This window comes from Dermochelys coriacea, chromosome 1 (genome assembly GCF_009764565.3).
Source record: "Dermochelys coriacea isolate rDerCor1 chromosome 1, rDerCor1.pri.v4, whole genome shotgun sequence".
NCBI lineage: Eukaryota > Metazoa > Chordata > Testudines > Dermochelyidae > Dermochelys > Dermochelys coriacea.
Genome location: NC_050068.2, coordinates 271,669,667 through 271,813,845, shown reverse-complemented (window position 1 = coordinate 271,813,845; position 144,179 = coordinate 271,669,667). Strand labels below are relative to the sequence as shown.

The 144,179-nt window shown below is 42.3% G+C and overlaps 2 long non-coding RNA genes across 3 annotated transcripts; both read right to left on the bottom strand.

The window, feature by feature from the left end:
* Nucleotides 1-29,351: 29,351 nt before the first annotated feature.
* LOC119849730 lies at nt 29,352-91,627 on the bottom strand. 2 transcript variants are annotated; one of them, XR_006274260.1, is made up of 3 exons: nt 91,395-91,627; nt 85,019-85,196; nt 29,352-30,115 (listed from the first exon to the last, which is right to left on the bottom strand). It is a non-coding gene; the product is annotated as an uncharacterized LOC119849730 (long non-coding RNA). The 2 variants fall into 2 exon arrangements; XR_006274256.1 differs by lacking the exon at nt 29,352-30,115 and adding an exon at nt 33,739-34,988.
* Nucleotides 91,628-103,320: 11,693 nt separating this feature from the next.
* On the bottom strand, nt 103,321-141,764 carry LOC122455790. Its single transcript, XR_006274253.1, has 3 exons — nt 141,593-141,764; nt 117,004-117,091; nt 103,321-103,621 (listed from the first exon to the last, which is right to left on the bottom strand). It is a non-coding gene; the product is annotated as an uncharacterized LOC122455790 (long non-coding RNA).
* Nucleotides 141,765-144,179: the final 2,415 nt, after the last annotated feature.

Here is a 144,179-nt window from a genome sequence, read left to right as displayed (position 1 = left end):
TTCCATTCACATGCTTTCTAACATGCCTCTAAAGGTTGGCTTTGAGTTAATTAGCCTGCAGGATGATTAACCCTTTCTGGCCATGTGTCATATTTTGTATTAGATTATTTGCAATTATATAACAGTGGTAGTAATAAATGGTTTGCGTGATTATATTTTAATCAGATAACATCACACAGGCAAGGTATGAGCAAGGAAACTGTAAACTTTCCCTACTTCAATCATGCACTATTTGATCCTTGTCATTGCAATCTAGGGCAGAGACTGCAGATATGTGATTGTGCTTAACTGTGAACAAGAGTTTCTGATGTTAAGCAGTCAGAATAAGATGAAACCAAACTCACTGCCACTTGTGACCTGAGGTAGGATCTCCACTGGAAAGAAGTTACTACACATTCTCTGGCTTTGCCAGCAGAACTTCCCTTCCCCAGGAAAGGGTTTGAGCAGAATTGGTTGAAAAATGGTAAAACACTTTTACAATTGTTTTGAAAAATTTCATGAATATTTTATCAGAACTTCAAAAATAAAAAATAAAAATGCAACCAGCTCTAGTTCCAAGTGCAGAGAATGATTTGTGATGCACCTGAATCCACAATCACACCTCAGATTTTTTGAACATATAAGACAAACTTTTGATAGCAGCCACTCAGCAAAGTTTAGAGGATGGAATTACTCCAGGATGATTCCCAAAGCCCACTAAAGCATTATGATTAACCCTTTCCTGAGATATGCAAGACGTTGTCTACTGCATCCCATCCCAGAAACCTGATTACACAAAGACTGGATTATCCCTGTAAAAATATATCTACATATCACCAGCCTAATGATACATTTCCAGTTTATGACAATGAAAGAGAAAACAAATGGCAACCTATCTGCAGAATAACATGACTCAATATGAGGCCAGTTCTTCTGCTAGTGTAGTTGGACTTCAATGGAGCCATGCTGATTTACACCAACTAAGGATCTGGCCTATGAATTACCAATGTACAGCAAAGCTCACAAGTGACGGCTGAAAGAATCAGCGAGGTCCCTGTGTCAGTCTCTGCCATAGTGACAAAAGTTATGATGAATGAAGTAGGACTTACACCAGGTAAGAATAATTCCAAACGGGCTAGTATAGGTTCCTACCAGCACACTTACTTGATCCCATGCTTCAAGAAAGACCAAGTGGTAATATAATACAGATTCATATTACACTGAAACAGGGACATAGGATTTAAGGTGGGGGGAGGGGTTTCCAAAGGAGACTAAGGGATTTAGGCACCAAGCTCAGATGGAATTCCAATGTTTTCCTTTTAAAATCCCAGCCTAAACTTTTCAAAAGTTACATGCAAGTTTAGATGCCTCCATTTTGGGTGCTTAACTTGAGATACCTTTAAAAGATCCTGATTTTCAGAGCGCGGATACTCAGCACTTTCTGAAAAGCAGGTCCCAAATATCATGTCACTTTTGAAAATTTAGGCCATAGGGGTTTTGAGGGCATGAGGTCATAAAATAATTCCACAGCAATAAAGAAAATTAAGAGAATGATCACTTGTGTTTATTTTATTGTCTATAGTCATCTCTTAACAAATCCTGAATCAATTCTTGGTCCATATGGCACTCTAGTGGGGCCAAACCAGCAACACTGTGAAAATGAAAATAGGCAATTCCATTTGCCCCATTCTTGTTTATATTACAATATTTATCAAAGAATGAGACATCCTGATTTTAATGCCAACTCAGACCTGCTTAATCTGTGCTTAGTTTATCCATATGGCTGGCTAGCTGAGAGATTTAAGTGGTAACTAATCTGAACAACAGATGTACCACTGATTTACTCATCTTAATTTTGTCTGAATTCAAGTAAAAAGTGACCTTGCCAACTGATTCAGATAAACCAGATTTGACTACCTTTCTCTGAAAGCTGGTAGCAAACTGTGCTGCTCTAACCTTTTTGATGTTCTGTCATCTAAATCACTGGCCTTTTTTATTGTTCTCTACAGACAGGCTCAAAAACTCGGGGAAGAAGAGAAACAGATGGACAATCAAAACCCAGACTGCTAAAAAAGTCAGATTATATATATTTTCTCTTACAAGGAGATGCAAAGGGCAAAAATAAATTACATATGTGATACAATTTTGTGATTTCATTCTTTTTTCATGGTGATGAACGAGTTTTGACTTAAATCTAAACATTTAAAAAAGACAGATTGATTACAGATTTATTTTCTCAAAGGTAAGAATCTGGTGGTGACCAATGTCATAGTGCTGTGGAATATCCAGACAGTAACTCCTCCACATACACTCTTGAGCAGACCAATAGGAAACAGTCACAACGAGAATCAAGCCTACACATACTTGGCCTTGATTTAGTGAGTGTTAATGAACACTGACCCAAAACCCTGGCAGTGAAAACTATGAGGGTGAAAGGCGTAGCCAAATCTGCCTAGATTTGAATTTGTGGCTCAAGGGAGATTAGATATTTTCAGCAGTTTGCCATTCCCTTCTGCAAAGCCTGAAAACAAGGCTGCTGTTCTGGATCTTTCCTCCCTTTTTATTTGTAAATTTTCTCTTGCTCTGCAGAAAATGCTTCCCCCACCCAAACCATTCCCCTTATCCAAATCTTCTTCTGTGTCTAGCCCCTGATGCCCTTGTCTACAGTCTCACTCAGAGCTCTGTGAAACAGAAGATTCTGAGGGAGATGTTTGTTCTCCACTGAGTAGTGTTACCCCCTGCTCCTTTGAGCTACGGGGAATATGTAACAGTACATATACAGTATTGCACTTTACAAGCACTGTATAAATCACCTCACACCAGAGGTATTTAAGTAAATATCCCCTTTTTGCAGATGGGAAAACAGCAGGGAGAAGTTAAAAGAAATTAAACGGGCTACAGAGCAAGGCACTGTTGCAGACACAATTAGAACATATATCTCCACTCTCACAGTCCTATACCTAACCCACTAAACAACAGTGATTCCCAGGCAGTCTACCAACCTCAGTGTAGCTCAGTTTTCCTATACCAGTCACATGCCATATACACCATATAGGACCCATTGTCCGAGATCATGGGGAGAGAGACGGGAGCTAAACACCTATCACAGCCTTCAGGTTATGTAAGAGGTTGCACATCGTTGGTGAATTTTGGAAGCTGCAGAGGCACAATGTGTCATCTTGATCAATGCTGCTACAGCATTGATTCCTCACCTTTTCCCTGTCTACGCTTCCTCCCCTAAAGCTGACCCAGTGGTTGAGCTCAAACATCTTAGGGACAAGTTCATCCCTAGTATAAGTAAGTTGAACGCAACAGTGGATCTGCTTAAATAAGGGCTGGATCTGAGCCAACAGACCTCCGTTTACCCATCTGCAAAATGAGGGTGTGTGATATTTACTCACCTCACAGGGATATTATGGTGCCTAATTAAATGTTTGCAAAGTGCTGTGTAAGTACAAAGATTAATCTGTGGCATAGGTAGGATTAGAACTCAGAAATCTTTTGTTCCAGCATTGTGCTCCTTTCCTCTATATTGAGTAGCTTCTGCAAGGGCACAGCCCCCTCTCTTTTCTGTACAGTGTTTAGGAACCCTGATCAGACTGGATGTAAGCTTACCAAACTGCTCGTGAGTACTAACTGCCTCTCAGAAATGCCACATGGTGCAACTGCTCTGATTCAGGCTTGCTGAGGCATGCATGAGGACAGCCACATCTTTCAGCATTCTTAAGGCTCATGTGGCACTTTGGAGCAGTTCTGGAAGTTTGTATCTGCGTGAGGGAGACTTCATAAGCTCTGAAAGGGCCCAATCTTTTTGCCATTGACTTCAAAGATATCAGGATCAAGCCTTAAGAGCTGACCTACACACTCAGAGAAAGACAAGGTGGGCGAGGTAATATTTTTTACTGGACTGATTTCTAATATCCAATAAAAGATAGTACCTCACCCTCTGTCTCTCTCTAATATCCTGGGACTAACACAGCTACAACAATACTACATACAGACTCTTAATTACTTTTTATAGTGAAACCAAGGCACAAAGGAAATGATTGTGCTGGTCAACCTACTCCCATTGGATGGCAACCACCCACAAACCTTTTCCCCCAGTTTAGGCTGACCTGCCAGCAGGATCAAAAACTTTTGTGTCCTGGAACAAACATTTGTCTCACATCTAGATTCCTCCCTTTTGCCTCCAGACACTTACCTGGTATTCAACCTCATTATTTCTATCTATCGGGTATTATGTTGCCACTCATCATTGGAGTATTTGAGCCCCTTTCACATAAAATCAATAGGAAAATCCCAAGGGGACTTCAGGGAGTCACGGGCACCTCTCCCTTTACAGGGCCAGAACTCTGCTTGGGGTAGAGAAGTTGGGAGAGGTTTGAGAATAAGAAGTGTTTGAATTGTGAGCATCGTCTCTAAGGTGCCACAAGTACTCCTTTTCTTTTTGCGAATACAGACTAACACGGCTGCTACTCTGAAACCTGTCATTTATGATGGGAAGGTTTTCTCAAAGAGGAAGGCTTTGCAATGTTTCCTAAAGATGGTCAGACTCCACAGTCTCATGATCTCTGGAAAATTGTTGCAAAGCTGGATCCCCCCAGAGAATGCTTTGTCCACAGTTCTCATGCGCTTCATCCCAGGCTTTGAGATCTGCATTGTCTGAGAGGAAGACAGCTGTCATAGAGGTTTTTAGATTGAAATTCAGGCTTGATCCATTAATTGCTTTGAAAACTAGGACCAAGGCCTTAAACTGGCATTGGAAACTGACTGGGAGCCAGTGGAGAGACTTGAGCACAGGCCTGATATGCTCACGGTGGCATGAGCCATGGAGAAGGTGGGCAGCTGCATCCCATGGTAGCTGAAGCCTCTGCAGTGTCTTCACATTCAGCTTCAGATACAAAGAGTTGCAAAAATCCAGCTTGGAGCTGATAAATGCAGGAATCACTGTGGCCAGATCCTCATCCAGAAGGAAGGGATGAAGTTTCCTAGCAAACTGGAGACAAAACGTGGCATTTTTAGAAAGCAATGCTACCTGTTCATCCAAGCTGAACAAAGAGTCAAAGAGGACCCCAAGCCTTCACACTGCTTTGATAAATGAGGGCTGTGAGCCTTCAATGGAAGGCAGAGCCAGCTCTTTGCAGCATTTCCCCTTTCCAACCAGCATCAACTCAGTCTTGCCTGGGTTCAGCTTAAGCCAACTGCTCTTCACCCAAGACCCGATTACATGTAGGCATTCCAACATTTTAGTGGTTATGGTAGCTGCATTGACTGAGTAGGAGATAAATAATTGAGTGTCATCAGCATACTGTTGGCAGCTAAGCCCAGGGCATCACACTGTCTCTCCCACTAACTCAACTTGGATTCAGCAGTGGGGAAAGCATTTTGCTGTACGTGCTCATGAGTTTTGATTACAGCCCTTTTATCCACATTTTGACCAATGTGCTGGAGCCTCTAGTTAAAATTCTGCCACAAACAGAAGGGAAGCTTGAGGTGATTTCCCTGTGTCTGATTGAACTTACTCGTCTTTGAGTACCACTCAACTATTTCTGTAGGAGATGATGCGAGAAATGACTTATTAGGGCATCTCCAAAATACTATAAGTTAGCAAAGAAGTGACAGAAAATTAAATAAGATTTTTTTAAAAAAATACTCCAGAGGAGCAAATATTTTGCTTTTAAAATGTACCCATTGCACTAAGTATCAGGAATTTTCAAAACAATTTCCTAGCAGAGGATCTACCAGCCTCTCTAGGTTATCACACACCATATGAAATGAGATAAATTGAATATTGTGCTGCACCACCAATATATTCTGTTCAATTTTCAAGAGCAAAGCATAAATCTTTCCCAAAAGCTCACAAAATGTAAGTCTGTTTGCAGAGTGCCATTGCCTTCCAGCTCGGTCACGATTATGAGAAATACTTGTTTGTTTAAATGGGAAAGCAAATATAAATTCCTCAGGCTATCCTCTTTGCAAGCACATTTCCATGGGGTTCAATACCAACTAAGGAACCAGTCCTGCAGATGTACACTTGAGAGTAAATTTATGCATGCAGCTAAAATTATTCACAACCCTTGGGATTTGCAGGTTTGGGGACTAGGAGTGGACATTTCTGAGAGACACCCTTGTTAAATTTTTGGTAATAGAATACTAATATTTTCTGTTTGGTCTCCACATCTATATGGTGTTTATTACCCATACCATTGCAGCTAGTAACAAAGAGAAATACAGCTGGTAATAAGGGGAACTGCTGCTGGTACAAAAATGAAGACAAATAATCTGATATCTTACAAGAATCACATATATAGCACTTTCCTGATAAAACTGGCATGATAATTGTTTTTTCATCTTTTTTTCCCTTTTTTTTTTTTGGACCCAGTCTTACAACGCGCTCAAAAAAATCCACATATACAATCACAAAATAGAAATCTGAGCCAAGAAAATAAGGGAAAAAGAAAAAGGAGCCTAACTGAGTCTTGTATTCACCTCTGATAGAAATAAATAAGTACATTCACAGGTTCAACAATGAAGAAGATAATGGTTAAGTGCAAAACCATTCTTTTTCATTGTGTTTCTTGGCATGAAAGCCTAAGCTGCCTGTCATAGAAGTATAAAGATAGAGACTACTTAAAGAGAAAAACAGCCATCTTCACAGCATATGCAATATGTTCCTAACCTATGCCCCCATCCTGAAAACTACTCCACACAGCTGTTAAATTTTAGTAAATTGTATTTACTTCTTTTAGGCTTCTTTTGCAACATTATTCTGGTAGATATTAGAAAACATTTGAGCTCATGATATGCTATGTATCCCCTTTATAATATCAAATGTTTGCTACCATCTAAACTTACAGCCCAGACAAACTTAATTTTAAACAAATTTAAATCACTCTCCATGTTAACAGAAAAAATCAGCTTGGTTTTCAAGATTCTGTTCCGGTGTGGATTTTTTTTTAGTTGGCATTTTTACTAAGATCGAAATCAACGTCTCAATTTTCAAACACGAGAATTTACAAACTAGAACGAGGGAAATGGTGCCATGCATCAGCCTGTTAGCAAGTAGGAAGACAGTGGGCCGTGACTGGAAAAAGACCCATAAATGATTTGACCACAAATAACCAGAGTTAATAGTTCCCAGCCATCCTAATTTTAGCAGTATGGTCTTTGTTCAGATAGATCTACTCTGCACATTCTCAGGGAAGCCTGTCAGAGAATGGGCCATCTTTTGTTGAATACGACAATGAAAACATAACAAGAACTAACAGTACTTATGAGCTAAAAGAGAAATGTAGTAACACATTACAAAGCGGACACTTAAGGGCTGCAGTCGCTAGTCTCTGCCAAATGTAAGGGGCATCCCCACAAAAAGCATGCTGAGAAACTTGCCAGGGGGGAAATCAGTGACCATCAAGCAGTCACCAAAAAAGGTGCTAAGAAACAGGCCTTAACACAGGTATCATATTTTATCTGCATTCAATCTATCAAATGCTGCAAATGAACTTAGTGAGACAACAATCCGGTACCTAGATCTCTGGGTCTGATTTTGGTCTTAGTTATACCACTGTAACTCCATTTACTTCAGGACAGTTATTCCTTGACTAAATGAGAGGTGGATCAGATCCAGAATGCATGTGATATGTATCTTCCTTTCTCCTAGCCTCAAAATGGGACTCTTGTGGGTCGATATGGTTAGCGCTTCTCTATCTGCGCCAATAAGAACTATTCTGAGCTCTTTCAAAGCTGAAAGTCTTTTAGATCAGGTGCACATTACACACTGCAAGCAGCATTTGAGCTAATGCCAGATAATTCAGCACTTTTAGATCTTTCATCAGCTTTTTCTGCAGTCGTGGTGCTCTGTTCCCTCGGCACAGATTGCCTAGCTTTCCCTACAAGGAATATAAACTCTATATCCACCTATCATACATGTGATATATTCTGGAGGAGGCCATTCACTATGAAGGAATGGGGGTGCCAAGACAGAAAAACTTGCAGAAAACTATCAAAATCTTCATATGGTTCTACAGAGCTATCTCTTAAGTAAGGTACTGAAGTATGTGCCTACAAGAGTAGTCTCATTAAAGAAGTGAAATCGGTGGGGCTTAAAAGTGTTACTAAAGCAATGGCATAAAAGGGAAAGTTCCCAAGAAAAGAAGAAACAATCTCGTCCTTCTCTCTTCTTTCAACCTAATGAGAAAACAAGCTAAGGGGGCTCCCAGATTCAGATTGCACCAGGAAGCAAGGGGAGACTGAGAAACTGACTGACTTGCTTACAGGGAGGGAATAAACCATTTACAATAAACTTAAGGATGGTTTGTCTTCCTCTGGGGAAGCAAGCCCTCATTTGTTACTCATTTTGTAGGGTTTTTTTTGGGGGGAGTGGGAATGGAGGGGGGAGAAATCAGGCTGAAGAAATTCCTGATTCCTCATACATTGATCAGGGCAGAAAAATGCACTGGGAAGACCCTTACAGTAGAAAGAGAGATTGCTTGGTTTCCTTCCCCTCCCAGGCTCAAGTGGTTTGGGTATGCTGTACGGATGTAAAATATGTTTATTTATATATTTTATTTATTGTCTAGGAATGAATATTCCTAGACAATCATTTGACTGGATACCACTTTCTGTAAGAGGGAAGCAAGGATGACACCTAAGAAAACCATTAAAAGAGATGTCGCTGTCATAGAAACAGGCAACAATGGAACAAGAAATGTGTCATTAGACTGATGGAGATGGAAACGCTGGGTTGCCTCATGCATCACAAGGCATGAGAGCATCTAATAATAATAATAACCTTGTGCTCTGCCAATTCTGCTCCCTTTCACATTTCTCTTACAGTCATAGAATCATAGAATCATAGAATCATAGAATATCAGGGTTGGAAGGGACCCCAGAAGGTCATCTAGTCCAACCCCCTGCTCAAAGCAGGACCAAGTCCCAGTTAAATCATCCCAGCTAGGGCTTTGTCAAGCCTGACCTTAAAAACCTCTAAGGAAGGAGATTCTACCACCTCCCTAGGTAACGCATTCCAGTGTTTCACCACCCTCTTAGTGAAAAAGTTTTTCCTAATATCCAATCTAAACCTCCCCCATTGCAACTTGAGACCATTACTCCTCGTTCTGTCATCTGCTACCATTGAGAACAGTCTAGAGCCATCCTCTTTGAAACCCCCTTTCAGGTAGTTGAAAGCAGCTATCAAATCCCCCCTCATTCTTCTCTTCTGCAGACTAAACAATCCCAGCTCCCTCAGCCTCTCCTCATAAGTCATGTGCTCTAGACCCCTAATCATTTTCGTTGCCCTTCGTTGTACTCTTTCCAATTTATCCACATCCTTCCTGTAGTGTGGGGCCCAAAACTGGACACAGTACTCCAGATGAGGCCTCACCAGTGTCGAATAGAGGGGAACGATCACGTCCCTCGATCTGCTCGCTATGCCCCTACTTATACATCCCAAAATGCCATTGGCCTTCTTGGCAACAAGGGCACACTGCTGACTCATATCCAGCTTCTCGTCCACTGTCACCCCTAGGTCCTTTTCCGCAGAACTGCTGCCGAGCCATTCGGTCCCTAGTCTGTAGCGGTGCATTGGATTCTTCCATCCTAAGTGCAGGACCCTGCATTTATCCTTATTGAACCTCATTAGATTTCTTTTGGCCCAATCCTCCAATTTGTCTAGGTCCTTCTGTATCCTATCCCTCCCCTCCAGCGTATCTACCACTCCTCCCAGTTTAGTATCATCCGCAAATTTGCTGAGAGTGCAATCCACACCATCGTCCAGATCATTTATGAAGATATTGAACAAAACGGGCCCCAGGACCGACCCCTGGGGCACTCCACTTGACACCGGCTGCCAACTAGACATGGAGCCATTGATCACTACCCGTTGAGCCCGACAATCTAGCCAGCTTTCTACCCACCTTATAGTGCATTCATCCAGCCCATACTTCCTTAACTTGCTGACAAGAATGCTGTGGGAGACCGTGTCAAAAGCTTTGCTAAAGTCAAGAAACAATACATCCACTGCTTTCCCTTCATCCACAGAACCAGTAATCTCATCATAAAAGGCGATTAGATTAGTCAGGCATGACCTTCCCTTGGTGAATCCATGCTGACTGTTCCTGATCACTTTCCTCTCCTCTAAGTGCTTCAGGATTGATTCTTTGAGGACCTGCTCCATGATTTTTCCAGGGACTGAGGTGAGGCTGACCGGCCTGTAGTTCCCAGGATCCTCCTTCTTCCCTTTTTTAAAGATGGGCACTACATTAGCCTTTTTCCAGTCATCCGGGACTTCCCCCGTTCGCCACGAGTTTTCAAAGATAATGGCCAAGGGCTCTGCAATCACAGCCGCCAATTCCTTCAGCACTCTCGGATGCAATTCGTCCGGCCCCATGGACTTGTGCACGTCCAGCTTTTCTAAATAGTCCCTAACCACCTCTATCTCTACAGAGGGCTGGCCATCTCTTCCCCATTTTGTGTTGCCCAGCACAGCAGTCTGGGAGCTGACCTTGTTAGTGAAAACAGAGGCAAAAAAAGCATTGAGTACATTAGCTTTTTCCACATCCTCTGTCACTAGCTTGCCTCCCTCATTCAGTAAGGGGCCCACACTTTCCTTGGCTTTCTTCTTGTTGCCAACATACCTGAAGAAACCCTTCTTGTTACTCTTGACATCTCTTGCTAGCTGCAGCTCCAGGTGCGATTTGGCCCTCCTGATATCTTTCCTACATGCCCGAGCAATATTTTTATACTCTTCCCTGGTCCCTCCTTTCTTCCATACACCCCTATGCTCGGAATGACTTCCCTGATTCTGGGTGCCATGCAGCCTCCAGGCTTTCAAGTCCCTGCTAGAAAATGTTTCTTACAGCTCTCTCTCAATCCTTGGCCACATCTTTGTGCAAGTTGTAAATATTGAGGGCAGCAAAATAAATGAATACATTTCATTTTAAAAACTAAAACATGAAGCATACAAAGACTTCTAACCTCATGACATTTTCCTGGGTAAAATTCCCTCCATCTCCATCCCAAACTCACCTCTCCTTCCGTTAAGCTATGCTTTGTCTGACCTAGATTGAAGGCTCTTCAGCACAAGGACTGTGTCTTATCTGTTTATCACGTGCCATGCATGCCTATGCTGCTGTATAAACATGAATAGAGCCCTGCAAATCTGCAGATATCCACAGCCATGGATGTGGATATCCAGGGACCAGGTTTGCCGATTGAGGATCGGGTGCAGAGACAAATTTTGTATCCACACAGAGCTCTAACCATGAACTAGTATTATTATTATTATAGGAGAGGAAGGATGCAGTTAAGGCAGTAGACAAGGACTCAAAAGATCTGGATTCAATTCTCAGCTCTGCAACAGGTTTCTTGTGTGACCTTGGGCAAGTCATTTAATCCTTCTGTGCCTCAACTTCCCACCTGTAAAATGCGGATAATAGTACTTCCTTTCAACCATCCTCTCTGCCTCGTGTATTTAGATTATAAGCTCTTCAGGGCAGCACCTCTCTTTTACTACGTGTACATACAATGTTTAGCTGTATGTGATCCCATTCACAGTTAGGGCCTCTAAGTGCTACTATAAGCAAATAATCATTGATATCTGATTATCACCATTAATATATCAGATTACTGGAAAAGCTAAAATACTTTCCTTTGTGTGTCTCTCTCTCACACACACACAGTCTTTCTTTGGTCACCACCACACATGCATTGACCTTTGAAATATGGAAATAAAAGTGCTCTGAAATCAAGCTGACAGGCTCAGCCATCTGACCGTCATCATTTGGAGTCTGAAACAAGTGGGGCTATAGTTTGCAAGCTGTCTTCATAATTACTTGAAGCAGTTGTCACTCTGGCTCTAGTTTGTTCATTACACCCCAAACAAACAGCTGATATTTGTTAGAGCACATAAGCCACTTTGTTGGTGCACTGCTCTATATTGTGGGAAACCCTGCAGCTGCAAGTCACATGAAGTTCATAGTATTTTCTGATTTCCTTGCTTTATTTGCTTGTATGCGTTCCCTTTATAGCGATGCCCTTTTACTGCAGGAAAAAAAAGTTACAATAAGGTAACTATTAGCTAGCAAAAAGCTCGAAAGGCTTAAGGTTTATGATCCAAATCTGGTTCTCATTAAACAAATACTTTTGCAGTGGCAAGGAATTCTCAGCAATAAGCAAGTAAGGGCTGGAACTCTGAAATTCAGTAAAACTGCAGCAACTTACAGTTGAGTGCAATGGCCTGAAGTGGAAACAATTTGACAGAATCAGTTTGAGATGGGTCAGACTGGTTCTGAAAAATTCAGTTTCCTTCCTTCTGTCCCACCCCAAATAAGGAGCTAGCTGGTGAGTATCTGGCCACCCACACAACCTAAGAACTGTTAATGAGTTAGTTTTATAGGTCCCTTCTGACAATGAACTGCATGGTCAGTTGAGAAAGGGTTTCCCTTTGGTACCTGAGGTGGGCGGGTCTTCCCTGACTATTGGCAAGGTGTCCCATAGCTGGAGTGAGGGGTGGAGAAGGTGCATGTGGTGGTTTTCACCTGGATTGTGAGTTGGCTGGGGAGGAAAAAGGCTCTTTTCTAGTATCGCTTCCTCTAGCTCTGAGCTGGGAAGGCAAATACCAACAGGAGGGACAGACTAACATGGCTGCAGAGCTCCCACTCAGTGCAGCAGCAAGGGCAGGGGTTGTGGGGACTAACAAGGTGTGTGCCCCATGCATTCCTCCCAGGCTGGTGTGGAATCTCCATTTGCAACAGCTGTCATGGTTACTGGAATGGCAGGCACACTTGTGGCACAATGTGTCTATTCTGCATAACTGTACCAATGGAATATGGGTTAGCTGCAGCTATAGACAAGGACAAACTGTTTCCTGCACTATGTCAGGTAATTGTGATTAAACCTCAGCTGAAACAGAGCTGAATACAGTTTATCCTTGTCTACATTTGCAATTCAATTGTGATCAGCACCACTTCAGCTTTAGACACTCAATTTTGTCAGTAATGAGACAATTTTGTAAAGTATAGGAGGCCTCAGGGAGAGCTGAAATGGTAACAAGCAGAGCTAGCCTGAGCATTTTGGGGCAAGCTTGCAAAATGGCAGAGGATATCAGTCTGTTGTGGCCCAGCTAGAGACGCTGGGCTCAAGCTACAAAGTGAGACTCATGCTTTTAGCTCCGGAGGTCACTGGTGTGTCAATCAAGATGGCAGCTGTCACACACTAGCTTATCACACATCATCAGTATTAAATGGGAAATGGGGGACAAAGGATTCATTGATACTAGATATTATCCTGCCCCCCCACCTCCCCAAGCCCAATATATCATAATAGAAACACCTGTACAAAATAGACCACTCTGCTTCTTTTCCTAGCTGTGTCTAGTTTCTGCATGTATGAAAAGACCAGCTTTTAAAAGAGCTTTTAAAAGAGCTTTGCAAATCTGACTTTCTACAAAGGAGCTATTCACGTTACACCCCTGTGCACCACTTCCAATAAAACACAGGGCTATATCGCTTAAAGTGGATAACAACAATGAAACTTCTCCAGAATATACTTGTCTCACTGTGCCCTCATGAGCTTAGGATTTTTTATGTGCGGGGAAGAGGGGACTGGCATAAAGACAGGTCAGAAACTAGACTCTGCCCGATCCTCAGCTGCCTTAACCGTGCGCAGCCATTGACACCAGCGCAAAGCGAATGTATGACACTATCAAATCAGTGGTGCTGGGCCTTGAAGAATCAGGTCCAATCATCTTCAGGAATGCTTATGAGACAGGCAGAAAAAGGGCTCTGAGCAGTATGACCACAGGAATAAGGCCTGCTCTCCTGGGATTTAAAGCTGCTGAGCACTGCAGAAGAAGGTTTATACATTTGGAATGGGAATCAGTCTTTCGTTTTTAAAGGTTAGCAAATCCCTCTCTCAATAACAGTTTTCTTGGGCCCACCTATTAGTCCGAAGTGTCTGTTTTCAGATGCTGCAAAGTCTGTTGCTGCTGCTGAAGAGACAGGAGTAGCCATGCATAGAGGCACAGAATAGAAAACCCTTTAATAAAACAATAATGCTAGGTGCATCTATTGCACTCCTAGTATCTATTTATCCATACTACAAATTACATTGCAACAGGCAGGGCTTGAAAGGTAAATGTTTAACAATGGGAAATCTGGGTGGGAGGAGACAGGGGGTTGTGTATGTTCCCCCTGCCTCTTCTCTCCATTTCATAATCCTATTTCTTTATTTAAACAAGTTAACAAGATGAGCAGCATTCTCCATCAATTTGAGCCTAGTTACAAGGCATTAGAAGAAAGTGACAAGACTGTCATTCAAAGAAGAAGGTTACACTAGCGACTTGGTGCTTCATTTTCTTGACAAAGAGTGCATTGATATTTAATACCTCATATCTTTCAAGAAATACAATGAAGTGTTCCACCATTTTGACCTTGCCTTGGCTGTTTATTTCTGATTGGTGCAACCATTTCACTCCTCCCTAGTCATGATGCACTCATCAACCAATGAAACGATGATTATAGTCTAGTGTAATGAAATAACAGAAATTTAAAAGAGGCAAGGATTTTAGGCCCCAAAATTTGACATACCTTAGAATTGTTACAATGGATCATTAGAATCCACAATATTTTCTTTAGCTGGTTTTTATTCATTTCCAACTTCATCACATGAATTTTGTTAAGAATGTGTGCACTCCCTCTTCTGCTCTTGGTAACTCAGAAGTATTCTCATGAGTGCGCTGGGATGTGCAAACTGATGATTTGCCATGATCAGGCACATTCATTCACAGAACTGAGAGAAAAGACTTGCTCGCTCATCTCTAGTTCACTTCCCTGCCACTGCAGGACTGTTCCCTGCTATATGTGTTTTCTGTGTGTGCTTTATGTGGCCTAGTATAACTATCTCAAGCAATGTAATTTATATAAACATTATAATAATTAGGGTGACCATATTTCCCAAAGGGAAAACACGACACTGCGTGGGGCTAGCCCGAGCTGCTCGCCTAAGTCCTGCCCCCCTACCCCACATAGGGTAGGTGTCACTGATCGCCCAAGCCCTGCCTGCCCCCCCCCACATGACGCTGGGGCTGGTGTCACTGCTCACCCAAGCCCTGACTCCCCATGAGAGGCTGGGGCTGGCGTCACTGCTCACTGGAGCCCTGACTACCCCCTGTGCAAGCCTGGGACTGGCGTTGTTGCTCGCTTGAGTCCTCACTACCCCCTGTGCGAGGCTGGGGCTGGCATCGCTGCTCACCCGAGCCCTGACTATTCCCATGCAAGGCTGCGGCTGGCATCGCTGCTCACCCAAGCCCTGGCTACCCCCTGTGCGAGCCTGCGGCTGGTGTCACTGCTCACCCGAGTCCTGTCTGCTCCCTACACGAGGCTGGGGCTGGCATCGCTGCTCGCCCAAGCCCTGACTACCCCCGTGTGAGGCTGGGGCTGGTGTCACTGCTTACCCGAGTCTTGTATGCCCCCTGCACGAGGCTGGGGCTGGCATTGCTGCTTGCTGGAGCCTCACCTGACACCCCCTGAGTCCTGCCTCCCCCCTGCATGGGGCTGGCATCGCCACTCACCCCTCCCATGTTCCTCTGCACTGCACCCCACATTTTTGACAAAAGTGGGCATTTGTCCCATTTGCTCTTTCCAACTGACCAAGTTGGCAAAAGCAAACAGGACGAATGCCCACTTTTGCCAAAAAAGTCGGGATGGCTGGGACAGGGCTTAAAAAAGAGACTGTCCTGGCTAAAACAGGACATATGGTTATCCTAACAATAATAATAGTCATACCTAGCTCTTACTTAGTATTTTTCACCTACAGTGTTCACAGCAATTTGCAAAGGAGGTTAGCATCTTTATCCACACATTATAGAGGGGAAACTGAGGCACAGTGTGGGGCAGTGACTTACCCAAGGTTACCCAGCAGACTAGTGGTAGAGCCAGTTATAGAACCTAGGTTTCCTGAATTCCAGGCCAGCGTTCTCTCCAGCAGGCCACATTGCCAAAAAGTAAAGCCAGAAGCAAAGTTCCGGCTTCCAAGAGGTTAACACAAAAGACGATGAGCAAAAGTATATTGCAAGGCTACTGCGCTGCACCCCCTTCATCCACTCTTGCTAATCTCTTTCACAAATAAAATACTATTGATATGCTGCAGTTCACAGCAATTACAATATATCAATGAGTGCATCACAGCTGGTGGCTGCCAGCAGCCGGGGTTTCTCCACGCGCTGGAGCGACCCAAATTATGAGCCATATTATCACAAATACTCTGAAGTAACCTGGGTTTCTATGGAAGTTACCATGCATTCAGTGCAGCACAGCATACTGCTCAGTAAACAACTTGTACTAGGGAGGCAAGGGGAGGGAGGCACAGATGAAAAGTCACTTTACATTACCGGGCAGGAAAATGGGCAAGAAATTCATTATTTGAACTGTGAAGTGCCAAGAAACAGATTTGATTAAATGGAAGCTAAAATCTTAACGGCAAGCCTGTGCCCATTCCACTAATGTAATTATTGGAGCCACCTCACCCCACTGCTTTCTAAAAAGCTGAGCTGGCACCAACGGCTCTAATAAAGCTCCCTGGAAAAAAAAAAAGCCGGCAATTAATTTGCCATGAAAAGGCTGAACTGGAAAATTACAAGCTGAAATGAAAAGAGAAAAACCAGATCTTTTCATTACTGACAAGCTTGGAAATACAGTGGCTATATGTCTGCAGCAAGTGCTTTAAGAGACCAAAAATAAATAAATACAAACCCAAACAGGCCTTATGGATAGGAAGTCTGGGCCTCTCTTTGCTGTTCTCCACAGTGTGATCATCTAGTACGTTTTAACCTGAAGCAGATTTTATAGTTAAAGAAGCAAAATAAATCAGAAAAGCAAATTATTGTAGGCTATCACAGTGAGCATTAGCCCTTCTTTTCAGCACAACCCAGTAGCACTTACCTGTAGCCATTTTCCTTGAGGGGTAAGGCGCAGTGGCTAGTTACAGCCCTCTCCCATTCTGAGATTTTTGGGGGCCCACCTTCTATCTGGCATCTTCCGGGGGAAGGAAGTAGAAATAGGCCCCTGCTCTTGAAATCCCCCAGCAACATTTGCAGGGTGAGGGGGTTCAGGAATACCCCTGCTAGCTTTCTCATAGCCTAGGCCTTGAGCTGCGCCACCTATGATAACTCACATTGAAGTGCCCCTTGTTACTGCATGATTCAGCTGGGGATACCTCAGACGCTACCTCGTTCTAGGGCTGTGTGAGGAGGCAGCAAGAAGAGCCACTCCTGACCCACTGCTGCTGAAAGGGAGGGAAATTGATGGGAAGCGTTTCCCCCACAAGATTGTTGCCACAAGAATGGGAGGAGGAACAGTGGGTCTCTGTCCTGGCTATTCAAAGACAGGAGACAAAACAATGCATGAACTTTAACTTAGCTTCCTACCGTCATTACTAAGTGCATAGGAATTACCAGCCCTGTTTAATAGATAGGAAAAATGAGGCAGAGCAGAAATTGACTTGCATAAGGCCACACAGTAAGTCAGTGGCAGAGCCAGGATTAGAATTTTGGTGTTTCCATTAGAACTCCCAACACAGTATTCATTCTTCTGGACCAAGCTGCCTCCCTACATCTGCTGCTATTCTTCAAATTCTGTGGTAGCTATTACTGCAGTCACCGTCCTCCCTGCCTGGCCCCCACAGTTCTTTTTCTACCCTGGTTATTTTCCCTTATGTTGTTCCAAAATACAAAAATATTCCTGAAAATTAACACTTCCTCTCCAACAGGAATACCATCCACACATTGATATCAGATCCTGCAGACCCTATGTAATGAGAGGACACACAATGATTTTAATATCAATTCCATACTACATAATTTTAAAAATATTTATTTTCCATCCGTATTATTTCCCCCCTTGAAGCCCCCTTCCCATTCCTGCTTTCCCTCATGATACTTTTGGCTTAACCCTGAAACGCTCTTATGTTTACTAAAAAGGCAGCCGTTTGAAGTTGCAGTGACCTAGGAAGAATTGAGACATTTCAGAAAAGCAGATTTCATTGCAGCAACATTTTTCCTCTGATCATGACTGAATTCTGAAAGCTTTAAAACTTTGTTTTTGCCTTTCAGGCTTCTGTGAGCAGTAAATACCATATCTGAAGAGGCTCTTACAAGGAAGACATTATGGATTGTGAGCGATCAGCTGTTGTGACCTGCACAGGATACGCCATGTTTGTCTTTCTCCCAGAGGATAGAAGGGATTTCGTTTGTACAAAGTGCAAGCTGGTCTCCATATTGAAGAGAAGCTTAAAGGACTAGAGATCCAAGTATCAACCCTGCGTTGCATCAGAGAAAATGAAGACTTTCTGGATAGAAGTCAGTGTTTGGTACTGCAGGCACAGCATGATGAAGAATCAGAGAGGGCAGTGCAGAACAGGGAAGTAAATTGGCAGCATGCGACCTCCAGAAGAAGAAAGAGGAGAACCCACGTACCCTCAATGCAGATAGAGGTAAGAAACCGTTTCCAGGCTCTCTGTACAGGTACTATGGTAGGTACTATGGTGAAGAATGGTTTGGAAGAGTCATCTGAGGGAAGGGATCAGAAGGAGATCCCATCAACTGGAAGGCATGGGATGCATTATCCTAGGGATGGGGATTCCACGACCACCACTCCCAAAAGGAAGAGACGGGTGGTCATGGTTGGGGACTCCCTCCAAAGGGGGACGGAATCATCCATCTGCTGACCAGACGGAGAGACTCGAGAAGTGTGCTGCTTGCCTGGAGCTAGAATTCAGGATGTGATGGAGTGTCTGCTGAGACTGATCAAGCCCTCGGACCCCTACCCCTTCCTGTTTCTCCTAATGGGCACCAATAAAACTGCCAAGAATGACCTTGAGCGGGTCACTGCAGACTACATGGCTCTGGGAAGAAGGATAAAGGAATTTGAGGTGCAAGTCATGTTCTCGTCCATCCTCCCTGTTGAAGAAAAAGGCCCAGGTAGGGACCATCGAATTGTGGAGGTAAATCCGTGGTTGAGCAGGTGGTGTCAGAGAAAGGGCATTGAATTCTTCAACCATGGGATGTTCCAAGAAGGATTGCTAGGATGAGATGGGATCCACCTAACAAAGAGAGGGAAGAGCATCTTCGCAGGCAGGCTTGCTATCCTAGTGAGGAGGGCTTTAAACAACGTTCGCCAGGGGATGGTGACCTAAGCCTGGAGGTAAGTGGGGAAGTGGGATACTGGGAGGAAACACAAGGAGGAGGGTGCAACAGGGGAGGCCTCCTGATTCATACTGAGAAAGTAGAGCAATCAGCTAGTTATCTTAGGTGCCTGTACACAAACGCAAGAAGCCTGGGAAACAAGCAGGAAGAATTGGAAGTCCTGGCACAGTCAAGGAACTATGATGTGACTGGAATAACAGAGACTTGGTGGGGTAACTCACATGATTGGAGCACTGTCATGGATGGGTATAAACTGTTCAGGAAGGACAGGTATGGGAGAAAAGGTGGAGGAGTTGCCCTGTATGTAAGGCAGCAGTATGATTGCTCAGAGCTCCAATATGAAACTGGAGAAAAGCCTGGTGAGAATCTTTGGGTTAAGTTTATAGGCGAGAGCAACAAGAGTGATGTCATGGTAGGCATTGGCTATAGACCACGAGACCAGGAAGATGAGGTAGACAAGGCTTTCTTCAGACAACTAACAGAAGTTTCCAGATCACAGGCACCGGTTCTCATGGGGGATTTCAATCACCCTGACATCTGCGGGGAGAGCAATACAATAGTGCACAGCAAATCCAGAAGTTTTTGGAGAGTGTTGGGGACAATTTCCTGGTGTAAGTGCTGGAGGAACCAACTAGGGGCCATGCTCCTCTTGACCTGCTGCTCACAAAAAGGGAAGAATTGGTAAGGGAAGTAGAAGTGGGTGGCAACCTAGGCAGCAGTGACCATGAGATGGTCGAGTTCAGGATCCTGACAAAAGGCAGAAAGGCGAGCAGCAGAATATGGATGCTGGACTTCAGAAAAGAAGACTTTGACTTCCTCAGGGAACTGATGGGCAGGATCCCCTGGGAGGCTAATATGAGAGGGAAAGGAGTCCAGGAGAGCTGGCTGTGTTTTAAAGAAGCCTTATTGAGGGCACAGGAACAAACCCTTCCAATGTGCAGGGAGTATAACAAATATGGCAGGAGACCAGCTTGGCTTAACAGAGAAATCTTCGGTGAGCTTAAAAATAAAAAGGAAGCTTACAAAAAGTGGAAACTTGGATAGATTACTAGGGAGGAGTATAAAAATATTGCTCGAACAGGCAGTGGTGTAATCAGGAAGGTCAAAGCACAACTGGAGTTGCAGCTAGCAAGGGATGTGAAGGGTAACAAGAAGGGTTTCCACAGGTTTGTTAGCAACAAGAAGAAGGTCAGGGAAAGTGTGGGACCTTTAGTGAATGGAGGAAGCAACCTAGTGACAGATGATGAGGAAAAAGCTGAAGTACTCAATGCTTTTTTTGCCTTGATCTTCACAGACAAGGTCAGCTCCCAGACTGCTGCACTGGGCAGCACAGTAAGGGGAGGAGGTGAGCAACCCTCAGTGGTGAAAGAAGTGGTTCGGGACTATTTAGAAAAGCTGGATGAGCACAAGTCCATGGGGCCAGATCTAATGCATCCGAGGGTGCTGAAGGAGTTGGCTGATGTGATTGCAGAGCCATTGGCCATTATCTTTGAAAACTTGTGATGGTCAGGGGAGGTCCCAGATGATTGGAGAAAGGCAAATATAATGCCCATCTTTAAAAAAGGGAAGGAGAATCTGGGGAACTACAGACTGGTCAGCCTCACCTCAGTCCCTGGCAAAATCATGGAGCAGGTTCTGGAGGAATCCATTTCGAAGCACTTGGAGGAAAGGAAGGTGATCAGGAACAGTCACCATGGATTCACCAAGGGCAAGTCATGCCTGACCAACCTGATAGCCTTCTAAGATGAGATAACTGGCTCTGTGGATATGGGGAAAGCAGTGGATGCGATATATCTTGACTTTAGCAAAGCTTTTGATACAGTTTCCCATAGTATGAATGGACTATAAGGTGGATAGAAAGCTGGCTAGATCGTTGGGCTCAACAGGTAATGATCAACGGCTCAATGTGTAGTTGGCAGCCAGTATTTGTTTGCCAACAAGGGTTTGTCCTGGGGCCGGTTTGTTCAACATCTTAATTAATTATCTGGATGATGGGATGGACTGCACCCTCAGCAAGTTCATGGATGACACTAAGCTGGGGGGAGGGGTAGATACACTGGAGGGTAGGTTCCATAGTGATCTAGAAAAATTAGAGGATTGGGCTAAAAGAAATCTGATGAGGTTCAAGAAGGACAAGTGCAGAGTCCCTCACTTAGGATGGAAGAGTCCCATGCATTGCTACAGGCTGGGGACTGACTGACTAAGTGGCAGTTCTGCAGAAAAGGACCTAGGATTACAGTGGACGAGAAGCTGGATATGAATGTGCCCTTGTTGCCAAGAAGGCTAACAGCATATTGGGTGGCATTAGTAGGAGCATTGCCAGCAAATCAAGGGAAGTGATTATTCTCCTCTGTTTGGCACTGGTGAGGCCACACCTGGAGTACTGTGTCCAGTTTTGGGGCCCCCACTACAGAAAGATTGTGGACAAATTGAAGAGAGTCCAGAGGAGGGCAACGAAAATTATTAGGGGGTTGGGGCACATGATTTATGAGGGGAGGCTGAGGGAACTGGGCTTATTTAGTCTGCAAAAGAGAAGAGTGTCGGGGGGGGGGGGATTTGATAGCAGCCTTCAACTACCTGAAGGGGGGTTCCAAAGAGGATGGAGCTTGGCTGTTCTCAGTGGTGGCAGATGACAGAACAAGGAGCAATGGTCTCAAGTTGCAGTGTGGGAGGTCTAGGTTGGATATTAGGAAAAACTATTTCACTAGGAGGGTGGTGAAGCACTGGAATTGGTTACATAGGGAGGAAGTGGAATCTCCATCCATAGAGGTTTTTAAGGCCCGGCTTGACAAAGCTCTGGCTGGGATGCTTTAGTTGGGGTTGGTCCTGCTCCTGAGGTCTCTTCCAACCCTAATCTTCTATGATTCTATGATTCTAAAAGACATCAGCAATGGGAGGGGAGGGGGAATGTACTTGAAAAGCTGCTTTTATGGAATACGATTTAAGTTGCTGGAGTCAGAAGAATGGCTATAGGCTCTAGGCTCTTGTAGGGTCTAAGGTTATTTACATTAGCTTCAAATGAAATAAATATATAATGAAAAGTAGCCCTGTTTGGGGGATTATCCCTTTAAGAGGAATTGGACTCAGCCTCACTTGTGACTGATTAGCTTTCCTTCAACTGAGCCGCACCTGGTTTTTATAATCACTCCATCCCTCTCAACTGAGAGGTAGCTGATCAGATGAGGCTGGGCCCCTCTCCTTAAAGGGCCAGCCACCCTATGTTAGGGTTGTTCTCTGTGTTATTGGGTTCTCTTGCTCTGTTTTGAAAAACTGATTGTTGCCTTTTATTTTTTAAAAAAAGTCTTTAATTCAATTTTGAACAATTTGGCAAAGCACTAAGGCAAAACAGTTTGGTTAAGGTGAGATTTTGATAGACTCACTCCAAGTTGATGAGCACCTTATTCCACAAATAGTCCCATTTATATCTAAGGGACTGTTCAAAGCATAAGGCATTTACTATTCACTGTGAATAAGAGCATCAGAATCTGCCGCTTCAAACAGAACATGTACATACACACTAGACACTTACTCATCCCTGACTTTTTGATCTCAAGATCTATCTTTCTTTCTAAGGATTTTATATTGCCACCAGCATCCTGGTATCTGAGCACCTTCCATATAGAACAGATAGCAATAGAAAAATCTCTACTTGACATGGAGTCTGTGGATTTTTTCCCTTTTCAGGGTTAAAACTCTGCTTGGGATAGGATTTGGGGGTTTTTATTTTTTTTTATTTTGTGCGGTGATTGATTTCTTTGGGGCAGGATGACATGCGGCGGTGCCAATGAGCTACTGGACATTGATCCAGATGGAGTCTGGCCTCAATCTAAACCATCTGAGGTCCCCCTGGCCTCCATTTTTTTTAAAATGAATAAGTGTCCTGCCCATGAGACACTCCAGTGCCTGATCTATAGCGAAATAATTGGCATCTAGGTACTGCGGCTGTGCTACCACTCAGCCATCAGTTCATGCCCAAGAATGCACCCAGGCATAAATTGTTTCACAATAATTTAAGCCTTGTCTGGTCTTACTGCTTAATAAAATTAGCACTGTGATATGAACCAACGTGTCCTGACATAAAATTGTGGTTTTTCCAAGAGTTCACTTGAAAGAAAAATCATGATCATATGACTGAGGCAACATGTGACTCTTTCATCTCAAGTTTTTTCTTCTTGTTACAAGCTAATGACTGGGTCACTTTTTGTTCTGTGAGTAACATGAGAAGGCGTTTATACCTGTATAGACTCTGAGTCATTCCACCATTCAGAAATGAAAAAACAAACAAACCCAGAACGTTCTATGTGCTCCCAGAGTTTTATTTCAATGAAAACAACTCAACCTTTTCTCCAGTTTCCTACCATGACAAAAGAGAAAGGAAGGGCCTAGTGCTCTAAACTCAGTGCTGGGAGACAGGAACTCCTGAGCTCTGATGCTGTCTCTAAAGAATTCCCTTTAAAATAAAATATCCATAGAGGTGGAGCTTCCCCAGCGCTCTCCTTGGTGAGAAACCTGGGAGATTTCTGCCAGCATTAATTTTAAAAACGAACAATAAGTATCAGCCAAAAGATTGAACCCTGAACCTGGCATTGTCCCAACAAAGATCATGAAGAGAAGTTACTGAAGATTAAGACAGGTTTCAGAGTAGCAGCCGTGTTAGTCTGTATTCGCAAAAAGAAAAGGAGTACTTGTGGCACCTTAGAGACTAACAAATTTATTTGAGCATAAGCTTTCGTGAGCTACAGCTCACTTCATCGATGAAATGAGCTGTAGCTCACGAAAGCTTATGCTCAAATAAATTTGTTAGTCTCTAAGGTGCCACAAGTACTCCTTTTTTTTTTTTTTTGAAGATTAAGAGTACTACAGGCTGACTGAAAGGTTTGAGAACACGCAGTTGTAAAGCGTGTATGGCAGACACTTATTTGCTCTTTTATGTTTGTCGGGAGGTGCAACAGCCTGGCCTTTTCCTGAAGAGGTCAGCCTATAATGGAGTCATGATAGGCATCTTTACAGGGCTTGTACAGTTCACATGGCTGCTGGTAGCTTGCATTGGAGCAGGTCTCAAATGGGACAAACTTTTTTTTAAAATTTATATAATTAAAATTGGCTAACTTGATTTATCTGAAGACTGATTAAATCCTGCTTAAAGGGGGCTTTTTTAAAAAATATGCAAGAACTACTGACCCTCAGAAAATAGTGACTACAATGGCAGTAGTAACTCCAGGAAATAGTGTTTCTGATGGCCCACATGCACTTTAATACAGCAGGCCTAATAGTGACACTGTGATATGTAAAAGATAATGCAAACTTTGTGCAAAACCGTATCTATCAACTGAGAAAAATGCAGTCCTGAAGTCAATGCAATCTCAGAAGGGCAATGGAGTAGATCAAAAAAGACAAGAGGCCTTGAAAGGCCAGGGTAGCCTTTTGTCAACCTCATATATGTATTGGAATGAAGGAATAAAAAATAAAATTAAAGGCAGAGAAACTGCTGAGTCTGCTCACTGAGCTTTTAACTGGCCTAAGCATGTCTCATTTTAGGTTGGGAACTTGGGAAACATGCACATACTAGTTTTGGGATTTCCCAACTGGAAAAAAAAAAGGAGTTTTAGCTTAATGATTGTGGTATTTTATTTACCCAAACACAGCACCCTCCCACTTGTCAGGAGAGGTTTTGACTGAGTCCTTCTTTACTTTAGAAGGGAAAGAAGGTACGCACAGACACCACTCTAGATTAGCCCTCTCTTCACCCCAGGAGAAGAGAGAGCTGCTTTTTTTCCAAGCTTTTATGCCCAAGACTTCACTGGGGCTCTGCATGGATGCAGGAATGTGTCTTTGCAGATGCAGCTGAGGCTTGGAGGTAGTTCAGAAGAAGTCTTCTTGGTCCCCAGCTCCCCTTCTTTGCCTCCTGTTCCCTGCCAGCTCAATCTGCAGTCCCTGAATTGCTGCACATTAGAGGAGCAATGGTAGTTACTGTGAACATCCAACATTGTTAAGATAGGAAGTAAATAAAACACAGAGGCCAGGGAGCGGAAAAGGGCACAAGGAAAACTTGGACACAGTATAAGATCAAAAGGGAAAAGAAAACAATTGGGTCACTGACTCTGAGCCAGGAAAAGTACACACGTGGAAATTAGAGCAGGAAAAGCATTTCATATTAGATCATCCCAAGGATGTTTTGTCTCCTGGAAAACTACTCTGGGCAGAGAAGATTGTGGAGATGATGTCGAAATTCTTAACAGTCTAACCGGTGCTACCTAACAAATTAGGCTTGTGGCTGTACATATGTGACATGAGACATCCTCAAAGCCTGACGTCTGAGTGCTGTAGTCAGTCTCATAGGAAACAGCAGACAGCTTGTTAACCTTTTATATATATTATATTCCTACAAAAATGTTATTAAAAGAACATTATTAAGGTTGCAAAGTCTAGCACTGAAAAGTTAGGAAATGCCAGGAAAGGTTCCCTATGCAACCTTAATTCGTAACCTTTATGTACATGTATTGTGATACAGTTTTTAATTGCATGATCAAATACTCTTTTTATTTCCACAGGACCCCTGCCACTTTCAGCACACAGGTCTCAGTTCCATTCTGGTCATCTAGTCAGCCCCCATCTCCTTAGGCTTCTCATCCCAGGCTCCTTTTCCAGCCATTCTCAATTCCCCCGAGACTGGCTCCTTGTCATGGTCTCCCTCCACACTTTAGCTCTTCATTATCCCTGTCTCCCCTCCACTCCCCTCCCACCTCCTCCCCCTTGCAACACTGGTTCCCAGTCTCCTTGCCCACCCAGCCCCAGTTGTCCTGGGTTCTTCCTCTGATCTCAGTTTCCCCCCATATATTGGCTCCTAGTCCCTCTTGTTTTCTCTCCCCATCCCCCTGTCCCAATCTCCTTGCCCATCTAGGCCAAGTTCCAGTCCCCACTGTCCCCTTTCTCTCCCAATCCCCAGTTCCCACTCCCAGTTTCCCTCTACCCCCACTCTCTGACTGCCTCCAATCTGAGTCTCCCACCAAGGCTCCTTGCCCTAATCTACTCCACTGCCCCAAAGCTGGCGCTAGGTCTGGCCTTCTCCCCTCTAAATTCAAATCAGGCGGCTTCTTCCTCTGCATTGGCTGGGCACCGGCAGAGGAGCACAGGCTCCCTGCTCTCAGGTCTGGTGCCCAGGCATGGCCCACAGTAACAATTGCAGGAAAAGGCCTGCTCACCTCCTTGCAGCCCTGCTCAGGGTAGATGAATCTCCAGAAATTTTAGATATTAAACTCTAGCAAGTCTCTGCTAAGCATGTGTGAATTGTGATTTTTCAAAGTCTTGGCCAAATTTAGGCAGATTTTCATGTGGGTGGCAACAAACACATCCCTGACATAAAGACCACCCTCCAAAAGAAATAATAATGATTTCTGACTGTAGATTTTTTTGCAAATGCATTTCCATTTTTTAAAAACTATTTAGTTCCAATGTTTAAACCTGAGTTTGGTCGGTAAATTAAGGGGATCTGTCTTGAAGACACACAAGGACAGATTCACAGGACTGGAGGGATAGCAGCTTGCACCTTCCCCATTCAGGATTCCCAGGGCTGGTTTGAACCTAGGTGCTGAAAGCTGCCCTAACTTGCACTCCTGTTGTAATGGATCACATGGGCCACTGGAGAGGTGCATAGAACATGAAAATATCAAGCCATGCTCCTGCTCCAGATCTGTCCCCTCCTTCCTCTTCCTTTACTTTGTCTCCAGCCTGCTCCAGAACACCCCTTCTTGGAGCTGCTACAAAGCCAGTTCTGCTGCTGGTACAGACCAAGGCCCCTGCTACAATGGGAGTATTTTAGATGGGATTTATGAGTGTACCACCAGGGGCGGCGAGTTGTATGGGCCCATGGTGCCTGTGCTCCACCAATATGAGAGCATGGGGGCCCGGCTCCACCACTGTGCTGTGGAAAAAGGGTAGTATTCTGTTGATTCTTTACTTTTAGGCCAAAAATTAAGTCGATCCAGCTACATCACTCAGGGGTGTGCAAAATCCACACACCTGACTGACATAGTTAAGCTGACTTAACCCTCACTGCATGGGTCGCAGGTGAATGCACCACTGGGGGAGGCTAGCCCCTGTCCCCTCTTCCCAATGCCCTATCCCTTCCCCTCCTCTCCCCTTCCATCCCCCCTTCCCCTGCTGGAGCATGCAGCATACTCCCCCTGCAGTCGCTGGCCCCCCTGTGCACCCCTAGCCCCAGCACTCTGGGCAGGTGGTGCAACTGGAGCACCCCCAGCTCCAGCATGGTGGGCGGGTGGTGCAGCTGGAACGCCCCCAGACCTGAACATCCCCAGCCCCAGTGCTGGGTGGATGGACGGGGGTGTGGCATGGCCATAGCCCCACGAGCCCCAGCCTTGTGTGCACCTGCCTGCCCCAGTGTCTCAGCCACAAAAGGGTTGAAGGAAGCAGACAGGAGGAGACCTGTGGGCAGAACATGGGCATGTTTGAGGAGGCACAGCCTTCCCCTGCCTATGCTACCTGCTGCGCATGCCCCACTGTCGACAGTGCTAGGTCAATAGAAGAATTCTGCCACTGAGTTAGCTACCACCTCTTGGGGAGGTGGATTAACTATGCTGATGGGAGAACCCCTCCCATCACTGTAGTGAGTGACTTCACTAAAGTGCTAGAGTGGCAGAGCTGCAGCTGTGCTGCTGTAGCGTTTCAAGTGTAGACAAACCCTGAGACAGCATTAAGATGGCATATGCCATTAAGCCCTGTTTGCAAGAACTGCTGGACATTTTCCAAAATAGTATCCCTATTTATATGCACCACCAGAGACAAAGGGATTGAATTAGCAATTCTGTGGGAAAATCTGATCAGAGCTGGTTTTAGGATTTGGAGGCGCTCGAGTGAAGTTAGTTTGAGAGGTCCTGTAAGGTCATGTACTCACCACCCGTTTGTGGCAGACTACAATGCTGCAAGGGGTCCTCATCCAAAATTTCTTTTTGTGAAAACTGCAATGTTATGTAAAAAGGAATATGCAAAAAATTCTAGGCCACTCAAGAGCCAGCTAGTCTGGGAACCAGCAAAGCCTGGGAACCAGGGATCCCAGGAGCTGGGCAATCCAGGGCAGTCTAGTGAGCCAGGCAATCTGGCAGCCAACCCAGCAGCCAGCCTGCCTGGTTTCCAATGAAAGTTTCAATGAAATCAACACATCCCACAGAATGTTTTGATTCCATCCAATCAGTATTTTTCGACCAAACATTGCTCTGTCTGAAAATTTTCGACCAGTTCTAATACTCACACTTCCACCAGCTACCTGTGGAGACCACCCGAACTGCCCCAGACTTCTACTTTGGCAGAGAGGTGAAGTTTGAACTCTGAGAGAAGAAGCGGGACAGGGCTATCTCCTTGTGGTGAGGCATGCATGTCCAAGTGGTAAGGATTCCACCCCAGCATCTTGGCTTCCCCTGCTGAGGATCCTGCAGTGCAGAGAGGATGCCTCACAGAGATGGCACAGAGGAGTTCTTGGCAGAGACAACCTCAGCCCCCCCTTTGTGATTGAACTGAATCACAAAGCTGGGTCAGGTGATGGCACCTCAAGGTGGGACTTGGTGAGCTGCTTCAATAGGATCAAAGACAGATCTTCAGAGAGCACCTGGACCACTGCCACTGACCTGAACTGTGAGTGGGACTTGTGGTGGGTGGAGTAAGATGGCCAGGGAACTCTTGTGTGTTGGGCATTCACAGAGACTGTCTAGGGAGAGAGTTGAATGGACTACTGGAGAATGACTGATTGCTTCAATCTTTATTTGAATGTTAGATTATTGCTGAATTTTCACAGATTCTATGTCCCTGTTTTCCCTAATAAAGATTCCCTTATCTTGTATATAGCCCCAGAGTGCTTGCGGAGGGCGGCGGGGGGGGGGGGGGGGTTGGGGGGGAGGAAAGGGGGATGATTTCTGCATGCTAGGGCAACCAAAGGAGGATTTATTTATTTTTCCCAGAATTCTGGGCCAGTTTTATTCTTTAAGAGGGACCCTATATCTATTGAACTTGGCTCTACACATGACATTGCTTCAATGTGCCAGCACACAGACGCACCACATATGGACACAACTTAACCTAACCCTCCATGACTTTTTCTCTCTTTCCGATCTTCCTGGGGGCCCCTGAGTTTTTCCAACCCACCTCAACCATGTTTTCCTTTTGACCTGGGTCCCTGATTCTCCTCACATCTCTCATTCACTTCCTCTCCTGAATACCCCATCCACCCTATTACTCGGTCTCATTCCCCCAGATTGTGCGACTCTCCCTCTGTTCCTATTATCTGTTTGCCACTCTTCACCCACCTGCATCTCTCTCTGCTGCCTTCCTCATTACCCCCACACCACTGGTGAAGGGAAAAGGGGTCTTCATCTTCCCAGATTTCTCTGTCTTCTAACTGTGCTACGTTTCTTAGGAGATCTCAGTGGGGGGCTGGACTCTCCTGGTCCCTGTTGCTCCTGCACCAGAGATGAGCTCCTGAAACTCAGTGCTGAGATAACATTCAGGGCCCCTTATTTCCACCTCACCATGGAACTCAACTATCCGAGCTGGGCCTGCGGTACTGGCTGTGATGCACACCGCTCCCCGGCTGTGTTAGATCTGTTGGCTTGAGGCTGCAACGGCAACTCAGCGTGGGAAATTGCAGATGCAGCCAGCTTGCTGAGAGACAGAAGGAACTGCCAGATGGCCTAAGCCCTGGTAATGGTGACCACAGAAGATCTCTTGCAGATAAAGTTGTCAGGACCTTCCAAAAACTTGGAGGTTCTTGGTCATGGACTTCACAAACCCCCAAGTTAGCTTTATGTGTGAACCAATTTCAATCTTTTTCCAGCAGTTTCATCTAGGTAGATGCTGGAGTCCATGCAAGTTCTGATGAATTCCAGTGTGTTGATTTCGATTTTGGCTGGGCTATTTTCTGTACAGCAACCTCTGTGAAAGATAAGAAAACTGGATGTGTCATTCAGCAGTCTTACAGTAACTCCAACAATACCCTACTCAACAAAACTCATACAGATTAAGAGCTTTCTTTTCCAAGGAACTATGTCTGCTCACTTAGTTCTGTCTTGTGATTTTAGGAGAAGACTTTAAGATCAAGAATCAATAATGAAGTCCAAGAAAAATAGCACTCTCCCGACCTACCCACAGGTAGCTCCTTTTATCTTCATGAGATGAAATCAGTTTCATTTCTGTAGCTAGTGCCTCTTCACTCAGAATAATTTTTTCCAGTGATGAAATATTATTGCTGAAAGCACTCCACCAGAGAGGATGGTACTTTTATAGCAAATAACAGCATATGATCTCAACAGGTATTTATTAGAGTAACTAACTCGGCTGCTACTCTGAAACCTGTCATTGTGAGAGAAGTGACTTCCTCTATCTTGAATTTTCAGACTGAGGGGCTGAGCAAAATGGGTGGAGTTTTTTGTTAGTGTTACACAAACTCTACACAAGTACATGTCAGAACACTTTTGGGATGTTTCCCCTGCTTGAAATATGTGTAGAGATACATTCATCAATGCACATTCTATAGTACATTGGAATATGTTCAGTAGGACATTCTTAAATGCGCATCCTCTACTAGAAATCTCACAAATAACAGGTGTTTTTATTAATCATCTCAGCTGAAATAATAAAAATGCTTTAAATTGTGAATACCAAACAGTCCTTTAACAAGCAGACATTAAATATTCCTAGTGCCCGTCTGTTCATTTTGAGTGAAATAAAATGAAATTGCTGTGATCATTAGATATTATGGGGCACAATCCAAATATGCTACAGTTACTGCAAAACATAATGAAGCATTTTCTTTTCCAGGAATTGCACAAACTAAAAGGAAACAAAAGTCACCCTGGCATGGTACATGATTTTGGCAATAACAAGATAGAATCCTTGATGAAAGACCAGCATACTTAGTCCAGGCAGACTCGCTTATTTATTATGGTTGAATTTTTCTTTCTTTTTACTCATTATATTCCTCCTACTCAATTAAATAAGAAAAAAAATCTAAATGTTGGTATTCTTCACTGTAGGCCACTATTGCAATTCATTACCTTACCCCCAGTCATGAGATTGTTTGATCCAGGTTCTCCTGGGCAATTCCACTTCAGTTGAAGGACTTGGGAAGGCTTTGTAGCCAGCATGGAACCTTCTGGGCTGGGAAAAGGCCAAGACTGGGAGAAGTTAAGATAGGGTAGAGCAATTGAATGAAAAAAATCTGAAAACCAGGAGGTCAATTTTGCATGGGATTTGGAGATAGGACACTAATGACAGTGATGGAGGTAATGATAATTATCATTGCAATAATACTTAGTGCTTCTAGTGCTTTTTATCCAGGATCCCTCTTCTTGGAGCAAGAGTCTCCACAGCTGTGTGGAATCCCTGATTTTTAGAAAGAAGGCCTTTTTATTCAGACAGTTGGGTGTCCCCTTTAGAGATGTCATGGGTACTGGAGATTTTGGCTTTCTCCTAGTTCAAAGGTTTCAGAGTAGCAGCCATGTTAGTGTGTATTCGCAAAAAGAAAAGGAGGACTTGTGGCACCTTAGACACTAACAAATTTATTAGAGCATAAGCTTTCGTGAGCTACAGCTCACTTCATTGGATGCATACAGTGGAAAATATAGTGGGGAAATTTTATATACACAGAGAACATGAAACAATGGGTGTTACCATATAGACTGTAACAATAGTGATCAGGAAAAGTGAGCTATTACCAGCAGGAGAGTGGGGTTGGGGGGAAAACTTTTAGTGATAATCAAGATGGGCCATTTCCAGCACTTTACAAGAACAGTATAAGAGGAAATAAACAAGGAGAAATAGTTTTACTTTGTGTAATGACACATCCACTCCCAGTCTTTATTCAAGCCTAAGTTAATTGTATCCAGTTTGCAAATTAATTCCAATTCAGCAGTCTCTCGTTGGAGTCTGTTTTTGAAGTTTTTTTGTTGAAGAATTGCCACTTTTAGATCTGTAATCAAGTGACCAAAGAGATTGAAGTGTTCTCCGACTGGTTTTTGAATGTTACAATTCTTGACGTCTGATTTGTGTCCATTTATTCTTTTACATAGAGACTGTCCAGTTCGTTACATTGATGACATCTTCATCATCTGGACCCATGGAAAAGAAGCCCTTGAGGAATTCCACCGTGATTTCACCAATTTCCATCCCACCATCAACTTCAGACTGGACCAGTCCACACAAGAGATCCACTTCCTCGACACTACAGTGCTAATAAGCGATGGTCACATAAACACCACCCTATACCAGAAACCTACTGACCGCTATACTTACCTACATGCCTCCAGCTTTCATCCAGACCACACCACATGATCCATTGTCTACAGCCAACCTCTACAATAAAACCGCATTTCCTCCAACCCCTCAGACAGAAACAAACACCTACAAGATCTCTATCAAGCATTCTTACAACTACAATACGCACCTGCTGAAGTGAAGAAACAGATTGACAGAGCCAGAAGAGTACCCAGAAGTTACCTACTTCAGGACAGGCCCAACAAAGAAAATAACAGAACGCCACTAGCCATCACCTTCAGCCCCCAACTAAAACCGCTCCAATGCATCATCAAGGATCTACAACCTATCCTGAAGGACGACCCATCACTCTCACAGATCTTGGGGGACAGGCCAGTCCTTGCTTACAGACAGCCCCCCAACCTGAAGCAAATACTCACCAGCAACCACACACCACACAACAGAACCACTAACCCAGGAACCTATCCTTGCAACAAAGCCTGTTGCCAACTGTGTCCACATATCTATTCAAGGGACACCAAATAGGACCTAATCACATCAGACACACTATCAGAGGCTCGTTCACCTGCACATCTACCAATGTGATATATCCCATCATGTGCCAGCAATGCCCCTCTGACATGTACATTGGCCAAACTGGACAGTCTCTACATAAAAGAATAAATGGACACAAATCAGATGTCAAGAATTATAACATTCAAAAACCAGTTGGAGAACACTTCAATCTCTCTGGTCACTTGATTACAGACCTAAAAGTGGCAATACTTCAACAAAAAAACTTCAGAAACAGACTCCAATGAGAAACTGCTGAATTGGAATTAATTTGCAAACTGGATACAATTAACTTAGGCTTCAATAGAGACTCGGAGTGGATGGGTCATTACACAGAGTAAAACTATTTCCCCATGTTTATTCCACCCCCCACCCCACCTCCCACTGTTCCTCAGACAGAAAAGGAGTACTTGTGGCACCTTAGAGACTAACAAATTTATTTGAGCATAAGCTTTCATGTGCTACAGCTGCATCCGATGAAGTGAGCTGTAGCTCACGAAAGCATATGCTCAAATAAATTTGTTAGTCTCTAAGGTGCCACAAGTACTCCTTTTTTTTTTGCGAATACAGACTAACACGGCTGCTACTCTGAAATCTGTGTATATAAAATCTCCCCACTATATTTTCCACTGTATGCATCCGATGAAGTGAGCTGTAACTCACAAAACCTTATGCTTTAATAAATTCGTTAGTCTCTAAGGTGCCACAAGTACTCCCTTTCTTCTCTCACAATGAAACATATCTAAAATTTAATGTTATTGAAATGCATTTGGCATTTCCAAGCACAGTGGATGGCTGCCAACATCTTGCTGAAAAAGAACATGAAAGGCATGAGAGTCAAAGGTAAAACAGTTTAAAACTGCTTTAAGACCAGTTTAACAACCAGAAGAAATATTTAAACATTATAGTTAGGCTACATTGCTTTTGAATTTCGGTTTTTGCTGTACACTCATTTACACTACAAGAGAATTTGAGCACCCACACCTGCATTTGAAGTCAAGCCCTCATTGTCTAATGTTGGTTGGCTGCCAATGTCGTATAAAGGGGCCGCCTTAGTGTAAATAAGAATCAGGTCCAGACCATTCAAAAAGTTAAGCTGCCCACCTCAGTATTAACCACACTGTACTTGTCCACTATAGTATGCTACACCTGAATTTTGTCACTGAAAACCGCCACATTTTCTCGCAATACATGTAAACAAGATATGGCCTCAAAAAGTAAAAGTAGTGTGCTGCCCACCGATCTGTTTGTACTGTGCTGACTGGCTGTGGGCTGGCATTACACAAGAAGTATTCCAGCAACGCCCGGGCAAAACCAGCAAAAAAAGGAACATGTGATGGTGTTGCACTGTACATTGTTGTGCAAGAGAGGCAGTAGGCTTCAAATATACAAAAATGGTATGGATTTAAATGAGACATTACAAAGAATTCACTCCAGAAAATTAATGCCAGACAAGTCTATACTAAAGCAAACATGCACAGAATAAAGGCTTGAATACAGATATTGAAACAGAATAAAGCAGAATCCAGATATTCACAGCACTAAGTCACATTCGTGCTCTCTCACTCTCTTCACTCACCACACACCCTCAAGCTGTCTCCAGCTATCATACATGTGCGCGCATACGCTTGTATGATTTATCTCACACATACACAACCGCCCATGCTCACTTTTTCTTTCCCTACCCATCATATGTGTTTAATGGGTCACAAGAGAGCAAGAGCACAAGCACAAGAAAGCACGTGAGCAGCTGTGTGTACTAGAGATAGTGCAAGTGTAGGAGTGTGTGAGATGTGTGGAGACAATGCAAGAGCCTGAATTACCTTAAAATCATCTAAAATGAAGGAAATTGTAGCTGTCATTTCAAAATTTTCCATGAGGGAAATCTTGGACCCACATCCACTATTTCTCTGCTCTCTCTCCCCCAACTCTCCAAAGCCAACCCACTTCTTTTTGGTTATCTATGAGCCTTGTTCTTCACCTAAGAAGAGATCCAGTTTTGCAGGTATTATATTTAATGTAAAAAAAGAATTGCACCACTGTGACCTTAAAAGCACCCCTGTGCCAGATGGCACACCGATGTCATGATATTTACACAAAAGGTGGCATGTAATTTATCATTGGAAAACTAATAACTCACAGATCATTAATATTCTAGTGTGATGTAGGAATGGTTAACCAACAAAGAACTTTACAGATGGGCTGGAAATATGTGACTCAAATATGTTTAAACCAGGCATGCTGGGGGAGTTAAAAAACAATTTTTTCTCTCCAGAGAAAAAAAGAGGCCATACCCGGTTTGAGGTGTTGGCCAAATTCAATGGGATATTCATTTGTATCAGAGGTTGCAGGAAGAGATCATTTGCTTTGTAAAAATCACCAGGAGAGGAGGAACTACCATGGGATCTACACCAGACAGCATGGTATTTATACCCGGCAGGAGAAAGGAACTTTAGCTGGAGAGACCCTGCAGAAGAATATAAACTGGACTATAAAAAGAGAAGGAGGAAACCCCTAAGTTATCCATCTCTTGGGGGAACAAAGGAAGCAGCACTTTGATTCTTTAAGAGTGGATCCTGGCTGGAACACTGGAGACATTGCTCTAACTTGGGAAACCATCTTGAACAAAACTATAGCTGGTTAAATTAAGTTTTAGTCTTAGAATCATGTTTTTCTTTTATCCACAGACATTTTTATCTTAATTCTTTCTATTTGGTATCATGTATGCCTATGCCCTTTTGTTAATACATTTGTTTTACTTTTATCATAAACCATCTTAGTGCTTTGTCTGAAGTGGAAGGTTTGTCAACCTCAGTTGAGCTAATAAGCTGCTGTGTACTGTCTCTTTAAAAGAGCAGCAAATCTGGTAAGGTTTTGTGGGTGCTACAGTGCGAAGGGCTGAGCATTGCAGATAGACATCTCTGAGCAACTCAGGAATTGCGATTCACTGATTGTTACCTGCTAGGCCAGGTTTGGACAGGCAGAGTCCTGAAAAGTTTGCTGGCAAGGCGGACAAGCTGGTGTGTCAGGGAGTTGACACATAGCTTAGCAACAACAAAGCTCTGATTTGCTGAGGCTGAGATGGGTAACACAGTGGGTCACGGTTCTGGGATCTCCAGTTGGTTGTCACAAACACCACTAACAAAAAGCCTTTCTCCAAGATGAAACTGCCTGTACATTCAGTTAAACAGAACTTAAAAGACTATCAATATCAGTAGTAGCACTGTCTGGTAATTCCCCCTACTATTACATTAAGAGAACACAGATTAATAAAGAAAATAATGAGGCAGAACTGGAAACCTTAGTTGTAGTTGCTGTAATTTTAGCTGACAGGATAGTTACTGCAGAAGATCCAATGCTTTATAATCTATAGAAAGGAACTGAAGAATGTGAACTAGTAGCTAGAACAGCAGAAATCACAGGTAGTGGTGACATGAGTTATTTACACATTCTCATACAGTAGCACTGTTAACTTTAGTACTAGCTGAACGGTATTCATTGGATACAAAATTAAGTGAGCATTTGTATATTAGCCCCATTATATATTCAGTATTCAAAAATACTGGAAGAATATCACAAGTGCACAAATGGCACACTAGAGATTTTTAGCAAAGTATCAGATTCTGGTATTTAAACTCCAAGCTTCAAAATTCATCAACTAAGAATGTTTGCGGGTAGGACACACATACATATTTTACATCCAGGACAAGTATTTGTGGCTGAATAAACGTATTGCCCATTGAACACATGCATTCATTCAAGTGGGGCAGACCAGTTTTGAAGATTTGTGAATTCACAGCCACTAGAGAGTTTGAATGTGCTCAAATCAAACAGAAACTCTACTGTTTGCAAAATATTCCTTTTTGGAGGGAGGATGGGGTGAGGGATAGTATTTGATGAGGTCTAAATATTATCAAGATCTACTATTGTAGCAATAGTGATTAATTGGTTTCCCCTGCATATATCATCTTTAAAATCTAAAGCTACATGGCTTTCTGCCTTAACAAACGTGTTACATATCATTATTATTCCCATCTGCTCTCCTCTTTTAACTGCTCCACTTGCCCCAGGGACCCCATCCTTTCTCCTCATCTCCCTCACACCTATTCTCATCCCCTCGCTTACTCGTCTCCTTAACTTCTCACTCTCCTTCGGCTCTTCCCCCTCAGAATACAAACATGCTTTTCTCTCTCCTTCTATCCAAACTAAAATCGCAGCCTGTCTTTCCGACATTTCCTCATGGATGTCTAGCCTTCAGCTCAAGCTCGGCATGGCTAAAACTAAGAGCTCTTCATCTTCCTCCAATCCCTTTCCGCTACCTCCTTTCTTGATCTTTGAAGAGAACACCACTATTCTGCCTGTCACTCAGGCCTGTAACCTGGGTATCATTTTTGACTCAGAACTCTCTGTAGGTCATCACATCCAGGCTATATCTAAGTCTTGCAGATTCTTTCTGCACAACGTCTCTAAGAAACAGCCTCTTCCATCAATCCACACAGTTAAAACTCTCCTCCAGGCTCTCATCATCATGAATCTTGATTATTGCAACTTCTTTTTTTCTAGTGTTGACAAGAGCAGTCTTGCCCTCACTCATATCCATGCAGAATGCAGCTGCAAAAATCATTTTCCTAGCACAATGGTCCATGACTAGGTCTCCTAAGTGCTACAATACCATAACAAATCATAATAATATCTCAGATGTTAATTGTAGCAAAAGCCCTACACAGGTGCTCAGAGCTGTTAAAGTGAATGTGAAAATTATTTCTCTGTCCCAACTCAGCCTGACATGGTGAAGGGTAAATTCCTTAATGGAAGGTGAGTGGGTATCAGCCCATATGGGGCCATATATAGTTTGGATTTGTTTGTTTGTTTAGCATGGACTAGCACAAATCCTGCATATCACGTTGATAACTGTAACTATGCCTTTCAAACTTGATTGCACCTCATTCAATCACTGAGTATAAAAAGAAACCATTTCAATGAGACACACAGGAGAGGCCAAAAGGTACTTAATCAGCCTAGCCCTGGTAAGAACTTGTTTATTGTAATAAGAAAATGATTGAGCAAGCATAGGGACATAACTGTGTATTGTTTGTTATTTTCTTCTGAGTTAGAGACAAAGAAGGGATTTTGAAGCTATTTGTTATGCCAGAGATTTACTGTAGATTGCTCAAAGAAAGCTCAAAATAAGTGCAAAAGAGACAGGCCTCCTTTCTTCTAGGTATAGACTAGACCTGAATAGGATCAATTCAGTCCCACTGGTATCCTTGTATGCACACTGGATCATACCCTCAGCTGGTATTAATTGGCACACCCATGTCTCTCAACCTGCTTAGATCCAAACGTGTAATATAGTATGTGATAAAGACCCAAAATGAAGGACACCAAAAAAAAAAAAATAAATAAGCAGGAAGAAACAAAATGTTGTGGGACACATTGCTTAAACATGAAAAACTCTTTTTTATAATCTCAGATTCATAGTAATTTACAACAAATTTCAACAGCAAATATGAGGGACACCAAGTCTGTGAGTCTTAGGTAATTGTGACTAAATTGAGTAACTCATTGGAAATGAGGAACAGTTGAGGGATATGGGTATAGGACAATTACACCAGTTGAAAGTCAGGCCCATACTTTTAGTAGATCCATTTGTTTTTAATTAGACTCTGAAGGCTCCCCACTACCACTGTGCTCCACTGGTAATCCATCATTAGCATGGATCACTCCTACAGATGGTGATGGGCAGAGATGTGGGTTGAGATTCTGATGTGTATGCTCAGAGAAGTGAGTAGCAGTGTAACAATACTAGAACATTGGAAAATACATGCTGTTTCTACCACTACTACTTATGGAAACAATTTAACAACAGTGATTCTCTTTTTCCAAATGAGACATTTTTTTACTCAGCATAGTTCATAACCTTCCCATAGCAAGCACTACAGATCAGAAAAATATTTGAATAGGGCCAGAACCAAAACTCTGGATCCAAACACCCCTAAATCTTGGAGGTGTTTAGATCTGAAGCTCCACATACAAATCAGCCAGAAAATTCTGAATCCTGACAAGACCTTTTTCTACTTATAGGCATTGGGATGCTGTGATGGTGGCATTTATTTACTAGGTTCCTTCCAAGCTAGAATAATGCTTTTTGACTGAGTCTGCATTCGCACTACTTACATTCTGAGTTTCAGATTATAATTGGGGTTTTCCTGTGCTTCCACCAATACCATATAAATTTGACAGGGGACTTCCACTGAGGCTGTGCTTTCACTGTTCACATATTGTGTTCCAGATTGTAATAGGAGACTTGCCCTCCACCTATTTCTAGGTTACAGTTTCCTGGGTTCTGGATGGTCTAAGGGCATGTCTACACTGCAATCAAAAACCCGCAACTGGCTGTTTAATTGCTGTATAGATGTTTGGGCTCAGGCTGGATTCCAGGCACTAGGACCCTTCGAGAGGGGAGGATCCCAGAGCTGCAGCCTGAATCTAAACGTCTGCCCTGCAATTAAACAATCTAAATGTCTAAACCCGTGAGCCTAAGTCAGCTGGCAAAGGCCAGCCGTGGGTGTCTAATTGCAGTGTAGACATACCCTAAGTGTCCTTTTATTCCCGCATTTGTTCATTGGGTTCTACATGATAAAAGAAGCCTGCACCTCCCTGCGATACCACATTTCAGATAGTGTAGGGACCCTTTCCTGCACTGTTTACATTCCACGTTCCATGTTGTAATAGGATGCATTTTTCTGACCCTGTGCTCACAGTTCTATTTTGAAACTGGATGGAGTTTTGGAGTTGACTATTGGCCAATTTTGTGTTCAATGCACACAATCCCAGGGATTATGACAGGCAGCACTGGGCCCATATCCCCTTAAAGGGGCTAAGAGATCCTATGACACAGAGCTACCTTTTTTTTCCATCTTGTGGGCCCCATTTTAATACAAAGACTGCCTTGTGAATCACATCCTCACTCACCCTTTCACAATGGCACAGACCACTTCCCTTTGCAATTGTTTACTTGGAAAAGAGGTATTAGGAAAGAATTTAATGTTGTTTAGCTTCTTCTAAAGCTATTTAACAACTGAGAAGAAGTCTACATCATGTGACTAGCCAGTGCTCCACAGACCACAAGCAACTGTTCTGTCAGCATTCTACAGACCACAGTCAAGAAGCTTTGGTTTACAGTAATTTGGAAGCAGCCCAATCTAATGAGGTAAACATAAAAGGTGCTTTTAGTAAATTGCAGTTCAAGTGGCACATCTGGGGTTTGCAATCATTCCTTCACATAATCCATGAACGGAGCCCAAATGAACTCAAATTCCCTCTGTTTTGCTCTTGTTTTATGTATAGCTTTTCCAATGAAAGAATATATTGCAAGTCCTTTAACCAGTTCTGCAATATCACACAGTGTCATTTTTCTTCAAGAAACCAATATATGTATTGTTGGGCAGCAATATATATATATATATATATTTATACATATATTAAAAAAATGCTTTCTTTAAAGGTGCAGAATTTTTATAAGGAAACTAGTACTGATTTTTGGGAATTAACTGGATTCTATTGAAATGCACTTTCAATTTTAACTCTTTTTTTTAAGGACATTATTTTTGTTTGGTAAATAGTTATTTGTTATAATGATTACCCTGTGCACTGAATGAGCAGGGGTCCTGTGGAAAAAAATAGCATGTGAGCATATAATTAAAGACGATAAAATAAGGCACACAAGGAGGCAGAGTTAAAGTTGCAGAAGAAACAAAAGTTCAGGCATTTCCCAGTTTTTGAGTACTTCAATTTACAGTCTAAATAACAAGGTTTGTTTGTTTGTTTGTTTTAAATGCAATTTCATGGTGGTGGGGAGGGGAGGGAGGAAAAAAGGGAAAAACAAACTGTAATGTGAAATTGTAAAAACCCCCTCCTCGACACCATGGTTCAAACACTGACCCTTCAGCACAGCCTTACACCACTTAAGCAACAGTTACCACGCAAGGCACACCTCAGACCTCTTTTGCAGTTATGCTCAAATGCACCCCCCTCGGGTAACGGGCTTCACTTCTTTCACTTCTCTCTGGTGGTACACTGCAGTTCTACTGCTCATGGACTAGATCTCTGGGTTAGAGCCTCTTTATTTTCCAGCCACACTGATACAACAAGCCCAACTGTATTTGGCACCTAGATTACTAGGGCCAAGTGCTAGGTCTACAGGCCAGGAGAAAGGCTTAGGTACTCTCTTCCCTCCGTCCACAGAGGCTGTCTGTTCCTATAGTTCCCAGTGCAGTACATGCTGCAGCTGCACCTTTGGTGGCATTATGAGCCCAGCACTTTTTAATGTTCTTGTTCAGTTATTATTCTGGCAGGCTCTCAACATTTCCCTGAAGAACACCAGTGAGAGAAAGTAAATGGTGATGTTAAACCATTTATATCTTAGCTAAACCTGAATGGAATCACATGGGATAAGGACAAAGGCACTTCTTTAGTCCGAGGGCTTTCTCCCTACTAAATTTCAAAGGTTTGTGGTACACAGTGAAGATGATAGACCTCAAAAATAGTTGCCCGAATCTTTTATAAAGGAAAGTGTTGGGCAACCTAAATATAAGAGTCACTACCAGATTTTCCTCATAATTCTTCAGATTCTGACCTGTAACAAGTTCAGCTAAAACTAAGCAGAAATGTATATGAGTTATAAAAGCCTTTATGACATTTCAATGTATTTTAAACAGCTGAATACATCTGCATTTCCTCTAAGTTCTTAGAGAATATAACAATCACAGCAGTGGTGCAAGTGGAACTAAATCTTTAAGTCACCAGCACAAAAATATTAAGAAGAAATCACCCAAGGTAGACAGATAGATGCAGAACACAGTCTACAATGTGTGAAACACACTAATAGCTGTGGAGAAACTGGCTAATAGCATAGACTAGTGTCTCAGGGTCCGGCAGATTCAATCTGACACTATTCCAGGGATATCAGCAGATGACTTCAAACACTGTATGAAGAGACAGAAAGTTTAATTGCTGCTCTCTCATACAGCACAATGAATAGTGATAATATTCTGGAATTTAGAACTCCTAAAATATCATCTGTTGCCTTTGGCAGCATTGTCTCAATATTCTGTTGAGCTCAGATCCTTTAGTGAAGTGTGTCAAATACTTTGGAGGCAGATGATGGAACATGAGACATGCTAGAGCTTCCTTGAAACCTTTATAAGAAAAAGAACATTTAAAACTAGAATAAATGTATGGAAATTCTAATATTTACTCCCTTCAAAGACACTTTCAAGCCCCTCTATTCCCCCACTCATGAACTCTATCATTCTAAGAAGTTCATTGCTAGAAGTGATTTTTATGGGATTCACTTCTTGGAATGAGGTTTTTATAGATTTCATAGATTTTATAGATTTAGGTTTTTGTTTCATATTTGGAAAAAACAAAAACTTTGCAGGTATTTTGTCTATGGGATGAACTGGGCCAGATTTTCAGAACTGGCCATTTGGTACCTGGTACAATAGAGGTGGCTTGACTTCCAGATCCTTGAGCAGGTAGGTGCTAGTTTAGTTCTGAACCAAGCAAGCAACACTGATGTTCCACTTTCTAGGACACCAGACTAATGTCCAAAAAAGGCATGAGTGTCACTGGTGGGAGCCTGAGTTGGGATCACCTGGCTAGGTCTGCGAGGTCCAAGACATTTTTTATATTTCACTATATTCTACTGACAATCTTTGTTTGAAACTAACTTATGAGTTGAACTGTAATAATGGCTTTTGAGGCACAGTCCATGAAGCCATTACGTTATGAAAAATAGTTACCTTAATAAAAACAGAACAATGGACCATACTTATTCAATCTGTTCACTCTGTTCATCTAATAACTCAGGACTGAACCTCATCCAGCTGTGTTTGGCCAAGGTTAAATATAATGAAAGACTGATTGCAAATGTGGTTTTAGTAGCTAACAGTCCCTGTGCAAGTGTCCTAGCTGGTGGTCTCATTTACATAACCAACCTGAGCCTGAGGGCATGTTAAGCAACTAAGCTAATAGAATATGGGAGCAAAAGGTTACAAGATCCACGGAAATTAAATCTGTTACAATACAAAAATCATTTTTATTTTTAAATAAGACTTTACAAAGCAAGGTCACAAAGGACTTCTTTAATTGTATTCCTTAATGTCACTATTTCCTTGTACATGGTACCGGCAGAGTGAAATGAAATCATTTTCTGCAACCCAAATTTCATTAATATAGAGAAAGACATTAGAATACAAAGAAAATTCAAGTCCAGGTCCTTTCCTAACAGCTAAACAATGGCATATTATGTCATGGACTGGAAGATAGGTGGTCAGACCTGGTGCTCAGAGCAGTGATGGTCAGGCCTAGCAGTCAGAGCAGGAGTTGGGAGTCAGGAACTGGGATCAGAGCCAAAGACAGGCAGGACTGAACCCAAGGGTTGGAGCCAGAGTCAGTAGCTAAGGATAGGGTATAGAACAGGGAAATGGAACAAGGCAGGAGACCAGGAACCAGGAACAGGACAGGAAGACAGGAATTAGGAACAAGGCAGGATTCAGGCCAAAGGGCAAAGTCTAAAGTATCAGCCAACTAGGGATTCACCTAGTTGCTCAGACAAATTCCTGTGACTCCTTCTCACTTAAATAGTGCGTCTAAGCCGGTGGTTCCCAAACTTGTTTCGCCGCTTGTGCAGGGAAAGCCCCTGGCGGGCCAGGCCGGTTTGTTTACTTGCCGCATCCACAGGTTCGGCTGATCGCGGCTCCCAGTGGCCACGGTTCACTGCTGCAGGCCAGTGGGAGCTGCTGGAAGCGGCGGCCAGTACGTCCCTCGGCCCATGACGCTTCCAGCAGCTCCCATTGGCCTGTAGCAGCGAACCGCAGCTACTGGGAGCCGCGATCAGCCGAACCTGCGGACGTGGCAGGTAAAGAAACTGGCGCGGCCCGCCAGGGGCTTTCCCTACACAAGCAGCGGAACAAGTTTGGGAACCACTGGTCTAAGTCAATTAGAGAGGCTGGATTTCTCTTCCAATCAGGAGCTTTGTGGGCAGTGCTTCTGGTGGCTAGGGTCCAGCATTCCATGTCCCCTGCTGGTACCAGTTAGCTGCAGAGTGGTAGTGTCTGAAGACTGTCTAGGAACCCACCATTCCTCACACATTATGCCAAATAATTCCTTTGTAAAATCAAAATTTTACTCCTCAATATTCACAGTGGATCTTGACTTCAATATTCTTCTCCCCCAACATCACTGGCACATCCTCGTACTCTGTTCAAGATTCAATATACGGCTATAGCAGAGTGATTGGATTAGTTGATGATAAGTTGTTGTAACTCGAGCTGTTTCAGCTGGAACTCTTGCATTACTAGCTCAAACTTCAGCAGCACTCAAGCTTCAACCCAACACTGGTTAAAGTACCACTTAACTCAAGCTAGAGATTTTTGTGTGTGCATGGAACTCAAATCAGCAGTAACAGTGGAGTTAAAACCCAAGCTAACTATGCTGTAAAGACGCACCCATAAAAAACTGAACATGGTGCTGATGAAGGTAATTGTCTGAGGATATGCCTACTCTATGGATTCTATACGAGCATAGCTGTGTTGCTGTATCTATGCTGACATAACCCTGTAGCATAGATGCAGCTCCCACCAGTGTAGGAACACCACCTCCCTGAATGACAGGAACTATGATGAAAGCATTCTTCCATTAACACAGCTGTATCTCCACTGGGGGTTAGGTCCACATAGCTGTGTCAGTAAGAGGTGTGAAAAATCCACACTGCTGAGCAATATAGTGATGTTGATATATCTTTTACATGAAGATTAGGCCTCTGTGTGGACAACACCAATAATTTAGTGTGTGCATAGGAGAGGAGTTATAATATTTAACTAGCTCTTTAGGCGATGTTATGGTGTTTATAAGATAATGATGAGCAATGGCAAGAATTTCAAAGATTCCAGATAGTGAAGAAAGTCATAATTAAGAACAGTAATAGCAGAAAGAGAGACATCAACAGGAAAACAAGAGAAAGGCACAAACATAGGCTAGAAGGCACAAATATAGGCTAGAAGGCACAAACATAGGCTAGAAGGTCAAAGAAAATAACTATATCTAGTATGTATTTTTCCAGCATGAGTAGGAAAAGTGTCATACTGAATAAAATTTGAGGTGCTGGAAAAAATATTGGGCTACGTTTTGAGGAAGACAGATGTAGAAATCACTCACAGAATGAGATGTCTCCGCAACTTTATAACAAGACTGGCAACAACACAAAAACCATCAATAAAAACGTTCAGAAGTGACTTTCTGAAAACTGTAAGAGGCCAGATAAGTGTGGGGTGCTCCAAAGATAACTATGGAAGAGAAGAATAAAATGAAAAAAGTGAAAGATCATGCACTATCCCAGTACCAACAGTACACAGGTACAAAAGAACCATTAGGGGTGAAATTCATTCCAGTGCAGAGGTTCTTGCATTAGGTGAAATTCATCTTAAAATAATAACTCATGAAAAAAAAACTATATCACAGAACCTTTAACATTGTTTCACCAATTACAAAGAAGTCCAGAACAAGATCACGAGTGGTGACTAGACCTGAGGAAATTTTGAGAAAAATGATTCAGGAACACAACGCTAATTTCTAAATAGAATTTTGCTTTGAACCCCCTCTCTAGTCATATGTGTGAGTAAAGTTTGGTTCATACAAAATTTTCACAGAACATGAATTTGGGGTCTGTAGCTGAAATATATTCAATCACAAAATAAAATTCATTGCGGGCAGAAGAAGTTTATGAACATTAGTTCATACAAAGTAAAACTATTTCCCCATGGTATTTCTCCCTCCCACCCCACCCCCCACTGTTCCTCTGATATTCTTGTTAACTGCTGGAATTAGCCTACCTGCTTGTCACCATGAAAGGTTTTCCTCCTTCCCCCCCCTGCTGTTGGTGATGGCTTATCTTAAGTGATCACTCTCCTTACAGTGTGTATGATAAACCCATTGTTTCATGTTCTCTGTGTGTGTGTATATAAATCTCTCCTCTGTTTTTTCCACCAAATGCATCCGATGAAGTGAGCTGTAGCTCACGAAAGCTTATGCTCTAATAAATTTGTTAGTCTCTAAGGTGCCACAAGTACTCCTTTTCTTTTTGCGAATACAGACTAACACGGCTGCTACTCTGAAACCTGTGATTAGTTCATCCAGTGTCAGAACAGCAATAAAATTATGCAAACTAAGTGACCAATCACACAGCTCATACATAAAACAAATAAAGGAATACTCACAGAACACAGCTAGCAAGAAATCCATTGTGCAACCAAATTTCAGCCTAAACAGCCAAACAGTTTTAAAGAGTATACAAATTAGCAAAAAATTAGTCTATTGATGAGCAAAAAAAGGGGTACATTTGTCAAACTGTTTAAGAACTGTTCACTTCTTTGTGGTGACACAAATTATGACAGACTTGTTCTTTAGTGACTATTTATTCAGCAAGTCAAATTTGACCATTTAACTTTCACAAAAGGAAACAGACATGAAACAACAAAGATGGAGGAAAGGAAAACAAACTAATAATAAAAATATCCTTAACCTATGACATCCAGCACTTCCAAGAGGCTACACATCCAGAGTGTAGGGTGCTGAAGTGGGACTTTGCAACGTGGGTTCTATTCCTGGTTCTGCCGCTGATCTACTGTATGTATGACCTTGGACAAGTTTCTTCACTTCTTTGTTTTCCCTCCCACAATTTGTTTGTCTTGCTGTCACAGATCCACAGGACTGGTGCTCTGGGACAGCTTTGGAACAGTGCCTGGGAGGACCCCTTCAGGGTGCCAGAACCCCTTAGGGTATGACCCTTTCACTAGGGTAAGCCACTTGGTTTCACTGCCTCCCTGGACTGAACCTGGCAATCTTCAGCACCTCTGCTTCACACTGTGAGCTCCCATCAATAAGTCCACCTGAGTTAGACACCTGAGAGAGACTTGTACACCCAAAGGGAGCAATGCATCCCCACTTTCAGCATCTGCAATGGACTCTTACCCAGCATTGTAAAAGCAGTAGGGTTTAGTAGCTGTCTAGAACATAGTATAGAAAGTCCTTGCTTAGCACAGAGAAAAGAAAGTTACAGAATGGTCCATTCTGGTTACCCAGAGCTCCAGCCAAGTAGTGTTCACGCTTGATTCCTGCTCTGTCCCTCTTAGTTCCAGTTCCCAGGCCAGGACCACTTGGCCCCTCCTCAATCCTTTGCTGTCCAGCTGGTCAAACACAGCTGGCTTCCTGTGGAGGGAGTGGGCCCTCAATGGTCGGGAGTTGTTAGGTAGTAAATATCCTGGTAATTGGATTTACCACTGTCTTCATAGACCAACACTGACCTGGGACCCCAAACCTAAGACAGCTAGGCACCATTCACACCTTTGTTGTAGTCTTCCCAAGAGTAAACAGCCTTTTCCCACCACCTAATTAACCATGCAGCATATAGGGGAAACTGAGGCACACACAGTATTCAGACAAACAATTCCCACTCTGTCACACTTGTCCATTTAGACTACAGGCTTTTCAGAGAAGAGACTGTTTCATTTTTGTGTTTGTACAGAATCTAGCAAAATGGAGCCCTGATCTCAGTTTGGGCCTCCAGAACTACTATAAAACAAATTACAGCTGTAATAATATACTAATAATAATGCCAGAGCTGCCTAGTTTAGACAAATTGAGAAAACTACACCATCTAATGGCAGATGTCTAAGAGCCCTACCCAAGACACAAGTAATGGTATCTGATAGCAAGAAATACCCCCAAAGCAAAAGGCCACAACTTTGTGGTGAGCTGTACAGAGATCAGAAAGGTTTAGACATGTACTTAAAAGAAATTTGGCAAGCAAAGCCATATTTGATAAGCTGACATATTGCTACAAGCGAGGTCAACATTTAAATCCTCTCCCTTCCCTTCTGCTTAAGGAGGGGAGGGGCAGAAAGAGGGAAGGCTACACTTAATGCTGAAAAGTCTTTTTGAAGTATTTGCTCCCTTGACTAAGAGTTCTCAGTGTGGCAACACCTAAAATCAAGATACATCAAAGGAGTTTCAAAATAAACAGCAGCTGAATGAAAATGTATGAGATGACAGACGGAATAAACAATAACTATGCATATGTTTAAATCATCTGAAAGTGATTGCAGCAATGTGTAAAATATCCTTAAATAGATATTTAAATGGCAGCTTATTTCCCCAAGGAGAAAAAAATATCTGCTTAAATCTTAAATAAATCCTGTTTATACTAAACTGCATCCATTTTCTCCTTTGGTGAATCACTTTAGGAGCTTTCCCGACCTCTCTGGTTCACTATGTATAAAACAGAAACCACTGTGGCTCTTGCCCAGATTTGCAGCCAAGAGATGGTGGGTTTCTGGAAGCTACTGTAATGTCACTGTACAAAGCACACCACACTATGTAAACTACCTTTTGTGCCTGCTGTGCACTGGTGTGAATTTCACCCTAAGAGAACAATATCTTTGCTATGGAATGTACATAAAGAAGATGAGGAGTACTTGTGGCACCTTAGAGATTAACACATTTATTTGAGCATAAGCTTTCGTGAGCTACAGCTCACTTCATCGGATGCATTCATCGATGAAGTGAGCTGTAGCTCACGAAAGCTTATGCTCAAATAAATGTGTTAGTCTGTAAGGTGCCACAAGTACTCCTTTTCTTTTTGCGAATACAGACTAACACGGCTGCTACTCTGAAACCTGTCATAAAGAGGATGATGACTGAGGGGAGAGCACATTTCTGAACCACTTTTCGCAGTGCATTACTGCTAGGGCTTGAGGGCTGAGGAACCTTTCTTGGGCAACTTGCAATGTCTTCACCTCATAGCGAGGGGAGAGCAACAGACAGGAATGCAGATAGACTCAATGGGAGGCACAGGAAAACAGGAAAACTCAGGATGAGAAGAGACATGAAGATATGAACAACATTAAGGCATTGGCTTTGGTTCCCAATCAAACTATCTTTCATGCTTTCTTATCAACGGAAATAACAAAAACACCTAAACAATGGGTCAAACCCAGTGACATTACACCAGACATTAATGTGGGCTAATATAATTACTTTGTACAGCAGTATATCTTTTAGAAGACTTTTTTAGCTGATTTTAAATTAAATTCTTAAAAATTAAAAAAAATAATTAAAAAAGGCAGGGGCACAAGCCTCTTCTAGATGGGTGCCATTAAAGAGTAAACTAATACTGTCCAATACCATGGCTTTGTATTTCCTATATTTACAATGCAAACCATAATAAACATTCAAACGGTATCCTAGCAAACATTTACTTCTTTGCCGCACAACTGTAGTTATATTTTAACAGGGTAAAAGAATAATGGCCTTTCCTTGGTGGGTTTGTTTGTTTGCTTGCTTTTTGAATGTTCAAATTTCAAGTCTCCTTGCAATAAATGTTTTATAGCTAACAAGGAAAGATTAATATTTTGGGTCCAGTATTATCTGACAAGATGATGTTCCAGCAGTCATTATCAGTCACTACTCTCTTTCATGCAATGGATAAGAAGTACAGTATATCAGTCATGGGACTCCTTTAAAATGCCCTGTTTTTAATCTATGTCTGATTGTGATAGCATATGGCAGACAGGAGGGCACCAGCAGAATACTTCAGAATCATTTCATATATGTTGAAAACAAGGTGTTTAAAGATAAGGCTCTGGATACCAATGTACATACTTTTACCTTGCCCCTATGTCAAATACTGTAGCATGCTTAATACATGCTCTGACTATACTGTAGCAGCAACTGCAGATTGTTTGATAGTACATTTTCCCTGATATACTTTATATATACATACGCACAGAGAGTAATTACAAATATGACAGATGAAAACTGATATCAAACCTAATTCTGCAGTCTTTACCCAAACAAACTAGATATTGCCATTATTAGGTGTGGGTAATATTAGTATTATTTGCATTATTTTAGAGCACTCAGCAGTGTGATTGGTGCCTCCTAGTTCAGATATGCAAACATGTTCCCTGACCGGATGCATTTTCAGTCTAGTCTCATGCAATGGCAGAATGAAGAGGGCCACAAACCATGCAGGGGAGGCAGGAAGGGGGCTGGGGTTTCATATGATCACTGCTTGATAGGCAGGCTGAAATTTAGATCACCTTCACCCATCTTCTCTCCCTCTTTTTTGCTCTCATGTATTGCTAATGCATCTATCACCATGAATGTAGCCACTTATGGCCTCTGATATATGGTGCTCCAGTTATAAACCAATTCTCGTTACTTATCTCAAAGCATATTAGATAAGATTCTCTCATCCAATCCAGGCCCTTCATGAAGCTCTGTTGGTATAAAGGGGCTGTATATTGGCAGTAATTTACTAGCAGAGAATTTCTCAACTAGCATAAGCCCTGCATAGCCAGCTTCTATGCAAAGCCCTCTCCTAGCTCTAGTGTAGGCAGGGGTAGGAGAGGGAATGGCTAGAATGCTCTGACAATTCTAAATGGGTGAACGGTCCCCAGTTTGGGGTCATATATTAGTGGATACAGTTTAAGTTAGCCCTAAGGCTGCTCAAATCTGTGACACAGATGGAAGTAGGGACTGGTCTGAGAATTGGCAAGCCCATTATCTAGCTGTCTGACAAGCCCCTGTTGCCCTCCCTCGGCAACCCTGAATGGAACTGTGTGCAGCAGATTAACCTATAACTGATTATCCAGTTTATTAGATTTTATACTAGTTGTCTTCTGTAGATAGTGTATTGGATTGTTTAGTTTAATATAAAACCATTAAGCTATCAGTTACAGGAACCCTCCTTTGTACTCTGTCAATCTGTAAAATGGCCAAATGTCCCGAGCTTCCTGTTCCTGGGGACTACAGATTAATGAATAACAATCTATTCTTTTTCTTGTCTGTTGTGAAACAGTTTTTTCATTCCAGTTAATTCAGTCACTTATGCTATGTTAAATACCAATCTGTATTTCCCCCCTAATGTTTACTAGATCAGCCCAAAAAACATCACATCTCTCTCAATATGCCCCTGTAGCACTTCTAGTGTAGACTAGTCCAGAGACAGGAGCAGAAGGCACTTCATATGTTAAGTCCAACCTGGTGTGTTTCAATAACAACTGGGACACGTGGCTAAATGCAGGGGCATTTTACTAGGGCTGGCATATAGGGGAAATTTGCAAATACTTTGGGTACAGGGGCTTAAACAGTTGCGATTTAATGTAAAACAATTGTAGTTCCTATTTGAGCCCTAGGGAGGACAGTCCTCTGAGAGGCGTAGGGCTCCTCTGACCTAGGATCTGGGATGCCTCTCCAATAGGGTTGCCAGTTTTGGTTGGATGTATTCCTAGAGATTTCATCACATGACATAATCTTTAATTAAAAATTAATCTTTAATTCCTGGAGACTCCAGGCCAATCCTGGAGGGTTGGCAACCCTAATCCAGCTTCTGCTAGAGACAAATAGGAGCTTACAGGTTTCCAGGAGCAGTTAGTGATGGGTCTCACTGGGGCCCCTCTGCATTAGCTGCCTGGCCAGTTTCTGCTGCTTCCCCATGAGATCTGCACAGACCTGAGTCTGGCAGGCACACCCTGTTCCAGAGGCAGTTCCCCACTCCTGCTGCAGCCTGCTGTGCATGCAGTTCCCCAGCAGCTTTCCCTGCATCCACATTCCCTGAAGCTTCTGGCTTGCCATGTGGCTGCCACTTCCCCAAGTGCCAGGTTCCTGCCTAGGTCAGGGTCAGCTTGCCCTCCTACGACCAGCCAGGGAACGGAGATGTGCTCACATGGCTGTCTCGCAGAGACAGAGATCAGTGGGGAGGAGGTTGATGGGAATAGTAGTTTCCTGCTTAGCAAATTCATCACAACACTTTCTGCTTCTTTCCCCATCTTCCAGTATTGGTCAGATACCTCATATTGCCCTGAAAGTTCACAGCCAAACCTTCTGCATCTTGGCAGGGGGTTACATTAGATGATCCTTGCAGTCCCTTCTAACCCTATGGTTCTATGATTCTATGTGAAATGGGGCCCACTTTAGGCAACCTCTTCCCCCCGCCCTCCAGCATGTCTCCTACCCAGAATTATGCAGTTTCCTCTTTGGGCACTAGGTTTCAAGCAACAGTGTTCCTCCCACCATTGCGGAAAAACTGCAGGAAGGAGCCAGCTTGAGACTCCAGTCAGTAGAAGCGTCCTCAAAAGCCAAGCAGAGCCCTTCGAACTTCCATGATTTCAGAGAATTCTCTACAGTTTTGACTGGACTTTCTCTGCCTTGTGCTGATGGGCTGTTTGCTCCAATCTCTCTCAGTCTTTTTCACCCCAGCCTCACTTCACTCCTATCTCTCTTAACCTCCTTTCCCCGTCCTTGTCCCCCTCACCCTCTTCCCTTCCATATTGCCTCTTCCTTCCCTTTTTCTTTCTGTTTAGCTTATCCCCTCCTGCCTAAACCTCCCCTCATCCTCTGCAAAAAGAAAAAAATCATGGAACTAACATGCTATTTGCTGCAACCACATTGTTCACTCTGTTTGTGTGCTAGGGTCGGGGAAGGAGACTGTCTTTTTAGACTGTAAGCTCTTCAGGGCAGGACCCGTCTACTACTATGTTTGTACAGGGCCTAGCATAATGGGGGCCTATTTTGCTTGATCTTTAAGAACTATCATTACGAACCAGATTAATAATTAATCATAATTTACTTTGATGTAAAACAAAATAGTGCCTTAAAAAAGCCACAACAGCAAACTTTGCAGGGTTCTAAAAATGCAGAGGGAGACTCGCTTGTAACTGGAGGACTTACCTTCTAGGCCCACCTGTAATTATACATGAACAAGGAAAAACCAAAAATTGTTCTAATGACCTGTTTCTACAAAGCATATGGACATGCTTAACTTTAAGTACGAGTAGTCTCTTTGGCATCAGAGCAACTATTCACAGGTAGAAAGTTGAGCCTGTCTGAAGTGCCTGTCTTTCTAGTATCAGGGCCTAAGATTTTACATGAAAGTTACATTTAGAAATGCTATTAATATTCTCAGGAGCTCCAGGCAAATGAAAAGGCCCTCATGTTCATGCTAAATATTTATTTTTATTGGCTGAGCTTTAATAAATGAATTAAAAGATTATGAAAGGGATCCATATTTTCTCCTAGAAACTGGAAATGTGTTATTTTGGAAATGTTCTCATGCCATTGTAACAGACTCAAGATGCATTTGGTAGGATGCCAAGGTATAAATAGCATTACTAATATAAAATAATCATGAAGAGGGTTATGTTTATCTAACGGAGTATGTTTTTGGAAGATAAATGAAGCTTTCAAGCTTGTAGTCTGTCAGAAGGCAATTTTTTTTCTAAATATTTGTGACTGAAGGTCAAGAGGCAAAGAAAGAAAAACCTATCAACTTCAGACAAAAACAAGGGAAGGTGCTGAAAATACTAGACCACAGTGAATGACTATTTATATAAAATCATGAGTTATTCTCACTAACCCAATTTTCCCACATTTCTTATTTGCAATAATGTACCAAATCATTTATCCAAACAAATTACAGACACTGGATTACCTGTAAATAGAATCCTATGATTATTCCTTAGTCACTGTGTGTGACTGGTCACATAAGTCACATAGTATTATTTTCTGGTCCTTGATTGGATGACCTATACTCAAGAGACAGGCCTGAACCAGCCACTGGAGCATTGAATCCCACAGCAAATTAGGGAAGAAGTATTTTAGGAGAAGAGAGACAGCAGACCTACCAACAGAGAATTTTAGGACATTTTATGTCATTTCCTGACTTCTTTTGCACACAAAAGTTTGGCTAAATACAGTTGTAGACCCCAAATTTTAAAATATCTGGATTCTTTCTTAATTCACAGAGAAAGAGAGCAGGAGATAAATTGATTGTTTATTCTATTTCCCCTTGTCATATTGACCACCAACTAATTGGTGTGACTTTTTGCTGCGTCTCCTGCCTTCACATTTCTGCCTATGATAGCAGAACTGATGGCCCGCCCTTCTCTGAGCAGCTCTTTGACATTGCACTGACAGGTGCTCCATATCCATAGCTCAGTGCCATGTATAGTGGATAGGACTGCTTCATAGTGCACTGGCTGTCAGGCACTGCCCCACTTCAGACAGCAGGTTCTTTGTTCTGGGATTGGAACATTTTGGAAGTCTCTCCAAGCAAGAGATTATTTGGATATTGCAGCATTATTTTCCCCCCACTCCATGTCCCTCATTTATGTTATATAGCCCCAGGTCTTCCTGAAACCAGACTGAGACCACACAGAAATACGTATTCTTCAGAAGGAATATGATAGCTTTGTAGTGCAAATTTTTGAATGAAAAATTGAAATCTATGACTTGCTTCACTGGATAAAGCATAGTTCAAAGCAGACATGACCTGTTAGTACATAAGACCAATTGTCAAAGCCCAGTCCAAAATGCATAGGTGACCATTACACAAACAGGTACTTACACATGAGTAATTACACATGCAAAGTTTTACATACATAGTGTAGTAGGACTGTGAATTTTATTGTGTATTTTGAAAGTTCACCCTTATACAATAGACCACATAGTAGATAGTAAATGGGAAAGTCAAATATGCTGACCCACATATAATGTATTCCAAGAAAACAGTTTATGATATTCTAAGCCTGGTAGCTCTCTTCATAATCACGGTGGAGTCTCTGAAGTCAATGGAAGTACACGGGTTTAAAAATGTGTGAATAAAGGAAAATCTGGACCAATGCATTATACATTTGGTATAATTGGTGGGTGACACTATGTCTTCAAAAGACTTCTAGCTATTTGCTTAGGCAGCTGCTGAGCTGCAGGCAGCCATGTTGAAAAGATAGCCAGAGGCACCAGGCAGATGACATGCAATTTGCTGAGTTCCTGCAAAATAATTTTAACCGCAAGCGCTTAGAATGGACGTTCAGAGTTCAATGACATGTGCTTCTTGAAATAGCTATAGAGACATAGCTTCAGAGTTTAGAAGCCTATTAGAGGGTTACTACGATAACTGAGAGAACATGCAAGTACCCTTTTAAAAATCTATCTTTTGGTGCTTTCCATTGTATATAAATAAACTGCTTCCCATTGCCAGCCAGTTATTGACCCACAGTGCTTCTGGTTCACATGTTGCTTTACATCCTGGAAAATCTAATTCATTTCCTTATTTATCTCTTTTCCTCCTTCTCAACTTGTTTTTCCATTATTAGTAGACAGTGTGTCTCCTCCAAAGCACTGACACCACAAAGAGCACTTTGTTCACGATGGCCCAATATAATGCAGATCATTTGTTTGATTGGTTGTTTAAAAAGCCATATACAGACTATGAAAAGTCAAAGAGACTCTTGGTTTGCAACCACAGCGTGCTTCAGAAAACAGACTGAATTGTTAGGTTGTATACATGTTCACTGTAGGTTCATTACTTCCATGATGCCCAGGTCAACTCATATTTCCATTAGGTCAGTTGCTTAGCATCAGAAGAGGATTTAGCTGGTCTATTTTCTACATATTTATGTACAAAATAGATTTAGTCTATATTTCACAGAAAGAATAAGGCAGCAACTTAGTTTCTTTTCTTTCTTGCTTTTATTTTTTTTAAATAAAGTAGCCTCAATTTTGGTTCCATGGAGTTGTACTCCACAGATTTTTAGGTTCTTTGTGCAATCAGCATTCAACTCTCTGTCTGAACTTTCTATTCCTCTTACCGCATTTCAGTGGCCTTTGGAACCTAGTCCCATCCCTTCGAAATTCTCTGTGGTACGGGATTTCCTTGCTTGAAAGGTGAGTTTCACAGAATAACAATCAATTCCTGTAACAGAAGATATCCCCTTTTTTCAGGGAAGATGAATTTTAAGGGCAAGACTATATACCAGGGAGTTTACTAGCCTGAGAGTTTTGAGGCTAGGTTAGTATTAACTGGCATCTTGTGGATTTGCTACATTGACATGTGCAAACTTGTATGAACAAATAAGCTTTAATAAATGTAGGGCCTAAAACAATCAGTTATGGGTTATGATTCTACTGATTAATATTATTATTGCATTGCCTTTAAGACAACTTCAAAATGAGTAAATTATATCTGTGCTTAAAAATAACAGATGCTTTTTGTATGTTTTATACACAAAAGGTATAAGCATATGAAGTTGTGGTAGTTATAGGATGAAATTCAGGCTCAAGTAAGTCAATGGGAGTTTTGCCATTGACTTCATCCATATGGAACTGTATTACACAGCTTGCACATAAACTACTACATACTGGAAGACCACTGTCTGGAAGAATCCTACAGGATCTCTCAGTAATTTACTAACAACTACAGTAAGGAATGGGATGTTCAAACTCCATTTTTCAGGTGCAAGTTCCCTGGCAGAATATTTTTGGCATTTTTTTCTGGCCTGAGAAGATCTACAGAGCCTGTGTCCTTACACTCAAAGGTGTGGAATTTCACTAATGTATAATTTTTCCTACAAATGTTTAGTTTATGTGAAATACAACGGATACAGGAAGTGTGAAGAACAGGAAAATATACAGTAATTGGGAACTGTACTGATTATCTTTTTCACTGTAAGGTAGGTTCAACACATCTGAAACAATTTTTAAAAATGTTTAATGCGGTACAATGAACTGTACAAACAATATACATATATAAACAATTTATATGTTAACTATATGTGATGACATTGACGAAAGCCAATCACGCATTCACCCATTTTCTGATAATTAACAGCTCTTATCTGACAGACACCATTTCCTACACATGCTTTTGCTCAGTGATAAGATGTGAAAAGTTTGCTGAAGGCAGGACTATTTTTGACCACAGTGACACTTACGTTGCTATGAGATCTCAGATTAGCGGGTAATTAGGTGCACAATGATTTCAAACAGCTGATCTGCAAAACCAAGAAGACAGAGTGGTTTACTTCCCTGCCATGTGTGTATAAGTATGTGCAAAAATTATGGGCAATCAACTTGTTTTCTTTTGGTGCTATTTAAAGAGACAGGCTGCATCCTGTTCCCCTGTGGGAACCCCCTAAAAATACTGGTTTATAATGGAAATGTTGAAATCCTATAATCATTGCCATCATAGGAAAATTGTCAAATGCCTTCAGATACAGTACATGCCATTTTCAGTTCAAGTCTGTCAGATCTAGAATACCTGCACAGTCCCTTATTAAAACTCCTCTATGCTAGCTCTTGTTCATAACTGAATCATAACTCAGCTCACTAACCTTTCACCCTGCCCTCTGTCACTGCTCCTCATCCTACACATTTGCCCCATGAATTTAGAAGTAGGCGTTCTCTGCTGCACAGTCTTAGTATGCATTAAAGCGTGAGTATTTTGATTTTTCTTAATGAATGCAGCCCCCATTGCAGGGAACAAAACCCACAAATAAGCATGCAGGGGGTCTTGAATGGGGGTGGGGAGCTAAGTTGTATGGGTGCAGTAACAAGCACAGTATCTATGTCTTTCTGTAGCTTTCCTGCAACAGCCAGCTACAGTAATTTCTGTACTCAGAGTGTGTGTGTGTGTGTGTGTGTGTGTGTGTGTGTGTGTGTGTGTGTGTGTGTGTGTGTGTGTATTGTGACAGGGTCGGGCCAGATGGCTACAGGAGAGTAATAGAAGGCAGATATATTAGCCCCAGGCTAAGCAGGTCCCTTTTCCCTGGGTAAGGGAACAGGGAAGGTTCCAGAACAATCAGGAACCTTCTGGAGACAATTAAGACAGGCTGATTAGAACACCTGCAGCCAATCAAAAAGCTGCTAGAATCAATTAAGGCAGGCTAATCAGGGCACCTGGGTTTTAAAAAGGAGCTCACTTCAGTTTGTGGTGTGTGTGAGGAGCTGGGAGCAAGAGGTGCTAGGAGCTGAGAGTGAGAACGCGGATTGTTGGAGGACTGAGATGTACAAGCATTATCAGACACCAGGAGGAAGGTCCTGTGGTGAGGATAAAGAAGGTGTTGGGAGGAGGCCATGGGGAAGTAGCCCAGGGAGTTGTAGCTGTTGCACAGCTGTTCCAGGAGGCACTCTAGACAGCTGCATTCCACAGGGCTCTGGGCTGGAACCCAGCATAGAGGGCAGGCCCGGGTTCCCCCCAAATCCTCCCAACTCCTGGTCAGACACAGGAGGAGTCGACCTGGACTGTGAATTCAGAAAAATGGCCAAGCTGAGGGCTGCCACGAAGCTCCAAGGCGAGCAAATCCGCCAATTAACGTAAGACCCACCAAGGTAGAACAGGAACTTTGTCACAGTATATAAACGGCAAAAACATGTTACGTCTGACATTGAAAGATTAGCCTTCTTGACCACATGCCTGGGTTAGGATTAATTCATCGTTTTAATGATAGCTCCTTTATGTAGATAAAAGCACTATTGACTGACTCAATTATAGCCACAATGACAGAAGCAAATCTCTTTTTCAATATTTTTGGCTAGCACAAGGCTACCATAGAGCAAATGCACCTGGTCTCCATACTGCCTGTGCCAAACTTACACTTGCAGTAGGGATAGAAAATACATGTGCATCACGCAGAGAAAAAACAGCCCACAATATTCAAGCATGAGCAGAGTGGCATTCTTCTTGTTTCAGACTAGCAGCCGTGATGCATTCAATTTTTCCCTTTTTCTTTTGTCCTCTTAAGTTGAACCCTGAGGGCTGGATCATAGCAGTTAGGTCACAGACTTATGCAGGACAAAGCACAGAGCTGCGTCATTCCGGAGGTAAAACCAGAGAGATTGTGCCTAAGGCAGGTAATCTTTCCCCATGCTGCTCTTTGAAAGAAGGGTTCTACAATCTGGTTTATTCTTCCTAATGGATGAAGCAGTTGTTTGTCCCTGTGTGCTGGCCCCACTCCACAACCTATTACAGAGGTGGGTGGGACCCAGGGCCAGCTCTAGGTTTTTTGCCGCCCCAAGCAAACAATTTGCTGCCCCCAGCTCCGAGAGCGCAACTGGCCAAGCAAAAAAAAAGGGGGGGGGGGTGGCTGGAATGCTGTCCCTGGAATTGTGCCGCCCCAAGTGCCTGCTTGCTTTGCTGGTGCCTAGAGCTGGTCCTGATCGGACCACGATGCCATCTTCTCCCTGTCCTCTTTTTTTGGCATATTTTTAAGCTTGTGAAGATTAGGGGTTTTTTTCAGTAAATGTCAGTGAACATTGACTGCTCTGTACACACACAACCAACAAAAATATCTCCCTCAAAAATAATCAAAATTTACGGGCAGGCAAAGAAAGAACAATGCTGGTTGGGAACTTGAACAAGTTTGATTTAAGAATATTTACTTTGTATATTTTGACATGTGATGTTTTAAGTTTTAAAGATTTAATGTTTTGAATCAGAATGTCTACTATCATTAATAATTGTTGTCTGACCTCCCCACAATATCCCGCAACTGTGAAAATTCTAAATGATTAAAAAATTTAAAAGGCTTACAAATCAACATTGATCTTATTCTTCAAGATTATAAAAAAATAAAATTGAATTCTGCCAAATCTACATATTTTGCATCCCTGCATGCTGAAACAAGGACCTTGGTATAGTGTTTTCCTATGATGGATTTAACTTTACAAGTAATCAACCTATTCTTTTTAACTCTTCAGTATCTGTGAGTGTCCTCACACATTGGGCTCTGAAAGGGATTTGTCAACGCCCTCACTTTGAAATGAGCATCAAATTATTTACTTTGAGGCCCAATGATGCAACACACAACGCACCACTCAACACATGTGACCCTTTCTCCCTGCAGGGAATCAAAGGAAGCTGGCAGGAGAATATAATTATCTCTTCTTGTTAGATACTGTATAGTTTCAAATGGTAATTGTAAATGGGGAATCATCATCTAGTGGGTGTGTTTTCAATGGCTTCCCTACGGATCAGTTCTTGGCCCTACACTATGTGACAAGGAAGAAAACTTATCATCATCATCATGAAGTTTGCAGAAGACACAAAGACTGGGAGAGTGATAAATGATGAAGAGGACAGGTCACTGATATAGAGAGATCTGGATTGCTCAGTAAACTGGACACAAGGAAACAATATGCATTTTAATATGGCCAAATGTAAGGTCATACATCTAGGAACAAAGTATGTAGGCTATATATACAGGATTGGGGATTTTATCCTGGGAAGCAGCAACTCTGAAAAAGTTTTGGGGGTCATGGTGGATAATCAGCTGAATATGAGCTTTCTGGGTGGTGCTGTAGCCAAAAGATCTAATGTGATCCATGGATGCATAAACAGAGAAATATTGAGTAGAAGTAAAGAGATTATCTTACCTCTGTATTTGGCACTGGTGTGACCACTGCTGGAACACTACATCCATTCTGGCATCCACAATTCAAGAAGAATGTTGATAAATTGGAGAGGGTTCATAGACGCGTCATGAATGATTAAAGGACTGGAAAACATGCCTTATAGTGATTGACTCAAGGAGCTCGGTCTATATAGCTTAACAAAGAGAAGGTTTAGGGGTGACTTGACCGCAGTCTATAAGTATCTACATGGGGAACAAATATTTGATAATGGGCACTCCAGTCTAGCAGATATGACACGATCCTATGGCTGGAATCTGATGTACAGCTTAATTCCAGTGTGACTTTAACACTGAGGGTGATTAACCACTGGAATAGTTGTGGTGAATTCTCCATCACTGCCACTTTTAAATTCAAGACAATGTTTTTCAAAAACATAGGCTCGAGTTCAAATGGAGAAGTTCTATGACCTGTGTTATGCAGGAAGTCAGACTAATTGATCAAATCAGTCCCAGCTCACCTTTATTAATCTACATACAGGCCAGAGATGATGACTAGTAAATTTGATACCACACACAGAACTAGGATTTTAGCTACTGAAGTTCAGAAATTCTCCTGGCACTTTTTGCAAGAGCTGTGATGTTAACCCCAATGTGCACACCAAGTTCAGTTTGGGTAGTTACATTCTGAATATCAGAAGTTCCCCTACTTCAATTGCATATGGTAGTATTCACTTTCCATCCAAATGTATTGTACAGTATTGCTGTAAGCTCTTACGGATATGTCTACACTGCATTGTAAACCAGAGGAGTGAAGTTTTGGAATAGCCTTCCAAGGGAAGCAGTGGGGGAAAAGGATCTCTCTGGTTTTAAGATTCTACTTGATAAGTTTATGGAGGAGATGGTATGATGGGATAATGGGATTTTGGTAAGTAATTGATCTTTAAATATTCAGGGTAAATAGGCCAAATCCCCTGAGATGGGATATTAGATGGATGGGATCCGAGTTACCCAGGAAAGAATTTTCTGTAGTATCTGGCTGGTGAATCTTGCCCATATGCTCAGGGTTTAGCTGATTGCCATATTTGGGGTCAGGAAGGAATTTTCCTCCAGGGCAGATTGGAGAGGCCCTGGAGGTTTTTCGCCTTCCTCTGTAGCATGGGGCATGGGTGACTTGAGGAAGGCTTCTCTGCTCCTTGAAGTCTTTAAACCATGATTTAAGGACTTCAATAGCTCAGACATAGGTGAGGTTTTTCATAGGAGGGGGTGAGTGAGATTCTGTGGCCTGCGCTGTGCAGGAGGTCAGACTAGATGATCAGAATGGTCCCTTCTGACCTTAGTATCTATGAATCTATGAAACCTAGGTCTTTGGGACCCGGGCTTGTAGACTCTGTTTCTCCAAGCGCACGCTTGAGCCTCCAGACTGCATTGTAAACCTGGGTTTACAATTGTTGGACTCGGGTCGCACAATCATGCTAAGACATACATAGTGAACTACACAGACATTCTGACTTGGGTCTGTGGCTTGAGCTGTGTTGACACTGCAAAATGACAGGGCTTGGACTTGAGTTGCAGAGGGACTCAGCTCTGACCCCCACGCGCAGCAGGGTTCTAGGGCCTGAGTCAAACTGATTTGTGTGTAGACAAAAGGTGAGCTTCAGCTCAAACCTGAGTCAGATCCTGGCCATAATGTGCAGTGTAGATATACCTTTAGACAGTTGCCACGTTTTGCTGCAGAAGGTAACTGTAAATCTTTGATGAGCAAAGTGATAAGACTATATTGTGAACATACATGTCCTGATGCTGTGTAGTGCTGCTGAGTTTTATCAGCACCCCTCAGTTTCCCAGAATGGGACATATTATGATAAATCATTTTCTAAAGGTGAAAATTATCTGATTCTTATGGAGAGAGGGAAGTGAAAGGGGGAAAATTCCAGCTTTGAAAGCCTTCTATTACTCATCCATATTTCTGAGCAGTTAACAAAGTCTCCGTTCAAACTTGAAATGGGAGGGGAATTCCCTAGGAAACAAAAAGAGGAAGTTGACATTTAGTTTGGCCTGTACAGCCTAACATAGTCACAAGAAAAGGTTAGGGTTAGAGTCCAATAACAATTAGTGAAGAGTGCAGAGGTCAGCTGTAAGACCTGTAACTATGCACAAGATCTCTCATCTTCCAACAGCTTCTGGACATTTATTTTTAAACTTCTGTAGCATCTCCTTTATTTTATTTCTAATCTAGTTAATTCTCTTAAGTAGCCTTTGCTCTACAGAACACTAGCAAGAGCAGTAACCTTCCAGCAAACAGAAAAGGAGTACTTGTGGCACCTTAGAGACTAACAAATTTATTTGAGCATAAGCTTTCGTGAGCTACAGCTCACTTCATCGGATGCATTCGGTGGAAAATACAGAGGGAGATTTATATACACATACAGAGAACATGAAACAATGGGTTTTATCATACACACTGTAAGGAGAGTGATCACTTAAGATGAGCCATCACCAGCAGCAGGGGGGGGAAAAGGAGGAAAACCTTTCATGGTGACAAGCAAGGTAGGTTATTTCCGGCAGTTAACAAGAACATCTGAGGAACAGTGAGGGGTGGGGTGGGGGGGAGAAATACCAGGGGGAAATAGTTTTACTTTGTGTAATGACTCATCCATTCCCAGTCTCTATTCAAGCCTAAGTTAATTGTATCCAGTTTGCAAATTAATTCCAATTCAGCAGTCTCTCGTTGGAGTCTGTTTTTGAAGTTTTTTTTGTTGAAGGATAGCCACCCTCAGGTCTGTAATCGAGTGACCAGAGAAATTGAAGTGTTCTCCAATTGGTTTTTGAATGTTATAATTCTTGACGTCTGATTTGTGTCCATTCATTCTTTTACGTAGAGACTGTCCAGTTTGACCAATGTACATGGCAGAGGGGCATTGCTGGCACATGATGGCATATATCACATTGGTAGATGCGCAGGTGAAGGAGCCTCTGATAGTGTGGCTGATGTGATTAGGCCCTATGATGGTGTCCCCTGAATAGATATGTGGACAGAGTTGGCAATGGGCTTTGTTGCAAGGATAGGTCCTGGGTTAGTGGTTCTGTTGTGTGGTGTGTGGTTGCTGGTGAGTATTTGCTTCAGGTTGGGGGGCTGTCTGTAAGCAAGGACAGGCCTGTCTCCCAAGATCTGTGAGAGTGATGGGTCGTCCTTCAGGATAGGTTGTAGATCCTTGATGATGCATTGGAGCGGTTTTAGTTGGGGGCTGAAGGTGATGGCTAGTGGCGTTCTGTTATTTTCTTTGTTGGGCCTGTCCTGTAGTAGGTGACTTCTGGGTACTCTTCTGGCTCTGTCAATCTGTTTCTTCACTTCAGCAGGTGGGTATTGTAGTTGTAGGAATGCATGATAGAGATCTTGTTGGTGTTTGTCTCTGTCTGAGGGGTTGGAGCAAATGCGGTTATATCGTAGAGCTTGGCTGTAGACAATGGATCGTGTGGTGTGATCTGGATGAAAGCTAGAGGCATGTAGGTAGGAATATCGGTCAGTAGGTTTCTGATATAGGGTGGTGTTTATGTGACCATCGCTTATTAGCACCGTAGTGTCCAGGAAGTGGATCTCTTGTGTGGACTGGTCCAGGCTGAGGTTGATGGTGGGATGGAAATTGTTGAAATCATTGTGGAATTCCTCAAGGGCTTCTTTTCCATGGGTCCAGGTGATGAAGATGTCATCAATGTAGCACAAGTAGAGTAGGGGCATTAGGAGACGAGAGCTGAGGAAGCATTGTTCTACGTCAGCCATAAAAATGTTGGCATACTGTGGGGCCATGTGGGTACCCATCGCAGTGCCGCTGATTTGGAGGTATACATTGTCCCCAAATGTGAAATAGTTATGGGTGAGGACAAAGTCACAAAGTTCAGGTACCAGGTTAGCTGTGACATTATCGGGGATAGTGTTCCTGACGGCTTGTAGTCCATCTTTGTGTGGAATGTTGGTGTAGAGGGCTTCTACATCCATAGTGGCTAGGATGGTGTTTTTAGGAAGATCACCAATGGATTGTGGTTGCCTCAGGAAGTCAGTGGTGTCTCGAAGATAGCTGGGAGTGCTGGTAACGTAGGGTCTGAGGAGGGAGTCTACATAGCCAGACAATCCTGCTGTCAGGGTGCCAATGCCTGAGATGATGGGGCATCCAGGATTTCCAGGTTTATGAATCTTGGGTAGCAGATAGAATACCCCAGGTCGGGATTCTAGGGGTGTGTCTGTGCGGATTTGTTCTTGTGCTTTTTCAGGGAGTTTCTTGAGCAAATGCTGTAGTTTCTTTTGGTAACTCTCAGTGGGATCAGAGGGTAATGGCTTGTAGAAAGTGGTGTTGGAGAGCTGCCTAGTAGCCTCTTGTTCATACTCCGACCTATTCGTGATGACGACAGCACCTCCTTTGTCAGCCTTTTTGATTATGATTTTTTCCTCCTTTCCTCCCCATGCTGCTGGTAATGGCTCATCTTAAGTGATCACTCTCCTTACAGTGTGTGTGATAAAACCCATTGTTTCATGTTCTCTGTATGTGTATATAAATCTCCCCTCTGTATTTTCTACCAAATGCATCCGATGAAGTGAGCTGTAGCTCACGAAAGCTTATGCTCAAATAAATTTGTTAGTCTCTAAGGGGCCACAAGTACTCCTTTTCTTTTTGCGAATACAGACTAACACGGCTGCTACTCTGAAACCTTCCAGCAAACGTTAGTCACTGGCAAAGATTCTCTTGGTTAAAATCAATGAAAAGAGAGGAGAGAGAGAATCAAATATGAGTCTTATGGGACATTAACTATGTTTGTTAAGAGTTTCCCATTACTGCTCGATGTCTATTATAAACAGATGGTATTGCAATATAGCCCCCATGAAATCTATAGCTATCAATAATTCAATCTTGAGAGCTTTATACGCAATCAGATCCTATCCTGGAGTTGTTATTAGTTTAGATGAAGATGTTAAAGGAAAAGAAGAAGGAAGGGGGAAAAAAGGATTAGCCTTGATTTGTCTATATTAGCCATATTTCTGAATTCGGCCAGCGGGGTAAAGGGCAGTAGTGCAAATACTTTTAGCTAAAGGAACTGATCGCTAAAAGCAGATCAGCCTAATGGGAGACAAAAAGGCATCTGTATAAAGTATGCTCAGTGATGTCAGCCATGTCCAAGTATAAAGAAGGTGAGCTTCATCGCCTTCTTGAACTAACTTGCTCTGTTTGTGTAAAAGTCTCACCCAGATGGATTCAAATTGTCCAAATTAAAAGGCAGTATTTGGGTTAAAACCCTGTGAAATCCCAGAGAGTGTAGAGCATAAAAGAAAGAGAATGATTGTACAAATACACCTTGCAGCTATATGTGAATTATTCTGTTTGTTATAGCTTGAAAACCCAGTTTTTCCTAGGGCCCACTTGTCAGATCACAAAGTTAAGGATTAGGAGAATTCTATTTTATTAACTCTAACCACTAGCTTTGCCTCAGTCTTTATAAAACTGATAAACTTGCCAACAATGAATCAGATGTTTTGGGAATACAATAAGATCCAAAGAAAGTTGTTAGCTCTCTGTGTTTATAACTGGATTAAATGCTCAGCTCATAAAGGCTGGAGCAAGAATGGGTACTGGAGCAATAAGGAAGTAAAATAATTAAACAACATGATTGAAATCGAGTTGAAGTAATTGGCATTAGTGAAGTAAATGTATCTCATTTATCATGGAACTGTAGACTTCCAAACCTGACCTGATGATAAACCATACTTATCCCAGTTCATTGGCATAGCATCTGCTAGATAGACTGCATGTGGATGACCCACACTTTAGAAGCACGTCACTGTGCTGCTTAGCAGTGTACAATCAAGTATTGCACCAAATATATCCTCACAAAAAGAGATACACCACTTACCTTAATGGAAAGATAAAGGTTTGCTTGCATGACTGAACTTTCATGCTATCTGGATAAAGAGCCTGGGGAGTGTGAAATGACTCGTGTGTAGCTTCTTTCTATGAAGATCATAGAATTTACTGGAAAGGTAGTAGCACTTTGGCCAATATACTGGGTTGAAGGAATCAGTCAGCTGTTTTCTATTACATAAAGAAAGAGATAATATGTAAGGGGGGGAAAGGGTAATTGCTCATACAATAGAATGTTCTGCTTCCAGTCAAAAATATTGGTTTCTTTCTGTATTAGCTAGCAGAGGGCTATACTTAACTTTTAAGACTATTAGTTGCTAAGGAACAAGTGACAGAGACTAATAATAATACATCTCTGAATAATAAAATAATAAATAATAATAGATTCTTTTGTGTACTATGCTATTGTTAAGTCTCAGTATCAAAACAACAAAAACAAAATGCCCAGAGGACCAAGCAAAAAGTACAACAGCTAGTCTTTGAATACATTCTCTGAACATTCTGAGGTTGATTCTCCTCTCACCGATCCTAGTGAAAATCAGGACTCCAGGGAGTTACCCTGATATAAGTAAGAGGTAGGGTGACCAGATAGCAAGTTTGAAAAATTGGGACAGGGGGTGGGGGGTAATAGGTGCCTATGTAAGAAAAAGCTCCAAAAATCGGGACATCTGGTCACCCAAGTAAGAGGAAAATCAGGACCTCTGCGTTTTTGGTTGTTTTCTTTAAATGATTATTCTTTGTCTGCAAACCCATTTCAAGGATCTCAGTCATATACAATTAGCTTGCACATATTCTTTTCTTGTGAAGTAAAATTTGCCTCTTCTAGCAAAGAAATCCCAGCATAGAAGCTATCAATGGGGACTGATTGCACACTGGTCTTGAAGTTGTACCAATCTGGGGTTTTCCCTATCATCCAGTCACCCAACATCCCATCACTTCCAGCATCAATAAAAGTAAAAAAATAAAATACTAAATTAAATTTAAAAGAAAATTGTACCCCTAGGATTTAAACTAGTGTATGCCAGAAAACCAATACCCAGTAACAAGAAGATATGATGTTGAAGTATCATATTGTAAATAAAGATGGCCTTTAAATATTCACAAAATATACTAGTGTGTGTGTGGTGTGTGTGTGTGAGCATGCACGCGCCTGGCCAGTGGAGAAAGGCAGGCAAAAGACAAGTCAGTATAGCAGCAAACAGAGATTACTTTTTTCAGTATGTGTGTTCTTGATCCAGAAGAGAACAGGGATTTTTTTTTTAAACACTTATCAATTTTTTTTTTAAACAACACTCATTATCAGTCAATTTCGTTCCCTGACAAAGCCTCATTAGCTTTGTTTTAAATGACAGTCCTCCTTCCGTTTGTGTCCATTCCAGGAGAAAAACCACCAACCATTTTGCCCATTGCCGTTTCTCAGGGGTTTTCATCAGCAGACAAGCAAATATGCAACTAAGTTTTGCAACACATGCTTCAAAATTGCCATGTAATATCACCAAAAAACACCCACCAAAGTGAGGTGGTTAATTGGAAAAGTTAGATACAGGTTAGCAGTTCTATTTTTATGCTTACTCAGTGGGAAGGAAAGTTGATTGTCAAATTACCAAATAATTGAGTTTCATGACAAAAACTTTTGCAACAACAACAACAAAAATAAGTTTCATTCAGTTCTCACTCCCATGTGTCTGATCACACTGATGGGGGTTACAGCCATACTGCTATTTCACTAACTAGATTCAGGCTTGATGTATTTTGTAAATCTTGTAATCTGAGTTTCCAGGATTCTCTGCTGAGTGCCCTACTCTTCACCTTATTCATTCTGATGAAACCGAGAATCAGGTTACCATAGAAAAAGAAATAAAAGAAATAGGAAAATAATAATATGAAATGATGAGATTGAGCCATCCTCAATGACAAAAAGTCCTTCAAGAGTAATTTCTCTTGCAACAATATGTAGTCCTTGATCCCCAGAATTACGCCTGACATGCAGGCCTCAACCTGACAGTGGATTGTTACAATAAAGAACGGCTCAACAAACAACACATTAGAAATCTGTCAAAAGATTATTAATAAAACTCAGGAGATCTGTTTGCCAACTTTCCAGAGTAGATATTTCCACTGATTTAATGGAGCACAATGCAGTGTCATTTACCCAATAACTACTGAGAAATTCAAGTAACAATTAGGGATATCCAAAGTGTTTTGCCTAAAGTAAGAAAACAGCCAGGATCTTTACACAACCCTTGAATCTAATATGAAACTTTGAGATTTCTTTAAAAAGAGAGAAAGAAAGAGAACACACTTCTGCTTTTGATCAATATCATCATGTGACACTTCCTCACTACTACCTGCCCTTAGCATAAGGAACTCTTGTCTGTGCCTGCCATGGTTCAGTTCCCCAACTCCACTGGTCACAGGCAACACAAGCACTGTCCTCCAGGCCTTGCCAGCCCTGCTGTCACTCTACAGATTAGCAATTGGCATACCCCAGCCCACAAGCCCTCCAAGCATCTCCCTGGAGTGTCCAGCCCCTGGCCCACTGGATACTCACAGTATTTACCGATCTGCCACTTCCAAAGAAGCAGTACACCCCAGTTTACCAGTTTTACCTCAGATCACTGCTCAGCTTGACATACACCACTTGGATATGTTTATAGTGAAATCAAGAATAAATTTATTTAACAGAGCATAGTGATTCAAGTAGCAACTACTAGTAGTATTGGAAACAAATGGTTACATATAAGATAAAATCATAACATGCTTCCTACAACCTAGACTTAATTAACAGGATATTTTCATGTCCAATAAAGGATTGATAACCCAGAATCCGTGTAGTGCTTTACAGACAGGCTAGCTTTGACCCTCCTTTCATGATGCAGACATGCAGTCAGTTTGCCTCCTGGGTGAAAGATTCAGTGTCCCTTTGCACTCCAAGATATACCAGACCAATTCTTTGCATTTATTCCTAAACAGAAAATTCCCCTGCTGTTTGTTCCTTCCTGTAGATTTCACAATCTCTCAATTGGCACCTAACTCAGTATGCATCTAGGCATGTAATACACCAGACACAGATGGCCAGACAGGGAGATAAGTGTTAGTTACCTCCTGCCTGAAAGGAACCTCTCCAAGATAAAGGCACGTCACCAAGAGATGTTGATACATAACTCCTTAAATATTATCCCTACATATGTTTTACAGTGATTATAATGACCAATGGGCTATGGCTCTTGGTACAGACCTCACATGCCACCCTTTAGTGAACTATTAGGCAGATGTCTGAACCAGGATATATCTGCCAGTTGGCACCAAGGGGTCCCTGGGTCACATAGGACTTGAAAGGTTGTTCTTGCAGACTTGCTGTCTCAGACTGAACTAGGAATTAAATGGCAATATCAGGAAAGAACATGTTCTCATATTGCCTGCTTCACCTCTCTTTTTTAATCCCCCCTTCCCTCCCGTTTTCACACAGTAGGAAAGAGGGGGAAAGTCAAGAAGTGCTTTTCCTCTACATCCTTGCTAATGCAGGATTATTCCCCACAGGGCATTAGCTAGTGTTTTGTCAAGTTATCAAAGCCCCACATCACTAGTTGTTGGAGTGTTCCTGCTTCCTGCTTTTGTGGTTAAGGTTCCTCAGTCTTTAAGGCAGGGGCCATAGGGGAACCCAGGCCCTCCCCTCCACCAGGTCCCAGCCCAAGGCTCTGTGTAAGTCAACCCCTGAGTAAGGGAGCTCCCAGCAGGGAGTCTGTGTCCACTGCCCTGGGCTACTTCCAACTGTTGCCCTTTCAGTTTGGGGCATGGCCCCAGTAGTCCAAGTTCTTGTGGTGACTTGTCTCTAGTAGTGCTCCCTAGTGGACCCTAGGTGGCATCCTGCTGCAGTCCCAGTTTCCTCCACAATGTGGCAGCCATAAGCTTGGAAGGATCAAAACCTCCACAAGGTCTCCAAGCTTCAGTCACCTGGGTTCCTCTTAGGCCGGGTGCTCCTGTCAGCTATTATAGAAAAAGTGTGTTACACTAGAAAGTATTTTTGACGAGAAGCAGAGCCCTCTATTCTATGAGCAATTTCTCTTTCTCCCTTACATACTGTCTCTTTTGGCCAGGAAGATGGGGCTTATTTCCTGGTGGCTGCCTCGACTGGCAGGCTAGTGATCAGCTAGCTCTTGCCTCTTCACCAGTCAGCCCCAAACTGAGGCAGGCTCCCTCCTTTTCTCTCCCCTCCAGGCCGTGCATTGACTGCAGGTACAACAGGACAGGAATAGCTGGCCCAAAGGCTCTCTTTAACCCCTTCTGTGCTGGTGGACAGTTTCTCTGCTTCACCACACTTTCTCAGGAAGACTCGTACACAACCTCATGCATCACAGCATTGGGAAGGGTTTCAGCCAAAATTGTCCCTATAAATTTGCCTCATTCCTCTTAGGCAATCCTGCATATGACATCCTAACTCATTGTCCACCCTTGGAGTTTAACACCTTCAGTTATTTGTAGACTATTGTCAGAGGGGAAGTTGTTCTAGAGGTATTAATGGGTAACTGTTTCATCAAATGGTTTACCCTGATTTTGCCGTAAGTTCCAGATACAATATTTACCCTATATATCACAGGCTTGTGCAAATTGGTGATTGTACAGTTTTGAAGATAAAAGGATTGAATGTTTATGATGATGAGGAAGATATGGATAAACAGAGGTTGTGGATGCCTGGGGTTGTCAAGTACTACATTCAGGATGGCCATTTAAATGATAGCTGTTCAACACACAAAACAGAGTTTCAAATATAACCATTGGGATGTGCCTTTTTATGCATATTTGAAGATTGATGATGTGTGTATTTTTACATGCATTTCTCTGTTTCTCTTTTGCTAAATATATATTTCCAGACAAAAACAGAGTTAAGGTTGAGAGTCCATAACAATAATTTATGGTAAATTACATCACAGATGTTGTAATTATCTCTCGAACAAGTATTATAAACCTAGGAAATTCAGAACTAAGGCGTAACTTAAAAGAAATCCACACATGGTAAGGTAGGGAAATAACTGAAGACACCCAAACCACTCTGCTCTGTTACAACATGAGGGATTTTTGTAAATTTTACATGTGCCTCTTTAAATCAATTTAGACTAATCTAGGGCCACACACACACACACACACACACACACACACACACACACACTAAAATGTCACTCAATTATTAATAAAATAATAGCTAGCTCTTATATAGCACTTTTTCTCCTTAGAGTGCAGTGATTTACAAATGGAAGTCAGGATGTTATCCCCATTTTACATATGGGGAAGTGGAGGCACAGCAAAGTAAAGTGACTTATCCAAGGTCAGCAAGTCAGTGGCAGAGCCAGGAACAGAACCCAGAGTTTCAGCCCAGTACTCTACCCACTAGGCTATATGACAGTAGAAACATTTCAGTGTTTATTATAATGAAATATTTTCATAAGATTGAAACAAAATATTATGAAATAATGATTATCTTTTCATCCCAAATTGAGATGAAACCAAATCTCAGATTTTCCCATGGGAAGGAAATTCCAATTTTCGGCCAGCTGAACGGTGTCACTACAGAGCAGAGTTAAGGTTGCTCGGGTGCCCTAGAGTGCATTTCCATAGTTTCACGTATTTGGATTTCTTTCCAATCTAAAATTAATTCTAAATTTTCTGGGTTTATGATGATTGGTTTGGGGATAATTATAATATCCCTGCAGTGCAGTTTACTACAGCTGTGCAGAGAAAAGTAATTCTGTTTCACAAAAGATTTTGATATTTGAAAATTTGGTTTCATTCCAATTTGGGAACCCCCGCAAAAAAAATTTCAAAATGCTCCACAAGACAGAATTGAGATATGGCCCATGCTCCCCAGCAGCCTGCCAGGTGGGCTGCCAAAGAACGAGGCAGACAAGCTGGCAGGAAACCAAGCAAGTTTCCTATGGAAATCTGTCTGGCAGGCAGAATACTGTCCGAATCCTGCCTGGTTTCCAGAGGAAATTCATAAAAATTGTGCCAGCTCTGCAAAACATTTCAAGTCAGACAAATATGCAATTTCTGATGAAAAACGTTTCTTCTCTAGTTTACCATAAAGTGTTGACACATTCTATGTTCCTTAACTCCAACGTATTGCAGTTTTTGTCTGGCACCTCATATGTTGAAGCTTTTGTGCAACTGGAGAAGAAATATATTCCTTCCCCTTGGTTCTTTGCTTTCTGGTAACTGTTTACCAATGTTTATTGTTGCAAATGATTATGAACCTTCTTTCAGAGTTCAGTTACTGCAATTCTAGACATTGCAGTATTTATAAGATAAGGTTCAGTTCTGCTTAAACTAGGATCACAACCTGAGTGGTTAACATTTGACAAGGAAGTCACTCTTTCCTCCTCCTCAGACACTACATATTAACTGATTCCTTGAGATCAACAAGGGCTCCCCCTTAAGTTAGGTTCCAGGTTAATTTAAGCAAATAAGTTAAACACTATAGTTCCTGTAAGAGTAACATATTTCCATTACTTTACTACACAGTGTGTTGGAGGAGAGGAAAATCCCCTTCTTTCCACGGCTCTGATGTGTATGATAGAAAAATCCCAGTGATGACTCATGTTGTAGTACAACAAGCCTGTGCATGTGATGACAGACTTTCACGAATTGGGAAAGTAAGGGGCTTTCCACGGAACACTGCTGCACTCTCAGTGCTTTGCAGGGAGATTAGCTATTGTGTCTGTTAATTGGTTTGTGTGAAATCTTGGGCAGCAGAGGGACTCCAGAAAGCACATAATGCAGCAGAAACATTGTATGGAATGGACATACATGGTGAACACAGTAGCCCACGGCATTGAGCAGCTGAGCTTGAATGAATAGGGAAAGTTGTTGGTAAACTGGAGGAGTGGCAGGGTTGTAATCCAGGGAGTTTATGAACTGCAGGAACACACTCTGGGTCACCGGAACTATTGCAGGCCATAAACTATACTCTGTTGCAGCTACATGCTTCTTGTCTTGCAGGATTTGCTCTAGCGTAAACATCTGTGTTGGTTCTTGTGGCACCTTAGAGACTAACAAATTTATTAGAGCATAAGCTTTCGTGAGCTACAGCTCACTTCATCGGATGCATTTGGTGGAAAAAAGGTTTTTTCCACCAAATGCATCCGATGAAGTGAGCTGTAGCTCACGAAAGCTTATGCTCTAATAAATTTGTTAGTCTCTAAGGTGCCACAAGTACTCCTTTTCTTTTTGCGAATACAGACTAACACGGCTGCTACTCTGAAACCTGTGTTGGTTCTGATACACAGCCAGTTTCACTGGAGCCAATATAAAATTCCTTGCTCTTATAAAATGCACAATAATACTTTACACTATGAGCCCCAAACACAGTAGCTGTCAATAATGGTATTGCAGGGTTTGGGGATATATTTCTAGTGTCATGCCATAATATTCTTTTAACATAGTACATCTAGGGAGGAGGGAAAGAATACAGCTTGGAGGAACCAAAATCTTATGTGGGTTCTACAAGTGAGCTTTTGAAGCCCTGCTATTCAGCATGCTACATGAAAAAGTCTGCTTTGATATTTACAGCATTATAGGCCTATTGTGTCTCCTCTGAAGTACTACTGGAGCAGGACTGGGCTCTGTGAACATATGGTACAGCTCAACGTTATTCGTTGTTTAAATAACATCATTTGAAATTTGTCACTGTTGCATGACTTCCTGCAGTCCCTGACAGTTTTGCATTCAGAGAAACAGTAAGAATTTGCCCTTTGCAAAGGGCACCATGCCCTTAAATCCCACTAGCAAAAGTCAGTATGTTGTCATATGGTTTGGGTTGGGGTTTTCCCCCTAATAATGGGACAGATACGCCTTTGAAGAGCTGTATGATAGTGAAGCCATGTATCATACCTCCAGATTATCAGAAAAGTAGGACAAAGTGGAATTTCAAAATCCATCACTAGAGGAGAGGAAGAGTTTGGCAGTAAACCTTGTTATGGTGCCTTTTCCCCTTCTTCAGACTTGGCTTTAATCACTGCTGTGGGCACACTTCACTGCAGAGTTAGCACAAGTTATCTACACTCGAGTTAACCTAACTCAGTGAGAGTGGCTATACAGTGAAACAACACTCCAGCTGCACAGAGTGATCATGTTAACAGATGATGAGTTGTGCTATTTCCCCTCACACAACATAAAACACACTTCCCCCCCCCCCCAACTCCTACTAAGAGCACTGCCGCTTAGGTTAAGGGGTTGTGTGTGTGGATGGGGCTCAAGTTAGGAGCAACGCAAATTAAGGGCCAGTCTACGCTAGAAGTGCTACATTCTGAAAACACTAAGTTACACATTTTCAAAAGTGGCTTTAATTTTGAGTTCTTCAATTTTTAATGCCTAAAGTATCTCAAATTGGGCAATCAAAAAAGTCAGAATTAAAGGGACATCATCAATTCAAAATTTGGTTAAATTAAAAAAAAGTAAGCAATTTCAGGTGCTAAACCTGCCCCTAAGTTCCCATTTCTTAATATGTGTGCACGCGCGCACATGCACTTTTACACTCACATTTTCAAGAATGTTTCTCTCCTCCCTGTGGCTGTATGAAAGACCCACACAAAGAATGGGGAAAATTGACCAACCACACAAGGCAAATAATCACTTTTCCGATCAGTACAGTGCTGTCAAATGCACAAAGCAAAAAAAAAAAAAACAAAAACAAAAAAAAAACAAAAAAACACACACACACACTACAGGGGGGAAAAAAAAATTTCCCTCTGCAATTTTTTTTCCCCAGCTACGATCATCGCAAGTCTTACCTGTAACACAGGCAGCTAAAACATTTATAGACAGAAGAGATTATATTTAAGTTAACACCATCCCCTTAAAGGTCACTTTACCTTAATGACTTATTCAAGGTCACTTAATGACTCAGTGTCAGAGTTAGGGCTGGAACCCAGACCTCCTGAACCCCACTCCTATGCCCTGTCTCCACACACAGCTAGAACGCATCACCCTTGGATAGCACACTGAAAAACTGATATCTACAAGTGAGAAAAATGCTCTTTCTGGAATCAATGACCTGGTTTGCATACTCCTTTCTGCTCTGTTCACAGCAAAAGCATCATCATGAATATGCAATTATGGAAAGGTAATAGTTTCGTAAGAAAACGGACCAGTACATGGAAAACACTTCACACTTTATTTTTGCTGTATTTGTTCGGACATATTTCTGTGTAGAATTTGCATACTGTCTTTATAAACTGTAGCAATATTTAGTGAAAAAGACATCCTGAAGGCAGCATCACATTATTTATCCAGAGCTGGTAGCAATGTCCATAGTTAAGGTTTCCAAACACTCTCCATTATAAGACAGTTTTCAGTCGCTTATAACTTCACTAAACTTCAACCATCTGGATTGAAATGTCCCATGCTGACTTGTCTACCTCAGATTGACATTTTCTGAAACATCTCTTTCTGAGAAATGTCTAAACATTTCTAAAAGTTTTTGCTGAAGTTAGGAAAAACATTTTGCCCTTGTTAAATTCTTACAGATGTTTCATTAAGAAGCTCTCATCCCTCCATCCTTTCAAGCAGGGATGTCGCCACAGTATCAGGGATATGCCTTTTCCCCGCCCTGTGAAGAGTCTATCCAAATTCGGCTAAACAACTAATCGGGACTTTGCCTGTGACGGCTTCTTCTACAGTCAGCATCCACTGTGGCACCAGGCACCGGTACTGAGGATGGAGACTATCTATCCTGTGATCTCAGTGCTCATACTCAGAATGCCCAGGAGAAGGCTAAAGCTGGCTGACTAGAAAGCAGAGAGCTGAGGAGCAGGGATAAGCTATGTGAGTGATAGGCACAGGAGACAGATACAGGCTACAGGACTAAATGCTAGAGCAGGGGCAGGCAGGGTGTATGGAGAAGAAAAGGTCTATAGCTACTAGATTTTAGACTTCCTTCCAGAACCTTGAAGAGAACCCAGGATTTTTGAGTCTCAACCTCAAAATTCCTTTGGTGCCTAGCAAATAATTGTGAAACCCACTAGCAAAGTGTGTGCCTCATCCCTCACTAGTGGCTGGTGCATATAGAGGATAACAGCCTTCTTTTTCAGTCAGTTACTCCATTAACTCCAGTGACAGAGGTCTGAGTTGTGGATCTTGGTTATGACCTGTGTAGGGAACAATATAGTTCCACGTGATGGAATTTCTTGTTTTTTCAGTTTGTTTGTTTTACAAATTTGGAAATTACATACAAAACTTTGATGTACAGAAGAGTGAGTCAGAGGAGAATCCGGACCCCAAAGTTATTACCCAACTAGCAGATATTAAGTAGGGTATTACAAGATTTTTGCACCACTTAGTGTGTTTAAAAACACATATTTACACCTCAGAGTAGATATGAGGATATATGTAGTTTCTTTAAAACTGTAGCTACTGAGTTTTGTGCAACTATTTTATGCAGATTATGTAATGAACTAGTTTTCTTATTTGCAAATAATTTGCATAAGTGCCATAAATTTACGTTTATGGACAATTATATTTGGTCCCAAGCAGCAGAGAGTTAAAACATGCAGCTGCACAAAACTTGCAGCTATGGCTGAGAGGGAGGATCTATGTCTAAAGATAGCTGTGATCTGGTTGGTTAGGGCTGTGGTCCAGCCATCCGGGAGTAACAACCTATTTTTGTATTGGATAACAATCAGGATTTGAGGTCCCATTATGCTAAGCACTGTACAACAATTATTTTTGGTCACTCCTTACCTGGTGTGGATTTGACCCAATGTTGTGAAGATGAACAGTTCTGTGTCCTGCTCCAGATCATATACCAAACTATTTGGGGGACTGGATGAACAGTCACTTCTGAAATCTGGAGAGCTGCAGTGCTTCCTCTCCCAAAGATAGCAGATTATGCTGGCATCAATGTTGCATCATAATCCAGAAGCTAGCCCCTGACATATAAACACAGAGCAGTTGTTACCTTTTCCTGGAAATCAAGAATTAATCTCCTCAGTAGGTCTCTAACTGCTGATATCTTGGCAGCCACACTGAGTACTGGAACACAAGCCCTCAGGAGCTAACAGCACACTTGAGCTAAAGAGTCAAGCTCTCAAGCTGGGCCTGTAGCAGAGTTGCATGGCTAGGGCTCACAGGAGGACACATAAAACACACCAAACAATGAGTGACGTCTGCACTTCAGTGCGAGGAGAGAAAAAACCTGGCATTGCACCTGTGCCTTTGTCTTGCCTATGGCCCCACGCAGCGCTGCCACCAAGTTACTGGGAGGACTGTGGTCATTTCCTTTCCCAGGTGTTCCCTGAAAAGGATTTCTTTGCCCTTTATAGGGTATTAAAGTGAAGACATGTGTTGGGAGGTTCATGTTAAGTGATCCGTCCCATATGATCTCTCTTCCATTGCGTAGCTTAGTCATTAATTTTCTCCTTGTGATGGGTCAGAGAGGCTTCACACCAGCAAAGGGGTTAAGGAGAGCCTTTGGGCCTAGCTAGTCCCTCCCTGCTATACCTGCAGCCAATGCCAAACCTGAGAGGAAAAATAAGGAGAAAGGCTGGCTCAGAGCTGACTGGCCAGGAAGCAGCTCTGTCTGAGGGAGCTTCACTTGTAGAGACAGGCCTGCCAGCTGAAGCAGGCACTGGGGAAGAACTGAGACACCCCAAGGAGCTAGCCACTCTCAAATCAGAGACTGAGAACCTAGCCTGAACAACAGAGCAAGGATGCCCCCCTTAATCCCGCTCCCAGAAGACTAGGGACAGACAAGTGTTGAATTACAGCTGGATTTTCTTTGTGGAACATTTGAAGCTGAATCCAGAAAAGGGGTAAAACTGACGGGACAATTAGCTGGCTAGCTCCCACCCACCTCAGTTAGCACCGAAGACAGAGAGACTTATTCCCCCACCCTGGGAAGGCCTTTGGCCACAAAGGGGTATTTTGAAGGTCCCCCAAGGAGGTGCTGCTACAGACACACTATTACTCCCCTTTACATTACTGGCTTCCAATAACTTTAATCACTTATTTTTCTTACACTCTAGCTCTTTTGAAACTTTGTATTACTTATTTCTGTTCTGGCACAATGAGAATTCTCTTTAAAATAAAGTCCTAAAAAAGTGTAGTTTTTGGGAAAATAATTTAAATGGTCCCTTCATCCCAGTTTAGATCCTTGTAATCAGCCTTTGTTTAACAAGACTGTATAGTTCCAGTAGAATAACTTTTTTAGTTATGTATAAAGAATGTAATTTAAATGCTAAGCATTTCCTCGTAAACCATTATTTAAGTACAATTAACCCTAATGTCTTTCCATTTAGCGTATAACCTTTGTTGACAGCAAGAGATAATTTGGCAAACAGATTGTATTAAACTAGAAAAAGGTCAAACATGACAAAAGCCAAAAGCCATGTGTGAGCCTGAGCATATATAAATATTTTTAGGAGTAAACAAATTAACGTACTGTTTGATGGCTATGGAAAATGAAGATATGTAGAATAATATTTTACAAGTGATACCTACTTTTTTGCTATATTGTCAAAGAATGAATGGCCAAGAAACCCATCTCAGCAGGATCTTATATTTTGCAGAAGAAAATTTCTTTATAATTCATTTTAGAGGTTTTCCCGTTTCCCTTACATTCATGAAAATGGCCCTAATTTCACAGACAACCTGTCTATTTGAAAGTAGGACCTATCTTGAGTAGAAGGTGCTGATTTTCACTCAAAAATGTTCCTGCTTTCAAATGACAACATGGCAGGAGATACTCAGCCCTTCAGAGGATCTAAGCCCTTATATTCAACTCCCAGTGTTAAAATAAATTCTTACAATAGTTAATTTAGAACCTTGTAGGCTTCTTCCAGGCTCTGATGTTCTTACAAGGACAAAGCACTCTAAAATTTGACAGATATTTTTTAGAGCTGTTTGAAAAACAGTAAAAATATCAAAAGTTTCTTGCAAGTTAGTTTGAAAAACCAAACCAACACTTTGATGAAATCCTGCCTGTTAAAAATTGGCTATTGTTTATTGTTAAAATTTTGGTTGTTTTTCAACTTCCTCCACCACAAAGCACATTACAACAAACAATTGTTGAAAACTACAAAGCTAGAACAACAGATACAGTCCCTCCTCACCACCTGTACAAGTCATTAATTTCACTGGAGCTATAGAACGATGGGTCCAAGCCTCACCTAGGTGCATCCCGAATACTACCTACACAAGGCTAATATATCTTCATGATACCCAGGGAGTCCAGAGGAGTGCACTTTGGGCCCCTACCTTGGCTTTCTGCACCCCAGTCCATTCCACCCTTATTGTTTATTCTAGTCTCACCTCAATACTTATGTTATTTTTAAACCAATCAGCATACAGATAAATGTCAAAACGATGTTCTATATGGGATGAATTTTTCTCCCCCCCCCACCCTCACACTCTTGCACAGCTCCCATTGACTGATGTGATTTGTATGCTCATCCTCTAACCCAAAGACAGAATTTAGCCCTAAATCTGGAAGCGCTTAGTTTGAACTGCAAATTTGCTTCAGTACACGCTCAGTTTTTCCCTGAGGCCCCTGGAATAATGGGATTCACAAAGCCAAATCACAGTGTCTTTAAATTGCTATACTTGGGCATAACTCCCCGGGACTTTAAGGAGCATTTTGTCAGGGTAAGGCCTGGCCAAATGTGACTAATGACTGTGAAGATAATTTGCAAGACATTTCTAGTTAAAAAAAATGTGAGGATTTCTTACTTGTTAGGGTTCCCAGGTTTCCAACTGTCAGACAAATGCTTTTTAAAATCCATGTTGCAAGTATTATTCCCCAAATTTCCAGCACTATTTATATCATATGCTGATATACCCTCAGACATACACCATATTGTACTATCATTTAATTCATACTCTGATATGCACACTAGCACATGTATCTGTCGTCTTGTGCCCTAAAGCAAAAGCATTTCATAAGCAAGGGTATTGCAGCAGTAACGGTAGTCAATAATCCACTTGGCCTACGAGGGAGTCCATTAATTTTAAACCTCTGTAGTATGATCAATTGCTTAGGACTTGGAATGGCTCTCAATAAGATTTTTCAGTCAATTTAAAGGACCCTCAGACTTTAAAGATACTACAGTGTCTACTCTCAGCAGAAATTCTGTAGCTTTATAGGTATCAAGCAGAATTGTTATAGACAGACGCTCATAAAAATATTTTGCTCTTTCAGAACCAATAATTCACTGTTTGCTCCACTATTAAATTCTGTAAGTTGTTGAACTATAGTATATTTTTTGTACACAGCTACAATGTACTTGTCCTATTTTTGCATTGTTCAACCTTACTTCTTATTTAGGGTAATACATCATCTATAATTGTCTTAAATGTAAGGAATGTAATTCACTGCAGAAAAGTTTCATCATATCTAATAAGAAAGCAGCTTTCATCAAAGAAAATATAAGTGATTAGTTATGTCTGCAAATTGATCATCTTTGATCAACCTCAAATCAGCCTTCTGATCACCCTCCCCCTGTATGATTAATGGGTGGGGTAGGGCTGACCTAGGAGAGAAGGCCTTAAGTCAGAGGCTAAGCAACCAAAGGGAGCTAGCGAACAGGGGATTGCAAATAAGTCATATCGCCAATGCAAATGCTGCTCCTATCTCCTCCACCTGTAGCCAGACAGACAGCTTAACCATGGATGCCTCTACACAGATCCTGGTGTGGACTTGCAGAGACTGTAGCCTGCATTTCCCACTCAAAGACACGATCCAGTGTGAATTGTGCCTGCTGGTGGAATCTCTCAGGAGCAGGTGGGAGAGCTACAAGAGGAGGTGGCTAGGCTGAGGAGCATCCGTGCCCATGAGGAATTCCTTGAGTGTATTCATATGGAGGCATCCAAGGCTGAGGGAGCTATCCAGCTATACACCACTGTTGTTACACTACTGGGAGAGGAGGATATGGCTCTGTCACAGGGAGGACACTGGCTGCTGGTTACTTCTGTCAGCAAGCAATGCTCCACTCCTACTCCCAACCCACCCACCACGGTGATGGAAAACCAATATGCTGTCCTGGCAATGAGGAATCACCCCCAAAGGTGGAGGAGGAGGAGAAGTCATGTACCCCCAAGGCTGGGAGGATCACAGTCGTCACTCCTAGGAGGAAACGTAGGGTAGTGGTGGTGTTGGTGACTCTTTTGAGGGGGACATGGCATCCTGGGAGGTATGCTGCCCGCCAGGGGCCCGTATATGAGACATTACAGAGGGACTGTCAAAGATCATCCGGCCCTCTGACTACTATCCCATGCTACTCATTCATGTGGGCACTAAATGATACTGTGAGTATGACCCTCAGCAGATCAGAAGTGACTACAGGACTCTGGGAGTACAGGTGAAGGAGTTGTGAGCTCAGGTGGTGGTCTCTTTGATCCTTCCAGTCAAGGGTAGGGGCCCAGGCAGAGGCAGATGCATTCTGGAGGTGAATGCCTGGCTGCGAAGATGGTGTTGCCAAGACAGCTTTGGCTTCCTTGACCATGGGATGCTGTTCCAGGAAGAAGGACTGCTAAGCAGAGATGGGGTCCACCTATCGAGGAGGGGAAGAGCATATTTGGATACAGACTGGCTAACCTAGTGAGGAGGGCTTTAAACTAAGTTAGAAGGGGGCAGGTGACCAAAGCCCACAGGTAAATCAAGAACAGGGAGACTTGGAAAACAGGTCAGAATTTAGGGGTGGGAAGGAGCCTGGGCTGTTATAGCAGGGATAAAGAAGACACAAGACAGAACTGGGGGTGGGGAAAATGAAATCAGCATCTTAGATGTCTGTAATACAAGCAGGAAGAACTCAAAATACTGGTAAACAAACAACTATGACATAGTGGGATATTATGCATGACTGGAATATTGGTATAGAAGGGTACAGCTTGAGATGGAAATAGGAGATAGACTTGTTGAAAGTCTCTGGGTAAAGATAAAAGCGGTAAAAAAAACAAACCAAAGGATGATGTTATGGTAGGGTCTACTACAGACCACCCAACAAGGAAGAAGTGGATGAGGCTTTTAAAAACAAACAAAAAACAAACACACACACACCCCAACTAAAAATCATCCAAAGCACAGGACTTGGTGATGATGGGGGACTTCAGCTACTCAGACATCTGTTGGGAAAACAACAGCAGGGCACAGATTATCCAACAAGTTCTTGGAATGTATTGGAGACTATTTTTTATTTCAGAAGAAGGTGAAGACAGCTATCAGGGGAGAGACTGTTCTAGATTTGATTTTGACAAATAGGAAGGAACTAGTTGAGAATTTGAAAGTGGAAGGCAACTTGGATTAAAGTGATCATAAAATGGTAGAGTACATGACTCTAAGGAATGGTTGGAGGGAGAACAGCAAAATAAAGACAATGGATTTCAAGAAGGCAGACATTAGCCAATTCAGGGAGTTGGTAGGTAAGATCCCATGGGAAGCAAGCCTAAGGGGAAAAACAGTTGAAGACAGTTGTCAGTTCAAAGATACATTATTAAGGGCACAAGAGCAAACTACCCCACTGTGTAGGAAAGATAGGAAGCATGGCAAGAGACCACTCTGGCTTAACCAGGAGATCTTCAATTATCTAAAAATCAAAAGTGTCCTACAAGAACTGGAAGCTAGGTCAAATTACAAAGGATGACTATAAACAAATAAAACAAGTCTGTAGGGACAAAATTAGAAAGGCCAAGGCACAAAATGAGATCAAACCAGCTACAGGCATAAAGAAAACATTCTAGAAATACATTAGAAGCAAGAGGAAGACCAAAGACAGGGTAGCCCCGTGGAGGGGAGGGGGAATAACAGAAAGTGTGGAAATGTCATAGGTGCTTAACGACTTACTTATTTCGGTTTTCACCAAGAAGGTTGGCGGTGATTGAATGTCTAACATAGTGAATGCTAGCGAAAATGAGGTAGAATCAGAAGAGACTAAAATAGGAAAAGAACAAGTTAAAAATTACTTGGACAAATTAGATGTCTTCAAGTCACCAGGGCCTGATGAAATGCATTCTAGAATACTCAAGGAGCTGACTGAGGAGATATGAGCCATTAGTTGTTATCTTTGAAAAGTCATGGGAGAGATTCCAGAAGACTGGAAAAGGGAAAATATAGTGCCAATCTATCAAAAGGGAAATAAGGACAACCCAGGGAACTACAGACCAGTCAGCTTAACTTCTGTACTCAGAAAGATAATGGAGCAACTAATTAAGCAATCAATTTGCAAACATCTAGAAGATAATAAGGTGATAAGTAACAGTCAGCATGGATTTGTCGAGAACAAATCATGTCAAACCAACCTGATAGCTTTCTTTGACAGGGTAACAAGCATTGTGGCTAGGGGGGAAGCGGTAGAGGTGTACATCTTAGTAAAACTTTTGATAGTCTCACATGATCTTCTCATAAACAAACTAGGGAAATGCAACCTAGATTGACCTACTATAAGATGGGTGCATAACTGGTTGGAAAACCATTCCCATAAACTAGTTATCAGTAGTTCTCAGTCATGCTGGAAGGGCATAACTAGTGGGGTCCCATAAGGATCAGTTCTGGGTCTGGTTCTGTTCAATATCTTCATCTATGAGTTAGATAATGGCATACAGTGTACACTTATAGTTTGCAGATGATACCAAGATGGGCAGGGTTGCAGGTGCTTTGGAGGATAGGATTAAAATTCAAAATGATCTGGACAAACTGGAGAAATGGTCTGAAGTAAATTGGATGAAATTCAGCAAGGACAAATGCAAAGTACTCCATTTGGGAAGGAACAATCAGTTGCTCACATACAAAATGGGAAATGATTGCCTAGGAAGGAATACGGCGGAAAAGGATCCAGAGGTCATAATGGACCACAAGCTAAATATGAGTCAGTATAACACTGTCGCATGAAGAAAAAAAAAAAAAGCGCAGCGAACATCATTATGGGATGTATTAGCAGGACTGTTGTAAACAAGACACAAGAAATAATTCTTTGCTCTACTTTGCTGATTAGGCCTCAGCTGGAGTAATGTGTCCAGTTCTGGGCACCACATTTCAGGAAAGATGTGGACAAACTGGAGAAAGTCCAGAGAAGAGCAACAAAAATTATTAGAGGTCTAGAATATATGACCTATGAGGGAAGATTGAAAAAAAAAAAAAAAAAAAGGATTTGTTTAGTCTGAAAAAGAGAAGACTGAGAGTGGAACATGATAAGAGTTTTCAAGTACATAAAAGGTTGTTACAAGGAGGAGGGAGAAAAATTGTTCTTCTTAACCTCTGAGGATAGGACAAGAAGCAATGGGCTTAAAATTACAGCAAGTGCAGTTTAGGCTGGACATGAGGAAAAAAATTCCTAACTATCAGGGTAGTTAAGCACTAGAATAAATTGCCTAAGGAGATTGTGGAATCTCCATAATTGGAGATTTTTAAGAGTAGGTTAGACAAATACCTGTCAGGAATGGTCTAGATAATACTTAGTCCTGCTTTGCATGCAGGGGGCTGACTAGATGACCTCTCAAGGTCCCTTCCAGTCCTATGATTCTATGCACTCCCTTGTGACTAGCAGGGCTGTGCACTCTATTCTCCCTCTCCCAGAACTTTTTATCCAGACTCTACATGCTTGCTTATCCAGTCACCACCCTTATTGGGGTCTGGATTTATTCAGACAAAATAAACTCAAAACTAAAACTCAAAGGCCCAAAAAAATCTGTCCCAGGGCCTGGCTCCTAACTCAGAGTCTGAGTGAACTAAAGGGTTCCTTCACAGAGTCCTTTTATCAGTTCTTAGGATGACACCCTGCTCAGAGCTTACCCCCTTACAGAATTCACCAAGTCAACCTGCACCCCAAGAACTGCTTCAGCTCTCATATGAGGAACAGGTGCTTGAGGTTCCCTACCCACGCCATGTGTCTCTGGTTTAGCAGGTCTGCTCAAGCTTCAGGTCTCCTGTAGGCAGCTCCCTCACTCCCTTGCTTTAAATTTGAGCGGGAATGTCGGGGCACCAACTGCTTGACTCACCATCTTCATCTTTCCTGGACAGAAAATCCATATTCTGGTGATTTTTGCTGGGAGACTCTATACAAAAACAAAAGGGCTGCAAGGAGAGGTACCAACAGGTAACCAAAGCATTTGAATTTTTCATCATCTGGAACCAACAGAGCACTGTGTGATAATGACAAGAAGAAAGGGAGTCCCAAACAAATAATAGTGCAGGGCTTTCGCCACCCACTGTATTGTTAGATATTCAGTCCTTGAAAAGGAGCAATGGGTTTTATAGTCCAGGAATTTCTCACTTGTCTACAGAATAGGATGTTCCTGATCATGGAACTTTGCTGCTCCCTGGACTCAGAGTGAAGTCTCGGTGTGGGAAATAAATTCTTGACAGAATTCAGGGCTACATGGTACAGGTTTGTTACAGAGAAACCATTTAATTTCTTGGAACACCTCTCCCCCTTCCCATCACACTAGGGAGACCAAGTGACCTGCAGAGGACCTGTTTTGTTTTAAAATGAGATCCATAAGGGGAGCTGCTAGAGAGGCAAACCATACAAGTCTCCTATCATACCCTTTACCATTCCCCACCAGATACCATAAATATGTGGTCTCCTGCTTCCCTAATTTGCATTCCTTTAGGGCTGCAGTTACACTGGCATCCCATAGGGACTGAAAGACTGTGACTAAGTCCCCGAGATGGGTCAGCCAATTCAGACTGTAGACCACCATATCATACCGGTGGTCTGCCACATAGGATTGATGTGGCTGCAGCACTTGGTCCATTAGTCTCTGAAAGGACATATTAAACTGAAAAAGGCCTACAGGTGTTGAGAAGGTTGTCTTGGCATGGGAATCAGGGGAGAGCAGGGTCTGACAATAGCCTTTAGTTAAGTCTAACAAAGAGATGTATTGGGCTTGGCTAAGCCAATCAAGGAGGTCATTAGCTTGGGGCATTGGACCTGCATCGAAATCAGAGTTCACAGTGGTTTGGCAGAAGTCAATGCAGAATCACATGATCCCATCTTGTGTGGGGATAAGGACCATCAGACTACACCAGGGATTTCTCAGTTCCTCAGCTACAACTAACTTTATTGTCTCCTGGACTTCCTGTATTAACTGGGTCTTAAATCCCTTTGAGATTGGATAGAACTTTTGACTGGATTGGGTGCCAGGTTGTATATGAATCCGATGGGTTACTATAGGTTTGTCCAGGAAATGGGGAAGATACATCCTGCTACACTCACACCAGAGTCTCTAATTGCCCTTTCTCAACCTCAAGGGGGAGCACTTTAACCGCTATCTCAACAGGTTCTGGAAGCTGAGGTCCAAAATCCTCATCTCCTTCTTCAGAATGGATGGATGGAAGAAGAGGTTTTCCTGGGTCCTCCAGGGCTTTAGCAGATTCACATGATGATGAGCAAAGCAGATCTAACAGTCTGGGTAGTAAACCTCAATCGACCAGATTAGTTTGGCCCACTCAAAGTGACTGAGGCACTCCAGCATCTCCCCCATTTGCGAAACATAATGGAGGACAGTTGATGAGCAGGTAGACTGGGTTTCCTCATGACTCCTTGACTAGATCTTAAATACCCTTGGGTTGTCTCCCATAGAAAAGTTTGAAAGGGGAGAAGCCAGTAGATAGCAGCAGTATCTCTTATACTTCAAATGAATGGTACAGCAGCAATTAATCCCAGTTTCTGGCTTGTATCCCAAGAAAACACAAAACAAAAAAAACCTCTCAGCATAGATTTAAGGGGTTTATTAAACTGTTCAACTAAGCCATTGGTCTGAGGATGATCGACCGAGGTCCAGAGTGACCATACCTCTAAGGGGGACCAGATCTGTTGAAGCACTTGGAATATAAAGTTTGTCCCCTGATCAGTGATCATTTCTGAGGGGATGCCTACCCTGGAAAAGATCTGCAGTAGCTTCTGCACAAGGGTACAAACAAATGTGTTCCACAAGGGAATGGTCTCTGGGTAAGTTTGTGGCTGGAGCATTTCTCTAGGAGGCCTACAATGGCAATCTGTACTGTTTCTGACAGGGTTGTTAAGAGGAGGAGGGAGAATTAAGGGACACCAGCCTCATTCCTGTCTGGACTGCCAGAAGGTAGCCCATAAGGGGAGACAAAAGTCTGCTACTTCCCAAAATACACCCAGCCAAAAAAAAATTAGGCCAATAGTCTTTCAAGTGTCTTTGCCTTACCCAGATGTCCAGACATTGGGACCTAGGGTGCTAGTCTCAACAGTTCTCACTGAGTCAGTTTGGGAATCTGGCTCTTCCGTGTGAGGTTGTTTCTCCACCCAGTATAGAATTTTTGTTGCATAACTCAAAATGGGGAAGTCATTGGGGGGAGTTTCCCCAAGGTGGTTTCCCCATTGATCATGGCTACCTGGCTGAAACTCTGAAGGTCTGATCCTCGTGCTGAGCAGTAATAAGATCAAAGGTATCATCCATAGCATCAAGGAGGGTGAGGTAATATTCATAGATACTAAGGTCAGAAGGAACCATTATGATCATCTAGTCTGATCTCCTGCACAACTCAGGCCACAGAATCTCACCCACCCACTCCTGCAAAAAACCTCTGACCTATGTCTGAGCTATTGAAGCCCTCAAAATCATGGTTTAAAGACTTCCAGGAGCAGAGAATCCTCCAGCAAGTGAACCGTGCCCCATGCTACAGAGGAAGGCAAAAAACCTCCAGGGCCTCTTCCAATCTGCCCTGGAGGAAAATTCCTTCCCAACCCCAAATATGGCAATCAGCTAAACCCTGAGCATATGGGCAAGATTCACTAGCCAGATAGCACAGAAAATTCTTTCCTGGGTAACTCAGATCCCACCCCATCTAAAATCCCATCACAGGCCATTAGGCCTATTTACCATGAATATTTAAAGATCAATTAATTACCAAAATCATGTGTTATCCCATCATACTATCTCCTCCATAAACTTATCGAGTTTAATCTTAAAGCCAGATAGATCTTTTGCCCCCACTGCTTCCCTTGGAAGGCTATTCCAAAACTTCACTCCTCTGATGGTTAGAAACCTTCGTCTAATTTCAAGTCTAAACTTCCTGGTGGTCAGTTTATATCCATTTGTTCTTGTGTCCACATTGGTACTGATCTTAAATAATTCCTCTTCTTCTCTGGTATTTATCCCTCTGATATATTTATAGAGAGCTATCATATCTCCCCTCAACCTTCTTTTAGTTAGGCTAAACAAGCCAAGCTCCTTGAGTCTCCTTTCATGAGGTTTTCCATTCCTCGGATCATCCTAGTAGCCCTTCTCTGTACCTGTTCCAGTTTGAATTCATCCTTCTTAAACGTGGGAGACCAGAATTGCACACAGTATTCCAGGTTAGGTCTCACCAGTGCCTTGTATAACAGTACTAAAACCTCCTTATCCCTACTGGAAATACTTCTCCTGATGCATCCCAAGACCGCATTAGCTTTTTTCACAGCCATATCACATTGGCAGCTCATAGTTATCCTCTGGTCAACCAAAAAGAAAAGGAGTACTTGTGGCACCTTAGAGACTAACAAATTTATTTGAGCATAAGCTTTCGTGAGCTACAGCTCACTTCATCGGATGCATGTTCCAAGGTCCTTCTCCATTACTTCTAAATTGATGCATCCCCAGCTTATAACTAAAATTCTTGTTATTAATCCCTAAATGCATAACCTTACACTTCTCACTATTAAATTTCATCCTATTACTCCAGTTTACAAGGTCATCCAGATCCTCCTGTATGATATCCCGATCCTTCTCTAAACTGGCAATACCTCCCAACTTTGTATCATCCGCAAACTTTATTAGCATACTCCCACTTTTGTGCTGAGGTCAGTAATAAAAAGATTAAATAAGATTGGTCCCAAAACCCATCCTTGAGGAACTCCACTGGTAACCTCCCTCCAGCCTGACAGTTCACCTTTCAGTAGGACCCGTTGTCTCCCTTTTAACCAATTCCTTATCCACTTTTCAGTTTTCATATTGATCCCCATCTTTTCCAATTTAACTAATAATTCCCCACGTGGCACGGTATCAAACACCTTACTGAAATCTAGTTAAATTAGATCCACTGTGTTTCCTTTGTCTAAAAAAAATCTATTATTTTCTCAAAAGAAGGAGATCAGGTTGGTTTGGCACGATCTACCTTTTGTAAAACCATGTTGTATTTTGTCCCATTTACCATTGACTTCAATGTCCTTATCTACTTTCTCCTTCAAGAATTTTTTCAAGACCTTGCATACTACAGATGTCAAACTAACAGGCCTGTAGTTACCCGGATCACTTTTTTCCCCCTTTCTTAAGAATACGAACTATGTTAGCAATTCTCCAATCATACAGTACAACCCCCGAGTTTACAGATTCATTAAAAATTCTTGCTAATGGGCTTGCAATTTCGGGTGCCAATTCCTTTAATATTCTTGGATGAAGATTATCTGGGCCCCCCGATTTAGTCCCATTAAGCTGTTGGAGTTTCGCTTCTACCTCAGATATGGTAATATCTATCTCCACATCCTCATTCTCATTTGTCATGCTACATTATCCCTAAGATCCTCTTTAGCCTTATTAAAGACTGAGGCAAAGTATTTGTTTAGATATTGGGCCATGCCTAGATTATCTTTAACCTCCACTCCATCCTCAGTATTTAGTGGCCCCACTTCTTTCTTAGTTTTCTTTTTATATGGCTATAGAACCTTTTACTATTGGTTTTAATTCCCTTTGCAAGGTCCAACTCTACTCGACTTTTAGCCTGTCTCACTTGATCCCTACATGTTCTGACCTCAATTAGGTAGCTTTCCTTGCTGATCCCTCCCATCTTCCACTCCCTGTATGCTTTCTGCTTCTTCTTAATCACGTCTCTAAGATGCTTGCTCATCCAGCTTGGTCTACAACTCCTTCCTATGAATTTTTCCCCTTTCTTGGGATACAGGCTTCTGATAGTTTCTGCAGCTTTGATTTAAAGTAATCCCAGGCCTCCTCTACCTTTAGATCCATAAGTTCTTCAGTCCAATCCACTTCCCTAACTAATTTCCTTAATTTTTGAAAGTCAGCCCTTTTGAAATCAAAAACTCTAGTTGCAGATTTATTTTTGTTAATCCTAGAATGCACTATCCCCTCTACCTAGTCCTATCTTGAGAGAACCAGGAAGGGTCACATGGCTTCCCGCATTAGCAGGTTTGAGTTCTTACCCTGTTGGATGGAGTGCAATTATCTCAGGTGTCACTTCATCATGGCACACTTTCATGGCATATAGTCTGACTGCCCACAATGATAACATATGATTAAGCCCTTTTGAATGGTCAACAAAGACCCCTTTGGGCCTGGTGCCTCAGAGCACCAACCCCTGAAGATCTCCAGGAAGGTAGGGGTTCTGTCCCTCAAGTAGGCTGTACTGCAGGCACCTCCTTGTTTCAGGGGCACCAAGACTTGGCCCAGCTCCAACATTCTTGAAATTACCAGGAAGACCCTCCCAACGCTCAAGGCCTCTGCCTCCAAAAACCTCTCCACCACGTCTATGGCCTCTAAGACAGATATTGGGCAGAACCCACAGGCCCACGCTTGTAGTACTCCAGGGAAAATTTTAAAACACTGTTCCAGAACAATGTTCTCGCTAAGGTTGCCCACATTCTTGCTTTCCAGGGTCAGCCAATGAATGGCCAAATCATAGAATCATTGGGTGGTGACCAGTGGGTAACCCTCTTTTGGGAATAGTTCCTCATGAAACTTCCTCCAATAGACCTCTGGGGAAAATCCAAGTCAAACCAATATAACAGCCTTCAGAGTGGAATAGGACTGGGCTTTCTTTGCCCTTAGGGCCCAGTAAGCAGCATGGACCTCTCAGGTTAGATAAGGGGCAAACTAGGTGGCCCAGAAACTCCGCTCCCAATCAGTGGCAGCCACAACCCACTCAAATGTTTTGAGGTACATTCAGGGTGATTGGAGTTAGTCAATTTGTTTAGGGTAGACCCTGGGAGACCCTCAGTAGGGAACACTATCATTGGATTACTCAGCAGCCCTCACACAAAAGCCCTCAAACTGCTGATTACATCCCTGATCAGGTATCAGAAGTAAATGAGTTAGCTGCTCCCCATGCTCCTCCTCATGGCCAGGATGCCTCTTCACTATCCTGCTCTTCATTCTGCTTTTTACACAGACTCTACACACTTGCTCATCCAATCACCCCCTTATTGGGGGTCTAGGTTTAGACAGACAAAATAAACTCAAAGGTAAAACTCAAAGACTCCAAAATCTGTCCCAGGGCCTGGTTCTTACCTCAGAACCTAGGTGAGCCAAAGAGTCCTTTTATCAGTTCTTAGACAGTGACCCACCCTAAGGTTCAGCTTGTGACTACCCTGCTCAGAGCTGATTCTCTTGCAGACTTCCCACAGGCTTGCTTCAGCTCTCACATGGAACCAACAACCCTGGGGGTTCCCTCCCAGTGCCAGGTGTCTCTGATTGGCTCATTTAGCAAGCCTGCTCCAAACTTCAAATCTCCTGCCAGCAGCTCCCTCACTCCCTCTGCTCTCTCCCAGGTTCCTTTAGAAAATTTCAGCATATATCTTTATTTGAATTCAGTGGGAGTACTCATGTACTTAACTTTAAGCACATGCTTTATTGGGTTGGGGTTCTGTCATTAGCATATCATGAGTACGAGGGGAAGAAGGTAGGAGGGAGGAGAAGCTAATGCATTCTATAGCCCTGACAGGGTGTGGCCAATTGGGTTGTGTGCTTCCCCATGGATAGCCCTCCCCTCTCCTGAACACGGGATAGCGTCTGCAGCAGGTGCAAGGAGGTACCTGCAGTTCCTCTGCAAGGCAGCAGTAATCATTAGAAGAATTTCCGAGGAAAATTACAAAAATATATAATATAGTCTACTCAGTGGGAGATCAGGAATTATTATGATAATTGATCTACTAGCTACTTGATCTAGCTACTTGATCACTCAAGCCACAAAAGCAGATTAGCAATATTAATCTAAAATAAAAGAAGTTTCATAGTGTGACTAGGAGGAAGTAGATTGCAGAGTTGCTTGAAAACAGTTTTTTTAATCTGCAGACTCTTTTCCTCATGACTTGCATTGCAGAAAGTGCCTAGAGCTAAGTAAGTGAAGCTATGAAAGGGTTACTGCTCTCCCCACTGTTGACACAAAATAACATTTTGCACCTGTTCTCAGTGAATGAAGGTTTGTTTTGTGTAAAAGCTAGTTCATCACCAACATGTCTGAAACACAGGCAAAGCCCAATTTAATTCTAGCTACAACCAGTGTGATGATGTTGAAAGAGCAAGGATGAAGGGCAGCTCTATTGGAATCAAGTTTCATTAGCTTTGACATGTAAACATACCTTCACCTGAAGGTTGTTGTCACAGTGAATGCAAACAGAGGAGATGGCCAACTAAGCAGAAGCAAGCTAATGTGTTCTTTTCCTTTAATCCCAAGACTGTTAAGTACTATTATATTAGATCAAGGCTGACATTTCTGAGCTGTCAGTGAGCTATTATTCTGAGGCATCTGGAATATACCAAGCATATAAAATGTATAAAACTACATACTCAATATACTCTTTCATGTGTAGTTACTGCTATGATTTCTAAATCATGATTTCTCTTATGCGGCTATTGAGATATTTTCACTAGATTTAGATTTGTATTAGATACTCAGCTGGGTAAATAAGTGTAATGCCATTTGATTTCAATATAGCTACACAAGCTGAGGACCTGCCCTATCTCATCTAAGAATCAGGTGACATGGTAGGTCATAGAACATAGTTGAATCTAATGAGATGTTAGAAGTCAAGTTTAAGTTTTTAAAATTGCATGAAATTGTCCATTATAAAAAAAATAGGGACAGAGAATTTTTTTAAAGACCCATTTAAAAAATTCCCTAATGAACTTTATTGTTTCTTCTGCTCTGCTTGCGCCTCTTGGTGCTCTAACAGCTTAAATGTTTTTCTTCCTCACTGCAGACTTTAAAACAAGGCTATCCAGAACTCTCTGCTAGCTGGTACGGCTGCTGCAGCTGAGTAGACCCACTTTTCTTTCCATCTCCACTAGTCTGACCTTCAGATTGTATCGTCCCCCTTTTTAATCCCACAGTCTTTATTTCAGATCTTATAATAAGTCAACAGACAGTAAAAGAAAATTCCTGTGAGAGCAGAGCCTGTGGTCCTATTATAAAAGCTTAAATTCCCCACCTGCTACTTGACCAGTGAAAAGCTTGGATTCACCGCTCCATTCCAGATTATGTACAAGTATTTAAATCTTGAGTGACAGTATTTCCTAAAACAGCTGTCAGGCTCTCCATTCATGTGGGCGGAGGGGGGACTCTTGGGAAGGTTCTTGAAAATTGTCCTGTCATTCACTCCTTTGACAGAACCTTTTTAGTCCAGGTAAAGGTAAACAAAAGAATAATTTACAACTAAACAGCATTAAAAATACATACTGTTTTAGATGTTTTTGTCTCTCCCTTTCTCCTACTATATCTAGGCACCAGTGGCCTATTGGCTTGTATCATCAGAGAAGGCGAAGGGAGTGGGGGAGGGCACACTGGCTCTGTGAATTGTTCATTTGCCAACCCTACTCGGTTTAATATGTTTCTAGGCAGGAGATTAAACTAAAAAGATGCTCTCATGTTTGCAGTCAATCAAATATTTAATTGTCCCCATTTATCTTACTTAAGTTGTACCATTGTCAGGTACTGGCACCCTCGGTGGCATGTGAAAATAAGCTGTTTATCAAAAGAAACAAAGAGCCTGGGATTCAGTAAAATGAAGCCATTTGTTGCCACAATGGCTAGTATTCTACAGTATCTATTCACAAAAACCTGGACTCAGCACCCATTAGAGCCAATAGAGAGAACCTCGCTGATTTCAGTGGGATTTGAATCAGGTATGCCTATGTTTAAATTATACAGGTACTTAGTGAATCAGATCTGTTCATGCACTGTATTATTTTGGCGGGGGGGGACATAGAGGACCTGATTCTACTTCCACTGAAGTGGAAGTCAATTGGTTGAATTCAGTGTGAGGTGGCTCAGGCCCATGACATGTTCTATATCAATAGTTTTCAACTTGTGGTCCGCGGACCCCTGGGTGCCCGCAGACTATATCTAATGGGTCCACGAAAGGTTGTCGTTATCATAGGACTGTGGTTTTCAACCCCCTGGAGGTCCACAGACTATATCTAAGATTTTCAAAGGGGTCCGCCCCTGCATTTTAAATTTTTTAGGGGTCCTCAAATGAAAAAGGGTTGAAAACCACTATTCTACATCAACCACAAGTGACATAAACTACTCTACTCTATCTGTATTTAATCTAAATGAAGATGCATAATACATAAACAAATAAACAAATCATCCTTGTACTCACTTCCCCTCATCTGCCCATCATTTATTTCTTCTATTTTGCATCTTGTCTAAAATTACATTGTAAGCCTATTGGGGCAGGGACAATGGGCCAGATCCCTGGCCCCTCATCTGGCTGCTTTACACTATTCAGGCAGAGCAAAGCAGCCAGAAAGCTGCCCTAATGAGGCAGCTAGAGATTCCCCTGGCATAGAGGACTGTCCCAGTAGTGTGAAGCCACCATAGCCAGCTCCACTTCACTTGCTCCCAGCCCTCCACCTTGGTTCAGGAGCAGTTAGGAGCATGGCTAAAGCACTTTGCACTTTGGTGATCCTCAGTCAGGGGAATGGTCTCTAGGGGACTGTCCCGAGGCTCATAGTGTAACTTAGTGTCAGTCACAGCAGCCAAAGGATTGGACCAAGGCCCAGTTCAGCCCTTAGTCTGCCCCAGAACTGGGAGAGCAGAAAGGGAGCTTGGAGCCAGTTCCCCCCTCAGTCCTGCACCAAGTGCAATTGGGCCAGACTCGGGAATCTGGCCCAATCCTTTCTGCTTCTCTATAAAGTGCCCAGCACAATTTGAGTGCTAAATATATCAGTACTGATAATAAATATTAGAGTGATGCCATGTGGCTTGCACTCTCTCTCTCTCACACACTCACACCCCCCTCCCCATAGCCTAAGCAGAGTTTTAACAGGAGAAGAGCTAGAGGCTCTATGCCATCCATTAAGGACTTTGCTATTGATTTTGCATGTAGACCGGAAGCAGTGTAAAAGATAAATGACAAATCTGTTTTTCTTTCCGTTCTAACATTTTTTTCACAGACCCTCCCCTCTTTATAAATTGGTGCAGTTCCAAATGTCCCTATCAAAAGGCCAAGTTCCTGCATTAAACTCTCACAAGCAAAAAGGAAAAAGGCACCAGAAAATAAGAACTCTGATGCAATATAAATTAATCATCCCACTAAATATTTTATTTAATAACATTATGTAGTTAATTCTTAACGGCCGAGAGGATTTTCATAATTCAAGCAGCTATATTTACCATTTACCTAATTAAATTTTGAATAACCAGTCTGTTCTTCTCTGAGATTCTGAATAGGTTGGTGGGCGACTGCGACAATGATATCTTTAAAAAATGTGAACTTCATAGGTCCTGATACTGTGAGGTTCTCAGCATCTTCTGCCAGTGAAAAGCACCTTTACTGCTCACTGCTGTCAATGAGAGTTGAAGGCATTCAGCACGTTGCAGCATTGAACCCTCTAATCCCTACTACATCCTTCCTACAGCCTATTAGAATGTGGGAAAAGTTCATAAGTGGAGGTTTCAATGATAAATACTCGTACATTTGGCAAATATGTATGTATAGGGTGATTAAAGACCTTTTTCTGCCCCAGAATTGCATTTTTGTCCCTTACACATTCATTTCTATTTTTAGAAATATTGATTTAATACATTAAAGAGCTTTACTTGGAAAAGGAGAGGGGAATGTTCAATGGGTTCCCACCATGTATCATTAATCATCCTCCACAGAATCAACTAACATTTCAGGCTCTAACGAAGCAAGTACGAGGACAGAGAAAAAGCTAAAATCTGATTTAGCCAAGGGATTTTTGTATGTTTAATCTGCTTGTTTGTATTCAAAAGGCCAAGATTCTTCTATAAATAAAAGGGAACCAGTAATTTTCCTGTCTTCAGCTAGTGCTGCAAATTGCTATGTTCTGAACATAGATATGAGTCATTCTTCCTAGAGAGCCTGGAATTGGACTGTCCTGAGTGTCCTTCTCCCCCACTGACGTCAGGGAAGTTGAGGGCACCTTACACCTCATGGGATCAGACTCTGAATACTCATTAATCCAACTGATATCTTAAATGGAATGAGCTTGGCAGTTTAAGGTCAGTCCCCAGTGGTGTGTGGTAACATTATCAGAAGAGCCATTTGTCTCTGGAGTGAACAAACATTGAAACCTATCGGCCTTTCCCTTTCCAGCGTTCTTGCCAGCATTGGTAGCCTGGAAAAAAAAGATTCTCATGTCTAAAGGCTCTGCTAAAGTTATTCACTGTCAGCACATTGTGTGATATTGTGATAGGGCTGAGTGCCTGGTATTTAGCATTAACAGAAGAGGCAACAGTTCTAACCTCTTGAGCCTCAGGAAAAGCAAAAACATGTATTTAAGGTTTCTGAATCAGACTATTAAACCATCAAAGTCCTTTGGTAACTTTGAACCCTCTGACACTCGGCCTTACCGGCATGGCAATGCAGACATTATTATCCAGGACATGATACTATGCGATTTTGCTTCTTCAATTCCTTAATTCGGTCCTTCTGAACTCTTTCTGACTTCAACGTATGCCAAGGTCAGAAAGAGTTCAGACTCATCACTTGCATGGGAGGATTGAAACCGTAGGGTTCCATTTCATGGAGCTGGTGCACTGGCACTGCAGGAGTAAGAAGAGATACTTTAAATTTGTGCCAGCCTGACACTGACACTCAGTGCTGCTCAAACCTGTAAGCTTTCCTCATCACAACAGAGAATTCTAACTCAATCTTCAACCTAGGGCAGCAAAAGAAAAACATGGCATATTAAAAGGATGCTGTCAAAGTTGATTGGCCAGAAAGGTCGCCTGCTTTTTTCCCCTTTCAGTACATTTGTTTGAAAAATCCACTTAACACTTATAATGTGGTGGTGTTTAATTTCCTGAAATAAACAAGTCAATTCTCTTCTATAAGCATATTAATGCCAGGAACTACAATAGCCCAGTGTGCATGCATGAAAAAAGAAAAAAAAAATTCTAGGAAGGGAACAACTTTCCATTTCAAGCTTCCAAAAGGTTATTAAAAACAACTGTGAGAAAAAACAGGATTTTCAAAATTGTGAAAAATACCTTGACAGATTTCTTTTCAAGTTTAAGTTACAGATCCAGTGGTCAACACAAGGCAACATGCCACTTTCCTACAAAGTGAAATTATTTTAGTTCTTGATTTATTTACACTTGGTAATGAAACAATATATCAAATGGTGTATGTCATCTAGTACAGGGCTTCTCAAACTTTTTTTTTCAAGGACCACTTGAAAATTGCTGAGGGTCTTGGCGGACCACTTAATGATCTTTCCAAATGTTGTTTGTACCATTACTAACTATTGTAGATTGCTTTGGATAAAAGTGCTATATAAAAAAAAGTAATAATGATTAATGTTTTTTGTTCTACAAATAAAAGCACACAACTCATATTTTAATATCAGTAGTTTCTCCCCCTCTGAGACAGCCTCAGAGTTGGGAAGGAGGAGGTTTTCTCCCCAGAAGCCACAGCCCTGGAGCTGGAGAAAGTTGCTTCTTTTTCTGGCCACCACAGCCCTGCACATCCCAAATTCTCCCTAACCCCTCTTCTCATTCCACTGCCGCCTCCCAACTACCGCCTATACCCCCCAAGGCCACGACCTCACCTTACATGTGCATCTTCTCCAGGGTCCAGGCACCTAATTAGTGAAGCCACATCTGCACAGCTCCATTAAGTAGGTGGGCGGCCCTTCATTCTCTTGTGTGTGGCCGCCCAGGTATGCACCTTAGAAGGAACTAGCCACGGACCACCTGAATGGAGCTCATGGACTACTGGAGGTCCACGGACCACAGTTTGAGAACCTCTGATCCAGTATATTAAAAGGCATTGTGTCCACATTGGGGGAAACCTCCATTCACAGTAAGGGAAATGCTTGCGACATTATGGAAGATAGGACCACTATCAGCAACTACCGTATTTTGTTGATGCTTTAACAAAATAAAGTGAGTATTGTGGAGTTAGCATGTCATTCAATATCTGCAAGAGTATAGGAATGCAAAGAACTTTATTTGTCCAAAATGGGGCTGACTGATTCATTAGCCATTTATTACCCTGAACTGGAAGTCAAGAGATCCAAATTCTATTCCTAACTCTACTACTGACTTGCTGTGTGACTTTGGACAAGTCTCTTCAATTCTCTTTACCTCAGTTTTCCCCTATGTAAAAAACAGGGGTGATAATTACCTTCTGGTGCAAAGCACTTTTGAACAAAATCCTGGCCCCATTGAAGTCAATGACAAAACTGCCAAAGACTTCATTAGAGTCAGGATTTCACCCTTTGAGACCTATGGGATGAAAAATGTAATTATTATTACTTAAAGGCAAGTCAGTGGTTCATTCTCTAAACGTGTGTGTTTGTTTGTTTGTTTTTAAGTGAATTTATTGCTTGCTTAAAACACCAGATTAGGAAGAGGAGAACTACTGTACCGGAACAGACCAATTATATATTTTAATCTGCTAACTAGATACTGCCCAGGCCTATAACCAATGCTTCAAATGAAGGTGAAAAATCCTTGTCATCAATGTAGGCAACTTTACAAAGAATATTGTACCACAGGGCAAAAAAGTTCTTGGCCCTCGCAAGTAAATTTATGATGTGAAGCATGAGAATTAATAACCTTTGTAATTTTATTCTAGTTAGTTAAACTGCTGTTCCTTTCTTATTTTTATACTTAGCTATCTCACAGGGTTGTGAGGGCTTAACTGTTGTTTATAAAACATGTGGAGATCTTTATATAAAAGGGTGCATATAAGTGCAAATCATTTATTAAAAAAAGTCTAATCTTTCTTTGAATCTTATTGAGACATTTGCTTAAAATATATCCTGTGGCAGCAAGCGTTATAAATTAATAATACAGTGAAATAAAATGTGGTTTTCATTTATTGTTTGCAAATGTATTGTCTCTTAATTTAGTCAGTTGCTCCCTTTGCTTTTACCAAGTACAGAGAAGTGCATGATTGACCTCTATACAAATTGTTATTATGTACAGGATAAAATTTCCACAATATTGACTCCTTTCCCCTAAAACCTAGGGAAACCCCTCCATGGGTGCTCCACAGGAGTTTAGATGAAGAGTGGGTAGGCCTTGTAGAGATGGTTATTCTTTGTACCGTTATGTCCCCAAGTAGCCCTAAAAGAACCGCTGCAAGTTACTGCTAACTGAATCATTAAGGTACACAACCACATGTATTTTTAAGAATGTAATAGTCCCCTCAACTTCAATGGGACTGCTCATATGCCTAAAGCTTAGGGACCCTGCAGCATTGGTGGCTAATTAAGGGAGGTTCCACACTGCGAAAGAGAGAAACACGGAAGAGTAAAGGGCCGAGGGAGCTGGGCTGTTGTGAACATAGGACAGAATCCAGCACCTCCCAGGAGAACTACTTGGTTCTTAGGGAAATTATAGTATTTGGGAATGAACTCACAGGGCAGTCTACATACTGCAAATCCTGCTAACCTAAGGAAAATATCTGATGGAGGCTCTGACATTTTGTCCCCTAAATGGATCAGGCTGGTCCCAAGTGATCGCAAAGGTTTTTAAAATACCAGTTCTTTAAACACATTCATTTATTATTTAAAAAAAGAAGTGCCTAGAGCTTCCTGAGTATGTTCGTCTTCCTGTAGGAAATCCCAGATTTTTGCCCCTTCTTCCTCTTTCTGAGTCGTCCTCTTGAATCTGGAAATATAATTTTTTGATTAGCATGAATTCCCCCCTCCTTTCGGCTACGTCCCCATGGCATATACAGTAATTGAGACTCAGTGACCTTTTACATTAAATCTACTGATCCTCTCAAAGAATCTGTTGTATTAGGTGGGTCAATGGAACAGCACAAGTCTCAGTCATTCGAGTCAGCATGTCTGATACAGTATAAACACTGCATAAACTCCTCCATGTAGCCAGCTTTATTTTGTATTAGTCAGAAAAGGTCAAGGTGAAATTGGAGTATGGATAAAATTGGTCAGTATTTGGAATCAGTTCCACTTGAGCTTGATTTCCTATTTCTTGGAAGGAAAAACACCTCCCTTTTATTGTCTGGATACCAAGTTTATTGAATGTTGACATACATGCAACACACAAGTCTTACTCACGGTAATTCTTTGAGTGTCTTGAGTAAAATTATCAATATGATTGAGGAGACTCTTAAATGCACTTGCTTGGCAGCTGCTATAAATTCACCTAATAAATCTTAAGGCCAAAGCTTGTAGTCTTTGCATCTCTATTTCCATTGCAGTCTTTGTTTATCTGTGACTTTGAAGCGCAGGTATAATGGCTTCCTGAAAGAGCTGCTACCCAGCTGAAATTCAATTTCCAATCTTATATATCTTCTTAGGAAATACCTACATGGGATTTATGGCCAAGATTTTCAGAACTGGCTGCTTCCAGTTAAGTGCCTACTTGCATATTTAGAAATCTAAATACACAGACTGATTTTCAAAGACTCAAGGTGCATATAGGAGCCGCTGGGTGCTTAGTACCTTTTCAAACCAAGCTTTTAATGCAACTGTAGTTGCAGCTACATTAATTTGTTACAGAAAAAAAATCACCCTTTCGAGTGGGTAGTTACATGCACTGTTGATTAAACTAATGGGAAGTAACTGATTTAGCATACATAAATAGTTAAAAATAAAAATAAAAGACCATTTCTTTACTTGCTATGTGACCTACCCTTCTTATTTTAATGGGAATTTGTCAAATTTAGCAATGTGATCTTCTTTTTTCCTCTAGCTCGCAGCATCCTATCATCTTAGAGCAAATCCCAAGGAAGGGGCCAGGAAATACCACCAGGTTCCCTTTGGAGAAGCAGAAGGGCAAAACCTCCAAGCCCCAAGGATTCCAGGGCCCTGCAGGGAAAAGCAGCTGCATTACTGTGCCTGTCTCTAGCACTAGGCTCACAATGACTCTCCAGGCACCCACACACAAGCTTCCCTGCAGGTGGAGAATGAGAGTAAGTGTCCATTTGAGTAGCATTAGCTGGCACCTGGATATACATTGGGCTCAGATAAAATCAAATTGGTGTGACTGCTCCCCCAGCCCTGCCAGGCTCTACACCCAGCACACTCCATCACACATTATAAAGCTCCATCTTTGCACGCATGGAGTGCAGGGACTTCTGAATAGGGTGACCAGACGTCCTGTTTTTAAAGGGACAGTCCCATATTTAAGCCCTCCTGCAGGTGTCCCAAATTTTTCTTTAAAATGGGCAAATTGTCCCTTATTTTCTGTCTCACCCCACATCAGGTCCTGCTGCTAGCTGGGTACCAGCTCACCCGCCACCCACCCACTCCTGGTGCGGGAGGGCGGGTCCAATGGCTGACGATGTGGGTGGGTGTGCAAGGCTGGTGGTGGGGCGAAGATGTAGTGTGCGGGGCCAGTCGCTCCCCCTGCCAGTCCATCAGCACAGCCCCTGCTGCGTGCCAGCTTTCGGCCAGCAGGGCCCCACCCCCCCCCCCCCGTCCCATTTCCGGCTGCGGTGGCTGGGGAGTGTGGACAGGTGCCAGGAAGCAGCCAGTTACGTGTCGCCTTTGCTGCCCACCCATTGGCCCTTTATGTGCTCCCCCACTCGCTGTCCACTCCCTGCTTTGCCCCTTCACCTCCCCAACCCCACTGCTCCTCTATCCTCCCCCTCTCCCCGGCAGGGTGCGTCCCACTCCCAGCGCTGTGCGGAGAACCAGCCCCTGGTGGGAGCGCTCAGCTCACCAACAGCCTGGCTGACAGGCTCCTTCCTTCCCCCACTAGCTGGGCTGGTGCCCTGGGAAAGCCCAAGACCCTCCAGGCTGGGGCACTGGCCAGGCGGAGCTGAGCCCTGTATGTGCCAAAGCCCCTCACAGCACTGGCATGGGGAAACCTCTTGCCCCTCAGCTAAGCTCTGGAGTGGTGAGGGTTGGAAGGGGAACTGATTTCCAGCCTGTTCACATCCTGAACCTACAGCTCCACAGCAGACACTGGGGCATGGGCTTAGCACCTTCTTCGCCCCTTACCCCCTCTTTGCCCTGGGTTCTGCTTCAGAGGGATGGGACTGCTCCATCCCCTACGCACCCTCCTCTGCTGAGTCACCGCTCTGGCTGGGTTTGCTGAAGCCCCTGCAGTGAGGTTCCCTGGGCCCTGGAGCACAATGCATCCTTAGGGCTTAACTTCTTCCTGCCCAGGCTGTAGCCAGGGGACAGGAGGCAGCTGGGTTATGTTGGTGGCCAGCAGCAGCCAGGAGGTGTCAGCTGCCTTTCAACACTGTGCAGGCATGAAGGGACAAGCTGTTTTCAGCCACATGGGTTGGGGGGGGGTGTGGAGAGCGAGATAGAGAGAGAGAAGCTCTGCAAAGACATGGGCCAGGTCATCCCTTCCCCACTCCTCCTCCCCTGCAGCTGGAAGCACCACCTGTCCCTTCCATCCTGCACAGTGCCGAAAGGCTGCTACTGGCCACATTCTGGTATGAACCCTGGCAGAAATCTGGGGAGGGGGGGCATGTGACCCTGCATGCCCCCTGCCCATGTGTTGCCTTGGGAAGACGTGGTGCCAGGTACCAGGAGAGGCAGGTCCATTCTGGGGGCCCAGCCAGGCAGGGAGGGCAGAGAGCGCCAGGCAGGGAGGATTGGGTTGGTCAGTCACCACTCTGTGTGAGAGAGGTGTATGGGAGTGTGTATATGTCACCTCTCCCCATGTGTGTTGGGGGGAGGGTGTCACCCCTCCCCGTGTGATATATAAGAAGGTAAATAAAAAGAATCCAGCTACATAGTATTTCTTTTTAACAGGGGCTCAGTCAACTTGATGTTAATTTGAACATTTGTATGATTGATTGCCATTGAACTCACTTGAATATGAGTAATTTTACAGGTGTCCTGTATTCAGTATAGGGAAATATGGTCACTTTACTTCTGAAGGATTATGGAGAGAGGGGCACTCAAGTCATAAAGCTGCTGCACCTTGTATATACCCCTCGTTGGGCCCACCTTTCCAAAGCTGTCCACTGCTTTCTACTCTCCAGTGTCCAGGTTAATAGAGTTGAATATACTGGCCTCTGCTTGCAAAGTCTGGATGAGTCTTTCCCAGTTTTCCTTGAAAAAAAATTCTTTAATACACTTTAAAACAAACTTTTCCCCACACTCCTGTGCTCTGGCCAGACTCTGCTGTCTTACACCTTTTCAAGGGTGAATAGGGGCTGCTTCTGGCATGTGTCTCCAGTGCCATTTATTCTTTTCAAAGGCATAATGCGTATAAGTACCATCAAGTACCATGTAAGTTTGTGAGGCTGGAAATTATGCCTTTCAGAGGCTAGCACTGGGTGTTCTTCTGGAACCAAGCCAGCTGGAGACAGGCTGATGGAAGCCTTGATTAAAAGAAAACAAGGTTAACAAACATGAGGGATAAAAGGGATAGACATTTGAAATCTTTGACTACTCTCATTGACCTCTTACTCAACATTAATCTTCCGCCTATATTTACTGTAAGTAAATTGAAGAGCAAGCTCTGTGATTTCCTGCTGGAACTGCTGCCTCAACTCTGCTTTGTCGCACACCTCCAGTGTGCTAGCACAGACTGATTGTGCTGAACAAAGACTAAAGGCCTTGTGGAAGGAAAAAGGAGGGGCCAGAACGATACCAGCACCATTCTTTGGACTGGCTAATTTGCCATGGACATTGAGCATGCATGCAATGGCAGACGTTATGCTGAAGAGAATGTAATTAGTAGGACTATGAATTATATTGGCCAAACAGCAAGACACCCAGGACCTTGATTCAGATAAACATCCAGAAATGTGGCCATATAACAGACATTCCTTGATCTGAAAACCAAGCTGGAAATATCTTGAGAACAGGATCTTATGTGAGTTTTCTAGTTGTCCTGGATTGCAGCCTAGCCAGAAACACCACAAGAATAACCTTTGATGCAGAATTCAGGTATTTCTGCCGCATGCCTACATCTCAAAATCAGGAAAAAAGTTATATATGAGGGGATGGGAAACACTTTTCAAACTCTTCAAAAGAGATTCGTGTTCAGTTCAAGTTTTGGAGGAAGGCCAGGCCAGTTATTTTATCTAAATAAACTGGTTTCTCCATTCCTATCAATGAGACAATATTTGAAGATACCGGATAAATTCAGCATAGAATTCATATGGACCAGAAAGCATATGTGTTACTGGAGTAGATAAAAAAAAATCACTTCTAGATCTAGAGAGAGATTTCTCTCCATCCAGAACGGCATCTTAAACTTCTAAGATTTGTAACTCCAAATAGTGCAGTGGATGCAGAATGCTAGAAGAAGAAGTGGAATATGGGTAACCCACAAGTGCAATGAAACAGCAGATTTATATATTTTAAACTGAATATGGCTAGTATTTAGCCAACTATCAACCAACTATAAGGTATTTTGCTTTTAAAGCACAGACACTCAATGGGGTGCTATATAGACGTTCATTACCCCATCAGACGTATTTGGAGGCACTAGGTCTGAGGCAAGCACAGAAGTCTCCCCTGCTCCACTCCGAGCTCTGAGGTGCACAGGGGGAGCATGACTGTTGTTGCACCCTTTCAAAGAGTGAAACCAGCACTCCGCACCTAGGTCCAGCTCTGCCAGCAAGAGCAGGGAGGGAGTGGATGGGCACACCTCTATCTTTGTCCTTCCCTCCCGCATGTGTGCCTTGGCTTGACTAGGAAAAAAGGCTGCAGTGGATATTGAGTTAAACAATTCCCGGTTAAAATTCTGGGAGGCACCACAACCTATTTCAGTGTCAAGATAAGCCCTTGGAGAAGCCAATGATGCTGAGCATGCTGCTAACATCATGTCTTTTGGAGGGTCTCCAGGCACTGTCCCTGTGCAGCGTTGCTAGGAGAGGGACAGGCTCTTTGTGCCCTTTCCCCACTCTCATGCACATGTGCACATGGTTGATCACAGTCTTGCCCTGCTTTAGCTGTGGTGCCAGGCACCCTGAGAATAAGTGGTGGATAACGTATTGGCAGGCTGGCTGTTGTATACTTCCTGGCACCTCCATTACATAACAGGAGTACTCAACACTTACCCTAGGAAAAGACTAATCTTCCAATGTGTGAGGGAAGGAATATATTCCTTGCAGATCAAGAAAATGAAGATTCATCTCAACTAGTGGGGGACACGTAGTGGGGGTGAGGAAACATTCAGCAATTCTAATTTAGAACTTAAAGCGTCAGTAACATTTTTAAAGTGTTAATGGAGAGTTATAAAATACTAGCTTAAAAATAACAGACCAATAAATACATTCTGAAGAAAATGCAGCAGAATTCATGGGAGTTTCCATATTGCCCTTCAGAAGTTTCAGAAACAGGTGCATCCGATGAAGTGAGCTGTAGCTCACGAAAGCTTATGCTCTAATAAATTTGTTAGTCTCTAAGGTGCCACTGGTACTCCTTTTCTTTTTGCGAATACAGACTAACACGGCTGCTACTCTGAAACCTGAGAAACAGGAGTGTGATTTTTTTTCTTCCCCCTCCAAAGCCAGTCATAAGGCTTCTAATTGCATCAGTGTCAGGAAATAACAAGATGATACAATGAGATAACTGCTTGGAGACATGGAGGAAAAAATGACACATAAAGCTTACAAATCCAGTGTTGAATTGTCTATGCAGATCCAAAATTGCAACCAGCGCTGTTCAAAGTTAATTATAAGGCGAAGCCACAAGTCTTTGAAGTGGTGTATGTGATCTGACATAAGATACAGGACTATGGTACAGATACTGCAAATGTCAAGGGTCAGCTTAGCACCATGTATAATATGCATCAAAACTGAACTGTGTGTGTTTCTCATCTGCACCCCATTAATAAAACCCGAGTCCCTAGTCCAGAGCAAAACAGCATCATGCCACTGAAGTGATTTTCCTAGCTCTGTACCAGAATTCATTTCTACACAGGTGAAGAACTTTAAAAAACAAAATTCTGAGCAGATAGCCAAGTCTTGCGGGTAAGGGACACTGGTAAGCACAAATTCTGCTATCCCTTACACTGGCGTGAATGAGAGCAAAAACAGTCCTTTATTGTGTAAAAGGCAGTAGTTTTAATTCACTCCATGCAACTATTTTAAAAAAATTTGTAGTAATTTCCAGATAATTAAAGCATTTCAGACCTAGAAACTTGGCTTCCCTCTGATCAAATTCTACCTGCACCTTCTTAATAAGAAGTTCTGTCACCATCCAGCTGGATTGTGTAGGTCACTATGGTGGTACTAAAGTTGTATCAACAAGTACTGGACCCTGTCCATTTTGTAACCCTGGGGCTAGTCAGTTGCCCTTTGTTACAGGATGAATTGTTCCAGCTCATTTACACATGTCCATGTGTGAATACTTCACATCTGTGATGCAGCAAGAGGGATTATAACAAGAGTAGCTTCCACGATATCTCCACCAGTAACCACCACCCATTTGTTCTGTCTGGATCATCTGCCATATGAGATCTCACCCTGACACAAGGTTAATTAACAAACTCCAGCTTTATTGTAGCTTCTTCAGCCTCATGGCTTCTCAGACATTTCGCAGGAGGTGTCCCTTCCCATTTAGTTCTCCCCAGGAAACAGTATGCTGCCTGAAAGTATCTGCTAGCACTTTCATATGGTTACAATACCAACCTGAGGATATTGAAACTAATACCACACCAAAAGACAGCTAATGCAATACATTTTTGTCATAAAAAAAGAAACCTCATAACCTCGCTTTTGTGAACCTCCCTCCCCTGTTGCCTGATGTGAACTCTGTGTTGTTCGATCTAACATAGGTCATAAATTATTTACACAAGTCATCACATTGAATGCAGGGACCAGTTATGTGAATAGGAATTCGCAATGTAGAGGCCCAAACTCTTCAGGTAGAGGGTCATAAGTAAAACTTTCAAAAGCACCTCCATGATTTAGGATTGTAAATCCCATTGGATTTAGGGTCCTAAATCATAGAGGTGCTTTTGAAATTGTAACCGATCTCTTGATTCTCTCTGTAAAGCACTACACATGCAAATAGTGTTATGCACAAATATTGAACCGTCATTTAACTTACAATTTAAACGTTATTTCAGTGTATAATCTTCCTTTTAGTGCCCTACCATTACTGTGTTCACTGAGAGAAGATACTGCAGAGTATTCTCAGCATAAAAAGTAATTTCATCATATAGATGAACACCTGAATAATTGAACATTCAATGAGGATTCTCATTAAGAAGTAGTGCTAACTCCTGCGATAAAAAGGACTCTAATCCTTCATGAGGGAGTCTGGACTTATGCTAACTGCATTTCCATGTATGGAAGTATAAGGTGCACAGGGAAAGATTGCCAGGAAATACGTTCTTTAAGATGAAACTGTAAATCAAGATCCTGTCTGCTTCATCTCCAACTTGCTCTGAGGGCACATTTTAAAGGTGAACCTATGATTATTCTGCTGAATCGTGAATATTCTGCCCTATATCTGAAATTTCCTAAACATGTAAAATGGCAAACTCTGTTTTCATTAATCAGATTATTTATTATACATAACTAACATACAGTGGGCAAATCCTGCTTTTACAAGTCATGGGATTTTACAAGTGTAACAGAGCAAAAATGTGGTCCAAGATTTCTACTACATACTTTATATATGTTTACTTTAAGACCTAAAGTTAATTGTGTATTTTTTTAGTGTGTAACTGATTTAAGAAAATTAAAATACCTTTAGTAATGATGAAAAGTGTTGGGTTGACAACACCAGAAACTGAATTTGTCTGTTTAAACAGAGACCATGTACCCCACCTCAGCCCCACTCACGGGGCATCTCATTTTTGAAATGAGGCTGACAAGAAAGTTGCCTGTAGAGCTAGTTTGGAATTTTGCAACAGAAAATGTCAGATTCATTGAAACACTGAAATTTTGTCAGAAAATGTTGATTCGTTAAAACCAAAACTGTTACTGGGAACGTACCAGGGGGTTGAGAAAACTTTCATCAGGAAAGGTTTCTCAGTTCCAGAACAGAATCTGTGGTCAAAACCACAGACAGAGACCAAAACCTCAGAAGAGCCCAAAATCATGTGGTTAGTGCACTCAGCTGGGACTTGGGAGACCCAGATTTGAATCTGCTGGATTTAGAGCAGAAACTTGAACTCAGGTGAGTAGCCTAATCGCCAGGCAGTTGGCTCTCAAATTATTTCAAAAGTCTCAGTTTAGTCTGGGTGGAAAACAGGAAAACAACCAAACTCTTGAGGAGCACTCCAGGAGGATAAGCCATTGAGGAAAAAATAAATGAATTCTTTGCATCATGGCTGAGGACGTGAGAGAGATTCCCCAACCTGAGCCATTCTTTTGAAGTGACAAATCTGAGGAGCTGTCCCAGATTGAGGTTTCATTAGAGATGGTTTTGGAACAAATTGATAAATTAAACAGTAATCAGTCACCAGGACCAGATGGTATTCACCCAAAAGTTCTGAAGGAACTAAAATGTGAAATGCAGAACTATTAACTGTGGTATGTAACCTATCATTTAAATCAGCTTCTGTACCAGATGTCTGGAGGATAACTGATGTTATGCCAATTTTTAAAAGACGCTCCAGAGGTGAGCCCGGAAATTACAGCCCAGTAAGCCTAGTTGCAGTACCAGACAAATTGGTTGAAACTATAGTAAAGAACAGAATTACCAGACACACAGATGAACTCAATTTGTTGGGGAAGAGTCAACATAGTTTTTGCAAAGGGAAATCATATGCATCACCAATCTACTAGAATTCTTTGAGAGGGTCAACAAGCATGTGGACAAGTGGATATAGTGTACTTAGATTTTCAGAAAGCCTTTGACAAGGTCCCTCGCCAAAGGCTCTTAAGCAAATTAAGCTGGCATGGGATAAGAGGGAAGGTCCTCTCATGGATCAGTAACCTGTTAAAAGATAGGAAGCAAAGGGTAGGAATAATGGTCAGTTTTCAGAATGGAGAGAGGTAAATAGTGGTGTCCCCCAGGGGTCTGTACTGGGACCAATACAGTTTGACAGATTTATAAATGATCTGGAAAAAGGGGTAAACAGTGAGGTGGCAAAAGCTGCAGATGATACAAAACTACTAAATATAGTTAAGTCCAAAGCAGACTGTGAAGAGCTACAAAGGGATCTCACAAAACTTGGTGACAGGGCAACAAAATGAATGGCAGATGAAACTCAATGTTGATAAATGCAAAGTAATGCACATTGGAAAACATAATCCCAACTATATATATAAAATGATGGAGTCTAAATTAGCTGTTACCACTCAAGAAAGAGATCTTGGAGTCATTGTGGATAGTCCTCTGAAAACATCCACTCAATGTGCAGCAGCAGTCAAAAAAGCTAACAGAATGTTGGGAATAATTAAGAAAGGGATAGATAAGAAGACAGAAAATATCATATTGCCTCTATATAAATCCATGGTACGCCCACTTCTTGAGTACTGTGTGCAGATCTGGTCACCCCATCTCAAAAAAGATATATTGTAATTGGAAAAGGTACAGAAAAGGGCAACAAAATTGATTAGGGGTATGGAACAACTTCCGTATGAGGAGAGATTAAAAAAGACCAGGACTTTTCAACTTGGAAAAGAGATGACTAAGGGGGGCTATTATTGAAGTCTATAAAATCATGACTGGTATAGAGAAAGCAAATAAGGAAGTGTTTTTTTACTCCTTCTCATAACACAAGAACTAGGGGTCACCAAATGAAATTAATAGGCAGAACAAAAGGAATTATTTCTTTACACAACGCACAATCAACCTGTGGCACTCCTTGCCAGAGGATGTTGTGAGGGCCAAGACTATAACAGGGTTCAAAAAAGAATTACATATGTCCATGGAGGATAGATCCATCAGTGGCTATTAGCCAGGATGGGAAGGGATGGTATCCCTAGCCTCTGTTTGCCAGAAGTTGGGCGTGGACGACAGGGGATAGATCACTTGATGATTATCTGTTCTGCTCTTTCCCTCTGAAGCACCTGGCATTGGCTACTGTCAGAGGACAGGATACTGGGCTAGATAGTCTGGCCCAGTATGGCCATTCTTATGTTCTTAAAATATTAATGAGATGGGAAAAACGTTTCCCACCCAGCTCCAGTTGCCAGATTGTAGTAGTTACTGTGTCCAGCTAGAAACCAGATGGGGATCATGAATTCATTTCACATAGTCCACTAAACAGCTGTTAGATTGTCTGTCATCACCCTCTGCTGATCCCCATAAACATTCATGTTATATTTATTTCTTTAGATTTTTTTTTAGAGTAAGACAGAGATGCAGCCAAGCTCTGTTGACTTCGTGCAACTAGGGTTAGATTCACTGATAAACTCCAACCACTTTGTACTACTATGATGATGCAAAGCAGCTATTAACCTGGCTTAAACTAGTGAATCTGGTCTTTAATTTTCCAGAGTAGTACACAAAGGACTGCCCATTCCACTAAAGAGATCTATTGAAAACAAGACCCCTAATGACTGCTATGTAGAACAGTGGCTCTCAAGCTTTCCAGACTACTATACCCCTTTCAGGAGTCTGATTTATCTTGTGTACCCCCAAATTACACCTCACTTTAAAACTACTTGCTTACAAAATCAGACATAAGAAAAGTGTCCCAGCACACTATTACTGAAAAATTCCATACTTTCTCACTTTTACCATAGAATTATAAAAAAACAAATCAATTGGAATATAAATATTGTACTTACATTTCAGTAAAAAGAACAGGAGTACTTGTGGCATCTTTGAGACTAACACATTTATTAAAGCATAAGCTTTTATGGAGTTTATGCACTAATAAATTTGTTAGTCTCTAAGGTGCCACAAGTACTCCTGTTCTTTTTGCGGATACAGACTAACATGGCTGTTACTCTGAAACCTTACATTTCAGTATATAGTATGTAGAGCAGTATAAACAAGTCATTGTCTGTATGAAATTTTAGCTTGTACTGACTTCGCTAGTGCTTTTTATGTAGCCTGTTGTAAAACTAGGCAAATATCTAAATGAGTTGATGTAGCCCCTGGAAGACTTCTGCGTACCCCCAGGGTACTGCTTGAGCACCACTGATGTAGAAGACACAGAAATCAAGCTCACACCCTCAGCCATCCCCTCCCCAAATGCCTGGGGAAATAGAAGGCACTTGCAGCACATTAAGGAGTTAACAAATTTGGGGTGGGGGCCAGTAAATTCCAAAGAAAGGGTCCCTTATAGAGACAGTCTGTAATGTGGTGGGTACCCAGCAGCTTGCACCTACTTTCTGGTTTAGCTTATTCTCAGTCACTAGCGAATCTTAATTTTAGAGTCTGATTGTGCTCCCTAATTAGGGTGAACACCCACCCTTTATTTTAAGGGACCGTCCCTTATTTTATTTGTCCCTTTGGGTGACCACCCGCCCCTTATTTTAAGATGTATTCCATTGTATAAAATGGTACTTATCGATTTTAAAACATTTCATTGTACACTTGAAGGCAGTAGAAATATACACTTGAGGGAAAAGTACAGGATATGCTAAAGGAAATGGTGTTTCCCTAGAATGTCCCTTAAATAAAGAGTTGTCCCTTGTTTTTCACATGGTTTCCCCTTATTTACAGCCAACAACAGTGATGACCCTATCCCTAATGGGGGTGGTGTGGAGTCACACTGCACCCAGGGGATCTCAGAGAGATTGGGCCTCACATGTGCCCATCCTCAAGTTCCCCAGCATGCAGACTGCACCATCATTTATGGTGGTGCAGCCTGCTTCCCTCAGCACTCCTGGCCAGTGCTGTGGGCCACTGCAGAAAAGAGAGCGTGGGCTGTGTTCTGCCTCTTCCCTGCCCGCTTTCTAGTGATTTAGAGCCCAGGAGTACAAGAAGGGAACAACAATCTCAGTGTTCCCTGAGTGCAGGCACTCATATCACACCCATCTCTTGCACCGGTGGTATGAAGGAGAAGGAGAGGGAAGGCTGCTTGTGCCCTACATGTGCATCTGTGCAAGGGCTAGGTACTTTCCCTGGCCCTCCCTAAAATGAGGTTGATTTCAAAGATATTGGAATACTAAACCTAGCATGAAATAATTCCATAGCTTGATTGTTTAAAAGTATGTGAAATCTCAAGTGACAGTCTGGGCCTATTCAGGCTTTGTGCTAGGCCCATATGGTTGACAGATTCAGATGTAATCTATTACATTAATGTGTTAACATGCAACATGATTTTATCATCATTTTTTTGTTAGAGAAAACTAGTGTAAGAAGGAAAAATCCAGTTAAGGCACTGGACTGGGAGTCAGCAGATCAGGGCTTTATTCCAGGGTCCTGTCTCAGACTGCCTCAGCAAGCCTCAAGCTCTCTCTGCCTATGTTTCCCTGTCTCTAAAATGGGAATACCTACCTACCTATCTCAGAAAGACATGGTGAAGCTTCTTTCATTGAAGGTTATAAAGGGCTTTCAGATCCTTGGATGGAAGGTAGAAGTGCCAAGTTTTTTAAACAACCCCATTTTTGTAGATCATAGAAACATTTACAGAGAATAGTTACTTAAAATCAACCTTTAACTGCTACATTTTAAAATACAGTATTTATTAACTGTAATATCCTATGGCCTGATGTGCTCTGGCCATCCAGGCCAGCAGTGAAGTCCCTTGGCGGGCCACTATCTGCTGCAATACATTTTAAAGCAGCCTTTGGGTTACCCTACTTGCACTGCGGCTGGCTCAGCCCACAGTATCCCTCCAGATCAAGGGGCAGAAATGCAGTGTAAAGTCACCATTGTTTTCTACCTCCTTTCTCCTGCACTGATCGCTGCTCTGGTGCTTCTGGGGAAACCTACACCTGTATCCCTCTCTGAATATGAATTCTGTCAGATGGTTTATTCACCAAAAATCTGGTTTCTTTTGTCACACATCTAAACTGTGTTTATTCCTTTCCCTGTGGAAATTTGGAGAGCCAGTTCCAGCCGGAACATACACTAGTTATGTTTTGCCAGTTGTTCTGTTGTTGAATAATTTTCCCATGTTTTTCTGGAGGAAGAGGGAAAAAATCCTATATTGCATTTCCTTCAGATTGTAAAAGTAGAGGAAACATTTTGCTTGCTGCAGCCACCCCATATCCTCTCAGTGCATGAGGAGGAGGATTAGAGTCTTGATTTCTTGCCTGATGGAGAATCAACAGAAGCAGAGGAGTTTTGTTTTTTTAAACACAGGACAGATCAGACTTACCAGATAATGTAGATGTCAGATTGATTGGAATTTCAAGGAATACATAATGAATATGACCTATTCATCCTTATATTGACCTGATGTTTTCTGAAGAGGGGTTTGGCTTGGCTCAGCTACACTATGAGAAGCAATCAAAGCAAAATAAATTAGGAGAAAATACAAATAAAAGCCTCTGCTAAAAGATGCTGACAGCTGTGTAGTCAAGGGGGAGTACTAGGTGCCAGGCAGCTCTCCCTAAAAGCAATAAAGGCCCAAATCACATACAGAGTGAAATACAGAACAGTTACAAAGGGCAGCTGGTAGATCTAAAAGCAGAGCCTCTCAACTGGAGGAGTGCAAGCAGGAAACAGGTAGCAATACCATTCTGATTGTACTAGGTGGAATGGTTGGGCCAGACTGCCATTTCTATGATATGCAGTGTGGTTGTAGATGTGTCAGACCCAGGTTATTAGAGAGACAAGGTAGATGAGTAATATCTTTCTCACCAACAGAAGTTGGTCCAATAAAAGCTATTACCTCACCCACCTTGTATATCTATGATAAACATAAAAAAGCAGCCATGATTTGGATCTTTGTATTTTTGAAAAGTGTCCCCCTGGCAATAATTCCATTAAATATAAGTCCCTGTTGAAATCAATAGGTGTTTACCATTCACTTCACTGAGCCTAGGAGTTCATCCAAGGCATCAAGAGAAAGAACAGATTTAAATGCAGTGCCAAAGACATGTTATGTACTTTACAGAGCAAATCAAGAAAGCATAATATGGCTCCTCTCTCAAAGGTAACAGCCTAATTTTAGGTTTCAGAGTAACAGCTGTGTTAGTCTGTGTCCTAATTTTAGACACTACACAACATCTGAGTGTGACACACAAGGGCGGGAATGGGTAAGATGTATGTCCCATACTGAATGGGGAATATAGATAGATCTCAAATAAGTAAGTTTTAGTATCATATCCTTGTTGACAGCAATATAGTCCAGCCTATTTTAATATAAAATTTCAGTTCCTTCAGTTCTGATTATAAATATTGACATGAAAAAAAACACTAAGAAAAAATGCCCAATATGTTTTATTTACATTTTCTTATAAATAGCTGATAACATGGTAGGTCCTTGAAAAATTATGACTTGTCATGTACAAAAAATGTTTAAAGTCAAGTGGGCTGGATACAGACTTGGAACTCAGGAATCCCCTCAACTCTGCCTTCGCCTCCCTGCATGGCCTGGAGCCAGTAACTTCACCTCCTTTTCATTGGCCTGATCTAAACTAGGACTTTTGGTTGATATAACTATATCACTCTGGGGTTTGAAAAATCCACCTCCTTGAGTGATGCAATTAAATGGACCTAACCCCTACTGTAGACAGCGCTAGATCACAGAAGAATGCTCCCATTGGCCTAGCAACCACATCTCAGGGATGTAGATTGTCCACCCCGATGACAGAACCCTTCCCATCGCCAGAGGTAGTATTGTCACAGAAGCACTAGAGCAGTGCAGCTGCACCGTTTTAAGTGTAGACAAGCCCTTCATTTCTTTATATGCATGGAGAATAACTGTTGCCTCACAAAGCTGTTGTAACGATTGATTGGTTAATGTTTGTCTGGTGCTTTGAAGATGTAAAGTGCTACATGCTATGAATTATTACTGCAAACAAGGCTGGCCATTCACTGGCTTGGTTGTGGAAATACAGGGTACTGGCGGCAATATACATGAGATTTTTTTCTTATTCACAAGGCACAACCTCCTCCCTCTGAAAGTGCAAGTGGTTTCTTTTATTGGAACCATCATAATAAGACAAAATTATTCCAACAAAAGCCTGGTTGACATACAGACTTGTCCAAAAATCAATAGTACTTTTTGCCCTTTGGAGCCTTTAAAGAGAGACCCAAATTAACTCACTTTTACTGCGGGATGGCCAAGAAAATAAAGAAACTGAGTCTTTAAGCCACCAAACATTTGACTTTGCAGGTTTGAATGTATCTGGGGGGAAGCAAAAGCATGTTCCACTTTCATTGCCGGTTTGACCCTTATGCAACTGCTGCTTTGCAGCTGCCCTTTCTTTTTAATATCTTGCCCTCAGTGGTTTGGCTGAAAGCAGAAAATGTAGTGGGGGATAAAAGCTCTGACAGAGGAAAAAAAATAAATCTAAACATTTTCAAAGCTCAGAAGAGGTTTGGGATTTGTGTGAAGAGTAGACAAGGGTTTGCTTTAGGTCCTGGTGACTTCAAAACCAGCTGACCTCCTTCTAGGTGTAACCAAAAGAAAACCTGAAAGAGGCACATTAAGTTCAGTTCCACTGAAAACAAAGGGTGAGGGGAAAATGGAAAAGGACAACACTGGATGGTAGAGCATGAATGATCCTAAGAGAAAATTCCAGTTGAAAGTAGTATCAATGAAAAGCTAAGGCAAGTGTGTTATTTAATGGTGGGGAGCAGATCCCGTGCAGGCCCAGTAACTGCTTTTCATAAGTTTTATTATACCCACACATTCTGTTCAAACAGATAGTTCACACCGCTACTCAAATTCTCATTTAAATTCAGCAGAGAGCCGTACAAAAGTTGATTTTGCTTTGCAGTAGGTTTGGCCAAGTCATTCCCTCATTTGCCTCTTGTGATTTCATGTGCTTTGAATGCTGATGAGATATTAGATTCCAATTAACCCAAGAATGAAAAATTAGAAGAATTTGACACTCTGTTTCGGCTAGTTTTGAACCTCCAAAACCCTTTGGCTCCTGAACGGCCTCAGGAACAACCTTCAAGAGACATCTTCTCGGGGGGGAGCCCCAAATACCTTGCAAACCTCTCTTTCCAGGGAAGAGGTGTGGCTGGCTGCCACCCTGTGCCCCCTGCAGTTTGAGGGGTTAGCAAGGTCAGTTTGCTCCCCCTCAATCCACAAATCTTGTCCAGATTCTGCCCCCTGCTCTATTCCCTTTATGGCACACCAGCACCCAAGAAGCAGAAACTGGCCACACCTCCCCAGCTAGGAATTCCCTCTGCATAGGGGAAGCCTTGAGCTGGTATAGCTGTCTCCTATGACAACCTTCTCCCCTCCCCCCACATCAGTGAAGTGTAAATTTTACCAGTTGGTGAGAATATATGGGAATCCAGCCATGTGAATGGGCCAGGTCTTTCAGGTGGTATAAATTAGCATAGCTCCATTGATTTCAATAGCACTATACCAATTTACAACAGTGAGACTGGACTACTTTGTGCCTAGGTGTGTGGAATTTACACACTAAGGTGGTTAGAAGAAGGTGTAAGCTATCCTCCCAGTTTATGTGACACACCACTGACTCTGGGGTTGTGTGTTTGAATACACGATAAGAATTATAGCCGGAGAAGTGACAATCACTACAATTAAGGTTCAAACCACTTTCCATTATAACCCCTGACTTTTAGATGCTCATACTTCGTGAAACAATTGTCTTGGGGTTGGTCTCTACCCATAAAGGTAAAAAGAGATTTTTAAGCATTTGAGCTGGTTTTGCTATTTGAACAAGAAGAGACAGTTAATAAAATTACAATTTTCCCACCGATAAAGAGTAATATAAAGGCTTAATTGGAACAGACTTACAGCTGAAATGGCCAAGGTGTGCAAGTTGTCATGAGTATCTAACAATACTCCTTCATCCCCTGAATTGCAGCTTAGGAAGGTCAGGATGCTGTTTGAAAAGAGAAATGTTTAGAATGAAAGTATGCTGACAAAACAAGCAAAAACAAACAACAAGGAAAAGAGTTTTTACAAGATAGTAGCCAAGTTTATCCAAGATGGGCACTTGAGTCTTGGACCATGAACCCACATTTGGGCACCTAAATCAGTGGTCAACACGGAGCACCTACCACCTCCTTCCACAGCCAATGTCTACATCTATAAATATACATTAGCATCACTGTCACACTGGTCTAGTAATTACTGACTGTTATGACAGTGAACTAGTAGAAAGCAATGAAAAATATTGGAACAAGCAACATATGTCAAAGGCTGCAGAACCTTTTCAATTATATTTCTTATAGTATATTATATAATTAGAGACTTTGTCTCTCCCCCTTGAGCATTACAAAGTCTTTAAATACATAAGCTGCCATTTCTCAAGTCATGCATATAATTCACTGAAAGTATTCAGCAGCTTTTCATATACAAAATGCTTCCTGAATATTTTTAAATTAAATCCCCAAAACACTGTTCATGCAATATTTAGGTTGTATGGTTAATCAAAAATGTGCAATCTTAACTATGGCAATACTCCTATACAGGAGGGCACATTCATTTTCTAATCTGATCTTTTTAAAAACCGTACAACATTGCATGAACATACTTTTTTGGCATTTAATTTGATACCCAAAGTCTGTGTTTATCGGCTTAGTATCATTTAATAAAAACTTTCCATTCCAGAAGTTGCACGTATACTTGTATGTATGCAAATGAGGGAGTAGGGGAATTTGTTCACCTATGCTTAAGTGTGTACGTGTTTGAATCATTGTAGATTAACTGAGCATGTGACAAATTTAGGAACCTTTAACTGACCTAACTGATTTCAACACTCCTATTTTTTTCTTCCAAGAACACATCACTTCAGGGAAAGCTTGTTGATTAATGTGCTTTCTCAACTTCAGCGAGATATAGAGATTACATTTGCAGCAGAAAGCCTGGAGAGGTTAGAGCTGGAACTTGTTTCAGCCTGTAAATCACAGGACTATGCACCATCAGCCAGGCTCTGGTATGATTTGGTGCAGTGTAGAGCGATTCCTATCAGACTGCTTGATATCAGCATCCAAAGATCAGGTTTCTAACCATGAAGCAAACAGATGCAATTTTCTCATGATGCATTTATGGGTTTTAAAAGTTCATAAAGTATTGCAAAATGTATGGTTCAGGTCAAGAATAACTGAAGTCCAGAAATTAGGCAACACATCAAGTACTCAATGACGACAACTTCTGGGTTTGTCACCCAAACAACGCACAGACTGGTTGGTAAATTGCCTAAATATGACAAATAATGAGTGCGTTGGTTGAGCAAGGTTGCTACCCTACTTCAAAACTTGTGGTTGACAACAATTGGTTAGTCTGCTCTTTTGTGAAGCTACAAAACATAGTGGCCAAGTAGAGCAGAGTCAGTTTTTGTAATGAAAAATTGCAGGATTAAAGTACAGTGCTCAGTGAAAAGATCTAGTTTATTACAAATCATTTGACAACTAAGAAGTAGTTTAGATTTTCCTATTCTGTCTTCTGAACTGTAGATGTGAACAACATTATACCACATTACAACTGATGAATTTTATCCCAGTGCTCTACATATAAAATAGTTACAAGTCTGAACACATGATTTGGATTTTTTTCAGTTGAAGGTACAATCAAACCAAGTACATCAAAAGCTGGAGTAGCACCTCTCAATATTCAGTGGGGGAAATATCTAGTAATTAAAGTCACTGAAAGAAATTTTAATTCACATGAAATGAAAATAAAAGTGTTGCAACACAACTGAGGTTTTTACATGGCCCTTCACAATCATTAATGGATTTTAGCCTTATAACATGCCTGTGAAGTAGGGATGGATTTCCACCAACCCAATTGCATATGTTTGTCTGCAGGAACATATGTTATGTAAGTAAAGATTCTCCAAGCAGTCTAGGACATTTAGACATATCTTCTATTAATATTAGATATTTATCTAAATCCACTAGATTGCTTTGAAAAATCTCTAACAAATCATTCTTCTCCGGGCCTGCACCCTGTGAAAGGAGAAAAAGTTTTCCAAAAGGTTATAAAATCATATCAAATAAATAAATGTTATGGGGGAAAAAAAATCAGCATCATGGATATTCCATGAGCCAAAAAAAATTTTTTTTTAAAGGAAGAAGCAGCAGCTTGATGCATCTGATGAATTATTCATTGCAAATTATTCACTCAGCTGTAATAAGATAACAGCAAAAGTGTCAAAATGCTTAAATCTCAGCATCTTCAAGAACCACCTTTGTGATCTCTCTGCCCTTTGCTTTTAAAACCTTATGGAAACCCCTGTGGAAACAGATGTATAGGAAATTTTTGTAACAAGCCACATACAATTTAATGGAGAATTATATATAACCCTGCTACAGTTTTCTACAAAAATTGTTTTTAAAAGGAAGTTATATCATTTAAAGTAATGTCTATTGCACCCTTAAATTTTTTTGGAAGCCTATTGACTTCATCCTTATTAAATTCTATGTGACTTTTCCCACAAGAGAATACTCCCCCGACTGCCCCCCACACCCACAATATCACTATCTCCTCTCCTGACATCCCCTCCTCGTTACAAAAGAACCCCAAAAAACGAGTATCAATCTTTCAGTTCCTCACTTCTTCTCCTGCCTGTTCCAGATTCTTTAACCACCCTCAGCTGATTTTATGAGGTTTCTAAATGAACAAGTAGTTTGCTAAATGCATTGTGCCAGTAAACAAACAGAATGCAGTGGAACTTCCCCCACCCACCACCACCATTTAGTTGTTTCTAAAAAGATGAACTTTTCTAAAAAGATTAAATTGATGAGCGACTCAACAGGAGCTCTTAAAGGATTTTTGTTTGTTTTTGTGGGCATTGTTATGTGTGCTGGTGATAAGGCTGAGGGAAAAGGGGTGTTGGTGGTGTTCATGGGACTTACAAAGTACAATTATCTATTCAGCTTGGATCATTTGTTTACTAAGTAAAACTGCCAAACAAGATTTGCTGGTTCTTCCTGCCACTTGAGAGAGGATAGCCCTAGGCTCACCTAGAGGTAAACAGTACCACCCAAAGATTATCGAAAGGGAACACAATATATAGGAACTGACAGAGAAGAGCAAAGCACTTGCAGGAATTCAGTTCTAAGGGATGGATTCAAATTCTGTTCATTTACATGAAGTACCATTTCATGGCAGAACAGAAAATGAAAAGGGAGCAATGGTTCCAAGAACAAGTTGGTCTAACGTTGCTGTTAGGTTGGGGATGGGGGAGGTTAAGCTAAACATGAAAGATTTTCTTCAAACAGCCAGACATCTGGCTCTTACTGTATTCTAACACAGCCCCTGAAATCTGATCTGGATTCATATAGCAATGAGCATTCTTTGAAGTTACACATAAACACAAAGGCTTTATCAATACAGCTATTCATAAAGCAGTAACCAAGTGTAGGGAAATCCATCCAGCCTCAGCTTGTCCCAACATAAAAAATGATCTCCATCACAGCATCTAATTCTGAGGAAGGAGTCCTACTCCCCAAGCACATAATGCAAAGTTACTCAAGCTGTGTGTGAATCAAGTGGGACCAGGAGTGGAATTCACCCTTCAAGTTACAGGGCTGCGACACAGCCCTTTTACAGCCCGAATTATTTATTAAGTGTGTAGTGACAACAGTGTGTTAAGAACTTTACAGGCAGCTCTGAAAACCAGGTTAAGAGCTTAAAACTGAGCCTACATGTTGGAACAGCAGCCACCACCCCTCCCCTCCTTGATGTAAGGATTTTCAGTAACTGGACTCAGATAGGAGTGGATCCTATACTCCCTGTCTAAGCACTGCCCCCCACACCCTCATGGCTCCCTCCTTGCTTGCATAATTGGAGCTAGCACAAACACCCCTGTGATATGGTTGTTGTGAAGTGGGTTCCCTGTCCAGCCTCACTGCAGGGCTTACCTGGTGCAGATTCCTTGACACTTGAGAGATTTCCACTGCAGAGTTAAATTGAGAGATTGGGTGTGTCACTAGGCCTTCTGAGGGGATATTCCCTGGTTCTTTGTGCTGCAGTAAGCTGAGCTACTCATTTTTTTCTTGGTGAATTATGGGACAACTTTCAGAGTAGCAGCCGTGTTAGTCTGTATTCGCAAAAAGAAAAGGAGTAGGTGTGGCACCTTAGAGACTAACAAATTTATTAGAGCATAAGCTTTCGTGAGCTACAGCTCACTTCAGATGCATCCGATGAAGTGAGCTGTAGCTCATGAAAGCTTATGCTCTAATAAATATGTTAGTCTCTAAGGTGCCACAAGTACTCCTTTTCTTTATGGGACAACTTGTTGGTCCTTCTGGACACACAAAGGCAGTGGAGGACTATCAGCACTTGAGTGCTTTAGCTTGTATCCTCACTACAAAGCGAACAGTTCATCTGTCAAAGTGAAAGCAGAACCCAAGTGCTAACTCACACCCACAGCCAGGCCTGCTTAACTGGGTTGAAAGCAACAAACTTGAGTAAGGGGTGTGGGTGTGTATGTATATGGAGGGTGGAGTGACCACCATCCCGAACTGGGTGGGACAGTCATGAAATGCAGAGTTAAAGTCCCAGTCCCATGCTGAATGACTCCAGGACTGCATTTGTCCCAGATTCCCTGTGGTGCAGCTCCACGCCTGCCCAAGGCTCAAGGGTGGTGCTAGCCTCTTCCCGGTGGGGGGCTGAGGTGGGCCTTAGCCCCGCTGCCCAGCTCTTGCCATGAGGCCCTACCCCTTAATCTTCTCCCCTCACCCCAACCCCTCCCAAGGTCCCAAACCCCAGCCAGGACAGAAGCTGGAGCCAGGCAGTAGTAAACTGCCCAGGGAGCCCCAGACCCTTCACCTGGCCTAGGCGGTGTTCCCTGGATGGTGGGGACATGGGACAGGGGCTGCTCTCGGGCACCCTGGTCCTCTACTCAGGGCAGGTGGAGAGTCTGGTGCTCCCCACAGAAGCCCAGGCTCCCTGGGTGGCTCTTACCTTGGCCCGGCTCTGGCTTCTGGCCTGACCAGGGGTCAGGACTCCTGCATGTTTTCCACTTTTGCCTTTTGAAAAGATGGTCTCATAATACACGAACTAGGGGTCACCAAATGACGTTAATAGGCAGCAGTTTTAAAACAAACAAAAGGAAATATTTTTTCACACAATGTACAGTCAACCTGTGGAATGTGTTCCTAGAGGACGTTGTGAAGGCCAAGACTATAAAAAGGGTTAAAATATGAACTACATAAGTCCATGGAGGATAGGTCCATCAATGGCTATTAGCCAGGATGGGCAGAGATGGTGTCCCTAGCCTCTGTTTACCAGAAGCTGGGAATGGGCAAGGGGATGGATCACTTGTTGAGTACCTGTTCTGTTCATTCCCTCTGGGACACCTGGCACTGGCCACTGTTAGAAGACAAGATACTGGGCTAGATGGACCTGTGGTCTGACCCCGTATGGCCATTCTAATGTTTTTAACACTTGATTAAAAGCCCAAGTTAACTCTACTATAAGAAGAGTTTTAAACAATGGGCTAGCCAGCACATAAATGTATTGTTTTCCCCAGCACACTGTGTCTCATGATAAAAACCTGAACATGCATATAAACTGTCCTTACACAAAAGTCAAGTGACCCTGCTCTTACCTTAAGACTTCTTACAATTAGTGCATAAGCTCTAATTATTGTTTCAGAAAGCTAATTATGTTATTGAAGCCTGTACTACCTTGTAAAATTATGCATAGCTTTTCATTTGAGCCTCTGATAGGCTGCACCCTGAAAATCTCTTTTGTAAACAGGTCATTCAAATATCTTTGTGACTCCTTGGCACGCCCACAAAAAACTGACTAATGTGTATACACCTTCAATTACAATTTTGGTCTAGTCATCAGATAGCATTACACAAAGAATGCTCTGTTATTAGTAGATATGGACAAATATTTTAGTGGCCTTCCCTGTCCCCAGTGTCTGGGTACAGGTGGCTGCAGCTTGAAAGAGAGAATGGAAAACTGGAACAGTGTGTTCACATGGTCTGTGGTACCACAGGTCACCAGCTCTGGCAGAGGCAGTCAGAGCTCTGATGGCATTGAAAGTTTGGGGCATTTTAGTTAGAGTGGTCTTGCCAGGGAACTCAGACTCCATTATGTACTCCAGATGACAGGTTCTGCTTAAAAAAGGAGCATTCTCCTGCTACAAATTGGGTGTGTCAGTACATCTAGGACTGACCAGCTGTCACAATTTCAATGAGGGAGATTATAAGTGAGCTATTGAAACACACAGCAAAGTCTTTCTTTGTTAGATGGTGAGGCTTTAAAAACTGATTTAAAAGAAAAGCAAAATGAGTCTCCATGAGCAAGATCTGGCAGATTTCAAGATGCAGAATCAACTTTGACATAAGCATGTACAAAAGCCAGAGTGTCATGGCCATCTTTGTTACGTCTCAAACTGGCCCCATCATTGACGAAGGATAAAATTCCACCAGTACACTGAAGTCCATGGGGATATGTTTGCTAGTTATAGAAATATATGAACAAGTGCTGCACCTAACCTGTTTCGCAGTGCAGTGCCCTCTCATTCTATACTGAATCATATTGGAATAGGGAGAAGAGATTCTTACAGCAAAGGTTCTCAATCTTTACAATATCGAGACTCGCCTACCATCTACCAGGGCTAGCTGGAATCTCATAGCTCCATGTTTAATAATATGGAATGGGCAGGGTGGTCATGTCCCTTGACACCTGTCTAAGAACTCATGCTTTACAAGACAGAAAGAGACAGGAGAAATATAGCTGCACTATTTTATAATGGGCAAGTATTACCCTCATTTTACAGATGGGTAAAGCGAGGCACAGAGGGTAAGCACTTACCCGAGACCAAACAGTGAATTAGTGACAGAACCAGGAATATAACCCAGGTCTTCTTATTCCCAATACCTTGTTTTGTCTACTGGGCCATGCACAAAGTCATGAGAAAACATCAACATGACAAATTTTAGACACCTTGCTACAGCAATCACTATTAAGAAGGGTAAAAAAAAAAATCACTATTTCTATCAAGCGTTCACTCTTTATGTAGAGCAGGAAGTAATAGCAATATCTCAAATATCACTGTGTGGAAACTATTGGCAAACGTTGACTCTTTAATGGGGATGGCTGTATGATTCTAGACTTGTATCCCTTGGGGCAGACCATATGAAAGAATGCTAGTGGTATAGAGACTGTTGTTCCCTTTGGGGTATCCATGGACAAACCTAGCCATGAAATCCCAACATGATTGCCTTGTTAGCCAGCATTCCCCGAGAGAAGTTTCCAAACACCACAAAACAGAAGAACCACAGACTTGCATTCAAAGTGGGTTTGCTGCACCACAATGTCTCTTTCAAACTGTATATCCTCCAAGACATGGGTTGTGTCCTGATCTATGTTTACAGCACTCAGTACCATAGGGCCCCCAATCCTGACTGAGGCTTTTGGACACTACCATAGCCACTAACAACCACCCTTTCTTCTGTGTGACATTGTCATCGTTACAAGAAAGGTGTGTGCTTTGAAATGGTAAAAGCAGATCATGAGGTTAGGAATATGATGACTATCTATGCAGCTGGCAAAGCAGTACTAGGAGATTAGGGAGAACAGTTATTGCTCTTTCCTGTTACTTAGAGGACTTTGGCCTTGGTGCACCTCTTGGTCATTATAACAAGCTTTGTGTTAATACAATCAGCTCTTCTATAAGCCACCAAATATCTAGTTCTTCCATTTTGCCTTTGTTGTTTTAAGGAGATACAAGTTGCCCTGAAGGCACTCGTGTTTTCATGAAACAAAAGTTGCCTGTAGGGTAATTAGAGTTTCCAAAAAACAAACAACAACAAAACAGTTCAAAGGTCTAATATATTGTGATTTTTTTTGTCTTCAGAACACACACACCGTGTGAATTCATGTTGGCAAGCCATGAAGGAGGTCAGTATGTTGACATGGGTACGGATTTTTTCCTTTCACAGACACTTCAGGCTGGGTCATGTGATCACTCACTACTATGCTTTGCCAGCTGTATATGAACTGCACATGCCCTGACCTTACGGCAATAAATGCAGCCACACTAGTGATTTCAAGGAGAGTTTTACATGAAGATCATTTGCAGGATAAAACCCACAATACTGTCAAAAGAGTGGAAAGGCAAGCAGACAATTACACACAAATTATTCTATCTTCTTTTCAACCTGACTTGGATGGGGGTTTTGTTTTGGACCCTGGAAGTTCTTCCAATCGTTTGGACATTGTTAGGTACTTAATGTTTGTCTGTTTGTTGACTGTCATACCATACACAGGGCAGGGGGCATGTCTTTCCTGGTGAAGCACACCTGGGGCAATATTTTATTTCCAAACTAGGGAAAAAGGAAGGATTAGTCAACCCCCAATTTGCTCAACGAATTCATCCTGGGCCTCTTTCAGGCCCCCTTGCAATTTCACAGGGTGTTAGGGCAAGCCTGCCTCAGTTTCCCTTTTGTTAGAGTTCCATGTCTGGTAATTAGTTCCATGTCTGGTAATTTCTTGTTCCAGCCCTCTGGCTGGACTGTTAGTAGTCTCTTTCCTCTTGAGGCAGGAAAGAGTCTGATGGGTCAGAAGACCACTCACCCTAGCAAAGGGTCAGTCTCCAGCCTTTGTTCTTCAGGCTGTACTAACCCCTCTGATAGAGGTTGAGGAATCAAGACCCACCCACTTATCTGGATTCCAATCCAGGTACCCTGTGTGAAGCAGCTGGAATCAGTTCCTTCCAATCCCTTACTGCTTCTAACCTCACCTCTCCTGTAGGCTGTTGCGCAGACACATGTTCCATGAGCCTCTTCTTCTAGAGGTCCAACTACCTGGGCAGCTTCCTGCCAGTCCACTTCTGCAGCACCCTGCTCTGAGTGGTTCTTCAGCCTCTCCAACAGTCACCCTCCCTTCTGATCTGCTGTCAATCCTACCAGAGGAAGCAGCTCATCTCTCTGAGAACCCTTGTAAAGGTGTGGGCAGCGCTTGCACACCCCCTTGTGGCCTGGTTTGGTGCTGCGGGCATGCCCGCACCTTAGTTCCCTCCTCCCCACACCCACTAGGGCAGCCTAAATTTGCTCTAACAGCCTGGAGCAAGGAGAAGCCAACATACCCTATTAAAAGGAGACATGTCATTTGTTAGTGTTTCAGGACAGAAGAAAGTACAATACACTGTTCATAAGGGCCTCATCTCAGGGCCCTAGGTTAGCTCCCACACTTGAAGTTCATAAAGTCTCTAGTTAGGCCCATTTTCTAGAGCCTGAGAGGCAACCACCATGCACTGCAGCCTGCAAAGCTTCCACCTGCTCAGTTTCTCCTGCTCAGTTTCCTGTTTATATAGCCTAGCAATAGGGCTGCACTCAGCTGGGCTTCCTTGATTACACTCCAGCCTATCCCTTAAAAGGGTAGTACACTCCTACACTACTCTCCCCGCTAGAATCTTGTCTGGCTCTAGAGCAAGTTCTACTGTCTGTCCATGGAGTATCTCTGCACTCCATAAGGACAATCAATTTGACCTCACTATACTGCTGACCTAGCCACCTTCTTTTGAGCTTATTCTCCAGCCAAAGGAGCACTTCCTGCTTAACATCACCAAGGAAGTTTGCAAGACCTTTGGCCATACTTTTATCCTCATTACTGAGATACACAGAGACCAGGAGTTGTGTTCCCCAACATCTTATATAGCTCACCTGATGAACAAACTCCTCCATATAGTCTTTGGCACGTCATAATTCAAAACAAACTGTATGCCTTGTAAGGTGAGCCCTCTGGCCATAGCAGGAGTAATCAGAAGCACTGGGCTTGCACAATTCATAAACTGGCACGAGGCTGCTTCCCAGTCTTTGACAGCAGCCTCACAGGATACATTCACACTTCAGAGTGAAACTAGTTTTTCATCCATTCCAACTTCTACTTTGGTTTTCTAATTAATCTAAACCATCTTTTTTTCCTGTGGTCTTTAGTAAAGGACATATGAGAGCCTATTTCCAATCCTCGTGCACCCAGACTACTTTGTGTGTAGTGTTAACAACTGGAGGGTCACCTTTACTCTCCTCCCTTTGTAGGCTGGCACATCTTTTTGCGGGGGGGGGGGGGATTTTTTTAAGTCCCACTCTGGTTAGGGCTCTATGTGGCTGTCTCCAGGCCTCCAGGTGGGGAGCAAAACCTTTTCTCTCTCATCTGCTTTATTTTTCTCATGGCCAGGTGATTCTACATTAACAACATGTGTTGCAGCCTACTGAAAGGAAAAACCACCTTCACCACACAGCCCAACTTTCACTTGAAAGATTTAAGGTCTTATCTTCAGGGCTGCCCTCTCCACTTCCAGTAGTTCCACCTTCTCATCCTGGGCATCAGTGATCTAGTACTGCTGGAGGATTCTCACAAAGCTCTTCCTGGTCTCTCTCCAACAGGTGGCCTTCAGGTGGGCCAACTCCTGCTCCTTTTTTATGCCTTGAGCCAAGACACTTTCCCAGGAGGAGCCTCTCTCTTCCAGCTCCTGCCGGGCTTCTGCTTTTGGGGCCTGTGGAGTGTTCATCTGTGCAAGGATGTCATCCAAGATTCTCTCAGCTGCAATAACCTTCTCTTCTAGTTCTTTCCAGCTTATTAGTGGATGAATTTGCTAGGCAGTTGTAGATGGTATCACTGTTACTGCAGCTTCCATTGTCACAGTCTCCATATTTGTGTCTATTGATGCCCTTCAATGGGCAATCCACTCCTCCCCTTGAACAGGCTTCTTGAATATACAAGTTATCACTCCACTCTACCATATAGAGTTATTGCCATGCTCTCCACCATACTGCATGTACCAGTGCTCTTGTTGTATACCTGTGTCGTCTCCAGAGTTGTCACTGCAACAATGAATGACACAGAGCAGCCATCTTCATTTAAGTTGCTGCCAGGCACAGCAGGGGGTCATATCTGTCTGCACCCCAAGATCTGTGGAAACCGAACATTCACATATGAACAGTTTATAGATAGATATAGATGCAGTTACATAGTTAATATAACAGGCATTAACAGTCCAGTGGATGGTCTCTTAGCTGGTCTACAAGTACAGTTACCAAATACAAACATAGCATTTCCTTACAATTTATTATTAGGGATTTAAATTACTGCCTCATTTTTAAGAGAATAATTCATTCTTGTGTATAAGAATGAAATAAAACCTGGATTTAATAGACCCCCTAAGACCATTCTCCTACTCCAAACCCATATGCTATCCTGTTCTTCTCCCCCTCCCTCGGCCTGCTCTGTGCTGTACTCAGAACCCCTTATTTGCAGATTCTTGGAATCTCAGAAACACCTGTGTTTGTTCTGATATTTAACCCAATAGTATAGATCATCCCAGTGCATTAAGTAGGATTTGCAGGTGCTAATATAACTTAGCACAATACAGCGCTAGTTGTATGATCATTTCTTTCCAAGCAGAGGTAAAAATCACTTATACTCACAAGCCAAAGGAGGGGTCTGCTTTCTGGCTACCTAAATTCGGACTTTGCAGCTGGGCTTCTGTTGTAGAATAGTACTTCTTTTCACTTCTCCTTTGTGGTGCTTATGGCAGCGCTTACCTTGGGAAAACTTGTCAATGTTGTTATTCTGAACTCCAGGTGTAAAAGGTATTTGTAACATTCACACCTGGGATTTGGAATTGGGGTAGCAGGTTGTGAAGGGGCACAGTAAGCAGTTGTTCTTCACAAACAAACCTCTACCAGGGCTGCCTGGTATTAGTGTTAGAGAATGAGGGGAAAAAATAAAAGAGTGAAACAAACAAAACTTCCAAGTAAAAAAACCTGTTGTTTTTAACAATGATGCATCCCAACAACATGTTGTGGTGGTGAAGGTTAAATTCCTCTTGGGTATTTTTAATGAATACACAGCTTGCATTGATGTAGTATTTAGGGACCGATCTTGGTCTCAGATAGTCAGATGAATCTCACTGCAATATCTTGTGTTAAAAATAAAAAATAAAAAAAATAAAAAAATCAGCAACTGTGCCAGAAAATTCACAGCCAAGTCTGCAAACATAGGTACCGCATGGGCCTCTAAACAGTTGGTGATCTCCAATAATGCGCCCCATGTGGCATGAGAATAGGGGGAAGGAGGGGGAAGAAAAGAGCGACTGAAAAGGCCAAAGCATCTCAAAGGCTTTTCCTTGTTTATTGGTGACTGTCAGAACCTTTCCACCCCTCAGTATTACCTGCTGCGAGTTAACTTTCTTTTTTGTGAAATTGCTCTTTCCATTTACCTGTTATGGTGCTAGAAACAAATAATTCATAGAATCACAGACATTAAATACGGAAAAGGCCTAGTAAGTCATCCTGTTCCTCTCTGTAAATATAGGTTTCAGAGTAGCAGCCGTGTTAGTCTGTATTCGCAAAAAGAAAAGGAGTACTTGTGGCACTTTAGAAACTAACAAATTTATTTGAGCATAAGCTTTCGTGAGCTACAGCTCACTTCATCGGATGCATTTGGAGGAAAATACAGTGGGGAGATTTATATACACACACAGAGAACATGAAACAATGGGTTTTATTATACACACTGTAAGGAGAGTGATCACTTAAGATGAGCCATCACCAGCAGCGGGGGGGGGGGGGGGGAAGGAGGAAAACCTTTCATGGTGACAAGCAAGGTAGGCCATTTCCAGCAGTTAACAAGAACATCTGAGGAACAGTGGGGGGTGGGGTGGAGAAATAACATGGGGAAATAGTTTACTTTGTATAATGACTCATCCATTCCCAGTCTCTATTCAAGCCTAAGTTAAGTGAGCTGTAGCTCACGAAAGCTTATGCTCTAATAAATTTGTTAGTCTCTAAGGTGCCACAAGTACTCCTTTTATTTTTGCGAATACAGACTAACACGGCTGCTACTCTGAAACCTAAGTTAATTGTATCCAGTTTGCAAATGAATTCTAATTCAGCAGTCTCTCGTTGGAGTCTGTTTTTGAAGCTTTTTTGTTGAAGGATAGCCACCCTCAGGTCTGTAATCGAGTGACCGGAGAGATTGAAGTGTTCACTGACTGGTTTTTGAATGTTATAATTCTTGATGTCTGCATAGCCATTACCTTCAGCCCCCAACTAAAACCTCTCCAACGCATCATCAAGGATCTACAACCTATCCTGGAGGATGACACATCACTCTCACAGATCTTGGGAGACAGGCCAGTCCTTGCTTACAGACAGCCCCCCAACCTGAAGCAAATACTCACCAGCAACCACACACCACACAACAGAACCACTAACCCAGGAACCTATCCTTGCAACAAAGCCCGTTGCCAACTCTGTCCACATATCTATTCAGGGGACACCATCATAGGGCCTAATCACATCAGCCACACCATCAGAAGCTCGTTCACCTGCGCATCTACCAATGTGATATATACCCTCATGTGCCAGCAATGCTCCTCTGCCATGTACATTGATCAAACTGGACAGTCTTTACGTAAAAGAATAAATGAACACAAATCAGACGTCAAGAATTATAACATTCAAAAACCAGTCGGAGAACACTTCAGTCCCTCCGGTCTCTCGATTACAGACCTGAGGGTGGCTATCCTTCAACAAAAAAACTTCAAAAACAGACTCCAACAAGAGACTGCTGAATTGGAATTAATTTGCAAACTGGATACAATTAACTTAGGCTTGAATAGAGACTGGGAATGGATGAGTCATTACACAAAGTAAAACTATTTCCCCATGTTATTTCTCCCCCCCACCTCACCCCCCACTGTTCCTCAGATGTTCTTGTTAACTGCTGGAAATGGCCTACCTTGCTTGTCACCATGAAAGGTTTTCCTCCTTCCCCCCCCGCCCCCCACTGCTGGTGGTGGCTCATCTTAAGTGATCACTCTCCTTACAGTGTGTATAATAAAACCCATTGTTTCATGTTTTCTGTGTGTGTATATCAATCTCCCCACTGTATTTTCCACCAAATGCATCCGATGAAGTGAGCTGTAGCTCACGAAAGCTTATGCTCAAATAAATTTGTTAGTTTGTAAGGTGCCACAAGTACTCCTTTTCTTTCTGTAAATATAGGGGAGTTTTGTTCAGTATATTTTCTAGTGTTTTGTAATTCTTTACGAAACAGATAGACCTAATAAATTTGTAGTGGTACTGAACAGGAATTCATATTCTTTTATACAAATAGTACAAACTATATGTAACAGTGGGGGATAAATATGTAACAGTGGGGAGAAATGTTTTTAGAAGTCAGGTCTGATCACAAAATCTGAATGAATTTGAGAGGAGGGGTGGGCATTTAGCACCTCTCAGGCTAGAGCCCAATGATTGGGCTCATATTCATTCAGGTTCCACGATCATACAACATTTCCCCCAGGTGCTATGTACTTATCCATCATAGCTTTTGCTTCTTGTGTAGAATAATATCTACTGTTCTCAGACACCACAACAAGTGCACTGGCATCAATCAGAGATGCTTGTTTTCAGCACCTCTTAAAATCAATTCCATCTGAAATGCTTTTACAAGCTGATTGTATTTAGATATCTGTCATAACATAAGGGACCAATGTCAGAGAAAATGCATCCCTGTGAAAGGCTATGCAAAACTTCAGAAGTTATGCTCCACCCTCCCCTGCCACTCCACCTAAAAAGGGGAAAGGAGAGAAAAGGATTAAATGAGGCCACACTGCAGTACCAGTATTGGTTGAATGGAGCCTCAAGGTGTTAAATGCATTCACAGGTGTAACAGGCTCAGTCACCTCCTGAGAGCCCTTTGTGGTCAGGGTTGGGTCTCCATTGCCCTGCCTCTGTTTTCTGTCTTCAGGCCCCTGAAGAACTTCACTAAAGGCTTTCTTGTGGCGAATTATACACCCATGTGAGGTCTGGATTTATTAACAAACAATTCAAACTATCAACACAACAGCTATTCAGATCTGCCCATCCTAGGTTTTTCTTCAGTCCCAGACTGCTTTTTATCAAGCAGCTACTTCAGCCCCTTCTGAATTCCTTTCCCACTCTTCCTGGCAGGAACTCTGCAGTCTTCCAACCCAGAGTCCTATCTTCTCCAGGAAAGGGTCCAACTCACTCCCAGGGCAGTCTCTTCTCCAGCTTTGAGACGTCAGCACTCAAGTTCCTCTACTGTTCTAGCCTTCAGCCTTCTTCAAAACCTCAGATTCTAGTCTCCAGACCCAAACCCTTCTCTCAGTTAGGGACTCTTATAGGGGACTCCTGCAGTGCCTCTCCCTCTCTCCAGCTTCCTACTGATCTAAGAGGGGACACCGTCCTCCATTAGGCCCTCTCAACTCAAGGCTGTTAACACAGCAGAGATGGTCTTGATCGGTTCCTTCTAAATGGGCCTATGGCAAGGTGCCTGGCCTGAAAAATGGCTGCTATAAGAACACAACCCCGCTATCTTGCATGAAGAAACGTTTGTTGTTGCCCAGCTGGCCCAGGTATTTATAAGCTATAGCTAGACAGTAACCAGAATCTTACCAGTTAAGCGGATGAACCTTTACTATATACCTGCCAGATTACCTAAGTGTAGCACTGTTTAACCCAAGAGCCAAAGTGCAATGGAAACATGTGAAAGATGAATGGCACTGCCTGGCTCAGATACCCCCTGTAAAGTTTACCATGAGTTACCAATGGGACTCATTTTTATTTCAAACAGCAAATTAATTTCCAGATGCTCACGATCCATAAATATACAAATCTTCTTGAAATATATTCAGTTTGCAAATATCTACATTAATGGTTGATTTACGGTATGTAGTTAATGCCTGATTATTTCATTGTGTCATTTGCCAGTATATGAATAATTCATGATCACACATTAACAAAACCCAAGAACGGGTAGATTCAAGATATTGACTCAGAGCCAAAAGCAAGAGAAGTAAATGAATATATGTGGATAGTTTAGGACTGGGGAGAATATACTTAGACACCTCAGTTTTCTACAGCAACTCAAATGTATCCACAGGATGTGGTATAAGAATGATGCTATATTAATGGTGGGGAGAACATACAGTGCACTACCTGCAAAATGTTGCTGAAATCTGATAGTCGAAGCATTCTGTCAGCCCAGTAACCCCATAGTGAGCTCTCTTCGTGCTACCATTATTCAGGCATGGATTCTGGACTCACTTTGGATGGTCATGCAGAAAGAGGTGACATGATCCAAAGGACAGGACATGGAAGCTGAATTTATTGCACATATTGTACCCTCTACTGCCGGACTTATATAACAGCTCTGGGCAAGGTCATCTGAAGCTGTCAGCTTGCCTTATTGACTGGTATTAAGTCATCACCACAACGTGTATGTGGGAATTAAATCAAATTTAAGAAAAACAGTGCCAGCACAGAGGGTAAGCCTGATCATGTACCACGCAACCTATACAAGAAAGAAACTTAAAGAGCTTTAAAATGGAGATTAACAGAGACAAGACACTAATGTGCTATTCGTGAAATGGGTAAGTAGGGTAAAGAGTTAAGCTATATCAGGGCCAAATCCTGCAATCCTTGCTCTGTTAAAAAGAACTCCCATAGTTGGAGATTTAGCCGAGTAATCACAGCAGGACTGATTCCATAGAGCCAAAGCTTTCAGTGTTCCTAGACACTGAGCAGTATTCGAGTCTTTTGGTACTGAAAGTCACCAAACTCTCGAAGCAGCCATGATCTGTGGCTGTACTCTCACAGGCTGTCCTGTTAGCTACTCCTGTAGTGGAGTAAACTGGTCCTTTAGTTAGAATGTCCTGTGTTACACTATAATTTATCACTAAAAAATCCCTAACCCTAAATATCCCAACCTGCCCATAAAACCCTACTCCCAAACCAAGTACTAATGTTCCAAGAGCAGAAAGATATCCCACATTCCACAGTCTACCTGTTGAGAGCAGATAGCAAGAGGTTCAGAGCCTCTTGTCAGCTGACATTATTTAAAGTTGCCGATGCCCTGGAGTTTTTCCTCCATTTAGTTGCACCTCACAGCACCCTCAGGAGCTCCAGAGCTGATTATTCCTCACACAACTGGAAGGGGGGAATCCAGAGATATGTCACAAAACTTAGGGCCCAAGCGTGAAAGTTGGTGAGTATCTGAGGTCATTTTTATACACTTCACCACAGATATACTTGGCACTCTATAGACAACTAACAAAATCCCAAAGAATTTATAACTGAGATACAATAATATACGCATGACATAGAAGATGGTAGCATCAGACATGGGGATGAGGGGAAGGAGGACAAGATTTATATAATATTGTGTTATTTGTATTAGGCAACATTAGGAGATATTTGAAGAAGGGAAGAGAAATACAGTAAGTACATGGTGCTCAGGATCAAGAACTCTTTGTTACAAAAGGAAGATATGTTTAAAGTTACATCCTATTTTAAAAAGAGATTGTAGTGAGGAGAGGCACATTCTGATCTCATCTTTGCCAGTGTAAATACAGAGTTAGTCCAGTAATGTCAATAGGGCTATTTGAGAATTCCACTGATGTGACTGGGAGCCGAATGTGGTCTACAGTGTCGCTCTGCCATATATTGTTAAGAAGAATGCAGTATATTTCAAAAATAATTCAGACTGGAAAATAATTTGAGGATAAGTGGTGACAGCCTAGATAATGATGTTTCCAAGTATGCCTTCAAAGCCAACTTTCCATAAAAAGGCTTAAAGCATGAGCTGACATTTACTCTCTTTTATTGCAGTCAGACACAATAAATGCAGCCATAATTTGGCTCTCTCAGAAGCAGAGCCATTGATCAGGGTTATTAAAAAGTTATTTAAAATTTCAAGTGAGCAATCAGTTTTGCATCACGCTCATCTCTTGTACAGTGAGACTGTGGTCAAAGACTAATCCCAAATCTATTCACTTCAATTAGTCTTTGAATCAGGCCCATACTGAATATTATGGCATCTTCAACCAGGCTTGGAAAAGCAATGCCATGATTATATTGTAAATGGCAAAAGTAACCCACTTTCATTTTCAGGCAAGAAGTAATATTGATTACTTGCCATACATGCACGTTTGTTTTAAACTACTAAAACTTTTGGGGGTATAGAAAAAAAATAAGTGAGATGAAAACAACAAATGGAAAGTTCAGGATGATCAGCAAGAACCTCCTGATTTGAGATTTGTTAACTGAGGGCTAGTTTCCCAAGGGAAATGGCAGAAGCCACATTGTTAGGAACTTTTTTAAGTAGTCTATAGGTATGCTTGGAAGGATTAGATTTCTATCAGTAAATGTTTGTAAATGTCAGTTTCACCACACACACACACACGTTGACTAAACCATATTTCCAACAATAATAAAAATTTACAGATAGGCAAAGAAAAATGCTGCTTGAGGGCTTAGAGTTTGATTTAAGGGCTATTTCCTTTTATATGTTGATGTGTGAAGTTGACAAGTTGTTTTAACAGTTATAAATCTTTAACTTTTGAATCTCAACATCTACTGTTATTTAATGATTATTTGACACTCCCTCGTTGTGTGACCACCCCATAATTTCATGCACTTGTGAAAAGTCAGATCAATATAGAAAATACTTAAGAACAAACATTAATATTATCTGTCAAAATGATAAAAAAATAATTCTGCCAGATCTATAAAAGATACTAGCCAATGTACTGTAGGAAATAATTCTTCACTAGCAGGGAAATGAACTTGATGATCTAATCAGCCTTTTTTCTCTTTCACTTGTGTTATTTTAGAAATGTAATCTGTTACTTTTGCAACACTGAGAGACTGAAATGCAGCCCTACACCTCGCATATTTCTGGTTCTGACTGAAATAAAGGAAAGAAAACTCAAAACGTTGCTTCAGAAGAGCTTGCTTTAAGAGCACACTCACAGCCAAGGTTATTCTTTGTGCTTCATAATGGCCAGTGTCAATCTCACAAATGTTGACAGTTTGTGTGTGGAGGATGCTTTAAATAAAGGGGAAAGACCTGGTAGAAAGTTTCGTGTGGATGGGTGTCTCAATTATTATCTCTCTTTCAGCAAAGGATTAAGCATTGATTTAGCTGTTGAGTAGCATAGAGAATGATTGCTCTGGTAACGGGTAGTAGAGCCAAATACTAAAAGCTATGGTATGATCCTTCCAGAGCACAATGTGGGGTGGGTATGGAGCTGCTCAGAACGTGGTGGGTTGCAAGCCAGGGCTGAATAGGACACAGGCTTCCCTCCCTTTCATGTTGTTTTTAAATGCTATTTCTAATGCAAACTGACAATTAGAAAATTAGGCTTAATTTGATTCCAGGGTTTATACATTTTTAGGGGTACATCTTAAAATGGCATGGCATGGGGGAGTATGTGCCTTCCCCAGGAAGACACCCAGGGTATGTCTACACAGCAAAACCAAAACAAACAAACCAAAATGCAGCAGTGAGTCTCAGAGCCCAGATCAGCTGACTCAGACTTGCAGGGCTCAAGCTGTAAGGCTAAAAATAGCAGTGTAGACATATGGGCTTAGGGTCTCAGAGCTCAGGCTCCAGCCTGAGCATGAACATCAACACTGCTATTTTCAGCCGTAGAGCAGAAACCCCGCAAGACAGAGTCAGCTCCCCAAGGCTCTGAGACTCCTTGCCATTGGGTTTTTTCTTTGCCGTGTAGGAATACTCTTAGATACCATAGTCAGTGAGCGCCAGTAAAGCCCATTAAAATTCAGATTTTAAATACTCTCTCACAGTCTGAAAAATCCATCAGCTACAGGGTTAAATCTAATTCCATTAGGCACATTTCCAGCATACGCTTGCCCATTTGTCATTTGCTTATTTGCTCCATGCTGCTTCAGAACTTAGTACCGCCGCAGTGCTACAAAACTCTGAAGTGCCACAGCATAGTTCAGCACCCCCAGGATGCTCGTCCTTCAGTGAATCAGGCTGCACCATTCACCCTGTATTAGGAATGGTTCTTTGTCAGCTAATCAAGGTGGTCTTCTACTGACTGTACATTCAGCAGGTTAAGTGTATTCTGTCCTCACAAAGTACAAACAGAAATTCCTCTCTCCAAAACTGCACTGTTTAGCATGTCAGCACAGCAGAGTGTAGAAACAGAAGACAAGTGTTATTTCAATGGAACAAAGTTACCAGGCCAACAGCAGATATATTTATTGGCATGGAGTGCAGTGAATTTTGTATGCAGCAGGGAAGAACCTGTTTTACCAAAGATCAGGTCTACACAAAAGAGTTACATTCAGCACTGGTAAAGAGACTCATCTATTGCAAACAGTACCAAAGATAGAGTTCCCTGGAAGCAAAATGTGGGGCTAGCTGAAAATGTGCTTGCCATGCTGAAATGAAAGAGACAACACAATAGTAACTACTGAAGAAACAGCTGGGCAGTTCTCCATGAAAGGAGATACCTTGGAGTCTTTTACTCTGGGTTAGTCCAGCTGGCTGATTGCCACAGACTCTGGAAGACCTGGGCTTGCTGCCTCATGAGCAGTCCCCCATAGCTTTGGAATTTTCTCACCCACTCCTGATTCAAAACTGATTCTTGAGGGCATGCTGCAATGCTCACTCTCCCACTCCACCTCCCCCAGCCTTTGAAAATGGGGGTGAATTGTGTGGAAGTGGTGAATTGTTGGCGAGAGAGCAAGAATTGTTTTAGTTTTTAGTTTGCCTGGCTTAGGTCATATTAGAGTATTGCTGCAGTTCAATTATGTTGCAGTTAGCTTTTCTTCCCCTTGTTAAGCATACATTTAAGTTATATCAAAAACATCAAAACTGTGTATAGGGCTCGTCTCCTTTCCCATCTCTTCAATATTGTACTGTACATATGTTGAAGTGTTCCAAGATTAAAAAGAAAGATATGAGTCTGGTTCACTTTTATGAAGCCAGTTTTCTTGCCTCCTTAATAAACATCTGATCTTACTGAAAATGTGTTAGAAGCAAGCCTCAGAAAACTTTTCCCCCTGAAAGAAAGAACTTTAATACCCATTTCCTCCTTTCAGTTATGCTTTATACACAGCTTGTGCGGTTTGGGTATTTTTGTTTGGTCTGATAGATACTCATAAAACTCCCTTTTTTCAGAGAAGTGGCACCAAATAGTGCTTCTATTTTCAAAGGTTCATAATGAAAACATTACTAGTCACTGTTTTCCAGGAGTATGTAAGTCAGCGGTATGTCTGTGTATTTTATATATATATACACACCTGAAATCCTTCTATTTTGATATTTACACACACACACACACACACACACACACACACACGCTTCCCTTTGGCTTGAAACTTGATGTAAAAGGTCACAGCTGAAGAGAAAATTTTTCTACCATGTTGTAACAAGAGATGCTTTTACATAAGCTTTTTTATGATAAGATTATATAAAAGTGAGTGATTATATCAGCTCATCTAAATATACTGTAAATGAGTTATTCGGTTTAGAAATTAAGTTCCACACAATTATTTTCTAACAAAAATATAAGGATTTCTGGCACAAATAGAGTTAGTACCCTCATAGCCCACATACTAAAGGAGTCCACAGGTAAAGGCACTGTGGACAAACCCTAGTGGTTTCATACAGTCACATCACAGCCTAAACATAATTCCTTGGTCAAAATGAGCAAACTTGCCTCTAACTATCCAGCATTCCACCTGCTGACCACCACTACCTATCCCCTCTTCAATGCAAGTCTTAAGGAGAATTAAAACTGACAAAACATGTACCCTGCATCCAATTAACAAGTAGTTAGTCCTCAGAGGAGGAAGAGAGACTGACAGTACAGCATCATGCTGATCAGATGACCAGTGGTCAATATGTATTCACCATTCAAGATCTGATTGCTGACCAGTCATCCAGCCTGTTGTGCATCACAGAAATCTGATGGACAGTGCAAGCTGACTTCCATCTCCTGAGGCTACTCTGTGTACACCACAAAACCAAACAGGGTGAAGATAAGTCTGGAGGTGGAATAGGCATTTTATTCCCAGCTGAGCCAAAGATTCCCTTAAGGGCATCCACTAGATCTGACAGTCCAGAGAGCAGACTAACTACCCTATTCACCTACAGATCTCCAAACATAACATGCTGCCAGAGGAGCTGCGATATGCTGACTGACATGGTGATGAAGTTCTCAGGGCTCATCATCTTGACACACTACAAATCTATGAGGACAATGCCTCTGACTAAATGGCACAAAATCTGTATTATCTTTCCACTTCAGGTTTTTCAGTGGCTATTTCGAAACTCAACCATAAATACTCCCTGGCAGAGATGCCAACTTTCTGAGTTCCTGGGGGGTGCTTAACCCCCACTCTTTCCCAGGCCCCACCCCCACTCCACCCTTACCCTCAAGCCCCCACCCCGCCTCTTCTCACCCTATTCCTCCCCCTCCCCCTCCTCTTCCTATCCCTGCTCCTCCCCCTCTCCCCCAGCACCTCCTGCATGCCACTGAACAGCTAATCACTGGCAGGCGGGCAACGCTGGGGGAGAGGGGGAGGAGCTGATCGGCAGAGTTGCTGGTAGGTGCTGAGCATTCACTATTTCTTTTCCATGGATGCTCCAGCCCCAGAGCACCCACAGAGTCAACGCCTATGTTCCCTGGATTGAGTGTGGACATCAGGAAACCAAGAACCAACCCTACTTCTCCCATTGTTGGTTTGGCCAGGGGAGGGCAATTTTAAATTAGTGTCAGGGTGCCCTTGAGTGCAGTGGCCCCAAGTGGTAGTGTGGGCTACAGTTTACACCCTGTGATGAGACACGCCCCCATCCCACGGACAGCAAGCCTACGAGCATCCTTGCACTCAGGCAGTGCCAATTAGGTGCACCTGTAGAGCATACCCTTCCCGGAGAAGGGGAGTTTATACAAGATGAATCTGGCAATGGGGAGTGGGGGAGATTTACCTGAAAAAAGATGCTGCTAAAGACCAGGAGGAAGCCCATCAGCCAGAGGAGCCCAGCCTAAGGCAATGATTAGCCTTTCCTTCTCCCCCACTTTGTTTAGGGCAGACAGACACTGCAGCCCTGAGAGGGGCTCTGGACATCTGCTTGCCATCATTGCCCAGTAGCTGGACATGAGAAACAGTGCCAGGGACTGGAGATAATTAGACTCAGAAAGGATCCCAGAAGTGAGCCTAGCTCCTGCAGAGAACAGGGAACTTGCCCAGGAGAGGCAATTCCAGGGGGCATATGGGGCAAGAAACCTAAAGAGATGATGGCCAAGCCCAGGGAAGTGTACTGGACTGAAGAACAAGGATCTGAATTCAGAGGAGGCTCGGAATTATTTTAAGTCAAAGTTGCAAAAGCTATCGGAAACCTGCATCACAAGCAATAGGAAAAAAATGGTAGAGAAGGTTGCAGACCAAACTGCAAGCATCTCAAACAGGTTATTAAGAGAAAGACTACAAGAAATGGAAGATGGGAAAGCTACCTCTTGAAGGTCAGAAAGTGTAGGGGGAAAATGAGAACTTACAAAAGCTAAACAGAGTTCGACCTTGCAAAAGAAATTAAAACCAATAGTAAGAGGTTCTATAGCCAAACAAAGAAAAAAGAAAACAAGGAAAGAAGTGGGACCACTAAGCATTGAGGATGGGGTGGAGATTAAAGATAATCTAGGCATGGCCCAACACCTAAACAAACACTTCGCCTTAGTTTTTAATAAGGGTGACAAGGAGCTTAGGGGTAGTGGGAGGGTGGCGAATGAAAATGAGAATATGGAAATAGAAATTGCCACATCTGAGGGGGAAGCCAAACCCAAAGAGCTTAATGGGACCAAATCAGGGGCCCCAGAAAATCTCCATCCAAGAATATTAAAGGAACTTGCACAGGAAATTGCAAGCCCAATGGCAAGGATTTTAAACAAATCCATAAATTCAGGGATCGAACTCATGACCAGAGAATTGCTAATATAGTACCTATGTCGCAGGGTTGATACATCCCGTCACCCCATGGGGGCGGGGCAGAGGTGCGTCACAGCCCCGTGGTCAAGTCTGAAGGGCTGCCCTGTGTCTTGGGGCTATGTGGCCTTGTGGCTTTAGTCCTTAATACAAGCCTTGCTCTCAGGGCAGCACTGCCCAATGGCCAAAGTCAATACTATAGGCCTTACTGTCAGGACAGCACGGCCTACTGGCCAGAGTCAGTACTACGGCCCTTGCTCTTAGGGCAGTGCAGCCCAATGGCCAAAGTCAATGACACGGCCCTTGCTCTCAGGGCAGTCCGGCCCTATAGCCAGAATCAGGAATATGGCCCTTACTGTCCGGGCAGTGCAGCCTGCCGGCCAGAGTCAGTACTACAGCCCTTGCTTTCAGGGCAGTGCAGCCTAGCGGCCAGAGTCCATAATCCTGGTGAGTGGGGTCACCATCCCAGGGTGGGTGGCCAGGATAGGGGGAGTCAGGCCCAACCTCTCCACCGGATCCCAACCCGGGGCCCTATCGGTGGTGGGATTACCTGCCACCAGCTCGGCAGGGCTCCTACTGAAACATGCCGAGCCTTGGTTCAGTTCTGTAACTGTTTCCACGCAAAGCTTTCCTGGGTTACTTCCTACCTGAGCCTCTGGAGTTCTCCGCCTCAGGGATTCTCTGGTCTCTCCCCTCTCCGCAATGTTCCAAGCCGGTGTGTCGGGGTCTGTCTCTGACTGGCTGGCCTCCATGTCTTGGAGTGCAGGCAGTCCTCCCTCAGGAGCTAGAGACACACCTCCTTCCCTACCAGCGGTCAGCCCAGACTGGGCTGCTCTGCTGCCTTTTATATCCTGGCTCCAGCCGGAGCATGCCCAGCAGAGCTGGAGATAGGGTGGCCTCCCCGGCTAAGAGAGGAGGGTTACCACCTGCTCTACCGTGCCGGGCTGATACACCCCGTCACAACCTATTTTTAAGAAAGGGAGAAAAGGTGATCCAGGAAACTACAGGCCTGTTAGTTTGACCTCAATTGTATGCAAGGTCTTGGAACAAATTTTGAAAGAGAAAGTAATTAAAGAAACAGAGATAAAGGGTAATAGGGATAAAATACAACATGGTTTTACAAAAGGTAGATCGTGCCAGACCACGGGATCTCTTTTTTGAGAAGATAACTGATTTTTTAGACAAAGTAAGGCATTTAATACAGTCCACCTGGGAAATTATTAGCTAAATTAGAGAATATCGGGATTAATATGACAATTAAAAGATGGATAAGGAACTGGTTAAAGGGGAGACCTACAATGGGTTATTCTGAAAGGTGAACTGTCAGGCTAGAGGAAAGTTACTAGTGGAGTTCCTCAGGGATCGATCTTGGGACCAATCTTATTTAACATTTTAATTGATGATATTGGTACAAAAAGTGGGAGTTTGCTAATAAAATTTGATGATGACCAAAGCTGAGAGGTATTGCCAAAATGGCAGAGGACCAGAATATCATAGATCTGGAGGACTTTGAAAACTGAAATAAAAGACCAGGGATGAAACTTAAGAGTGCCAAGTGCAAGGTTGTGGACTTACAATTTTTATTATAAATTGGGCACTTATCAGTTGGAAGTGACAGAGGAGAGAAAGACCTGATGTATGACTGTGTGCCATCAATGTGATGCGGCCGTGAAAGAGATTAATGCAGTCTTAGGATGCATCAGGCAAGGTATTTCCAGTAGAGATAGGGAAGTGTTATTGCCCTTATACAAGGCACCTCATCTGGAATACTATATGCAATTCTGGTCTCCTATGTTTAAGAAAGATGAATTAAAATTAGAACAGCTGCAGAGAAGGGCTATTAGTATTATCCGAGGAATGGCAAACCTACCTTATGAGAAGAGACTCAAGGAGCTTTCCTTGTTTAGCCTAAGCAAAGGAAGGCTGAGAGGAGATATGATTGCTCTCTATAAATACATCAGAGGGATAAATACCAGGAAGAGGAGTTATTTAAGTTAAGCACTAATACTGACATAAGAACAAATGCATATAAACTGGCCATCAACAAGTTTAGACTTGACATTAGACAAGCATTTCTAACTATCAGAAGAGTTAAGTTTTGGAGGAATGAAGCCTTCCAATGGGATCAATGGGGCAAAAAACATAACTGACTTCAAGACTGAGCTTGACAAATTTATGGAGGGAATAGTATGATGTGATTGGCTACAATGACATGTGGCACATCTGCAAGTGCTAGTAGCAAATATTCTTAACAGCCGCAGATGGGGCACTTGATGGGGAGGGCTCTGAGTTACTGCAGAGAATTCTTTACCAGGTGTCTGGCTGTTGGGTCTTGCCAAAATGCTCAGGGTCTAACTGATCGCCATATTTGGCATCAGGAAGAAATTTCCCTCCAGGTCAGATTAGCAGAGACCATGGGGGGTTTTCACATTCCTTGGCAGCGTGGGGCACAGGTCACTTGCTGGTTTAAACTAGAGTAAATGGTGGATTCTCTGTAACCTGAAGTCTTTAAATCATGATTTGAGGACTTCAGTAACTCAGCCAGAGGTTATGGGCCTACTACAGGAGTGGGTAGGTGAGGTTCTGTGGCCTGTGATGTGCAGGTGGTGAGAATAAATGATCCTGATGGTCCCTTTGGGCCTTAAAGTCTATGAGTCTGAGACTACACACCCCAGTGTACTAGTGAGTGTGAAAATAAGGCTCATGACTTCAGTGGGAACAGTGGAATAAAGAGAGCAGGATTTGAGCTCATAATAAGAATGTCAATTTGCAAAATGCAATGCTTTGAAACATGGGACTTTTATTCTGCGTCTCTAACGTCACAGACAACTATAAGTGGGATGCACTGTATGTTGCAAAAGCTAGGCACAATAGGATCTCTGTGGAGCAGAGTTTCAAAATTTACTGAAAAAGTTTCTTTGCATTAGTGGATTTAAACTAAACTTTATTTTACAAAAATCTTTTCTATGGATCATTTTTCTTCACCAATAAGTGCATTTCATTTAAGATGTTTAATTAAGCACTTGGAATGGGGAATTTTTTGCTATGGTCTTTGCTGGAAAGTTTCCATTTTACTTCAGGGTATTACTAACATCTTTCATTTTCTTAGCTTATGTCACACTGGCAAACAGCCACAGCTACCAAAAAAGAGCATAGAGATTTTGTAATATCTTAAGGCAGCCTAGTAGAAGTGTAAGATATTAATTAGATTTAAAAGAATCCCAGCCACACTCT